Here is a 144,179-nt window from a genome sequence, read left to right as displayed (position 1 = left end):
ATGCTTTCTCTAGTTGCAGGGCTCGGGCTTCTCATAGTGGTGGCTTCTCTTGTTGCAGAACATGGGCTCTAGGGTTCATGTGGACTCAGTAGTTGCAACTCATGGGCTTAGAATGGCGTGTAGAATCTTCCCGAACCAGGGATCAAACTCACGTCCCCTTCATTGGCAGGCGGATTCTTAACCACTGGACTACCAGGAAAGTCCTGTAAGCCCCAAGGTTTAATTCTGAGAGTGCAGTGAGAATGGATTCATCTTTCAAGAATAGACTCAGGATAGCCAAACTTGTAAAGACTGATGTATTAAAGCAAATATGCTCCAATAAAAATTAATTACAAAAAAATAGATGGATGTAAACTGGAATGCCAGCTTCCTAATGAAAAATGAAAACCTGGTCTGTCACAGGGGCAGATTGCTCTGGTTATTCAGTCTTTCAGTGAGAGAAATATTTATTGAGTGCCTTCTGTGTGTCTGGCACTATTTTCCATGCTTGTGGTACGTCAGGAAAACCCAAAACTCCTCAAATAGCTCATTTTTCAGTGAAACTAGCACATCATTTTCCTGCAGGCAGTTCTGCATGTGAAGCCAAATTGTAATGAAAGTCTGCCTGGTGAGCCTGGAAATCAGAACAGGCGTGATTAATTGTCTGTATTTCCTAACTGGGATTAACCTGCCTCAGGCTCCCTTTTAGGGAACAGAGAACTCCAGTTTGTGGGCCATGTTCCCTTCACATTAAACAGGGCTTATATGACCATTGCCAGTTTTCAGTTCTTTTAGCTTCTCTTTTGGGCTTCCCTGATGGCTCAGATGGTAAAGAATCCTCCTGCAATGCAGGAGACTCGGGTTCGATCTCTGGGTTAGGAAGATCCTCTGGAGAAGGGAATGGCAGCCCACTCCAGGATTCTTACCTGGAGAATTCCATGGACAGAGGAGCCTGGCAGGGTACTGTCCATGGGGTTGCAAAGAGTCAGACACGACTGAGTGACTAACACTTTCACTTTTCTGTTAACCCAGACAAGTGGTTCTTAGTCTCAGTATGGTATGGCACATCTGTGCCATCCCATATAAAAATCAGCACATGTAATTATGTAATAAGAGGTGTAACTGGCAGGAGAATGTATCTTTATGTGTGGTGTGGTGACTGAAAAAGGTTCCATCATCTATGTTTACACAGCCTAAAATGATATGATAGAAATTATTAAATAAATATTTGTAAATTATTTTAAGTAATTTATTACTAAATTAAATTTAATGCCATCTTTTATTACCATTATCATCGTCATCACTACTACATTCTTGGCCTACCTTCAAAAGTTGTGACCACAGCAACAACAGGAAAAGAAAACAAAGTAAAAAACAAGTTGTGACCAATTTATAGACTCTTAAAGCACATGCTCACTGCCATTCTCTTGGTTTTTTTCACAGGCGACTATCTTTGCTAAGGGTATATACATTTTACTAATTCCAGTCTCCCGTTATTTCTCTCTCAAGTGCTTGGACTACATATGTTTCCATCTGAGTTTTTCTTCATTGCGCTTTCCTTATATAAATAAGATTCTCAAGCAGTGTTTGAAGTTACTAATAATATTTTAATACATTCCCCTATGATGGCAAGTGCCTAGCCAAAATTTCAGATTTATTACTTAGCTTCTAGATCCATAGTGATGAAGAAATTTTAAAATCTGCAGTAGGAATTTAATGACAGTGAAGTGGAATAAAAATCATAACCAAAAGAGAAGAAAACTATTGTATTGATTTTTGCAGATTAAAATTTTTCTAATATTTTTCTTACTGGATTTTTACATTTAAACCCTATGAGAATTTTCCAGTGTGGTTAATACTTCACTAGAAAAAGATCTAAAAATGACTGGTTAGAAGATAAAAGTGAATTTTAAAAATAAACTACTGGTAGGGAATTCCCTGGTGGTCCAGTGGTTAGGACACCTCCCTTTCACTGTGGAGAGCTGGGTTCAATTCCTAGTCAGGGAACTAAGATCTCCCAAGCTACCTGGTGTGGCCAAGAAAAAAAAAGCTTTGGTGAGAAAAACTTTGTAACACATATGTATACAAAGAACTAATTTTACACTGTCCACACTTACTAATTGATATGAGGCAAATGAAACTCTCCATGCCTCACTTTCTCATCTGCAAAATGAAAATATTCTGTCTCACAGGGTTTTCTTGATTATTTCTAAAGTATTTACACCTGTGCCTGGCACATGATAAGCATTTAATAAATGTTAGGTCTTATTACAGTTATTCCCTGTGTAAAAAAAAGAAATCTTAAAAATTAAAAGGAAAAATCCAGTCAAATAGAAAAAGTAGACAGGTTAAAGGGAAAAATCCAGTCAAATAGAAAAAGTAGACAGGAGACCTGACTAGGCTATTCACTAAAGAAATACAAATGGCTGATAAGCAAAGGAAAAGAAATTCATCTATGTTAGTAATAAAGAAATGCAGTTAAAGTAACAGTGGAATTTCTTTTTTTTGCCTTCCAGATTGGCAAAGTTTGGAAAATTTTACATTAACCAAAGTATAGGCAAAGCATTCTAATATGATATTGGTAGAGTGTAAATTACTATAATAATTTTGTAGGACAGCCTGTTAAAATTGAAGACTGATGCCTTTTGTACAAATGCACAGTAATCAATAAAGCACTGTTAGTAACAGTGAAAAATTAGAATGACCTACCTAGCCAGAAAGACTGGTTACATTCTACTAGTCCTAATTCTGATGGTTTCTTGAATAGACTCTGGGCCAGGCATTGTGCTTATGTCTGCAAATCTGTTTACATTCCCTTGATCTTTACCCTAAGCTTGTGAGAGGCATTGGGAGTTCCATTTTATAGCCAAAGAAACTGAAGTTTAGAGAAATGTAGGAACCTCCTCAAGACCCACATTATTAGTAAATGGCAAAGCCAGATATTGAATTTTTATCTGACTCCACATGCTTTGTTATGTCATCACCAATGTGAATGGTATATTATAGAATTTCTTGTACAAAGGGAGATAGATTGACTATTACCAACTTGAAAAGGGATCCAAAATACATACACTATGTAAAACATATGTGAAAAAAGCAAGTTACAAAAGTGTGTATTGTGATTCCTTTTTAAAAATCTCAATATATTAATCTGTGAATCTTAAAAAGTCTAGAGAGATAAACAACAAATTATAAATGTTTGTTATCTCTTAAGGGGGTGGGATTCCTGGGTTCACTATGTATATCATTTTAGTTTTCAACAAGCATGTTATTACTGTTTAAAATTTTTTTGAAGACATTTAAAAAATTAAATGCTTCTTTTTTTTTTAAGCTAACATTTTCACTTTCTTCTGCCTTTTAGGTGATTCCAGTGAATTCTGCCGGCTCTCCTGTTGGAGATGTACCATTCATCCGGTCGGGATTGCTGGGGTTTGTGGGACCAGTAAGTTATGCTTTCATGTTTGTTTTGGTGCACCTGATCCAAATATTTGCACTTTAGTTCACAGAACAAATTCTGATTAGTCCAAGAGTATTCCAGGGTCATTTAACTTATATTTAGAGCAGTTTCTGTAAAAGTGTCATAAAATGAGTAATGTTTATTGCTTCCATTACCCAAATTCATTTTATTCCTTCAAACCAAAACATTATTTTTTACTTTCAAAGCTCTTTTCACTTACTCTTGCTACATTGCTTTGATTTGATTAATATATTTAAGTAAGTTAGAAGAGTGCTGAAAAACTTCCCTTCCACAGCAAATGGAAACCATAATAGTGTACAAATCATTTTCATATAGTTTTGTCAGTATTGCCTCAGGTGTAACAGAAAATTCTTTGAAAGAAAATAATTTGCTTTTCAGCAAATAGAATTTACAGGTCCTGGGTTTATAGAGACAATTAGGATACAAAACCTATTCTCAAAGAGCTTACTGTTAGCTTCATGAGCTGGTGAGAAAGGCAGAAAGCCAGAGCATGGAGGGCGTTATAAAATAATGGAAAGTTTGGATTTTATTTTGAGCCAACATATCTCCCCCCATCTCTTAATTACCTCCATACGCTCTTTTTCTCATTTTAACAGTTCAAGTTATATAAGAAAAGATCTAATTTTATTTTATTTCCTCCATACCATTAATAGGTGGATGGTGGGTGTGAGGACATACCTCTAAGAGAATCACTCTCCCAGAAAGAGACATCTACACCTACTGTCTTGACTTACTCACTTAGCACCAAGAAATTCTCAAAAACCGAGCTCCTTTTAGCTTCTATTCCACTACTGAGGTCTAAGATGGAGCTCCAGCCATCACACCTGCATTGCATAAAACAGGACAGTCCTACTCTCTCTTAAGGGAGATTTCCTGAAGCTGCTGAGCAACACTTCTCCTTATATCTCATTGTTCTGAACTAGTCACCTGGCCAAACCTAGCTGCAAAGGAGGCCGAAATGCAGTCTTTATTTAGGTTAGCCATGCCCAGCTAGAAATCCTATTGCTATGAAAGAAATGGAGAGACAGATGTTGGGGGACTAGCAGTGACTGTCTTACTCTCTTTATTTACGTCCACTTTCAGATTGCACTGGCAATGGCTGATTATCTTTTGTCTTCTGGGATGACAGAAGGAGGGACCAGTAGCTTCTTGAGACTAGAGATTATGTCTTACATAGCCTCCTCAGTGTGTGGCACTACATTGTACTTAGTGAATCAATGAGTGACTTTTAAGTGGAGATGATTACTAGATAATTCAGTATATTTAATGGTCCAAAAATTTAGGAATTCTGTAATGAATGACAAAAGTTAGTTTATTGCAAACGTGTCTGGGAAAATGATTGATAAAAATTTTATGAAATAATAAATAATAGAATTATTTATATAAATGATACTTTTAGGACATTGACAGCAGACTTCCTGCAGCTCAGTTATTTTATTGGAAAGGAGAGGCTCTTACAATTCCTTAGACCTTTCTTTATTAACTTATTTATAATCTTACCAGATGGAAACATTACCCTTATAAATCGAGAAATTCATTCTCACATTAAAACTGTTTTATTCTTTAATTCCAGTGTTAAATGGCTTAACAGTTTTCTCCTCTGCATCAATTCCATGAATAAGTACAAGATGATGAACTAATAACACAATCCCTGACTGGAAAAATGAACTGTGATCATTTGGCATCCTAGTTTCTTTTAGAATTCCTAGCAGTCTAGTGGTTAAGGCTCTGCACTTCCACTGCAAGGGGCATGGGTTTGATCCTTGGTCAAGGAACTAAGATTCCACATGCCTCTCTGTGTGGCCAAAAGTAAAGTAAAATTCCTCCCTAAGAAAGAATATGAATGGATTGTTATCTTATGTACTATTAAGACTCCATTAACTAAAAGATGCCACTGATTCTGAGATGTCAAACACTTTCTCAGAATCCATAAAATATGGTATTTTATTTCAAGATTTATTTCAAGGCAGGGAGTAAAATGTCTGTTTTACTATTTAAATTTTATAAATCTCTGTTACCTTTCAGGGCAGCTTGGTGTTCGTGGTTGGGAAAATGGATGGGTTACTGATGGTTAGTGGTCGAAGACACAATGCTGACGACATTGTTGCTACTGGACTGGCCGTTGAGTCAATAAAGACTGTTTATAGAGGAAGGTGAGTAGTACAAGGTTCAGATGTTAGCACTTCCGGTGAAATCTAAAAATCTCTATAGTGTGAATTATATTCTGTAAATCCTCTAGATTAGATTGTTTTTTATTAAGTGTAATAGAAACCAGGCTTTAATTATTTATCTTAGAATGTTTGGTTCTTTGGCTGTAATTGAGAGGAATAAGGTAACCATATTCTAGTTTCTTATTTTGATTTCAGTATTTGATTATTACTGTTTGTTGAGGACAGGAGAATTCTGAAACATTGAACTTCCCACATTCCTTCAATACAGAAGTCACCCCATTCAGTCTAATTGAGATAGATGCTACTCTGTAGGAGTTTTACATCTAAGCGTTTATTCTCTTACTTGACTCCAAATTCTTACACCATTTTAATGCAGAGATTTACATAGTACATAAGTGCTAGTTTCAAATTCCATGGATGAAGTCAATTAGATAGCCTTTTTTCTTTGATTATATAATAACGCAAGAAAAGATATTTGAGTAATTGATATCCTATGCAGTAGTTTTCAGTCATGGGTATATGTCTAAAGCAGTCTTGATGTCCCTTAGATTTTGAAGGAGTAAGAAAAATTGATCAAACCAGTGGAGAACCAGTTCCTGAAATGTGTAGTTTTTTGTAATGGAGTAGCTTCCTGTGAGATTCTGTCTTTGGTCACAGCCACATCACCAGCACTCAGCACGCAGCGCATGCAGTCGGTGTTCATTAAATATGTGTGGGTGAAAGGAAAGAAGGAAGGGAGGTGGTCAGGCATTCCGGCGTCCTCAGCCCTCCTATGCCTTCCCATTATTTCACATATTCATTCAACAAGCGTATACTGGTTGCCAACTGCATGCCACTTAGATGCTCGGGGTGTGACAGTGAACAACACAGACCATGTCTCTGCCCTTGGGAAGCTCAATTTCTTGTTGGGGGAAGAGCAGGTTAAGATAACCACATAGGGAAATAGATATCACGACCACGTGAGCTGGTCTCGGGGACAAAAATGACACGTGGGGCGGGGGTTCCTACTGGTTATATGGGGGGAAGGTGGTGTCCCGGGATGCTTCACTAGCAGGGGGACGTTTGAGCGGAGACCTCACTCAGAGCACCCCCTCCCCTGGCCCGCCAGGTCCTCTGTGACCGTCCGGGCGGGTCTGACCTCTCCCCACCACTCTCTGCTTCACCACCCTGCTCCAGGCACACTGGCCTTCTTGCTGTTCCTCAAACCTGCCAAGCTCGTTCCTACCTCAGAACCTTTTCGCTTTCCGTTCCTTCTGCCCGGAAACCTCTTCCTCCAGATCTCGGCGTGGCTCGCGTCCTCACCTCATTCAGGTCTCTGCTCCAATGTCCGCTCCTCAGGGAGGCGCTGCCCACCTCCACACACCGCTCCGCCCCCGCCCTGCCTGGGTCCCCCAGTGTATAGCACGACATGACATTATTTCATATTTATTTGTTTGTTCTGTCTCCAACACGCAAGCTCCACAAAGACAGGGACTTTGTCTTATTTATCACTCCGTCCCAACATTCACGACAGTGGTGCTTAGTACATGTTTTTGCGTCCTCGTTTCGATGGTAATGATTGTGACGTTTTCTTTTCGAAACTACTCATTCCTGGGCAGTGCAATGAGCATGTCTCCTCTCTGTATTTCCAATTGAGCAAAGCAAATAGGACTGGTTGTGAAGGGAGTCCTGATGTGTTTGATCTGTCTCTCTTAGAATTGCTGTGTTTTCTGTGTCTGTATTTTATGATGAGCGCATCGTGGTGGTTGCAGAACAAAGACCCGACGCTTCCGAGGAAGATAGTTTCCAGTGGATGAGCCGTGTGCTACAGGTAAGCACACCTGGGGTCTCTGTCGGGATGGTTGGCTTTGCTGTCAAAGGCGGCAGCAGCCACTGCTGAAGCATTTTCTTCAGTGGATGAGTTATGTTGCCACCTTCTTTTCCTGCCAGTAACTACTCATATATTCCGGGTAATGTTAGCAAAATCAAATCATTAATAGCATGCCTCCTTATGGACCACAAAATATTTTTCTGCTCAGGTTGCCAAAAACAATTGAATTTGACTTGCCTCAGCAAGTTCTTTTGCTCTTTTGTGCCTGAGTGTTTTCTACCCACAAACATTTTAACTGTCCAAATGTGGAACACATGCTTGACATAATTAGTTCCCATGCCAGCAGCCACAGTCTTACTACTTGCTTCAAGTGGTGCCTGATACGAGCTGTTGTTCTTACTTTGAAGGAGCTTTACTGTGGAGTTAGAGATCTAGGTGAAATAAACCACTAGGGAAGGAGGACTGTTTGGGCTCAATAGAAAAGATGTGTTTCTAGGTTCAGGCTAGAATGATGCAGAGAGCCTGGTGTTCGTTTAGAATCATACTTTGAATCGCAGCTCTACTCCCTACCACATAAATGCCTTTAGACCACATGCTTCACCTCACTTTATTTCCCAATCTGTAAAGTGGGGACAAAATTATCTGTATTTCAGAGCTATTGGAAGGTTAATGGATAGGGTAATTAGATAATGAAATATTTAGTGCCTGCATTCAGTCAAAAATGATGGTGATTATCGTTAACATAAAAAGAGTCATCATAAGCAAAATCTCTAGTAAAGAGTTTAGAGAATATTTGTTGGATGAATGGATGGTCCAGAGGAAGCATGGACTGTCCTTCTCATGCAATTTATATGTATTGGGGTTGTTCCCAGTGTCTGTAACTTGTCTGTTTGGGGCATTTGGATTTATTTACTGCCAGCTAGTAGTAAAGTTGTAGAATTGATGTAAGCATGAGATGAGTGATAGCACTAGACAACTTGTAAGATTCATCTATCTGCAGGATCTGTGATTCTGAATTGTCAGCTGGTAGAGCATAGGCTGTTTGTAGTAGAAAATCAGAGAAAGGAAAGAGAATCTACTGAAGAGAGATTAGATAGAATAAGTGGGGTAGAAAGTAGGACTGGGTGGTCTCTGAAAGATGATGAACAATCAGACTTGCTAAAAAAAAAAAAAAGAATCGGACTTGCTAAGAGAATTTTTTTCATACTGTTCATATTTTCAAACACACTACTTGTTTCATTCAGAAAGAATTTTGGGGAATAGTGGTAGACTTTTGTGGTGAATTATGCATTTTTTCCTGTGATAGGAAGCAAATTTCCAAGGTTGTTATTTTCCCCTGGAAAGCAACTGTAAGAATTAAATGCAGTGCTATCTCACTAATCCAAGTTTTTGTTAAAGTCATTTGGGGCTTGATTAGAGTGTGAAATAAGAGGTCATTATCTTATTTGTAACTTCTCAGCTTGGGGCTCTTGGATCCATAGAAGAACAATAAGAATACCATATGTTTTGTAGGTTAGAGCCCAGAGACTGTTTAATTCCAGGTCTGTGTATGATATAAATTAACTCAGCACCTTCTAAGGAAGGTAGTCAGTAAATTACTTACCAGGTGGTGTATTTTTTTGTTTTTGTTTTCTTGGCCATGCAGCTTGTGGGATCTTAGTTCCCCAACCAGGGATTGATCTTGTGCTCCCTCCCATGAAACCAGAGTCCCAACCACTGGACCACCAGGGAAGTCCCCAGGTGGTATATTTGCAGTGGAAAATCCAGGCCACACATGATACATTTTCGTGTTTTAAGATACCAGAAACTTAGGAACTCTTCCAGACTTCCCATTTCCTAGTTTTCGCTGTTGGTTAGTGGGATAGTCTGAGGAATATGCAATTTAAGTTTATTCCTTTGCCATCTTAAGCCTTCTTAATAAAAGGGCTTAATCTATCTTTTATGGCTCTTGATCCATTCTTCTTCTCAGGTTGGATCTCCTCTGCATTAAGACTTGTGGGTAATACAAAAGAATCCTCTCAGGACTTCCCTGGCGGTTCAGTGGTTAAGACACTATGCTTCCACTGTGGGGGGGTGGTTCGGGGGTGGGGGTGGGGTTCAGTCCCTGTTCTGGGGATTAATATCCTACATGCTGCATGGTGATGCCAAAAAAAAGCAATAATTAAAAAAGAACCCTCTCACCTGGTATGTTTGAAACTGGTATTGATGGTTGATCAGTTAGTTTTCAAAGGTGATTGAAGCAGAAAATTGTAAGAATGAGAAATTCTTCAGCTGTTAAATTTTAACACAAAATATACATTCAGTGTATACTCCGTGTTCATTCAGTGCAGAGGCACGTGCGTCTGAGTACACCAATTTGAGTTCCAGGTCAGTTTACTTCCACAAACTACATCCAAATGCATTGTCTTTAGTTTCTGGTTTCATTCAAGTTAGACTAGAGCATGAGTATTTGAAAAGAAACTAAAATATATAATACTTGCCTTTTAGAATGAACTTGCCCGTTCCTATGAGTATCAATAGTAGTTTGTTAGGCGCTCACCTCTAATAAGTCTTTCAAGAGCATAGCTCTTCGTGTTGTTTTGCATTCATATTTTATCATTTGATGTGGTAGTTAATTAAATTATATGAGCAGCAGTGCCAAGAGCAGCAGGTGTGACAGGTATAGAAGCAGGCCCGGCTGATGCTGAGTGAGCGCACAGCTGTGTGGTTGGGAGCAGGGGTGCGCCCCTGCACCCTGGGAGCTGGCAGCCTCCAGGACTCCGTGTATGGTGGCCTCACCTAGATGTTTTGCAGATGGGATGCCTACTAACCTGCTGTTCTATTGTGGTCATAATAGAAATACTTTGCCTCTATTTAATGAGCTGTGTTGGACATCAAAAATATTAAAAGAACCAAAACAAATTTGTGGGTTTTATACATTATCACTCAAGAGAGAACACGTTGAGGCTTGGAAATCAGTATCCACCTCCGTCCATTTAGATTGTATTTCACTCCACTGCCATCACTGGAAGGATGAGGTACCTTTAGATGTATGGGATCCTAATAATCTATCAGATCCTAGACCTAGAGTCGAGAGAAAAAGAAAAACCCTAGAATAGAATAGTGGATTGTGTTAGGAGGATGCCAAATGTTATAAAATTAACCTAACTGAATATTTTTCTTCGTATTTTTCTAGGCAATCGATAGCATTCATCAAGTGGGGGTTTATTGTCTTGCTCTGGTGCCTGCCAATACACTGCCCAAAACTCCACTGGGAGGGATCCACATATCTCAGACGAAACAGCTCTTTCTGGAGGGATCGCTACATCCTTGCAATATCCTCATGTGCCCACATACGTGCGTGACCAATTTGCCAAAGCCACGGCAAAAGCAACCAGGTAATATGCTGACTTTGAAGACATGACATGAAAATTGTAACTTCAAGAAGCTGAATTCTTTCAGTGTGATTTTTTTCTCTAGAGTTAAATTTAAAAAGATTAGTGAGTAACATGAGAATAGTATCAGCTGACCAAAAGCATGGAGGATTGAGATTTTTGTAAACTGGCTTATCCAGGTTTACTGTTGGCTCAGTCTTCTGAGTGATTCTCAGTAAAGTGCCACCATTTTCCATGATGTAAGGCATGGGGTCAGATGATGACCCCATCAAGGTCGTGGTGATCAGATTCCCACCAGTGGAGGTAGAACAAAGCAAGTCCTGTAAAGCAAGGTTCTGATAATAAGACAGCTTGTACTTATGGAGTGTTTACTAAAAGCTAAATGCTAGCTAACTTTTACATTTTATAATGTGATCCTAAAGCTTTGTCCTCAGCTGTGGAAAGTAAAGTTCAGAGAAGTTGAGAATTATGTCAAAAGTCATATAGCTGGTTAGACCTAGAGGGCTAACTGAGAAGGAGACTAAAGGCAGGAGTAATTGATGGATGGTCAGTCATGTTAAAATATCTATTTAATCCAACATGAAGCCAGAAAGCTTTATTGATGCTTTTTCATTTTAAATGAGAAGTTAACAAGAGCTTTTAGTTTCTTGTATGCCTGGAAACACATGAGAGCCAAAATCTGGTCTTGGCAGTTCCCACTGTTACCACACACACTTGCATACACACTCACACACACATTCAGAAATATACCATGTACATCAGTATGTGTACAAACATGTTGAGAAGAGGACATAGAAGTGGAGGATTAGGAAGACAAAGGGAAGTATGAAATTTAATTATATTTCCATTAAGACTACTTTTGCTGAAAAGTAAATATGATGTACAATAATAAAAGGTAAGCTTCTGACTCTCTAGAATATTTTTATTAGGATATTAGTAGTTATTACTTCAGTGGTCTGGCCGTTGACAATCGTATCACAGTTGGTTGTCTAGAAGTTATTGTTGGCTCACCAAGTAACCTTATCTTAGTAAAAGTGTGCGTAGAGCTAACATATATATAGTATTTATTAGTTTCCGCTAGTGGAAATAAGAGTTTATGGAAGTTAATATTCTAAAGAAGCAGTTAGAATCAAGAAACCTGTACATTACTAATCAAGAAATATATAAAAAGATGTATTCTCATATTTCCTGCCTCACTATCTGATAGATTTGGAAAACATAGAAGTCCTTCTCCATCATATATTCTGTTATCCTGAAGTCCTACATTCATTTGTCATTTGAGTGAAATCCCTTTTTAAATAGCATTTAATCTATAATTTAACAAAGCTTTTATGTCAGTAGATGCTTAAAAGATGCAGCTCAGAGACGTAATAGATGTTTAAAACATTGCTTTTGCTAGCCAGATTTCACCTAATTTTACTAAATGATGAAACCTAAATGAAAGGTTTATTCATAAGCCCCCATAGGCATAGCTTCCACCTGTCTGATGAAGGCATTATGTTTGGATTCTGTGTTTTTGCTGTCTGTCATGATGGTCTGCTAAGATCTTAGTGAAACACGTATGGGTCAGACCAAAGTGGCTTGAAAATTGAGACATATATGGAGCAGACATGATGTGGGGATGGCGTGAGAGGTTGGAGTTAAAGTAAGAAAGCAAAGGAGGGGAAGAGGAAGATCCAAACATGTTAAGCAGCCCAGTGACAGAAATTTCATTGAAATTCCTGTTAAGCTATTGTATAACAAATGGGGAGTGTTAGGACTGGTTTTGGCTGCAGGTTTCAGAAGAGCATAACAGCTGCTTAAACAAGCGAAAAGTTTGTCTTTCTCAGGTAAAAGAAATCCAGAGTTAGGCAGTCTAGGGCTAGGATGGTAGATCCTCAGTCACTGTGGATCCAGCTTCCTGTCTTGTGCTGGCATTGTTCTCACTTAACTACTGTCATAGATAGGCTGCATGACAAATAACCCGAAAACTCAGTGGTTTAAAGTAAGAACCATTTAGTTTTCACTCGTGGAATGTGGATCTGCTGACCCTGACTGTGCTCAGTTGGCCTTGGCTTGACTCCAGACTGTAAGTTGGGTTCAGAACTGTTCCATGTGTCTCCTCATCAGGCAACCAACAGCTAGCTGGGCCATATTTTCCTCAAGGCAGATGGCAGAAGCGAGAAGCCAAGCCAGACCATACAAGCATACTTACAGCTTCTGTTTGCTTCATGTTTCCTAACATTTTATTATCCAAAACAAGTCAGACCATGCCCAAAGTCAGTGGAACAGAGGGGTGTATACTCTGCTCATGTAATCACAGCAAGGAAGACTTATAAGAAAACAAAACAGTCTTCTCCAGCCAGCCTTAGCATACTGCCTCAGGGTTCATTTAAGCTCCTGACCTCCAGCCATCAGTTCTGCATCCCAGCTAGCAGGTGGGAGGAAAAAACGAAGAAGGGCGTACCCTTCCCCTTTAAACATATCTTCCAGAAATTGCACTTGTTACTTACCCTTACATGTTATCCTCCCACACTAAAGAACATAGTCCTTCCGTGTTTCCTTTTCAGGGGGCTCAGGTGCAATCTCAGGTTAGGAAACTTAAGATCCTGCATGCTGCATGGTACAGCCAAAAAATAAAGAATACAGTCTTTATTTCAGGCATTTGCTCAACTAAAAACCAGGGGCTGTGGGGAATTCCCTGGTGGTCCAGTGGTTAGGACTCCTTGCTTTCACTGCCGAGACCCGGGTTCAGTCCCTGAGCAAAAAGCTAAGATCCTGCAAGCTGCACAGTGCAACCAAAAAGCCCCAAGACAAAAAGGCAGGGGTTGTGTTTTTTGTTTGTTTTTTCTTTATTTAGTTGTACTGGGTCTTAGTTGTGGCACACGGGATCTTGGACCTTCATTGCAGCATGCAGGATCTTTTTATAGTTGCAGCATGAAAACTCTTAGCTGTGGCATGTGGGGTCTAGTTCCCTGACCAGGAATTGAACCTGGGCCCCCTTCATTGGGAGCACAGAGTCTTAGCCACTGAACCACCAGGGAAGTCCCTGGATGTTCTGTTTTTTAAGGCAGAGAGGAAAATAGAATTGGAGTTGATGACCAGTAGTCTTTGCCACTGAAAATTTACAGAATTTTGTGGGGAGAATAAGAAGGCATTGATATGAGTGCATGGACTCAAGAAGTATTTACAGAAGGACCTCAAGAATTTACTGCTGAATTGCTTTTGTCATTTTAAATTACTCTGAAAAATTCACTTTTAAAAAATGTCACGCCTTTATTAAGTTTAGAGTGTGAGTCCAGGATTGGACAGCTTACACAGTCATATACATTCTGAGTCCTACCTATATAGAAAGGCTATCTTCAACAGGATATATCTGTAACTTATTAAACAGTCTCTTGGGAAGGAGTTTTGCATTTTATACTTAAAATTTCAGTGGACAGATGATTTCTAGATGAAAACTGTTCAGCAGAGTATTGGGAGTACTTTACCCTTTAAGCTGTGGTGGTTTTTTTCTTTTTTTCAAATTTTTCTTTAACTTTTCATTTGGGAATAATTCCACTTAAAGTTGCCAAACAGTGAAAGAGTTCCCTTATTCTCTCTACCCAACTTCCCCAAATATTTTAAAGTGTTTCTATAATTTAAGTAGTTTTTGTCCCAGCTGTTTCAGTACATTCATAATCAACATATTTTGGCAATAAACATTCTTTAATATGAATACAAGCATAAGATCAGCATTATTCAGACCTCAGCTGGCAATAAATTTTGTTAAGTTTTAGCCATCTTCTTAGTTTGACACATTAGAATCTTAGTCTTTAAGTGACCATCAAGAAAGGCATACAGTACCTTAGCATTACTGAGAAGGGGCAAATTTTCTCTTTTTTCTCTTGAGAAAGGGAGTTTTTACTTTTTTCCCCCAAGTGTCAAGCCTATGGGAAAGTTAAAAGAATACTGTAATGAACACCCTTATACATTCCCCTAAATTCAGTAATTGTTGTTTTTCTTAAACTGAACCCTTTGAAAGTAAATTTCTGACATCATGACACTTCACCCCCACATATTTCAACTGTGTTATCTCTAGAGCAGCAGTCCTCAACCTTTTTGGCATCAGGGAGACAATGTTTCATGGAAGACAATTTTTCCACAGACCAGGGGTGGCGGGGGGGGATGGTTTGGGGACGATTCAAGTGCATTACCTTTATTGTGCACTTTATTTCTGTTATTATTTACATCAGCTGCACTTCAGATTATCAGGCATTAGATTCTGGAGGCTGCAGACCTCTGCTCTAGAGAACAGAAACGTTCTTCTAGAATTTTCCTAATCAGCCACAATGCCATTATCCTGTTAAGAAACTTAGCATTAATATAATGCTATCATTTAATAATATCCAGCCTATATTCATTTATCTCCTCTTGTTTATATAGCTGATTTTTTTTTTTTTAACTCAGTATCCAGTCAGGGTCACACAATGCTTTTGGCTTTCATGTCCTTCCTTTAACTTTTTAAAAGCTCCCAAACCTCTTTTGTCTTCAAGACACAAATATTTTTGAAGAATCCAGACCAATTGTCCTGTGCGGTGTCCCACACTCTGGATTTGTTTACTCACTTAAAGTCCTTCTGATATTCCTGATGAACTTACTCTCAGTCCTCATAGATGGCAGATTTCTTTTCAGAACAGATATTCATTACTGTTAAGCCTGCTTGTTAGGGTTTTATCTGTGATTGGAGCAGATAAAAATTCTTTATCAATAGGAACCAATGCAACCAACCATCACCTCCTGAGAGTGAAAACTCCCCTCTGTACTCTGTCCCTCCCTCCGCCCCCGCTACCCCCAGCTGTCTGTCCCGCAGTCCTGTTTTCTGGCACTTCCTGCCACCTGACATTATTTTTGTGTGTGTATATTTATTGGTTGCCTTTCCCGCTAGAATACAAGCTGTCTTGTTTGCTCCCGTATCCCAGTGCCTAGAGGGGTGTTCAGTCAGTGTGGTTGAATGAACATTTGAATCAGCTTTGGTCAGTCTGGAAATGCTTGTGGGGGGAAGGTGCAACATTGCTTGAATTCTCATCTCCAGAGACTTGATTTTTGCTCTTAACTTGCAGGTGTAGGCCCTGCTTCTGTGATGGTTGGGAATCTGGTTGCAGGAAAACGCATAGCACAAGCTGCAGGAAGGGATCTCGGGCAAATTGAAGAGAATGATTTAGTGAGGAAGGTAAGTGTTCCAGAAATGTTGACTTTTACAGACAAGTCAAGGACAGAACCTAGGCTTCAGGTAACAGATGGGAGATGCATTGTCCAGCTTTTTAAAAGTTGCTGACCTTGAGTCTTTTTTTCTGCCTTATGATTTCAGCACCAGTTTCTGGCAGAGATTTTACAGTGGCGAGCCCAGGCAACTCCTGACCATATCCTCTTCATGTTGTTAAATGCCAAGGTATTAAACATTCAACTGCTTATCTAATCAGCTGGCTATTGTGAGAGTATCTTAGGCACCCTTGATCTCTTTTTTTCATCAGAAAATTTTGATTGCCAACTCTGAGGGGAGAGTTATTGCTTTCTCCTTATTTTGATATATGAGGATAAATTGTGCAGTTACTTCAAGACTGAAATGAGACCTCCTGAAGTGTCGTTCAATACTGTCTCTTTTTTTTATCACAATCAAGTCATCTTTATTCAGATAGGAACAATAGGGACAACCATGTAACTGCAAGATCTACAGATGTGCAGAATGCATTGTGTCAGTGTAATTTTTTACTCAGTTTGACTTTTTGTTCTTTGATTTCCACCAGAAATAAAATGACCTAAGGTCAGCATTTTAAAAACCAGAGTAATTTTTAGCACATACTTAATTGATTTTTTGCTAACCTAAAAAGTCAATTGAAAATTATTCAAGAATATATTTAACTACTGCTTTCTAATGGATGGATCACCAGAATATTATATTTTTTATGTTATGCATCTTATGGGAGTCTATTGAGATTTGTGGGTTTTAATGGCTGAACCATTCCCTTTTCCTTGGGATCTTCCTGCCCCAGGGATCGAATCTAGGTCTCCTGCATTGCAGGCACATTCTTTACCGTCTGAGCCACGGGGAAGCCCCTTTAATGGCTGAGTCAGTAGCTAAAAGTACTATGACCTTTGCATAGAACAGTATTTCTCACCAACAGGCAGAAGACTGGAGGATCTATTGGCATCTCTTAGGGGACTTACCCAGATTGCCCTCTTCTGCCCCAGCCCCTTGGATTCTGACACACACACACACACACACACACACACACACACACACACACACACACACACACACACACACACACACACACACACACACACACACACACACACACACACCATTGAGAGTTTATATACTGATAGAAGTTGAGAGGAATATGTTGTGCATCTTAATGAAGAGTCCGTTAAAATCTTAAGAACCATTTACCCAGATTGCCCTCTTCTGCCCCAGCCCCTTGGATTCTGACACACACACACACACACACACACACACACACACACCATTGAGAGTTTATATACTGATAGAAGTTGAGAGGAATATGTTGTGCATCTTAATGAAGAGTCCGTTAAAATCTTAAGAACCATTTACCCAGATTGCCCTCTTCTGCCCCAGCCCCTTGGATTCTGATACACACACACACACACACACACACACACACACACACACACACACACACACCATTGAGAGTTTATATACTGATAGAAGTTGAGAGGAATATGTTGTGCATCTTAATGAAGAGTCCGTTAAAATCTTAAGAACCATTTACCCAGATTGCCCTCTTCTGCCCCAGCCCCTTGGATTCTGATACACACACACACACACACACACACACACACACACACACACACACACCATTGAGAGTTTATATACTGATAGAAGTTGAGAGGAATATGTTGTGCATCTTAATGAAGAGTCCGTTAAAATCTTAAGAACCATTTACCCAGATTGCCCTCTTCTGCCCCAGCCCCTTGGATTCTGATACACACACACACACACACACACACACACACACACACACACACACACACACACACACACACCATTGAGAGTTTATATACTGATAGAAGTTGAGAGGAATATGTTGTGCATCTTAATGAAGAGTCCGTTAAAATCTTAAGAACCATTTGGGACTTCCTTGTTCCACCTCTGCATGAAGTGAGCTTCTCTTTAAGCCCATGTGCTCCCCATTTCAGTAAGATGATGTCAACCTAGCTTGCTGCCCAGTCCACTCCCAGGCTTGGCTACAGTTAAAGTTACAGCCCGATAAAAATCATACTCCAGATATATTTGTTGGTGAACTTAAGATAATTTGCTTTTTGGTTAGAGAAATAATGTATATGGATAACTAAAGGACATGAAGTCAACTTATTCTTCTGTGTATTTTAACATTTTACTTTGAATTAGCCTGAGCCACCAGAAAGCTTAGGAACCATACAACAATGTTCCCTTATGACCAGAAAATGCTTCTTAAAAAAGTTTATTTGGTGCTGTACCATGGACCAAAAAGCAGGCTATTGTGATTATTCTCTGGTGGTCCAGTGGTTAGAACTCTCTGCTTTCATTGCAGGGCGCCCGGGTTTAATCCCTTGTTGGGGAACTGAGATCCCACAAGCCACGCCAAAAAAAAAAAAAGGCTATTGTCAGAAATGGCCCCAGGAATTTAACCCTGATTTTAGCCAAAGGAATATTCTTAATGTCCAACAGTAGACTATTGACTAAATAAATTGTGGCATATAAACATAACGAAATATTATGCAGTCATTAAAAACAATGTGACAGAAGAATAGTTGATGACCCAGAAAGTATTCATAATGTGGAAGTAGGAAAAGTAGAATATAAAACTTTAATAATGGAGTACTTACTGAAGACCCTGTCCTAGATACTTGCCATTTCATAGTTCATTTTAAGATTAAGGGAACAGAGGCACAGAGACATAAAATCACTTGCCTGAGTTCACAGGGCCCAGGGCTAGGACTAGGAATTTAGCTTCTTCATTTGAACCCAGACTGGCTTCAGGGCCTGCATTCTTAGCCAGTGCACTGTATAGCGTCTTGCATAATATAGTATGATATATTTTTTTTGATGTTTCATGTGAAGTTATATACAATATACACTTAGTTTTTAAAAACCACGGAAATACACACCAGAATATTAATAGTAGTTCCAGTTTATATTTACTAATCTGTATCTTCCAAATTTTCTATATTGAACACTTAACTGTTTTATATTCATGAAACTTAAAAGGTATTTTTCAAAAAGCTAGCTCAGTAAACTTGTTTTTATCATGAGTTTTTAAAAATTAAGTTTTTAAATAATTAAGACAGTGTGCTATTGGCACTGTATAGACAAATAATAGGTTGATTTTATCTGGTGAATTGTAAAGTAGGCATACCCAATACCTGACCAAAACTCATATATTTGTGCACCAGTGTCTATCAGAATGAATAGTCCATCAGAAGTAGAATGGATGAGTGAACTGTGGTATGTTCTGACAATTAAATGCTGTGCTGTAACAACAGTGGATGAACTACACCGAGGTGCCACAGCCTAGATGACACCTCATAGAATGTTGAGAGAAAGAAGTAAAGCACAAAATATATATGTATAGCACAATTCTATGAAAATCAGATACTTCATAGGTGGTAAAAATATGAAGAAAAAGAAAGCCACTAACATTAAAACATCGTGATAGTGGTCCCCTATGGATGGCATCACTGACTCGATGGACATGAGTTTGAGTAAGCTCTGGGTGTTGGCGATGGACAGGGACGCCTGGCATGCTGCAGTCCATGGGGTCGCAAAGAGTTGGACATGACTGAGCAAGGAACTGAACTCAGGAAAGGGGGCTCCCAGGCGGCACAAGTGGTCAAGAATCTGCCTGCCAGTGCAAGTGACACAAGAGACACAGGTTCGATCCCTAGGTCGGGAAGATCCCCTGGAGAAGGAAAGGACAACCCACTCCAGTATTCCCTCAATGTGCTGGGGCACATGGAGGGAAGGAGAGGGCTGGTGAGGGCGTTCATGGAGTGCTTTTGAACTGCTGGCAGTGGTCTTTTTCACATCAGGCTGGTTCTTAACCTGCACATTCAAATCTTCTGCACTTTCCCACTTTGGTGTCATATTTTTCAAAGGAACAGGGGTTCAAAAGCCCAGCTAAGTAAAACTTGAATTGACAATAAGAATTATTTATGAAGACCCACAGGAGAAATTATTCTCAAGACCTTTATTGTTAGCTAGGAGACTCAGATTCACTGTTACTATTTTCGTTTCCATCTCTGCTGTTAGAATATATGGAGCCAGACTTGTGTTTTTTCTCATAGCAAATGTATCTGACCACATAGCCAGTGTCCTGACCTCATTCCTGCTTCATCTTGCTTTTCTTTCTTTTCCTTCTACCTTTACTTCTTCACTTAAATTAAAAAAAAAAAAATTGCTATATAGTTTTAAAGCTACATTACATAAGAAAGACTGTAAATACATATGTTTGATTTGAGTTAATATTGTTAGTCCCTCAGTACTTTCAAACACTGAGAAAGAAAAAGTAAGACCACACACGTCTTTCGGCCTTGGGAAAGTTTCACTGAATTTGATAGCTTGCTAAAGGTCATCTAGCAAGGCACACACCTTTCACGTAACGTCAAACTGGCCATATTTGTTACCGTTGTATATCATGACTGAGCTTCACCCTGCGTACACTGCCTTCTGTTCCAGGGGACTACAGTGTGCACAGCCAGCTGCCTTCAGCTTCACAAGCGAGCAGAGAGGATTGCGGCCGTTCTTGGTGACAAGGGACATCTAAATGCGGGAGACAATGTGGTGTTGCTCTACCCACCTGGTGAGTGCTGGCTTGGTCGACTAGACAAGCTCTGTTACTAGCCTACTGAGTCTGAGAGGACAGGAGCTCAGGGACACCGTGACCACACGGGCTGCTGCCATGCAGACGCCCCTCCCTGCAGAGTTGTATGGTGGGGGGTTCTGGCTGGGACCGAGCCTGTCGTACTTACTCTTGTATTTCCACTGTCTAGTTCGGTATGGTAAATACTGAATGAGCGAATGGTGATTTTTTGACTTTTGGAAACACTCAAGAGAGACTGTTTGTTTTTAGAAGAGTGCTCAGGAACTATTTCACCCAGTTTCCAAAAGTATGTTGTGCATGAACTCTGACTCAGCATTCTCCACATTATAATTGGTGCTTACTGTCCCGCGATTATTATTGCTTTCATCTTCCACACTTTGTAATCCAGTTCAGCAACGTCTTCACAGCAAGAGGGACTCAGTTATTTGATGACAGTTTGGTGTATTCAGAATTTTAGGCAGAATATTTCAGTTGTCCCTTTCTTTAGTCTTTTGTCACCTAACCTACTCATACATCCAGGCTTCTGTGGTCTTTTATCCCATTTACCTCATTTTACTCAGTGATTCTCACTTGCTCTTCTATTTATATTGATACTAAGACTTCTTAGAAGCTGTTAAGAACAACTTTGTTCTGAGAGGTTGTTTTCTGTCCACCGGTTAATCACAGTGATGGACATGAGCACTGCCCGAGGGGGCCACCTTCTGAATCCTTATATTGCAGGGGCTTTGTATCAAGTGATGCTTTGCCTCCCCAAAACCTGCACCCATCAGGGAAGTGACATCTCAGGGGTCTGATTGTTCTTAAAACATAGTGGCCTTCTTAAGATTGAGAGAAAGCTTAGATGCTCCTCATCTCTCCTTTCCCATTATTTTATTTCCCAAGTGAAACAACCCTAATTTCTGCACTTACTTTTCCTAAATAATATCAAGTAATGATGTCAAAGTACCTTCTTTCAGGTATCTTTCAAGTGTTTTCTTTACTTCTGACTTCCTTTCTCATTTGTTTATTCTTGGCTTCTCTATATTTTTTAAAAAGTTGTTTTATATGCTTTCTTCTTTTACCTTCAGTTTCTTCTTAATATAAAAAATTTCTAGGAATTTTCCTGGTGGTCCAGTGGTTACGATGCCACAGTTGCAAGGTAGGGGGCGTGGGTTCGATCCCTGGTCAGGGAACTAAGATCCCATATACCACAGAGCCAAAAAACTTACTTTCTAAAAAAAAAAAAATTATTCTGATAATGTCTCCATTAAATTTTGGTCTAGTGTCTGACACACGATTTAATATAGGTTTGGAAACTGCCTTTTGCTTTCTCAGTGACAAACCAGGCCGCTAATCAGCTGTGTCTTGCAGGCATAGAGTTAATCGCTGCATTCTATGGCTGTCTGTATGCGGGGTGCATACCTGTGACTGTCAGACCCCCTCATGCTCAGAACCTCACAGCCACATTGCCCACTGTCCGCATGATTGTTGACGTAAGTACCTGGTATAACTTTCCTTGTCCTCATCTCATAAAGCCCCAAGTCAGACAACTAAGGATCCTTACCCTTTTCCAGTTTAGTTGAGTCAGGAAGTCAAATCTAACTCCTGAAAAGTACCTCCTTTTCCTTCATCTGATCACAGTAACCAGCATTTTTAGTGAAGAAATATGGAAAAGCTGTTTTTGGTGAGATACAGGATTATGTTTTTATCATAAACATTAAGGAAGTAAGTGAAGGTGCCATTTAGTAATTCTCCATAAAACTTGTTTTCTTTTCTTTCTTCTTACAAAAATTCTAATATTTTTTCTGCATACTAACCAAGATAATTTTAGATGCCAAACTGAATTCTCCTGATGTAAGGTCACTTTTTGGGAATTTAGTCTTACAAAATCACTTGGTATAGTATTAAAAAGTGTCCAAAAAAAAAAAAAAGTGTCCAGATCTTGCTCTGAAAGTGATAGACATTTCTGCAGGAAATGAGAATTGAAAACATTGAAAGAAATCTGTATTGCATCGTATCCTAATGTACTTTAAAGCAAATTGCAAAATTCCAATTGATGTAACATTTGTTTCTCTAAGAACTGCTGCTCTGTCAGCAGCTGGAACCTGCAGTATAGAAGCCTCATTCACCACAGATGATTTTTCTAGAGAGTTCAGTTCAGCAGAACACCCTGGTTACAGTGTGCAAAGTAGGCCGGGGCAGCAGGGAAGGGAGCTTCCTTCCACCAACATGGTTTGAGTAGTAAGGGAAGTCAGTGACTTTGCATTTCCACATGTAGGTGTGTGGGAGAACTTGGTTCCTGTGAGTGCACAGAGTCCCCCAAGTTCAGGATATGTTTTCTGGGTCCAGTGCAGTTAACCACTCCCTGGACTATTGCAAACCCTACCTGCTTCAGTGATGATCCTCTGACACCTCTCATTCCCTGAGTACCAAAAATCCATGTTTCTATCTTATTATGGTCTTCATGAAATCAATAGATCTTGGGTCCATACTGAGATTATGACCATGGACTATTTGAGAATCACTGTTATAAATAGTAAGTTGTGTTGTGAACAAGTCCATCATTCTGATTCAGTGTATTTTCAGAACAAACATAAGGGGAATACTGACTTCCATTGTCCTGTGTACGTTCTTTGAAAGGCTGGTACTGCCCTGTCCCAGTTGGATGTGCGAGTTGCTTTTATCTGCAACCAGAGACTATAGTGCTACACGGGGCTAAGCTTCCTCGTGTTTATTTTTGTCCATTTGTCTTCTAGGTCAGCAAAGCAGCCTGCATTCTCACCACGCAGACCCTAATGAGGTTACTGAGGTCCCGAGAGGCAGCAGCCGCCGTGGACGTGAAAACCTGGCCAACTATCATTGACACAGGTGAAAGGGAGATTTCTCCAGAGTCATTGCAAGAGCAAGAACATTCACTCCCCAAGGTTTCCTAGATTCTCATGCCAAAGATGTTGACACAGCTCTTCCATTGCAGCCCATTCCACCTGCTAAGACAGATGCAAAACTTAATATGCACTCAGCTTGAGTTACCAAAGCACTGGATACTGCAACGACCAGATCCAAAGAAGCAGATCACAATGTGCTCAAACACGGGAAACAAAACCTGTCTTCCTGTCATACTCTTAGCATCATCAAACAGTGTGGTTAGGTGTTTATGCCAGATGTGACCATAGACGTACAGGGCTGCATAAAGCACTGAGAAGATCTGACCTTTGACTTCCAGGTGCGATAGAGTTGGAACAGCACTGGGCTAGGGGTCAACAGGCCTGGTTCCGGTTCAAGCTTCAGCCCTCATTTTCTGTATAACCTTGACTGAGATTAGCCTCACTTAAATTACTACCTACCCTTGCATAACTCACATATTTATTGGGGATATCGAATGCAACATAATATGAAAATACTTTGAAAACCATAAAGTGTATGAATTTGAATGGTGTTCATGCTAAAGAAGTGGGTGGGACACCAGGGTGACTGGAGATGGTAGTGGAGAGGGGAGATAAAAGGTTTTGGAGTCGAGCAGACAAGTGTAAACCCTCATCCTCTTGTTACTCGTAGCTGCTTCATATTGTTGTAAAGATTAGATGACATCACGTGAAGCGCCAGCACACAATCATTATCATATCATTATCATAACAACATCTAACTTTATTTAGCCCTTACCATGTGACAGTCATCTAACATGTATAACATCATTTCCTCCTATACCAACCCTATCAGATAGATGCCAGTTGTATCCTCATTTTACAGATCAGAAGGCTGAGGCATGGGAAGTTAAATAGGTAGTAAGTTGGCCAAAATGTTCATTTAGGTTTTCGTATAAGATGTTACAGAAGAACCTGAACCAACATTTTTGCGAACCAATAGGCTGAAGTTCAAACCCAGTCAGTTTGGCTCCCTTCCCAGTCGCTTAACCATTAATTTCCTCCCTACCAGTTCTCAGGTAAGTATTAGATAGTGTCCACCTCAGGAACAATTAATATGGATGTAAACCCAGGGATGACATCTATTTATGGTTATTGTCCAGATGCTGAACTGTAAGCAATCATTTATATAGTATTCAACACAAGTGGATTGCATTGGTGTTAACGATGGAGATAATCTACTGTGGTTATTGGACTCAATCACGTTTCAGGAAGACCTGAAATGTGTGCTGTGATACAAACAACAGAAAGGTTTCCTTCAGTGCTGGAGCAGCTCTTCCCTGCACAGAGCTGGGTGGAAGGTGGTAGAGACAGTCTTTGGTTTGGCCAGAGATGAGTGCCCAGTGACACAGAGATTGAAAGGCAAGAGTCAGAATCATTTCATGATTTGGAGCCATTAAGGAGGCATGGCTAGGGCCAGAGACATCCTTGATATCCCTGAATCCCACATACAGATTTGGACAGAAAGGAGAGGTATCATAAAAGAGCAAAGGGAAATAATTCCCAGTTCTAAATTGTCCTTCTTAAAATTTGTCACGTTAACTTGGAGAAAAACCATCCAGCTTTTAAAGCAGACTGTGATTACTATACCATGTACTAAACTAGATAAACTTTAACTTGAAACCAGCATAACAACAAGTAAAGCTTCTTGAGTTGTTTTAAAGTATTTTATGTGAATTAACTTCCTAACAGTTCAGTGAGGGCAGATTTTATTACCACTTTAGAGACGAGTAAACAGAAACAAAGAGGTTAAATAACACCAAGGTGATGACCTCGTTGATAAGTGGCACAGCTGGAATTTGAACACTGGCAGCCTGCTTGTTTAACCTGTTTTCGGCTACTGTGTTATAGTACTGCTCCCTAGTCTTCTGGTAGATACATCAACCTTATCATTCCAGGAGTGATGTTTGTGAGCTGGTTGGTTAAATGCTAGAAACCCTAAGCTTTAGCAAATCTCAGAAGCTAAATGTGGTTCTAGCAAAGCCACAGAAGACCAATTGAATAGCAGTGATTTTTGAGTTCCAGCGTGTCAGGTTTTTTTTGAAGTGTATTTATTTACAATGTTGTGTTTAATTTCTTCTGTTACAGCAGAGTGACTCAATTTATATCTATATATATACATATTCTTTACCATTATGGTTTATCACAGGACATAGGATATTGAATATAGTCCCTGTTCACAGTAGGACCTTGTTGTCAATGTGTGTGATTGACATTGGGTTTTCTTTTTTTCTTTGCAGATGATCTACCCAGGAAACGGTTACCTCAACTCTATAAACCACCCACTCCTGAGATGCTGGCATATCTTGATTTTAGTGTCTCCACAACTGGCATGCTCACAGGAGTGAAGGTAGAGTAATCGGGATATATTTACTTTCATTGGAGGCTGGTAAAATGCCAGGTCTGCAAAAAATAGAGATGACCACTGCCCCAGGGACTTCAGATGGAGAGGCCAGTTGGTTGTACCAGAGACCAGTAGGCGGAGGATTAAGGGCCTCTGCTATATTTAAATAAAAGCATTGGCTCTTCCGGAATAAGTTATCCCAAGGAATTTGTGTTATGAAGTGTTCTGAACCTAGCATAGACACTAATAGATAACGCAAGTTACATTTAAAGCCAATACAAAGTCATAAATTCATATTTCAAAGGACTCAATATTGACAAATGAATGGATAGACTTGAGTTAGATTAGGCATTTTGAAGCAATAAAGATACATGTCATTTTGAGGAGCTGAAGGGAATTGAAGCTTCTGAAATCTATCGTTAGAGCTGCTCTTCTGCCTGTGGGATGCCAGTTCCATCCTGTTCCGTGTTTCTTACCTTCCAGATGTCCCACTGTGCGGTCAATGCTCTCTGTAGAGCCATCAAGCTCCAGTGTGAGTTGTACTCCTCTCGGCAGATCGCCATCTGCCTTGACCCTTACTGTGGACTTGGCTTTGCACTCTGGTGTCTCTGCAGGTAGGCATGGATAAAACAAAGAATCAGAATGCATGGAAATATCTTTGAGGCTGGGACCATCCCATTCTTTCCTGTGCTTCGTTAATTTGGTAACGTTTCAGTAAAATGCTGAAGGTTCCTGGAATTTGTGCACCTAATGCATCTTTGACGTTTGTCTGGTTTTGTTTGCATTCCGTCTTTTCTGTTAGTTTTATGCCTCAGACAAAAGGGCTGTGATCTTTCTACCTCTCCTGTGCTCCATCCTGTCATCATCCTCACTTTAGAATCAGAGCCAAGGAGAAGGATGCCACGTGGGTGAATGGCACGCTGTGTAAGCCAGAACGAACCCCCTAGGCTTGGCAGGAAGGACTGTAATGAGCTGGGTGACAGCATGTGGCTGGAAGGTAGCGCACTGGCCAGATTGTTTCTTGTGGAAGAGCAGATCCCAGCTCTTTCCCCTCGCCCCCCAAGGACCTCATCTCAACCTGCGTTTCCACCTCCTTGGTGAGCATCTCCAGGAATGCTTCACAGACACCTGTGACTCAGCACCTTCCTTCTGTGTTCCCTTCCTTCTTAGGATGGAGTCATTCACTTGGGGAACCATGCTAGGAACTTGGACTTTATCTTCATCTCTGTATCTTTATATCACACATCCAATTAAATGTCATGTCCTTTGTTTCCATTATACTTATCTATACATAAGAATCACCTAGGGGTCTAATTTTTTTTAAAAAACCAATGAGGCTTCCCTAGATGTACTAACCAGTTTTCCAGAGGTGAAGACCACAATTCCAGGTTTGGGTTTTTTTTTGGCCTTGCCAAAAAAGAAAAAAACCAGACTCTTTTTAGAATTTGATCTGATTCATACATTGTGGAGAAGAAGGTAAAGCTGGTTAGGAGGCTAAATAGAAATAACCTTTATATGAAGATGAACAGAAACTGTGACCTGAAAGAGGATTTTCCCTAATAGAAATTTGCAACTTGAGGATAGTAGAAATTTGGGGACTCCTCCATAGATAAAGTCACTCTCTTGTGGGATTTTAGTTGCCCAACCAGGGATTGAACCCATTCCGCCTGCAGTGGAAGCACAGAGTCTTAATCAGTGGACCACCAGGGAAGCCCCTGTCCAGTATTTTTTCTAATAGGCAATCTAGACTCCTAGTGATTCTGATGTATGCCCAAGGCTTAGGAAGCTGAGGTTTCATGGCTAGAGATTGTACATATGATACGAGACTGTTCCATTCCTTCTTGTGTATCCTGGTGTGATGGTGGGGTAGCCCTTATCCTCTCTCACCTGGACTATTGCAGCCTCTCCTAACTGTCAGCCTTCAGTGACTCATGTCTCTAATCCCCCCCTTCATATAGCTAGCTTTACCCCAACTACAAGCTGTAGTGGCTGTCTACTGGGTAAATTCTAAACTCTTTCATGTAACAGTAGTTCAGTCCTTTCACAGTTTGACCCTGGCCCTTCTGCCTTCACTTCTCACCACTTCCCCAGGCAAACGCTGGAATACCATTTCTGATGACTTTAAACACATCATGTAATTTTATATCTCCATGCCTTTGCATATACTATTCTTCTGCCTGGAGAGCTCCCACCAGCTTCCTCATTTCCTCCAGCCACTGTCAAATTCCTGCTCATTCTTCAAGCCTGGCCCAGCTGTCACCTACTCAATGAAACACCCACCCAGTTTGAAGGATTTGTTCTTCATTCTGTGATTGTGATAGCCTTTCTTCACATCTCAGTGTCCACCTTCCATAGTCTGCTTTATTCGCTTTATTCGCTTTATTCTGTAGTTATTGTGTCGTGTGAGTTGAATAGGAACCAGGCTGATTCTTGGGCCGTTATATCTAATATGACCCTCCCCTGTCCTTCGTGCTCAATATTTGTTGAATCGATAATATTCTAGGATGAACTGATCGTGTTAGCGCTTGCCTTTTTTCATTGCAGTGTCTATTCAGGTCACCAGTCCATCTTAATTCCTCCTATGGAGTTGGAAAACAACCTTTTCCTCTGGCTCTCCACGGTCAACCAGTACAAAATAAGAGACACGTTCTGCTCCTATTCAGTAATGGAGCTTTGCACCAAAGGGCTTGGAAACCAAGTGGAGGTGCTGAAGGTAAGAAGCAGCTGTAACAAGGAGCCAGTCCTGAGAGAAACGGACCAGGCGTGGTGGTACCCCACCTTGTAGGGCTGGCCAGACATACCTGCCTGCTTTTTTCTATCCAAACAGGTATTCGTAAACCTCAGTAGGTGTATCTCTTTCACTGTCTAATTTAATGCACTCTTAGAGTTTAATCTGATTCACACATTGTGGAAAAGAAGGTAAAGCTGGTTAGGAGACTGAATAGAAATGACTTTTACATGAAGATGAACAGAAACTGTGAACTGAAAGAGGATTTTTCCTAATAGAATTTGAAACCTGAGGATATTAGAGATTGGGTCCTCCTCCATAGATAAGGGTCACTCATTCATGAGTATATCCAGTGATCAAATGTCTAAGTGGCATATAAGAGAGTCAGAAAACACTGAATTTTCTTTAATAGAGAAGTAAGACCTTAAAAATGAAAAAAAGAGAGGAGATTAAATCTCAGTGTTGCTAAATTTATTTTTCTGTTCTTCCCATCTCTCCATTTTAAAATAGAGAGAAATCAAAGGTACAGAAATGAAGAGGCATTAAAAATATATTGCTGAAAAACCTAAGAGTTTTAGGCAAAAGAGGCCAGAAATAGAGAATGAGCAAATCAACCTGTGGGTAATGACTTTAGAGGAATGCCTGGGTGTTTTCCAAAAAGGTGTATCTTTTCTTTGGGTATGTGAGATGAGAGCACACGGTTCCTTGGCTTTTCCTGACCAAAGCGGTGGGGCAGTGAAATTGCTTACCCAGTGCTTCTGTGACCCTACTGATCTCCGCCTCCACCCCCCACCCCTCCAACGTGGTGTCTTACAGACCCGGGGAATCAACCTCTCCTGCATCCGAACGTGTGTGGTGGTGGCTGAGGAGCGGCCCCGCACTGCCCTCCAGCAGTCCTTCTCCAAGCTCTTCAAGGACATCGGTCTGTCCCCGCGGGCTGTCAGCACCACTTTTGGATCCAGAGTCAATGTAGCGATATGTTTGCAGGTGACTCTCATGGTATCTTTTCTGTGTGGGGCTGCTGCTCACCCGCTGTTTATCTGGGCTCCACTGTGCCTGATCTTGCCCAGTGGTAAAATGAAGATGATAGTATTGTCCTTCACAAGGTTGTCCTGTAGAACCACCAAGTTTCTAGGTGCCAATCTCTTGGACCCATGCCCAGCAGTTGAATGCTAATGTAAATGTTTACTCTCAGTGGTTTTATGGTCCTCGACATGAGTCAAGATTTCTGAATCCTACTTGAATTTTATTTGTATATTACCCTTTGTGGTTTATTTTTTTATTTTTTTTTTTGGCAAAGGAAGCACAAATAAGTTTGTGTTCTCTTCTCTAGCCAGATGGCAATTTTGCCATGTTATCTTGGTGGGTAAATAATAGAAAAAGGCTAAAAGAACAGAAAAGAGTGGAATCTAATTTTCTATAGCTTGGAAAATTCATAAGGCAAATACAGGCATGGACAAGAGTGAGAGTCAAAGAAGGTGGCATAGCCGGGTGGACGCGCTCAGGTCCTCTGTGTCTGGGTCAGGTGACTCTGGAGCAGCATCACAAGGCTTTAACCTTGGAGCCCTGCTATGGGTGCCTTGCCGCCAGCGTGGGCCAGTGTTGGTTTTAGAAGTCCCATGGATGTTGGTCTGTCTTAACCCTGGCCTTGAGTCCAGGGATGAGGATCCTCCTCACCCCAGTAACCGTTCGGTGCTGTTCTGGCCCCCAGCCTCCTCTCCTGGGGGAGGAAAGGAAAGAAAGATGAGGAGAAATCTGGCCAGGAATCTTCTCTCAGGTGTTGACTACAGCCCTGGCCCATCTGGTTGAAGACAGGGTGAGCATTCAGAACAGAATTTGGATGTTTCCTGTATGTGACTAAATTATCCGTCTTGACTTGAAAATGTAACATGTGGAAATGCCATTCAGCTAATTTTAAATGAACAACCCACTGATTTATTTTTCTTCAGGGAACCTCAGGGCCTGATCCAACTACTGTATACGTAGATCTGAAATCATTAAGACATGACAGGTAAGTAGATTTGTTAAGCTTGTTTCCTGTTAGCATTCCTAAGCATATAAATTTCTGAGCCTCAAGAAAGCCAGCTGTCCCCCTCACCTCATTCATTTTGTTTGTGTCTTTGCGGGGAGGAGGGTAAGAGGGAAGGAACTCATTTTCATTATTAGTACCTAATAAGATTTACATTTATAAGAGGAAAACTTTAATTCTCATAGTGGCTGCACTGTTCCTTAATATTAAAATGTAATACTAGTATTTTGTGACATATGACGTAAATTACACTGAAATGGATAGACTCTTTTCCTCTGGGAGTCTAAAAATAACTGAGATAAGATAAATGAGACAGTGTAGGGTTTTTGAAATAGCACTCTGTCTGAACCACAGGAATAAAAGCCTTCCTCCCCACCAGCCCACAGGTGAATGGGAGCTACGTCCCAGGGGAGCTCCTGGTTGAGGGCTCTGGGTCCTGCTGACTTAGGCTGTGTTCATGGAGAGGCCCGTGGCACTGACCCAGCCTGCACAGGCAGAGTGTCTCTAGTGCTGTGGTTCTCAGCCTAGAGAGAGTCTGCCCTCCAAGGACAGTGTCTGGGACGTGGATTGTCCCGACCAGGGAATGCTACTGACATCTAGTGGGGAGAGGCCGGGGGTGTTGCTAAACATCCTACAACGCACAGGATAGCGCATCACAGGAAGTTACAATAAAGTATCTGACCCAGATGTCAGTAATGCGGAGTTTGAGAAACTGCACTGATGTGAGGAGAGCTATGAATAGATTAGAGGTTTGGGAGGACAGCATACAGCTGTGGTGGGTTTTTTTTTAAGGCTCATATGTAGTAAATATTTTTCTTTTACAGGGTTCGTCTTGTGGAACGGGGTGCCCCCCAGAGTTTGCTCCTCTCAGAGTCTGGAAAGGTAATTTGTTGTGTTAACCATTGGGAAGGTGTGTGTCACCTGTGTGGAGAAGTAGTTTTAAAGAAACCTGAAGCCGTATAATATACATGTTAGTACCCAGGGCAAAACTGAATTGATATCTGGAGATAATTCAACGATTTTCACTTAGCCAATACTTTCAAATTCATATGGGTACATAAATAAGAAGAATACTAGATTTGAACTTTCTTAATTTTCATAGATTTTTATTTTTAAATCCTGCCGACATATTATTTGACAAATCAACTAAATTCATTGTTCATTATACTCAAGGTGAAGAGATGAGCAGCACTAAGAAGAGCCAGTTCTACCTTTATGAATATTACAAGTGGAAAGACAGGGTGACAGGTGGGGGGTGTGGTTAAAGATCCAGGGAAGACATACACATACTTAAAGTTGAAAGAGAAATCAAAATGGGGAAAAGATTAAAGATATTTGAGAGTGATTTCTTAGATGAGAATAAGGCTTTAAACTGTTCAGGGAGACATTTTGTTATTGCCTTAGTCCATTCAGGCTTCTCTAACAGAATACCATAGACCAGGCAGCTTATGAACAGCAGAAACTTCTCTCTCACATTTCTGGAGGCTGGCAGGTCCCAAGATCCAGGTGCCCACGGATTCTGATGAGGGATTTCTGGTTCTTAGATGGCTGTCCTGTTGCTGTGTGCTCACATGGTGGAAGGGTCTGGGAAATCTCTGAGTCTTGTGTATAAGAGTATGGATCGCATTCATGAGAGCAGACCCTTGACCTCCTCCCAAAGGCCCCGCCAGATAATGCCATCACTTTAGGGGTCATATTTCAACATATAGATTTCAGTCTATAGCAGTTTTGAACAATTTACTCATGTTGAGCAGATCAAATCCATATAAGCTATCAAGTTTCTCATCCTTTTGAAGAGAGAGTAATGATGCCTCAGCATCCCTTCTAATTCTGAAAGGCCAAGGAGAATGTAGGGAAGGAAAGAGTGGGCTCAGCCTTACCTGTGCAGTCGTGGCTCAGCCCGTTGGGGAAATCCCTGTTTCACTCCTCTGTTTAAACTCTTCCAAGTGGAGTTGGGTTGACCTCCTTACCGTCTTGCCAGCTCTTCTCTGCTTCCACTGGCGGCGAGCCCCTCAGGGACTTCAGAGCGGTGCCTGGCCCACACGAGCAGGAATGGCCTTCCTCTTCCTTCCTTGAGGTCTTACGTGTGTGAGCTTCTTGATGCTAGAAACCCAAGGAAAAGAGAGGTTTAGGACAGAGGACGGGTGTCTGAAGAGGCCCCAAGCCATCCTCGGCCAGCACCTACTGCTCCCTTCTCCCTCCTGAGGGAGATGCGGGCACGTGACGTCTCTCCCCTCTCCTGCTGAGCCGCCACTGGTCTGTGGTTTCTCGCCTTTGAGGAGACGGCAGACAGGTTGGTTCCCCAGTTTAGTTTTGAGGCAGACTCTTGTTATACATACTTCTGTCCCCTGAGGACGAGCCTGTGAGTACCGGCTCAGCTCTGGCCTGTGTGCACTCCCTCACCTCACTGGAGGTAGGAAGTGGAAACTGCGTTTATTAGAGGTCATGAGATCCGATGGAACTCAATTTTTGTGTTTTCTTTTTGATTCTTAGATCTTACCTGGAGTGAAAGTAGTTATTGTTAATCCAGAGACCAAAGGGCCTGTTGGAGACTCGCACCTGGGAGAGGTATGTGTAATTCTCCCCTTGACTCTGAAAAGTCAGCAGTGAAATACCCCAGGGTTCATATTCTAGAAGCCAGGAAACTGTGGGTTTAGCTTTTCCCTCATGGTGACTATTTGAGAATTTTCATCTTTCTCTGTAAGGCTCAGAACTGAAATGAGGCAGAAGGGGGAATGGAGGCCAGGATGGAAAGAAGGTTGAGGCACAAGCTAGAGTTAGTCCCAGATTGGTCCACCGACATTCCCTTAGCTGAAGATGAAAATGGATGAACTCATCTGCTTCCGTCTATTAAGGAGTGGAACTAAAAGGAGCCACAAATATTGAATTTTTAAAATTTATACAGGGACTTCCCTGGTGGTCCAGTGGCTAAGACTCCTTGCTCCCAGTGCAGGGGGTACAGGTTGGATCCCTGGTCAGGGAACTAGATCCCACATGTTGCCACTAAGAATGCCGCAGCTAAAGATCCCACTTGCCTCAACTAAGACTGGGCTCGGCCAAATAAATAAAAAATAAAATAAGATTTATACAAATTTTATTCCAAAATATATTCATTTTTGTATGAATATAAAAATATTGTGCATGCTAAGTCACTTTAGTCATGTCTGACTCTTTGCAACCCATGGACTGTAGCCTGCCAGGCTCTGTCTCCGTGGGATTCTCCAGGCAGGAATATTGGAATGGGTTGCCATTTCCTCCACCAGGGAAGCTACCTGACCCAGGGATTGAACCTGCATCTCATATGTCTTCTGCTTTGGCAGGCAGGTTCTTTACCACTAATGCCACCTGGAAAGCCCTTATAAAAACACTGAGAAGTCTTAATTTTTCTTCCTTCCAAATCTCTGAGAAACAACTGCTGTCTTATCTCACAGTTAACTGGGAGCAGGGCTCCAGGTGACTGAACCAGATGACCAGCCTCTGCCAGTTACCAGCTTCTTGTTAATGCATGAGTTACTCAAACTCTCTAGGCCTAGTTTCCTCAACTGTAAATAATAATGGCACCTACCTAGTAGAACTGTGTGACAGTTAAATGCATTAATATCTGTATCTGTATACACATGGAACAGTGCCTGTCACACAATGAACACTCGTGTTACTACTGTTGTTGGGTATTGGTGTGTTTACATTGTAAATCCAAATACCCTATAGTGTTTTCCTGCGGGCTTTTTAACTTAGTTTCAAAGCACAGAAATGATCTTTCAGTGCACTGGTGAGACTCTGAAAGAGGCTGAGAAATGAGCCAAGGAGGCAGTGTAGCCTCCAGGTTGGATATGGGTCTTTTAGTTTCTGTATCTTAGGTAACTTACCTAAGGGCTTCCCTGATGACTCAGATGGTAAAGAATCTGCCTGCAATGCAGGAGACTCAGGTCGAATCCCTGGGTCGGGAAGATCCCCTGGAGAAGGAAGTGGCTACACACTCTAGTATTCTTGTTTTTTCATTTGTAAAATGGGAGTGACAGTAGTATAGACTGTATTGTCATGTCGTGTATGTGAAGATTGATGGGGGTAATGTTTATAAAGTACTGTTTAGCACATGTAAATTCAGTAACTGACAGCCGCTTTCATTGTTGTAACTTTTTGGTTATTATAAAAATGAGGTTAAGAAAACCAACATAATCTGTTCTAAGTGGACTGAATTGATTCTGGCGAAATGTGACTGGTACCCTTTTCCTTGTGTAGATTTGGGTAAACAGTCCCCATACAGCCAGCGGCTATTACACCATCTACGACAGTGAGACTCTGCAAGCTGACCACTTCAACACCCGCCTCAGCTTTGGGGATGCTGCCCAGACCCTCTGGGCTCGGACAGGATACTTGGGTTTTGTCCGCCGGACGGAGCTCACAGCAGCCACTGGAGGTAAGTTCACCGACTCCTCCCCCTTGTCCTGCTGTGCATTTCAAATGCCCCTAGCACGGGCTGGCCCTCTGCGGCTGCCTTTGCATTGTGGAATATGTGTGTTGACCTGTTCCCCCTCTGCAACTCTAGAACCCACCCGTGAATTTATATTCCTTTGCAGTAAGACTTTGTCCTGTGAAGAGGACCCAGGAAGTAAACGCCAGGGCCTCGTGTCAGCATCAGGATAGCTGAACCTCAGGATAGTTTGGCTGGGCAGTCGTAGAGATGTGCCCGCTGATGGGTGAATGCCCTCGGCAGGATACAGCCTCTCAGCAGCCTTGTGGGGCTGCCCGCATCCCTCAAGAGGCTCCTGGGACAGGTGTTCCGTCTCTAGTTCCTCTGTCCCTAAACCCTGTGAGCAGGAGTCAGTGCAGAGGAGCTGACCTGCTAAGCACTCTGACCCTTTGGCGGCTCACAAGACTGCTTGGCAGGGCTCTGGGGTAAGCAGCCCTCAGTCACTGTCTGCCTGGTAAAGAGGCCTGGCTTCAACCTTCCTGCCACCATTAATGGCCGTTTAAAAATACCCTACACTGCGTGCATCATACACATCAAGAACTGATGCATCACTCACTGGACTAAACGACTGGAATGGAGCCAGGTCATTTCTCCTTTGCCCCTTACATCTGCTCCCTGCTGGCCGGCTCTGCAGTCACTCCATATTTCATGAGGAAGCAGACTCAGGCATCCTGAGGCAGGGGAAGCACACCTTGCTGGTGTCCTGGTTTGGAAACCTGTCTCTGCCCTTTGCTGTGTGACCTTGCTCACTCACTCAGTCTCTGAGTTTCCTCAGAAAACTCAGGGAAGTGGGAGTGATGACATTTCCTGTCTTGTGGACATGATGTGAGATTAAATTACATGAGCCTTCAGGTGTCTGGAACACTACTTGGCACACGGAAAGCACTCCCTAGTCATTAGCTGCTGTGTTTCTGTTGTTTTTATTACTATAATCATCAGCTCATCTTATGTGACTGGCCTTCCTTACCCTCCTCTCTCCAACAGCTTCTAGCACTTTGTTTTGCTAAATGTTTCAGAAGTATTCCTATTCCTGAAAATAGATCATTCTGTTGTTACTACTGTTTAACTGCTAAGTCGTGTCTGACTTTTTGCTACCCCAACCCCATGGACTGTAGCCTTCCAGGCTCCTCTGTCCTTGAGATTTCCCGGGCAAGAATACTGGAGTGAGTTGCCATTGCCTTCTCCAGGGGATCTTCCTGACCCAGGGATCAAACCTGCTTTTTGGCAGCCAAATTCTTTACTACTGAGCCACCTGGAAAGCCCAAAACATTCTGTAGGCCTAGCTAAATCATTGTCTTCAGCATCTATGTAGACATAAACTAGGTAGCCTTGTGTGTACAGTGTGTGCATAAAATCTTTAAAAAAAAAAAAAAAAGTGAAATTTCTGCCACGTTCTGCTGGATTAGAAGCCTATTAATAACCAGGACTAGTCTCTCCATGGATTCCTTAACGACATCTAGAAACAATGACCATATATTCATTTCTTTTCCATATCAGATCCTCCCCTCTCCTTCTTTCCCCACCCATCATCTGGCTAATTCCTGTTTATCCTTAAAAACACAGCTGGCTTTAACTTTTCCTTCTCTGAACCCTTGAGCTGAGCTCGGAGGCAGTCGGGGCAGGGGAGGGTGATGTCCTCTGTTGCCCTTGCCCCTCATCCACACTCAAGTTACTGGGTTTACCACGTTCCATCTGATGTCCACCCATAGGACACCCGTTGTGTGTGTTCCCCCCACTAGACAGCAAGTATCTCTGGAGCAGGTGTCATATTTTGTCATCTTTGCTCCCCACACTGGGCACAATTCCTGGCACATGGTAGTAATAAGAATAACAAGAAGTAATATTCTTCAAAATCACTGTGGACAGTGACTGTGGCCAAGAAAAAAGATTCTTGCTCCTTGGAAGAAAAGCTATGATAAACCTAGACAACGTATTTAAAAGCAGAAATAACACTTAGCCGACAAAGATCTCTCTAGTCAACGCTGTGATTTTTCCAGTAGTCATGTACAGATGTGAGAGTTGGACCATAAAGAAGACTGAGCACTGAAGAATTGATGCTTTCGAATTGTGGTGCTGGAGAAGACTCTTGAGAGTTCCTTGGACAGCAAGGAGATCAACCCAGTCAGTCCTAAAGGAAATCAACCCTGAATATTTATCGGAAGGACTGATGCTGAAGCTCCAATACTTTGGCTATCTGATGGGAAGAGCTGACTCATTGGAAAAGACCCTGATGCTGGGAAAGATTGAAGGGAGGAGAAGGGGGCAAAGACGATAGGATGGTTGGATGGTATCACTGATTCAATGGACAGGAGTTTGAGCAAACTCCTGGAGAGAGTGAAGGACAGGGAAGCCTGGCGTGCTGCAGTTTATGGGATTTCAAAGAGATATGACTTAGCAACTGAACAACAACAAATACTCTTCAGCGTGTACAATGAACCAAGCATCATTCTAACTCCCTTTCATGAATTTAATCCTCATAGCAGCCATTTATTATTACCCCTGTTTCACGGGGGGGAAGCAGGATCAGAGACTTAAGTTAATTGCTTCAGGTTACACAGCTGGTGAGTGGTGGCACCAGGTGATGTGTGGCAGTCTGAACACTGGGCACTTAACTCCAATGATGCGCCCACTCAGTACGTCTGATAACTAAGTTTCTCTTTCTCTCCATCAGAGCGTCATGATGCCTTATACGTGGTGGGCGCTCTGGACGAGACCCTGGAGCTGCGAGGCCTGCGGTACCACCCCATTGACATTGAGACCTCAGTGTCTCGGATCCACAGGAGCATTGCCGAATGGTAAGTCCTCTGCACAGACAGAGTAGGCCTCTCCTCAGCTGCTGTAAGTTAAAGTTGATCTTTAGTCATCTAGCTGTACCAGAGACACCTACAGGAACTCCAGGGGAGCAAGCTGTGGAGCCGGGCTCCGTGCACCCACTCTGGGGCCGAGTCCTTTCAATGACAGGATCTTACCACTGGAAGTGACCTAACTGGTCATCCACCTCTAGAAGGTTGGTGGGGCTAATGGGGAGAACCAGGACTTTTGGGTCAAAAGACCCATCTGGAAGGCCCAGGACTGCCACAGTGGCTGCTTTCCTCATCTAAAAATACCTCCTCTGTTCCTTCCTGATCATCAGGAGGATCAAGTGAGAGTGTGCTTCATACTCTATCAACCGGTCAGCAGATGAAAAGGATTATTATCATTATCTGGTCCAGGTTCTCTGTCTGGGCAGGAATTTCCCCCTTCATTATCCCTGATAAAGAACCATCCAACCTCATGCTGACTAAAAATTTCTTAAAATTGAAATTCTGTAATTTTTAACTGTTAGCTTTCATCCTGGATTCTTTTACAATACAGAATCCACCCAGTTTCTTTTTATTCATATTTTAGTTGGTGTGTCCTTCCTCAGGTTTGTTTGTTTTTTTTTAATTCATGCAAAGTAGCCACAGTTCTTTTAATGGGTTGTTCATGCTTTCCAGATGCTTCTTTGTCTTGCTTTTGTCAGTCTCTCCTCAGACCTGAACAAGGAAGTATAAGAACAGTGCAGAAGAGTTGGGTGCCTCCTACCCCCTAATTTTAAGCATTTGACTTTTTTTGTTTTAAGCATTTGACTTTTGATGCAACCAAATATTGTGTACATTTTTCTTAATGATTGGAATCTATTTTTAAAGCAGCTCAACACTGCACAACACAAATCAGCCCATACCTTCTAACCCAGCAATCCCACTGAACGTCAGGTGGCGTTGTGCCTTATGGCACGACAGGTGAGACACTTGACTGGGGCACTGAGCTCAAAGAGGCCAGCCGACTCCCTTCCTGTTTGGTGTTAGCTTATAGATAATAATCTTAGTCAAAGCTGTTATGTTGCAAATATCAAGAATTCTCTTCAAAACAACTTTTAAGCAAAAGAGAGGTCATAGAAAGAACACCTGGTTGGTTATCTCAGAGGCTCCTAGAAGTCTCTAAACAGCTCTGAATCCTCAGGAAAGGTAGAAACAGGGATGGAAAGGCCATCAGGGACCACCAACTTCTCGCTTTCTAGAGTCATGTGGGCATCCACTCCGTTCTTTCTCTCCTCCCTGAAAAGCCATTCTCTCTATGTCTCTGCACACCTATTACACCAGAACCTTCCAGTCCACACATCCTCAGCTGAGGTGACCAACTAACAACTTTTTAGTCCCACTTCCAAACACCCAAGAGATTTTAAATGGTTTAACCAATCAGTTGTTATCATGGGGCAAGGCCATTCATTACACATGTGGCTCAGAGCCTTCGAGTTGGGTCCAAGTGAGAAGGCAGTTCTTGGGGCAGTGAGGGTAAGCCTTGGGCAGATACTATAAAAGATGCCACATTAACTGAGCGTCACTGAAATTGCAGTGCTGTGTTCACGTGGACCAACTTGCTCGTGGTGGTCGTGGAACTGTGTGGCTCTGAACAGGAGGCCCTGGATCTAGTTCCTTTAGTGACAAACGTGGTCCTGGAGGAGCATTACCTCATCGTGGGCGTGGTGGTCGTGGTGGACCCAGGCGTCATCCCCATCAACTCCAGAGGAGAGAAGCAGAGGATGCACCTCCGTGACAGCTTCCTCGCTGACCAGCTGGACCCCATCTATGTGGCATACAACATGTAACCAGCCTCGTGGGATTGCAGGGACCGTCCTGCAAAACCACGGGAACCAGAGACCCGTGACTGATGTGAAATAAGCTGAGATGGCTACATTATATCCTTCATCTCATCCTGTGGTATCCTGCCATCACAGGACACGCAGGAGAGGGGAATTCTGTGGTGGCAAATGAAAAAAATGTTAACAATCTGTTAGTCATGAGCTTTGACATAGCGTGAGCAGCACGTTACTAAAGCAATTACATGCATGTTGCATTTTTTTCATCTGTTGTATATACTTGTATTTTTATCTAATGCTGTTTTAGATTTTTGTAAGGGAGTTTAATGAATTCACATGAAGGGGATAGTTTGAGTTACACAGTCCCCCGCTCTGTACTGTATTTTGCCATTTTACCATAGTTAGACACTCTGCGGGTTTTGTTAACATGGAGCTACTCGGCTTACTTTCAGATGACCCATAAGCAAATCAGATAACCCACTGAATATGAGAATTACTTTATATATATAATTCTTGACTGTAAAACATTTTGACCAGTGTTTTAAACATGTAAATAGGAATACACATAATTCAGCTAAAAACTGTAAGAATTGGCTTGTATAGTTGTAACAACTAAAGTAGAAACATTGCTGCTCTGAGAGAGAATCTCGGTCCTCTCTGGGTGCAGTGTAATTGAATAGATGACTAAAAAGTGCAGATTGTTTGCAGGTTTTGCTGCACATTGTACTATGTCTCTGTTGGCTGGTATATTTTATAAACTGAAGCTGCCTATGTTTGTTTTTTAGGCTTGCATTCCCAGAATCAGCTTAAGCTTTTAAGAATTCACCCTGTTTCTACAAACTGAAAAATCTCAGTTGAAAAATCAAAATGTTAGGAAAAGCTCAGATTCATTAGATCCCACCCAATTTTAAGGAACCACAATAACTCACTCCAGCCCCCAGTGTTGAAACAGTCTTTCATATGTAAAGTGACTACACAAGAATTTAGAATTTCCTCTTTTCCAGGCCCATTGTATACTGTGTCTGCAGTTATACATATAGCTTCTCTTTTCTGAGAACTGAAGAGCATCCTCTATGCTTCCAGTTCACGAGGGCAGGGATTTAAGAACACGAGCGATAGGCTGGGAAGGCAGTGGGATCGACAGTCATGCGAAGGCGTTAAGGCCTCATAACGTCACATCTCAGAACTGACCAATTTGGGTTGCCAAAACAGCCAGGCTTATGCTGAAATAGGGGAAGTCTAATGTATGCAAGAAACCCTTTTGAAATAACTGTGGTGCCCAGGCCAAGCAGATGGAGCCTGGGACTGAGTGTGGCCTCTGGCTCGGTTTCCTTTCTTTGGTCTGATACTTCATGTATTTGAATATAGTTGAATTTTATTATTTTTTTTCTTACAGAAATATTTTTAAAAATTAAAAAAAAAACTCAAAGTGAATAGAGTTAACTTGTTAAATCAGAATGGTTCTCTTTGACCCACTCTGATCTATTGTGTAAATATTTATTTAGACTATTTTAATAATGCATATTATTTACCCCACTGTAACATCATGTAAACTAAATATGTTTTTAAACAATTTTTAAGACTTGTAATTACCCTGAAAATAAGGTTTATAATGGAAAGACCAGACCCTTTGCCACGGCAGCACTCCTGGGGGCTGCCCTTACACAGGCTCATGACTCAGAGCCACTTTATTGACTTCCTTTTACATAATCCTCTTTTCCTCCAAACTCATTCTCCACAGAGGGAAGACCTTGACATTTTCCAGTTCCAGATCTCTTTTCAGCATTTTGGATGATGTTCCATTATACACGATGGGAGAGGTTCTAGGATGTACAGGGAAAAAAGCACCTGCACTGGGGTTAGACATCCCAGTGACTAGCAATGGTTTGGTCTGCAGAGAAAACAGCCTACTTATTTGGAAAGTAATTTTCTTAAAAAAAGTTTTTTAATGAGTCACTAATCAAAGCAAGGGATCCTGAGGATCTCCTATCTCCGTGATCCACAAGTTCTAAGAAAAAAATATAAAACAGTCTGTCCTATGGGTTGCTTTCAGAATTCTTACTGCACAAGGTAGGGTGTCTGCTCGAAATAAAATGTGAGCCATATCTGTCATTTTAAAATTTCTAGTAACCACATTTTAAAAAGTAAAAAGAAACAGGTGAAATTGATTTTAATATATTATTAGCACAATATATCAAAAGTACTATCATTTCAATGTGGGATCAATATAAAAATTTATTAATGAGAGATTTTACTTTTTTTCATATTATATCTTTGAAATCTAGTGTGTATTAAACACATCTCAATTCGAGACTAGCTGTATTTCAAGTTCTCAGTAGCCACGCATGGCTATTGGCTACTATACTGGACAGTGCGGATCTATACTCATTCCTTCAAATGAAATATTCCGTTAATCTCACAGTATGCCCAATTCCCAGTTATTTAGGGGCTGATTATCTAGTTTGGTAGTTCCTCAGGCCTCTGATTTATTGTTATCTTTTTGCTTTCTGCCCTGTGGCTGCTTTATCTTTTGCCTATCCCCCAAAGCCAGAATAAGCTAGTGCAGGAAAGAAAGCTAAGATGCTAAGATGTGTCTTTGGGGGAAAGTTTCCTCTGGAAGGGGCAGAGAGTCTAGTCCTTAATTTAGATGTGTTTGTGGGATCATCTGCAGATCCAATGCCTAGTCTGTTGCAGACTTGGTAGGAAAACTCTCTTGACAACAATGCTCTTAGTCTTTCCATGTTAAAGCAGAACCTTGATGGTAGAACTGGCTCTTAAGACAGGCCCCAAAGGCCATTATTGATAGAAACAGCCTTGCCAAAACTTGGGAACACATTCTGTCTAGGTTTTCATGCCTGGGTGGGGGAGGGGGAGACCTAAGTGAATAGCAAGCCCTCTTTTGGATAAGAGAGAACCTATTCAACTGAAAGTTTTTGAACCTCTCTGCCTCTCAGCAAAAGTAAGGAGGGTAGATCAGGGAGGGGCTGCCTCAGGACAAATACCATCTCTGGCTTTAGTGGGACCCTTTGGATGACCAGCATGCTAATAGGCATCAGTGAAGCCACACTCCTTTCCTTCCTGCCTCTTAAAGGGCCCCTGTCTCCCCTGTACCAGGTCCTCCTGAAGTTGTGCTGCCTCAGGCTGTTTAGGGACCACCGCCTGTCTATTGGTCATTTGAGCTCTCCTTAATGTTAGTCCCTCGGCAATGCTTGCTTAATGTTTTTGTTGAATCAACAGAGGGCCCGAGGCCTTAGGTTTTTTTTTTCTTTTTTTGGTTAAGGTCTCTGCCCCAGGCATGGTGCTCAATATCTTGGCCAAATAAATTACTTTCCTTGAATATCCAGGAATCTTTGGACTAAAGCAATGAGGAGTTATCACCTCACCCTCAAACTCCAACATGATCTATGCCTTAGAGTTATTTTTGTTGTCTGCTTTCATGTAAAAGCAAGAGTATTTGGAGCAAGCTGCAGTACTCCAAATACACAATAGGCCTTTTCTTTATCATTCATACAACATTTCTGGTTTAGGTATATGTAGGTGGGCCATGTTATTTGTCCAGAGGAAGAGAGTGTAAAGATATAAGAATAATTTTTTAGTCCTAAATGCTGTTTTGTTTATTTTTTGTCAAGATATTTACCAGTGTCAGATTCAAATTATAGTACTGTGTAATTATGTATAAAGTTTTTTTTTATTTATTTGAAATTAGACTAGATATACATTTTTAAATTTAACATCTGGCTGGACAGTGTTCTATTAACTCATTGAATGTGTTTCCTTTGTCTTGTGTTAATAAATATTGATGCCTGATTGTGTTTAATGCTTCGCATGTTGGGAGGACTGATAAATTGGAATTAATAAAATTTTATTTTAACTTGGATAGTGAGACCCAAAGATGGCTGGAGAGGTCTTAGGAAAATGACCACAAAGATCCAGAGTTATAGCAAATCAGTTCTATAAAAGGAGGCCAGATTGAGGAACAGTAGAATCATTTTGGGCCTTTTATCTGGAACAATTATAGCTTAGTCTTCCTCCTACCCATGTGGTATTTGGTAGTTTTAAACTTTTAAGCATACATGTTAATTTTTTAAAAATCTGTAATTGATGTGGGTTTCAACTTTTCTTTTTTAAAAAATTTTTATTTATTTTTGGCTGTGCTGGGTCTTCGTTGCTGTGAGCATTCTTCTCTAGTTGTGGCAAGTGGGGGCTACTCTTCATTGTGTGTAGGCTTTTCAGTGCAGTGGCTTCTCTTGTTGCAGAACACGGGCTCTAGGCACATGGGCTCCATAGTTATGGCGCACGGGCTTAGTTGCCCTGTGGCATGTGGAATCTTCCCAGACCAGGGATCGAACCCATGCCCCCTGCATTAGCATGCAGATGCTTAACCACTGAACCACCAGGGAAGTCCTGGGTTGCATCTTTTCTAAGGTAATACTTCATTTGTGCTACCATTTCCTGGTTTCAAGAAACTTGATAGGAGTTTTTATCAAATTGTGCATATTCTACAACACTGAAACTGGTCTTTGAATTATAGTTCAAGTTATTCAGGCAGCTGAGAACTTTTTAAATTTAACACACATTTATTGAGTGCCTAACTCACTAGACAGAAGTCACTGTGATCACATCTGATGCTAGAGGGAGAGAAACAGCAGGACAGCTCTGGCCCAGAACTATGTATTGGGAGACATTCTTTTAAAAGTGGTAATTGAAGTCGTGGAGGTGGATGATGGTGCCAAGAAAGATCATATAGAGCAAGACAAGACTTAATAATGGAGCCCCAGAGAACATGAGCCTTTAAAGGCTGAGGGAAGAAGAATCTACAAAAGGGAGAAGGAATTGCTGGAGAGATAGTGTCAAAACCAGGAAGGATATTAGGCATGGAAATCGTAGGAAGAGTTTCAAAGGGGAAGGAGTGCTCAACAGTGCCAAAGTTCAGTGGAAAATGCCATTGGAATTGGGTGGGTACTGCATTGAATCTGTAGATTGCCTTGGGGAATATGATCATTTTAACAGTATTAACTCCTCCAATCCAAGAACCTGGTCTATGTTTCCATCTGTGTCAGCTTCAGTTTCTTTCTACAGTGTCTTACTGTTTTCAGAGTATAGGACTTATGCCTCACTTGTTGTTGTTGCTTAGTCACTATAAAGTGTATGACTCTGGGATCCTTCTGGGAGCCTACCAGGCTCTTCTGTTCATGGGATTTCCCAGGGAAGAATACTGGAGTGGTTTACCATTTCCTTCTCCAGAGGATCTTCCCAATCCAGGGTTTGAACCTGCGTCTCCTGCATCGCAGGCGGATTTTTTACCACTGAGTTGCCAAGGAAGCCCTTTGCCGCCTTAGATAGATTTATTCTTAGGTATTTTATTGTTTTTGATGCTATGGTAAATGGGATTGTTTCCTGTTTGCAGATGACATGATACTATATGTAGAAAATCCTAAAGATGCTACCAGAATACTACTGAACCTCATCAATGAATTTGGTAATGCTGCAAGATACAAAATGAATGCACAGAAATCTGTTGCCTTTCTATACACCAACAATGAAATAGCAGAAAGAGAAATTAAAGATTTCTTTAACAGATCATCTATTACAAACCTACAGTAAAATATATTTAATGGTGATACTTCAGAAGCATTACCATGAAAGTCAAGACTGTGATGAGGATACTTATTATCTATCGTTTTTATTCAGCATTGTACTTGAGTTTATAGCTAGCATAGTTAGGGGGAAAGAAATGAGCTACGTGAACTGGATACAAAGGAAGAAAAACATAAATATTTGTAGACAATATAATAGTCTATGTAGAAAATACAAGAGAATGTACACATTTTTTAAAGTATTTATTTATTTGGCTGCACCAGGTCTTAGTTATAGCATGTGGGATCTAGTTCCCCGACCAGGGATCAAATCCAGGCCCCCTGTATTGGGAGCACAGAGTCTTAGCCACTGGAACACCAGAGAAGTCCTGAGAATGTATGCTGAATACAAGATGAACATAAAAATCAGTATCATGAGTCGGATAATGGTGGAGTTACCATGGTCAGATTAACCCTCCCAAAGATGGAAATAACTACTTTGAAAAAGGAAGAAAGAAAAATGAAGTGCAATAGGTGATATTTGTGTGTGTGTTTTTGTTTGAGGACATCCCCATAACTCCAAATAGCTTAAGTAGTAAAGAACCACAGTCTATTGGCTTATGGTGTAAAAGGACAGTTCCAGGTTGGCAGAGCAGCCACAGAGTAGATGAAAAATCTATAAAGTGAGAGAGCCCCAGAAGATATGTCTCCAAACCTGCATATAGAATCTGTCAAAATCTTTGATTAATGGCTAAACAAAATTATGTGGAGAAAAATCCAGAGTTCCTGGTGAAACAAAGCATCAGCTAGAAGCTGAAAGAGTTGCGCAGAAATTATAGCCATTGTCTATGACTGAAGAAGAAAGAGATTGGAAATTAAGCCCTCTCAAATCAGCTGCCTTCTGGAATAAAAATCACCCTATAAATGAATATAATTCATCCCAATGATAAAACTACTAGAAATCTGAAGAAACAAATATATGAATCATACTTAAGGAAAAAGAAAATCAGTCAACAGATACCAACTGCAAGTCCATTCTACTGAGATGTTGCAATTAGTAGTCAACAGCATTAAATCAGCCATTGTTTATATATATATATAATATATATACAAATATTATATGTTTATATACACAATGGATAAATAGGGAATCTAGCAGAGAAACAGAGATTATTTTTAAAAATGGAAATTCCAGAACTGGAAAGTACAGTATTGAAATGAAAAATTTGGGAACTTAATGACCTTAACAACATACTGAAGCTGGTATAATAAACAATAAGTGACCTTGAAGATTGATTAATAGATTATCAATCTGAAGAACAAAGAGAAAAAAAGATTGAAGAAAAAAGTAAGAGAGAAAGCTTTAGAGTCCTTTGGCATTCCAGTTAGGAAAGAATGGGACACACAAAAAATATGTGCAGACATAGAGACAAAAGCTCACTAAATTTGGAAAGACATAAATTTACAGACTGAGGAAATTCCAGGAGCCATGGGTGACATATAGAAAACCACTCTTGGGCATGATCAAGGGGAAACTGTTAAACTTCAATAAAGCAAAAGTTTTAAAAGTAGCCAAGGGAAAGTGACACATTACATACAGGAGAACAATGGTAATAGCCAACTTCTCATTAGAAATAATAGAAACGAGGAGAATACAGAATGATGTATTTAGAGTGCTGGAAGAGAAAAAAGGTATCAGTTCTGTGCCTTGTCAGATCTTTCAAACATGATGGTGAAAGCTCAATCTGATAAAGATCATCTATGAAAAAAATTGACTGCTTATATCACACTTAATAGTGAAAAACTGGATGATTTCTCCCTGAGGTTGGGAACTAGACAAGAAAGTCTGTTCTCACCTCTTCAACATTGAATAAAAGGCAGTTAGGCAAGAAAAATGTAAGTTATCCAGATTGAACAGGAAAAATTAAGGCTCTCTCCAGTCTCAGATGAAATGACTTGTGTATGTGAAATTCTAAAGAATACACACATGCAAACTACTAAACAAGTTCAACACGGTTGCAGAATGCAAGATCAACAAAAAATCTCTTTTTTTAATTAATTAGCCATGAACATTCCAGAAAATGAAATTTAAAAACCAATTCTATTTAAAATAGCATCAAAAAGAATAAATACTTAATTCTAGTCAGAGTGCAAAATTGTATACTAAAAACTACAAAATTGTTGATAGAAACTAAAGAAGACCTAAACACATGGAAAGTCATCCCATGTTCATGGATTGGAAGATTTAATATTGGTAGGATAGCAGTATCCTCCAAATTGATCTACAGACTCAACATAGTATCAAAATCCTAGCTGACTATTTTATAAAAATGAACAAACTAATCCTAAAATTCATCTGGAAATATAAGGGATTCAGTAGTCAAAACAATCTTAAAAAAGAATAATAAAGTTGGAGTACTTACATGCCCATATTTCAAAACCTATTACAAAGCTATAATAAAGAGACTGTGATACTGGCAGAAGGATAGACCTCTCAGTCAGTGGAGTAGAATTGAAAGTCCAGAAATGGGAAAGTGAAATGGCTCCCAATTTAGCCAAGTTAATAAATTAATAACTCTATTAACATTGCACCTTATGAGGAAATGGTGGTGATGTCACCAGACATAGTGGTCCTTGTTTAAGCTCTTTTTAATTCACCAATTTGGTCCCTGCAGAAATTCATGGATCCTGGAGGATGGCGGTACATTACTGCAAGCTCAACTGAATTGTAGACACAATTATAGCTGTTGTATCTTTGTTAGATCAGATTAATATGGTCTCAGTACATAGTATGTAGCCATTGATCTGACAAATGTGTCTTTTTGTATTCCAGTCAAGAAAGAGAATCAATTAGTTCTCTAGGAAAATATTTTGTTTTTGTAACTAAATGTGATATTCACTAGACTTACTGTGGTGATCATTTTGCAATATATACATAGATTGAATCATTACATTGTACATCTAAAAACTAATATATTAATTATATCTCAATTAAAAATGTTAAAGAATCAGAAGTAGTGCCCATAGAAAGGACAGGAACATACATTTATAGTTTTGCCCCAGAATTATATTATGTGACATCACTCTGATCAGACAACAAGAAGTGGTCAGTACCCTGAAGGTCTTGGTAAGCTGCATGCAATCCAGAGGATGGGAAATAAACTCTCTGAAGATTCAGAGGTCTAGTGATCAGGGGCATGCTGACATATCTCCTAAGACGGAAAAAAACAAATCATTGCATCTCGCATCCCCTTTCTCTAAGGAAGCACAATCCTTGGTAAGCCTCTTTGGGTTCTGCAGAGAGCACATTTCATGCCTAGTAATACTGCTCTGGACAATAACCAGGTGACAACTTTAAGTAAGGTTGGAATCATATGATCTTGCAGACCCTTTTGGTGGAGGTGACAGTTGTGGGAAAAGAAGCAGTGGGATGTTTATGGCAAGACCCAGTGGGAGGATCAAATGCAAGCTATTGAATATCTTGAGCAAGGATATGCCAGCTGTAGCAGAGAATTTTAAGCCTTTTGAAAACTTGGTGTGCTACTGGGACATGATGGACATGGAAAACTTGACCAGGAGAGGAGACACTAAATGACTACACATCTGGAACTGTCCACCACTGACCGGATTCTGTCAAATGTACCAAGTCAAAGTCAGATGAGCCTAACACCAAGACGTCATAAGACAGAAAGATTACACCTGGGATCAAGCTTAAGCAGAATCAGAGGACACAAGCAAAATGTGTGCAGAGGTAACCCAGAAGCTCCTGTTACCTACTGCAGTTACACCCGTGTTCTTCACTCAGCTCATATCTATGGCCTAGTGGAGCACAGGGGTGGCTCCTGCTGAAGCAGGTGGAAAAAGCCCATTTGGCTTATGAGTCAGTTACAGCCATTCTGAGGGGTAACTTTGAAAGGCAGTTGCAAGGAAAATCTTCTCAATGGGCAGATATTAACATGTGATCATCCATCCATCTTGTGTGGAAGGAGAAGTGGTTCAAAATGAGAATATATATGAATTCATGTGCAGTGGCAAATGGCCTGGCCAGTTGGTCAGTGTGTTAAAAGGAAAAAGACTAGATTATTGGTTGCAGCAAGATCTGGGGCAGAAGTATATAGATGGATATAGAGAAGGGAAGACAGAGTATGAAGATCTTTGCTTCACATGTCAATGCCCATGAAAAAGAATTCACCTTGGCAGAGACAGTTAACATCCAAATAGACAGAATGACATGGCTGGTTGATGTTAGCCACATACTGACCATCTCAGCATTACCACAATAAGCATGTGAATTGGATAGGTACATTGGCAAAGATGTAAGGTATGAAAAGGCCCAGTATCATGGACTCCCACTTAGCAAGGCTGATTTAGCTACTGCTGTCTCTGAATCTTCAAGTAAATACAGAGACCAACACTAAGCTTCCAAGGCACTATTTATGTAGGATACTAATTGGCTGCTTAATAGTAAGTCAACCGCATTGGGCTTCTTCCAGCCTACAAGGGCTACTGACTTGATCTTATGTTAATAGACTTACTCTTTCTGGATACTTCTGGGACTTGCCTGGTGGTCCAGTGATTAAGAATCTGCCTCCCAGTCCAGGATACATGGGTTCAATCCCTGGGCTAAGATCCCACTATGATCTAAGATCCCACATGCCACAGGGCAACTAAGCCTGTGCACTGCAACAAGAGAAGCCCACCCATGCCACATCTAGAGAAAGCCTGCATGCCACAACAAAGACCCAGTGCAGCCAAAATTAACCCCCCCCCAAAAAAAAAAAAAACTTTCTTACCCTCAGAGCCTTACTCAGCATCACTACCTGTGGGCTTACAAAGGTGCATGGTACTTGCAGGCTGCTCTGACCAACGTAAAGAAGGTTCCTCCAGGAAGCTGCTGTAAGTTGTCTTGTTACCACCCTGTAATCATAATCTTGACGGTAAATAATTTGATTACTTATAAACTCCAACTAACAGTAACCAGTATTTGTTCATTGTAGGATTTTACTTGGAACCAGCTAGGAGGCTACTGCAATTGACAATGCTAGAGATAATGATACCACACTAGTGGTGAGGTACAGAGAAAGGGAGGAGGTCACAGGAAATAGTTTCTCCCATATCTAGGTGTATTTTTTACGTGGTTAGTCTAGAAATAATAGCAACCGAAGTAAGCTACTTTAAATAGAAAAGTTGTATTCATTGCAAGGACAAAGGAGAGGCTCATGGTACCTAAGGGCAGAGGCAAGCAGCACGTTCTAGAACTGGGACTTAGAAAGCCACTGGGTTAGCTCTCTTGGCTCATTGGCTGTTTGCGGATGGAAGAGACTCATTACAAAACTCCTAAGCTTTAGGTTCGTTTATCTAGAGAGAGACTAACTTTTGTGCAAAGATAAATTTCCACGGGGGAGACTGATGGCCCAGCTTGGGTCAGGTGCCCACTGTTGGTAAGATACGGATGACTGACATATCCGGTAAAAAGGAGGAGGAATGGATGGACACCACTACTCCAAGGGCCTCACAGATTAGTTCTATGAGTCCAAGTGTATTAACATGAAGTAGGAAAGTTTCAGAGCTAAGTTATATGTGACAACCCTGTTTTAAGCGTGTTAGTTGAAACAAATCCAGCTGTGGTTCATATAACTACTGCAGGCATTTAGAACCTATACTTGGTTAGGTTCTCTTGTGAGTTTAGACTTGAGTATTGAAAAAGGACAAAACAAAAAGAGAAACAAGCCTATTATTAGACCACAAAGCCTACATTTACTAGTTTTGAATAATTTCTTCCTTTTGAGAGGTGACCTGTTCCAGATACTGTTTCACAGCTCTCAAGTCCTCTTCTTCAGCTCAGTCCTTTCGTTAACTCATGAGGCTTCTTGGAATGTGCAGCCAATTAAAGTTTTTAGCAGCTAAATTTCTGGCAGTTATATTGCAGTATCTTTCATACTAATATCCAACATTTATTGAATTCTTAGTCTGCCTCAGGCACTGGATCTAACTTTATTGTGTTAAACTCAATCTACAAAGCCCCGTGAAATAGGTAGTACTGTTTAATCTATTTCAGTATAATGTCCCTCTCTCCTAGCTAGAAAACAGTGGTCCAGGAGAGCCCATGAGGTGCCACCAGTTTGCTTTAAAACAGTTACCTTTGGAAATCAAATTTCTTTTTTTACTCTACTTCCTCACTTCTGAAGTCAAAGACCTGTCCTTCTGGTTTATAAAATTCTTACTATTGGGAGAGAACTATGTACATCATAAACAAGCCTTTTTTTTTTTTCCCTTCATCATCAGTTATTCCTCGAATTGCAGAAAAGCAGCTGGTACAGCTTGGGAAAGTTCCTTGAGAAAAAAACAGGCTGGAAGAAATATTAAATATTTGTGAGTGGCAGTGTTGCACAACATAAAATTTGATTTAGACTTAAGATGCTTTATAGGTGGAAAGGGGACTAAAGAAGGAGTCCATGCACATTTTGAACGTTTCAGTAAAATTTAGTTTCATGTGCATAGTCACTTCTGACTCTTTGACTCCTCTGTCCATGGGATTTTTTAGATAAGGATACTAGAGTGGGTTACCATTTCCTCCTCCAGGAGAACTCCCTGACCCAGGGATTGAACCCACATGTCCTGTGTCTCCCGAATTGCAGGTGGATTCTTTACCTGCTGAGCTCTAAGGTCTTTCAATGGTTGACATTTTCCAGTCCCCCTCCCCCGCAGGCAATCCCTCTTGCCCAGATCAGTATCTGTTAAGCATCCTGTCTTCCAAGGAGGAAATAACCCAGCAAGAAAAGAACAATAAATGTAGAACCAGCCTTCCAGTCATTAATATTCTGGATTCTAGAATGACTGTTGCTAGGCTTTGTTATCATGAAAGGTTAATGTCTGAGAACCTCTTCTCCGCTCTACTTTCATAGGACTATGCTTTCTTATGATACATGGCATTTTGATTCTTTAAGTAACTTTGGGACATAAGATGAATGTCACACTTTCCCCAATTTTGATAAGACACATTTAGGCTGGATAATTTACCTAATTTATCGAAATAATTTATCGAAAAGCTAAAGTAAGGGCAGTTGGGGAACCTCCCTGGTTCAGTGGTTACGACTTTGTGTTTCCAATGCAGGAGATTTGGGTTCTCTGGTTGGGAGAACTAAGATCCCACAAGCCACAGGGCTCTGCCAAAACAAATAAACTGCGGGCAGTTAACTGTTGTAGGTTTTAATAGGTAGTCAGTGTTTTCCTGAATGAATGACAATGGATAAACATTAGTGAGATATTAGAGTCTGGCACAGTTTCGCACAGAGTTAAGTCACAATATCCGGCCCTAATTTAATGTGATAAATCACATTATCCGGCCCTAAAGGTCAAACGGGGAAGGGCCCTATCGACTCAATCAAGTTGCCTTCTTGGAGATCTCAAGCTAGGAAAGTTTTAGAAAAATTATGGAGCATTTTGTCAAGAGCAAATTGAAAGGTCTATCATTTATTATCTCCAGAAAGTCAGCAAAGAACATTTGCAAGGAAATGGATAAACAAAAAAATTCAGGATATATCAGAATAATACAACATCCCTTCTCCAGAAAGGTAGACACTCATTTAATAAAGTTTAAAAAGCTTTTGTGATGTATCAGAACGACGGTGTCATTGTATTGTTTGTTTTTTTCTCATTGTATTGTTTTTTTTGAGGGGGCCGGGTTGTGCGGCTTGCGGGATCTTAGATCCCAGACCAGAGATGGAGCCTTGCTTCCCCTGCAGTGGAAGCGCCTAATCCTAACCATTGCTCCGCCAGGAAATTCCCGGTGTGATTTTATTTTACAACACTCGATTGTACTGTAACTTTTCTCTATCTAAATCTGTGCTCAGCGTGACACACCAACACCCTACCGACACCTTGTGGGTGTGGCTTTTAATCCTTTCATGTGTGATTAAAGATACAACTCTTAACGCTTGTTTTATAGGATTAACATTTATTAGTTAGGGTGGTTAGAAAAACTGAGGACAAGCCTTCAGGCTTCAAGTCACTCTGTCTATAACTGGCGGCAGGTTAGGCGTGGGTCAAAGCCGGGACGACAGCTCTGGGCCGCACCAAGTAGGAGCTGAGCTGAGACTGACGCCACGAACCGAAGAAAACTGCTTCAGGCCGAGCGGCCTCTTGAGCCCCCGAGCGGGTGCGGCCTCTGAAAACAGACGTCTGGGAGCAGTGAAGACAGAGCTCCTGAGGCTAGAAGAAACTGCAGGTAACGCCACGCCCAACTCTCGCCAGAATAACACCTTCGCAACACGAACTCGCCATACCGGGATACCCCGACACAAGATGGCGGCGCGTCACGTGCGCAACGCGGTGACGTAGGACGGCGCCCTCACGGAAGGACCGCCCTAACCTCACCCCCCACGCTCTGTTACTCAGTTTTGCCCCCCTTCGCTCCCCCGCCCCCGGCCTGGTGTAGATCATGCCGCCAGTGGCGGCCCTGACTGCCGAGGAAACGGTAGCTTAGGACAGTTGGCTGTTAAGTGACACTGATTCTCCCCGCCCCGCCTGACCCCTAAGAAAGAGGCACGTCCCCCGCCGCGTGAGGGGGTGGGGAAGTGGGTAGTGAATTCGGATCCACCTGGGAGGGGGGAGTGGAAGTTCCCCGCCCCGGACAGCGGCAAGGCAGCAGCCACAGGTAAGCAGGGGGCGGGGGAGGCGGGGTGGGGACGTGCTCCCGTGTCCCCGGGCAAGAGGAGGGCGCGGGGACGCGGCCCCCGCGGGGACGCCGAGGCGCGTCGCGCGTCTGGGGGGGGGTCGCGCGGGGCGGCTGCGGTGGGGGAGGGGTGCAGAGGGCGCCTGGCGGAAGGGGGAGGGGCTGCTCGCTCTCCCCCGGCGGGGCACGCTTCCGGTTCTCGTTGCCTGGCCTGCTGCACCCCTTCAGTCGGCGGTGTCTTCCTCCCTCCCTCCCGCCTGCTGTCCCCCAATGAAAATTAAAACGAAGACCTCCCGCCGCGGGGCGGTTTTCGCCTCTGAAGCCGCCTCCGCGGCCCAAGGCGAGAGTCCTCTGTCGAAGGTCTCGGGGTTGGGACGGGAGCCGTGGGGAGGGCGGCATGGCCTTGGCCTCCGCGCGTCGTCCGCCGAGCTCCTCCAGAGACCGGTTATCTTCGCCGAAGACCGTAGAGCATGCCCGGCGCCCTCGGGGTGCGGGGCCCGGACCGCTCGCTGTTGGGGCAGAGCCAACCCTTATCATCCGGGAGCTTCCAGTCGAGTGGGGAGACATACGGTAGAATAATCATACACGAAGCAGTCATGGGAAGGTAGTGTGGAGTGACAGAAACTCGTCAGTTTACCAACTGGACAGCGTTCAAACCGAGAAAACGTTCTCTTCTGTCTCCTCCTGTATCACAAAACTAAGCATGGTATTTCAGAGCGTCCACTTCGCCGTGGAGCATCCCGCTTGATCAATCTACTATTATTGTAGATGTCAATGACTAGTTGTTATTGTCAATTTTTGAGGCGTAATAGGCTAATAATAGTCATCGGGATCCTTTCCGTTTCTGAGGCTTAATTCAGCATAAATTTGTCCAAACTGGCCTCGTTTGTGATGTGTTTTATCATAGCAAAGTATATTTGCTTATGTTTGCAAAATCATTTTATCCCGAAAATTTCATTATGAACAGATGTATGCAGTTTTATTTAAATACTGTTTTTCCTGTAGACTGTATAATATGCAGTTTTCCTCTGTCTCAATTAGAATCAGTACGGTGTTCTTAAAGCCGAATATGTTCTATTCAACTTGCGGTTAACTTTTAAGGTTTGTCTGATACATCTGTGCAGTACTGCTATATCATCAGTAGGTGGTAGTACCTTCAAAATGTTTTTTTCTCTTCACATGTCATCCCATTTATTTATATTGGTACTGCTGAATTTTCAGCTCTAAAATAGAGTGTTCTCTTGTGCCTGAATTTTCCTGTTTCTAAAGCTGGGTTGAAGTAATTTTCTGAAGATATCTTGTTTGATAAGGTATCTGAAGATATCATTGTTTCTATCAGTTTTAGGTAGGTAAACCCAACTAAACACATTTTATTGAGTAGTAGTAAGTGCAAGGTATTATTTCGGGAGTAGGATGTGGTGCTTGACTCCCTAAGCTTGCCTTCTGGTAGGGAGACAGAAAACAGGTCATTTCAATTCTGTGATGAGTGCCATGAATGGTAGAGGAAACTTGTGCCATGGGGATACAGCCAAAGCTTCTCAGACTTCATCTAGACCAGTCTAAGGGAGGCAGGAAAGTTTGCCTGTAAGAATAACTCATAGGAATAGGTCACATGAGGAGGGATAGTGTTTTTAGTAGAGGAAACAGCATACATAAAAGCTGGAAGGTGAGAGAAAGCATTGCAGGCACATTTGAAGATCTGAAATTAAGTATGACTAATAGCAATTTTGAGGGGATATCATGAGTTGAGTTGTGGAAATGTTGAGCAATAGACTTATTGTCCTCAGGCTTGTCCATCATCTACAGGTGGAGAAACTTAAGACTCACTTCATTATACTATATTTGTTGATGTTTACTGTTTTACCGCATACTTGATGGTCCCTGCTGGACACAGAGCATACAATCACAAGATAGAGGCCCTGTTCTTAGGCACCTTGAGAGTGAGGGAAACAGACATGTCAATAAACACAGTTCAGAAAGTTAAGTAACCTCATTATAAATAACAGGGTACAGTGGAACAAGGAAGGAAGGACCCAGAGCAGTTGGATTTGGGATGAAACTTGAAAATGAGTTTGCCAGGTGGATAAGTTGGGGAGGTGAAGGTATTCCTGGAAGAGGGGCAGTTTAGACTGAAAGAACGTGGATTTTGGGTTAAAACAATTCTGACTTCAGATCTTAAATTCACATCTTAAGTGAGATCTATAGAAGTGGCAATTTCTTTGAACCTCCGTTTACAGATCTCTAAAATAGAGAATCCAGATGATGATATATAAAAAGTTCTTAGTTTAGTTCCTAGCCCACCCCCCCCCCCGCCCCCCCCCACTTTTTGGCCACGCTGCACAGCACACAGGGTCTTAGTTCCCCAATCAGGGATAGAATCCATGCCACCTGCAGTGGAAGCATGGGGTCTTAACCACTGGACCTGCCAGGGAATTCCTATGCTCCTTTCTTGACATATATTCCTAAAAGTTCCATGCCTTTAACATTCTTCATATGTCTGCAAGATTGAAGCCTGCTATGATTTCTTAGGTCCCCAAATTATTCATTCCCAGTGATGGTACCTTTTTTTTTTTTTCTTTCAGTCTGTTTATTTTATTCACTTGAAATATAGTTCAATTTTTTTTTTTTCCCCACACTTCGTGGACTACAGGAACTTGGTTCCCTAACCAGAGGTTGAACCTGGGGCCATGGCAGTGAAAGAACTGAGTCTTAACCACTGGACAGCCAGGGAACTCCCCCATTGACTATACTTTTGAATCTGTGTTTCACTGCCCACTTGTAATTTTGCCCGACTTGGGATTGTTTTATGTTAAGCTTCCAGATGCTGCCTGAGGCTTACTTTATTTTTACAGAAAATGCCTTTGTACACATAAAAATAAAATTGTATGTTGAGCAAGTTTTTAACAAATTGTTAATCTTAACCTTAATTTCAGGAATAATAGCTTTTTTCAATAAATGAGCAGATAAAGGTTTTATCCTAATAATATCACTTTTAAAAATACTTATAGTTAATTAGCTGAAGCTATAAGGCTACTTTTAATTTGGGGGGGAAAAAACAAAAACACAGAAAATAGGTTATCTTTTCTGTAGGAAATATAGTTGTAGTGATTGTCCAAAATGTTACTTGAACTCCAGTATTCTGTGCTGGAGAACTCCATGGACTGTATAGTTCATGGGGTCACAAAGAGTCAGACATGACTGAGTGACTTTGTGTTTTGTAGTGGCTTTTACTAGGAAATGTGTGATGTTTTGTTGATGTTTGGTTGATGTTAGATACTGGATTTCTTAGTAATACTGTTATGGAGGGAAATCAGTGAGTCACAGTATCACTTCCAATAATTTAACAAGGTTTTAAAAAATCTTTTACAGTTTCTTTCAATGCTTTAACGCTACACTTTTACCCCCCTCTGCTCTCTATTCTTTTTTTTAAATTTATTTTAGTTGGAAGATTATTGCTTTATAATGTTGTGTTGATTTCTGTCATACATCAGCATGAATCAGCCAGAGGTATACATACTTCCCCTCCCTCTCAAACATACCACCCGTCTCCCACCCCATCCCACCCATTTAGGTTGTCACAGAGCATCAGGTTGAGCTCCCTGTGTCACACAACAAATCCCCACTGGCTGTCTCTTACATAGAGTAATGTGTATGTTTCAGTGCCACTCTGAGTTAGTCCCGCCTTCTCTTTCCCCAGCTGTGTCCACAGGTCTCTTCTCTCTGTCTGTGTCTCTACTGCTGCCTTACATATAAGTTCATCTGTACCATTTTTCTAGATCCCATCAGTTCAGTTTAGTCGCTCAATCGTGTCCAACTCTTTGCGACCCCATGAACCACAGCATGCCCGGCCTCCCTGTCCATCACCAACTCCCAGAGTCCACCCAAACCCATGTCCATTGAGTCGGTGGTGCCATCCAACCACCTCATCCTCTGTCGTGCCCTTCTCCTCCTGCCCTCAATCTTTCCCGGCATCAGGGTCTTTTCCAGTGAGTCAGCTCTTCGCATCAGGTGGCCAAAGTATTGGAGTTTTAGCTTCAACATCAGTCCTTCCAATGAACACCCAGGACTAATCTCCTTTAGGATGGATTGGTTGGATCTCCTTGCAGTCCAAGGGACTCTCAAGAGTCTTCTCCAACACCACAGTTCAAAAGCGTCAATTCTTCGGTGTTCAGCTTTCTTTATAGTCCAACTCTCACATCCATACATGACCACTGGAAAAACCATAGCCTTGACTAGACAGACCTTTGTTGACAAAGTAATGAATGTCTCTGCTTTTTTAATACGCTGTCTAGGTTAGTCATACCTTTCCTTCCAAGAAGTAAGCATCGTTTAATTTCATGGCTGCAGTCACCATCTGCAGTGATTTTGGAGTCCAGAAAAATAAAGTCAGCCACTGTTTCCCCATCTATTTGCCATGAAGTGATGGGACTGGATGCCATGATCTTAGTTTTCTGCATGTTGAACTTTAAGCCAACTTTTTCACTCTCCTCTTTCACTTTCACCAAGAGGCTCTTTAGTTCTTCTTCACTTTCTGCCATAAGGGTGGTGTCATCTGCATATCTGAGGTGATTGATATTTCTCCCAGCTATCTTGATTCCAGCTTGTGCTTCCTCCAGCCCAGCGTTTCTCATGATGTACTCTGCATAGAAGTTAAATAAGCAGGGTGACAGTATACAGCCTTGACGTACTCCTTTCCCTATTTGGAATCATTGTTTCATGTCCAGTTCTAACTGTTGCTTCCTGACCTGCATACAGGTTTCTCAAGAGGCAGGTCAGGTGGTCTGGTATTCCCATCTCTTTCAGAATTTTCCACAGTTTATTTTGATCCACACAATCGAAGGCTTTGGCCTAGTCAGTAAAGCAGAAATAGATGTTTTTCTGGAACTCTCTTGCTTTTTCGATGATCCAGCGAATGTTGGCAATTTGATCTCTGGTCCCTCTGCCTTTTCTAAAACCAGCTTGAACATATGGAAGTTCACAGTTCACGTACTGTTGAAGCCTGGCTTGGAGAATTTTAAGCATTACTTTACTAGCATGTGAATTGAGTACAGTTGTGCGGTAGTGTGAGCATTCTTTGGCATTGTCTTTCTTTGGGATTGGAATGAAAACTGACTTTTTCCAGCCATGTGGCCACTGCTGAGTTTTCCAAATTTGCTAGCATATTGAGTGCAGCACTTTCACAGCATCATCTTTCAGGATTTGAAATAGCTCAACTGGAATTCCATCACCTCCACTAGCTTTGTTCCTAGTGATGCTTCCTAAGGGCCACTTGACTTCACATTCCAGGATGTCTGGCTCTAGGTGAGTGATCACACCATCATGATTATCTGGGTCATATGATAGTTTTATTCCTAGTTTATATAGAAATCTCCATACTGTTCTCCTTAGTGGCTGTATCAGTTTACATTCCAGCAGTGCAAGAGGGTTCCCTTTTCTCTACACCCTCTCCACCATTTATTGTTTGTAGATTTTTTGATGATGACCCTTCTGACTGGTGTGAGGTGATAACCTCATTGTAGTTTTGACTTGCATTTCTCCAATAATCAGAGATGTTGAGCATTTTTTCATGTTCTTTTTTTTTTTTTTCTCTAATTTTTTTTTTCTTTTTCTTTTTGTGGGTAGTTCCTACCTCCCAACAGACCTGAAATTAACCTCCTGGGCCTTAGTTTCTGTGATTTTCTCCACTCTAGGACCAGGAGGAGAGTGAACTATACACCTGGCACTGGGCATTTTACCTAATAATCACAGTGACCCCTTGAGAACATGTTATTTACCTGTTACAGATGGGGAAATCCCCACTCATGGAAGCTTACATGACTGAAAGTGAAAGTCACTCAGTCTTCTCTGACTCTTTGCAATCCCATGGACTATACAGTCCATGGAATTCTCCAGGCCAGAATATTGGATTCAGTAGCCTATCCCTTCTTTGGCGGATCTTCCCAATCCAGGAGTCCAACTGGGGTCTCCTGCATTGCAGGTGGATTCTTTACCAACTGAGCTATCAGGAAAGCCCCTAAATGACTGAAACCATGTAATAATTAAGATCCCCTTGGTTGCTAGTAAGTGGAAACCATCTCAAACTACTTAACAAGCAGCAAAGGCATTAACTATAACAAGACAAGAAGAAATCCAGAGACAGGAATGTGGCCTCAGGATGGTCTGGAACAAGGACTGGACAACCTCAGGACTCTTGGTTCCATTTTCTATTTCTCTCTCTACTTCGAGAGCATGGCCCTCCACAGGCCTGGCAATAACTGCTAATTTTCTTCCTCGGTTCCATTTCCACATTCCCTGGAGAGAGAAGTTGTCAGACTCTGGTCCTTTGTCTGCCCTGAATTCTATCCACAGTGACAAGGAGGGTTGACTTCTGGGCAAGTACTTTTCATTTTCCTGGAATGCAGAGAGGGAAGAAAGTTCTGAGGAAAAAAGAGGATTGTGAACTGAAAGGATACAACACAAAATCCTCCATATAAAGGCATACTGATCATGTGAGAGAAGTTGAACTCAGCCTTACTCAAGTCCAGGGCTCTCTCCACTAGCAGTACTCTTCAAATTTTTAAGCACATCTAGACAGACTGAGACAGGAATCCGAGTTCTTGCCTGCAGAGCAAAAGAATGGAATAAATGAACATGCAAACACTCAAGAGAATAGAATTTATTAAAGAAGAGGAAAGTACAATGCTCTCAGCATAGACACTGAGAGGGAGTAAAGAGCTCTTTTTTTCATGTTCTTATTAGCCATTTGTATGTCCTCTTTGGAGAAATGTCTGTTTAGGTCTTCTGACCATTTTTTAATTGGGTGGTTTGCTTTTCTGATGTTGAGCTGCTTGTATATTTTGGAGTTTAATTCTTTGTCAATTGCTTCATTTGCAGTTATTTTCTCCCATTCTGAGGATTGTCTTTTAATCTTGCTTATGGTTTCCTTTGCTGTGCAAAACCTTTTAAGTTTAATTAGGTCCCATTTGTTTATTTTTGTTTTTTTTTCCATTACTCTAGAAGGTGGATCATAGAGAATCTTGCTATGATTTATGTCAGAGGGTGTTCTGCCTATGTTTTCCTCCAAAGTTTTATAGTTTCTGGTCTTACATTTAGGTCTTTAATCCATTTTGAGTTTATCTTTGTGTTGGTGTTAGGAAGTGTTCTAATTCCATTCTTTTACATGCTTTTAGCTGTCCAGTTTTCTTAGCACCACTTATTGAGGAGACTGTCTTTCTCCATTGTATATTCTTGCCTCCTTTGCCAAAGCTAAGGTGCCCATAGGTGCATGGATTTATCTCTGGGCTTTCTATGTTGTTCCATTAGTCTGTATTTATGTTTTTGTGCCAGTACCATACTTTCTTGATGATGGTAGTTTTGTCATATAGTCTGAAGTCAGGAAGGTTGATTCCTTTAGCTCCATTCTTCTTTCTCAAGATTGCTCTGACTATTCGGGATCTTTTGTATTTCCATACGAATTGTGAATTTTTTTGTTGTAGCTTTGTGAAAAATGCCATTGGTAATTTGATACAGACTGCATTGAATCTGTTGATTTCTTTTGGTATTATAGTCATTTTCACAATGTTGATTCTTCCTACCCGGGAACATGGTATATCTTTCTATATGTTTATATCATCTTTGATTTCTTTCATCAGTGTCTTATAGTTTTCTGTATACAGCTCTTTTGTCTCCTTAGGTAAGTTTATTCTTAGGTATTTTATTCTCTTTGTGTTCTGCTCTGTATTCTTGTGTCTTCTGAAATGGAGTGTTTAAAAAGCCATTTTCAGTAGCAATAGTATGTAGAAAGTATAAAATTCCATCTTTGATGCTATCTGTATGTTTAATCTGTGGGATTACCACTTCTCTAGTGTAGATTAAAAATCACTGCACTCTTCCTAAAGAAGAGTCCATAGGTAGCTTAAAAAGCAGTTCAAGAAACAACAGGGAAGCACCAGATGAACTTGTCAAAATTTTAAAATAATCATAATTAAGTCATATTGGAAGAGTATTTGTATTAACATGATAGAAATAAAATTTATATGAAGAAATAATATAGGGTAATAGGGACAACACTAAGATCTGATGAATGGACAAATAATATAAAACAGAGCTCATGCAATTAATGGAGAATTAAAAAAATGTATGGCAGTGTACCATTTTCCATCTATTGCATTAGTAATGACTGTAAAAAATTCCAATGTGCTTCTGGTGGACTACAGTTCTTTGAGAAAGCTTTAAATATTCATACTCCTTAACCAAGTAATTCTCCTTTTTAGAATATATCCTATGAAAATGATTTTGTTACATTTATTTTAATTTTTTAATCAATTAGCTAGGCTGCGTGACTTGTGGGATCTTAGTTCCCTGACCAGGGATTGAACCTGGGCCCCAGCATTGAAAGTGCCAAATCCTAAACACTGGACCATCAGAGAATTCCCTCTCTTTAAAAATTCTTTGAATTATGGAAAAATACACATAAAATAAGATTTATCATCATAAGCATTTTGAAGTATACAATTAGTAGTGTTAAGTACATTACATTGTTGTGCAGCCAATCTACAGAGCTTTTTCATACCATTAAACAACTCTCCATCTCTCCCTCCCTCCTGTCCCTGTTAACCACCATTCTTTGTTTCTATGGGTTTGATTATTCCTAAGTAACTTAAATATGTGAAAGCATTCAATATTTGTTTTTTGGGAACTGGTTTATTTCACTTAGCATTATGTCCTCAAAGTTCATTTATATTGTAGCATGTATCACAATTTCCTTCCTTTTTAAAGCTGAGTAATATACCATTGTACACGTATATCACATTTTGTTTATTCACTCATCCATTGATGAACATTTTAGTTGCTTCTGCTTTTGGCTACTGTATACAGGGTTGTATTCTGCCATGTACAGAGCTGTACAAGTATCTCCATAAGACCCTGCTTTCAGTTCTTTGGATAGAGGCACAAATACAGGATTGCTGGATCATACAGTAATTCTGTCTTTTAAATATTAGCCATTGTAATGGATGTGAGATGGTATCTTACTGTAGTTTTGATTTGCATTTCCCTAATACTTAATGAAATTGAGTATCTTCATTTTTTGCTGGCTAGCCTTTTCTCTTTTTACGTCTTTCCACATAATTATAAAAACCTTAAATTCTGCCTAAAACTTCAACCAGTCTCTAAGTAGTTCTACTTGACATATTCCATCTCTCATAACCCACTTATTCTCATTCTTATCCAGCCTACATGTCCTGCAGTTGATTAGATCATCTAGATCTTTAGAAAGTTCTTAGGTAGGATTTCATTCATTTATTTTGTTCAACCTTTGCTCAATAAATTCTCTTTATTAAACTATGTATCCAATTAGAAACTGTTCCCTAGACTGCAGAAAAGAATGCTTGTGTCCCTGCATATCATACTTTTTTAAAAAAAATTGTCTAATATTTATTTTTGGCTGTACTGAGTCTTTGTTATTGCATGTAGACGTTCTCTCTTGCTGATGGGTGTGGGGTTGCTACTCTTTATTCTGGTGCGCAGGCTTCTTGCAGTGGCTTCTCGTTGCAGAGCAGAGCCTGGGCTCAGTAGTTGTGGCATACGGGCTTAGTTGCTCCATGGCATGTGGAATCTTCCTAGACCATGTCCGCTGCATTGGCAGGCGAATTCTTAACCACGGGACCTGCAGGGAAGTCCTGTCATGCTTCTTGAGTGGGGTAGCATTTGAAAACGTAGCCATAATAATTTATGTTTGTGTACCACTTATTGAATTTAAACATGATCATATGGATCAAATCTCAAAAAAAAAAAATTAAAAGAATATGCAAGGAAAATCTCTATTCTCTTTCTATACCATAGCTACCAATTCCCTTCCATGGAGGCAACCAGGTTATATTCTATAGCACTTTTTATTTGACATTTTAAAAGATTTTATCATTAGGTCACTATACACCCAGAGCAGAGGTATAGGAACATGAGTCTGGGTAAACTGAACTCAGCCTTTAGTATAGAACAGCTCTGTTTTGTTCTTCTGAAAAAGTATGCATGTTAAGAAGAGAAATGTCATAAAATTTCTTGAAAATGAAGTTAGAAAGCATCTTTTAACTGATTTTTTTTTTTCCTCCTTACAGTTGATTATGGAAGATTCTCACAAGAGTAACACTTCAGAGACAGCACCTCAGTCTGGTTCAACAGTTCAGGCAGCTCATATTTCTCATATTGCTCAACAGGTAAGGCAGGAACCAGCCAAAATATTGAGCCAGTTAGCAGTGTTTGTTATTGCAGATGAATCTGTTGTTTCAAGTCAATAATTACTAACATTCAAAAAAATAAACAGTAGAGAAAAACTAAAATGTTGAAATGTATGGAAGGAAGGAATATTTACGTATGTTGTCGAGATGATTCAGTTTTATTATCTTTCCTACAAAATATACTTAGTGTTGTTTTAATATGTATATACTTCTCAGAACTTGAGATGTTGATAAATTTCATTTTATGTGGTACATGATTAGTTTTGTTTTTTTTTCCAGACTAATTTTGTTGCTGCATAAGAAAAATGAGAAGTTATTTGGTTCTTTAGGCTAACTTGAAATAGAGAATAATAGTTTCAGGACTCAAACCATCTTGAGTTCAGTATATGTATTGTGGATATATAGAAAATATTTTTGCTTAACTGGAAAATAGGTATATTCATTTGATAATTTAAACGGACAGACATGTACATTGCAGAACTGATGATTTTTTTTGTTTTAATTTTTAAATCAAAAAAAATTTTTTTTTTTTTTTTTTTTTTTTTTGGCTACATGGTAGGCAGGATCCTTAGTTCTCCGATCAGGGGTTGAACCAGTGCCCTTTGCAATGGAAGCACAGAGTTTTAACCACTGGTCTGCTAGAGAATTCCCGAGAATTAATGATATTTTAAAAATTATTTATTTTTGATTGTGCTGGATCTTCATTGCTGCATGGACTTTTCTCTAATTGTGGAGATTTAGGGACTACTTAGGTTGAGGGCTTCCCTGGTAGCTCAGACAGTAAAGCGTCTGCCTGCAGTGCGGGAGACCCAGGTTGGGAAGATCCCCTGGAGAAGGAAATGGCAACCCACTCCAGTACTCTTGCCTGGAAAATCCCATGGATGGAGGAGCCTTGTCGGCTACAGTCCATGGGGTCGCAAAGAGTCGGACACGACTGAGCAACTTCACTTTCACTTTAGGTTGTGGTACATGAGCTTCTCATTGCAGTGGTTTCTCTCATTGCAGAGCACAGACTCTAGGGCATGCAGGCTTCACTTGTTATAACTCATGGGCTCAGTAGTTGCAGCTGGTGGGCTCTAGAACTCTGGTTTCAGTAATTGCGGTGCACAGGCTTAGATGCCTCATGGCATATGGGATCTTCCTGGACCAGGGGTTGAACCTGTGTCCTCTGCACTGGCATGCAGATTCTTATCCGTTGTATTTTTAAAATTTCAAATCGTCTGATCCATGCATCTTTCTTCATATACCTCCATCAAAACAACATGTGGCATATATTTAATGTAGCAGCAGATAAAGAAAATTCAGCCATTTTCTATTAACTCAAACATTAACGAGATACGCAGAAATGTGAAATAATGTCATTTCTCTCACTAACCTTGGGGGGAAATATTTAGTTTTATTAATTAAAATATGTTAATGTGTAGTGGATTTATGATTGTTATTTTAAAATGAACTATCAAATATTTTTAACATTTCATTTAAATCTTGAATGTAAGTATTAGATTAAAAGCTGACATAAATGAAAGTTCCTTGGGGTCCTTAATAATTTTTCAGAGTATAAGAGAGATGAAAAAGTTGGAGAAGTAAGCATCTAAAGGATTAATCCTTCAAGCTTGATTTATTCTTCTCTATTATTTGGCTGTATCTGTGCAGAATGGTATTGTCTCCATGTAGGCCTGGAAAAACAATGATAGAGTGTTTCAGTTACCTTTCTGTTAGTAGAGCCTGTCACAAATGTTTTAATTCAGTTCACTTACACATTTCAGTAATTTTGGTTAGATGTGAATGTTTTCCAAGTTTCCTTAGAAGCGCATTTACAGAGATAGAATTTAAGTACACTTCTAGATTATAAATAATTTTATAGTGATTTTTTAAAATAATGTCACTGACTTTGTATCCAAATCCTTGTTGCTTGACTGGTTTATTAGATTCTAAATATTGTAAGGAAAAAGTATCTAATACAGCAATTATTCAATAATTCAGTATAAGGTGGGGATGTAGCAGTGAACAAAAGTTTCAGCTCTCATGGAACATATATTCTAGTATTGGAGAGAATAAAACATATTAGTTGGTAATATGTGCTGTGAGGCTGATAGAGCAGGATAGGAGGGATAGGGGATTGTTAATGGGGATGGGAACTTGCTGTCTGATATAAGCTGGTCAGAGAAGTCCTATCTGTGGAAATATCTCTAATTATATGGACCAACAACTGTAAACTCAGACCTAACTGCGTTTGGCATGGTTAAGGAGTAGCAGGGCAGTCACTGTGGTGGGAGAGGCAGGTGACACAAGGTGAGGCGGAGAGGTTGGGTTGAGAGGGAAGAACGCCAGATAATGTAGGCCTTGTATACCACTATAAGATTTTTGCCTTTTAATCTCCATAAGATGAGGAACCTTTGGAGTGAGTAAAAATGTAATCTGACTGAGATTTTAATAGGATCATTCTGTCTGCTTTGTGGAGTGGAAGTAGGAAAACCAGTTAGGAGGCTGTTAAAGACCCTAAATGTGCATGAAAGACAGTTGTGGCTTGGACTAAGGTGGGAGCAGTGGTGGTAACGGTGAGATAAAGTTAGACTCTGGGTATAATTTGATTGTAAAGCCAACAGTGTTTGCTTTGGGATTGGATGTGAGTTTAGAGGAAAAAGGAGTTAAGATTGACTACAGTTTTTGACTTGAATAACTGTAATAATGGAGTTGCTATTTGTTGAGATGGACAACACTGGAACTTTTTTCTTTCTTTTTTGGGGAAATGTTGCAGGAATTTGACCTTTGGGCATGTTAAGTTTATGGTACTATCTGTATTAGTTTTCTGTGTTGCAAAACAAATCACTACAAATATAGTGGCTTAAAACAACATGTATTGATTATCTCACAATTTCTGTAGGGTCAGGCACTTAGTTGGGTTCTCTGCTTCAGAGTTTCACAAGCTTTATCAAGATGTTGGCTAGGGCTGCCTTTTTATCTGGAGACTAGGATAGAGAAGAATTCACTTCTAAGCTCACTCAGTTTGTTGGCAGAATTCATTTTGTTGCAGCTGTAGGACTGAGAACTTCTTTTTTGACTGGAGTCCACCTTCAGCTCTTAGAGGTCACCTGCAGTTTGCAGCTCACAGCATGGCAGCTTGCTTCTTTAAGTTCAGCAAGAGAATTAGAATGAGTCAGCTGGCAAGACAGGGCCTTATGTAACATAATCAGGGGGTAATACCCTATTCCTTTGCCATAAAACGTGACATAATCACAGGAATGACATTCCATCATCTTTGCCTTATTCTGTTGGCTAGAAGCAAGCTACAGATCCCTCTAACACTCACAAAGGCATGTACACCAGAATGTGGAGACCATGGGGGCCACCTTAGAATCTGTCTGGCAAATCATACAAGTAGACTTGTCCAACGGGTAGTTGGATATATATGATCTGGAGTCCAGAAGAGAGGTCCAGACTAGAAATATAAATTTAGAAGTTCTAGATATATAGTTAATATTTGAACTCATGGAGTGATTTCTGGCTTCCTTTTAGGACATAGAAAGCTGGAAAGCGTATTGCTCCTACTGTGAAGCAAGAATAAGCTATAATATATAAAAAATCATAACTTCTCTCAATGCATTAGAAGTGGGATGTGGGCATGGCTCACCTGTAGCAGAGCACAGGAAGAAAGTAGGGCTTTCCTACAGGGGGAAAAAAGAATTTAGCTAAATTTCTAATGAATTGCTAAAGTCTAAATGTAGGCTATCAAGAAATGATCCCTTGGGAGCTGCAAAACAAGGGTAGGTAACACCCACTTTTAGGCGTTTCTCCAAGGACCTCCAAGAGTTGCTTATGAGAAAGATTAGGAAGCAAGGGATATAGAGAATACCTCTCTAGGTGGTACAGGCCTGCCTGGACCCTTCTTCCTTGTGGAAAAAAGCTTTAAGCAACTTGGGGAAGGGAATAAACCCAATTTTTCCATTATGGGTGGGAGAAGTGAAAAGAAAAAGAAAATCCCTAAACCCTGAGGGAAGGGCAGAAAACTTTCCCAGGTTCAGATCATTAGTTTGCCTGCTACTAGGAGAAAGCCTAACTTCCTGAGACTAAGACTTGTTCAGTGGCTAGGTCATGTCTGACTCTGCAGCCCCATGGACTGAGCACACCAGAACCAGACATCCCTGTCCTTCACTACCTCCCGGACCTTACTCAGACTCATGTCCATCACGTCGGTGATGCCATCCAGCCATCTCATCCTCCGTCGTCCCCTTCTCCTCCTGCCCTCAATCTTTCCCAGCATCAGGGTCTTTTCCAATAAGTTGGGACTTGGCATCAGGTGGCCAAAGGATTGAAGCTTCAGCATCAGTCCTTCCAGTGAATATTCAGGGTTTATTTCCTTTAGGATTGACTCCTTTAGTTTGATCTCATTGCTGTCCAGGGGACTCGCAAGATCTTCTCCAGCATCACAATTCAAAAGCATCAATTCTTTTGACGCTCAGCCTTCTTTCTAGTCCAGCTTTCATATCTATACGAGACTACTGGAAAAACCACAGCTTTGACTATATGGACCTTTGTCTGCAGTGTGATGTCTGGTTTTTAATACGCTGTCTAGGTTTGTTATGACTTTTCTTCTGAGGAGCAAGCATCTTAATTTCACGGCTGCAGTCACCATCCACAGTGATTTTTGGAGCCCAAGAAAATAAAATTTGTCATTGTTTCCACTTTTCCCCCCATCTGTTTGCTATGCAGTAATGGGACTGGATGCCGTGATCTTAGTTTTTTGAATGTTGAGTTTTAAGCCGGTTTTTTCACTCTCTCACTTTCATCAAGAGGCTGTTTAGTTCCTCTTCGTTTTCTGCCATTAGAGTGGTATCATCTGCATATCTGAAGTTTTTGCTATTTCTCCTGGCAATCTTGATTCCTGCTTGTGATGTATCCAGGCTGGCATTTCAAATGATGTATTCTGCATATAAGTTAAATAAGCAGGGTGACAAGTATACAACCTTGACGTATTCCTTTTCCAATTTTGAACAGGTCAGTTGAGACTAGGCCAGGATAACAGAGAATTTCCCCATCTGCCCCCATTCCTCCAAGCACGTAAAGCAACAACAGTCTGTCCCCTACCCTTGGGGAGTGCTAAGAGTTTAGAGAGACACTGGGTCAGGTGTACAGAGAAAGCCTAAAGCTGAGGGTGGAGCAAAAACATTGAGAAAAACCCTCTGGCAAACCAGACCCCACCCTAAGCAGAAGGTCACAGCAGAGGAATTTGGCGCTGGTAGTGCACTTAAAGGGAAGCCAGTGTCTCAGAGGTAAAGAATCCGCCTGCAGTGCAGGAGACAGAAGAGATGCCGGTTTGATCCCTGGGTCTGGAAGATTCCTTGGAGAAGGAAATGGCAACCCACTCCAGTATTCTAGCACGGAAAATCCTATGGACAGAGGAGCCTGGTGGGCTATAGTCCAGAGGGTCTCAAAGAGTCAGACAGAACTGAGCGACTGAACCCAGGAAATGTGCTTAAGGTAATCATAACAGAATCCAAGCCTCTGAATGGGGGTTTCAACTCCTGAATGGATTGACTCATCCCCGCCCCCATCGCCTCCACTAAAAGCCTAGTAAAAAGAAGTAGTCTGCCCATTTTTAGGCATAAATTCTGTTTCCTCAGTCTCTACTCTCCTTACACATGATGTCCTTACACATGCAGCACATACAAAAAAGCAAAAAAATAAACCACCCACTGTCAGAAGTAAAAATGATCAGTAGACTCAGGGTGACTCAGTTGTTGGAAATATCAGATGTACAGATAAAATAACAATAATATATTAGTGGTTCTAGTAGAAAAAGTGGAGAACATGTGTGAACAAGAGGTAAATTTCAGCAGAGGAATAGAAACTATGCAGGAGTCAAATGGAAATGTTAGAAATAAAAATTGTGACATAGATGAAGTATGCTTTAGGGTTTATTCGTACACTTGACACAACTGAGGAAAGAATCAGTAAACTTGAAGACAGACCAACAGAAATTATCCAAAGAGAAAAAAAAAAAAAAACGAGAAGGGAAAAAGAGAAAAGGAAAACAGAGCACCTGAGGTTTGTGCCACAATATCTCGAGATTACTGGGGCTGAGTATAGTCAGAGATGAGGTCGATGGTTTTGATTCTGGGACTCCCGACATTTGGGGTTTGGAGAGATTGAAAAGGGATGGCCAAAGTGGTTAAAAAAAAAAAAGTAAAAAAAAATTGAGAGATTAGGATTTTGGAGATAAAGAATGAGGTGATGGTCAGCTATGTAAATTGCTGCTGGTAGGTCAGATGAGGAGTAACAGTAACTATTAATGTAGTTGATTTTCACTTTTCAAGGATTCTGTATTTGCAAATTTACCTACGTAGTAAAATTTGTTTGTAACCCCCAAATCAGTATGTACTTTTATGGTCGTTAGTGGACATGTGTGTTGTAGTGAAAAATATGAGTCACTTTCTCAGTTGAGGCCGAATAATGGCAGTATTTTGTCTTATGTTAGCTCTCATACTATAAACTATTTTCTTTGCGGTCTAGTTATTGCTGTGTTTTTCACATTACTGTACTTTCTGTTGGTGATTTTGCTATTTACAATGGGTTCTAAGCCTAGAGCTTAAGTGTTAAGTGCAAGAAGGTTATGATGTACCTTGTGTAGAAAATAAATGTGTTAGATAAGTTTCATTCAGGTATGATTTGTAGTGCTATTGACTGTAAGTTTGGTGTTAATGAGTACTGTGTTCCAGACTGCTACAGTAAAGTTGATATTGCAGTAAAGCTGATATTGCAATAAAGCAAGTCATACAAAGTTTTTGGTGTCCCAGTACATTTAAAAGTTATGTTTATAGTGTATTGTAGTCTGTTAAAATGTGCCTTAGCATTCTGTGTAAATAGTGAACATACTTTAATTAAAAAATACTTTATTGTGGGAATTCCTTGGTGGTCCAGTGCTTAGATAGGTAGATTGGGGATGAGCTATTCTGAAAGTTTTCTTTTGATACATTGTTTTTCAGTCAAATTAAACGTTTGAGAACATAAATAGACTAGGGATATGCAGTAGGATTGTTGAAAAGCATTAACAGTCCACTTGAGGTTAGTGATCATGAACTTAAAGTGAGACCATTAAGTTCAGTTTGTTTTTTTTCTCCAGTTGGATTCAGATGCTTGTATACTGGTTACAGGCATAGAGTATGTGAGTTAGCAGGTTGCTGTTTAGTCCAGAGACTACAGCAAAGCAAGAGCAGACAAAGACATTGAAGGTGTATGTGACACTGATTATAACGCTGAACCTTGAAATTTAAGCTGTGTAAGGAAGACGTGGGGACTCGATGGGGTTGAAAGCAGGGAAAAGATATTAGATGCAGTGGATTGTAGGTTTCTGTGGAGTCCAAGGATTGTCGAGATTCCAAATAGTAGAGTTAATGAAGTTAGAAGTGTAGAAGTAGGTGGTACTCAGAGAGAGAGACTTGAATGTGAGATTATAGGAGGATGCATTTATTGGTAATGATAGGGTTTAGGTAAGTGGTTCTCCATACTGGAGTGGTACTGCTTCCTCACTGGGATGTCTGGAAATACACACGGGGTTAGGGGTAGAGGTTGCTACTCACAGTTAATGGGCAGCGACCAGAGACGCTAAATGTTTTTCATTGAGCAGGATATCCTTGAACATGGAAGAATTGTTCTGCCCCAATTCCCTGTTTAGAAACACTGTAGAGTGTGACAGTGGGAGTGGGTGACTGAGGAGGGTAGAAGACAGGGCTTTGGAGCAGAGGAATCAAATGAAACAGGCCCGGGCATGGAAGGATACTGGATGTTGTATACTAAAATCACCACAAATTATGTCAGGAATAGTATTGGAGAGGATAGAGTGATTCTAGGGCTAAAGTCTTAAAGAAATGAGGGGACATGACTGCCACAAGGAGAGAGTGCTGCTATGAACCTCAAAGTTGGGACTTTCCAGGTAGAACATTGAAGGGACAATGGCCTGCGAGTAGTAATGAAGAGCAGAGGAAATACACATCTTATCTTTAGGCTCGAAAGATGGAGAAGCTCTATAGAGTCAGCAAAAAGAAGACTGGAAGCTGACTGTGGCGCAGATCATGAACTCCTTATTGCCAAATTCAGACTTAAATTGAAGAAAGTAAGAAAACCACTAGACCATTCAGGTATGACTTAAATCAAATCCCTTACTATTATACTGTGGAAGTGACAAATAGATTCAAGGGATTTGATCTTACAGACAGAGTGCCTGAATAACTATGGATGGAGGTTTGTGACATTGTACAGGAGGCAGTGATCAAGACCATCCCCAAGAAAAAGAAATGCAAAAAGGCAAAATGATTGTCTGAGGAGGCCTTACAAATAGCTGAGAAAAGAAGAGAAGCTAAAGGCAAAGGAGAAAGGGAAAGATATACCCATTTGAATGCACAGTTCCAAAGAATAGCAAGGAGAGATAAGAAAGCCTTCTTCAGTGATCAGTGCAAAGAAACAGAGGAAAACAATGGAATGGGAAAGATTAGAGATCTCTTGAAGAAAATTAAAGATACCAAGGGAACATTTCATGCAAAGATGGGCTCAATAAAGGACAGAAATGGTATGGACCTAACAGAAGCCGAAGATATTAAGAAGAGGTGCAAAAATACACAGAAGAACTATACAAAAAAGATCTTCATGACCCAGATAATCACCATGATGTTATCACTCAGCTAGAGCCAGACATACTGGAACGTGAAGTCAAGTGGGCCTTAGGAAGCATCACTATGAACAAAGCTAGTGGAAGTGATGGAATTTCAGTTGAGCTATATCAAATCCTAAAAGATGATGCTGTGAAAGTGCTGCACTCACTATGCCGGCAAATCTGGAAATCTCAGCAGTGGCCACAGGACTGAAAAAGTTCAGTTTTCATTCCAATCCCAAAGAAAGGCAATGCTAAAGAATGTTCAAACTACCACGCAATTGCACTCATCTCATGCTAGCAAAGTAATGCTCAAAATTCTCCAAGCCAGGCTTCAACAGTATGTGAACTGAGAACTTCCAGATGTTCAAGCTGGATTTAGAAAAGGCAGAGGAACCAGAGATCAAATTGCCAACATCCGCTGGATCATCGAAAAAACAAGAGAGTTCCAGGAAAACATCTATTTCTGCTTTATTGACTGTGCCAAAGCCTTTGTGTGGATCAAAATAAACTGTGGAAAATTCTGAAAGAGATGGGAATACGAGACTGCCTGACCTGCCTCCTGAGAAATCTGTATGCAGGCCAGGAAGCAACAGTTAGAACTGGACATGGAACAACAGATTGGTTCCAAATCAGGAAAAGAGTACGTCAAGGCTGTATATTGTCACCCTGCTTATTTAATTTATATGCAGAGAACATCATGTGAAATGCCAGGCTGGATGAAGGACAAGCTGGAATCAGATTGCCAGGAGAAATATCAATAACCTCAGATAGGCAGATGATACCACCCTCATGGCAGAAAGTGAAGAAGAACTAAAAAGTCTCTTGATGAAAGTGGAAGGGGGAGAGTGAAGAAGTTGGCTTAAAACGCAACATTCAGACAATGAAGGTCATAGATCTGGTCCCATCACTTCATGGCAAATAGATGGGGAAACAATTGAAACAGTGGTTGACTTTGTTTTTCTGGACTCCAAAATCACTGCAGATGGTGACTGCAGCCGTGAAATTAAAGGATGCTTGCTCCTTGGAAGAAAACCTATGACCAACCTAGACAGCATGTAAAAAAGCAGAGACATTACCAACAAAGGACTGTCTAATCAAAGCTATGGTTTTTCCAGTAGTCATGTATGTATTTAAGAGTTGGACTATAAAGAAAGTTGAGTGTGGAAGAATTGATGCTTTTGAACCATGATGTTGGAGAAGACTCTTGAGAGTCCCTTGGACTGCAAGGAGATCCAACCTATCCGTACTAAAGAAAATCAGCCCTGAATATTCATTGGAAGGACTGATGCTGAAACTAAAACTCCAGTACTTTGGCCTCCTGATGTGAAGAACTGACTCATTGGAAAAGACCCTGATGCTGGGAAAGATTGAAGGCAGGAGGAGAAGGGGACGACAGGATGAAATGATTGGATGGCATCACCGACTCAATGGACATGAGTTTGAGTAGGCTCCAGGAGTTGGTGATGGACAGGGAAGCCTGGTGTACTGCAGGCCATGGGGTCGCAGAGTCGGATACAACTCAGCGACTGAACTGATGAGGAGAGAGGTGGTATTCTCCAGAGAGCAGAGGTTCTCTTATGGCAAAAAGGTGAAGGGGAAGGGCTCAGTACTTGATGAGTTTCATTTAATTACAAAATATACATAGATTGAGAAGCAGCCTTGTTTAAGACCTGGTTTGAATCCTGGGTTTGTCATTTAATGACTCTGGAACATTGGCTTGAGTCAACTTATTTAGACGTGGTCAGCGCCTGGAAATTAAGGCATCATATGTGGTGACTTTTAAGGTCTTTTTCAGCTCATAAATTTCAGTAATTCTCCTGCTGTAGAAAATTCTTATACTGTAGAGAAATTTGTGTACTTTAACCATGTATGAATGGGGAAAACAATGACAGTAGTAACAGCTAACATGTATTGCATATCCACTGTGTGCCTAGTGTATTCTAAACATGTTTTAACACCTTCAAACCTCTTGTGGTTTTGTAATCCCCATTTTAGAGCAACTATTAAGGATAGAGATATAATTTGAATTCCAGCAGTTTGACTTCCCACACAGCTTGAGTTTCCTGGGTAGCAGACAGTGCACTGGACATTAGCTGGCAGGAAGTTTTATTAGGGAGACTTTTGGGATTACCACCTATGGAAGGGAAAGAAAGAAGTTGAAGGAAGCAGGATTGGGCAAAGGGAAAAGTTGGACTTTGATTCAGTCTCACTGAGGACCTCAGTGGGGATCTTTGAATCTCAGATTGCTCTTCAGAATTGGGGTAAGGAACCAGCCAGGCCTTTTTACTCCTGCATGCACCAGGCATTGTGTCTTGACTGATCTGGGAAGGGGTATGTGTGACATCAGGCAAGGTGACTCTAATCAGCCAGGGTATTTCCAAAGAGGGCTCACCACTGTCAGCAGCTGTCCTCCAGTAGCCGGGGAGAAAGTCTTTTACCAGAGAAAGGGGATCTGGCTGTATCATGGTATATCATGGTGTTGTATCATGGTGTCTGTTACAACTGCAGACTTTATAATCCCCACAGTTGTTTGTTGGCTCCAGGCAGTGGATGAGGATAAATGAGGCTAATTTAAGAAATTCCAAATAAGCTTGGCTCCAGAACACTTTTAAAACAGATTGATTTTCATTCCATTCATATTTTTGACATGAGAACTTGACCCAAGGGAGGGTAAGCTAAGAGTGTGTGTGTACATGTGCACATCAGTGTTTTTGGTAATCCTTTCTTACCTGGAGGTTCTCTGTCTAATGTCTTGGATGTTCTCGGTCATCTGTATTTTACTTTTCAGGAAAGAAAGATTCTTCTGTAGAGAGTTAGAAATCTAAGTTTATTTAGGTGTTTCCAGTATGGGTGGTATGGGGACTGGAAGGATAACTTTCCTTTTTCATTTGCTTAATAGGGTCTTTCACAGAGCTGAAAGTTTTAAATTTTGATTAGGTCCAGTTTATAAATTTTTCCTTTTATAGATTGTGCTGACTTTATCTAAGAACTCTTTGCTTAGTCCTAAATTTCAAAGATTTTTCCCCCATTTTCTCCTAGTTTTATATAGTATTGTATTTCACAATTAAGTCCATGATTCATTTTAAGATAATTTTTTTATAGCTTTGAGGGTTTTTATTTTGTGCTTGCCTATGTATGTACAGTTGCTATATAGCACTGTTTGTTGAAAAGAGTACCCTCCTCCATTGAATTGCTTTTGCCCTTTTATCCAAAATCATTTCAGGATATTTGTCTATTTCTGAGTTCTCTGTTACATTCCATTGACCTATATGTCTGTCCCTCTGTCAGTGCCACACTGTCTTGTGTACCATGTGTAGTAAGCCTTAACATTGGGAAGATGATTCCTCCCATTTTATTCTTTTTCAAAATTTTTTTGGCTATTTTAGGTCCTTTTCCTTACAAATTTTAGAAGAAGCTTGTTTGTGTCTATGAATATGTAGATCAGTTGGTGAAAACTGACATCTTATTCCCATGTCTGTTTTGTTAGTCTTACAACCATGTATTTTATTTTCCTTGGAGCAGCTGTAAATAATATTGCATATTTTCTTTAGAGCTATTGTAGGTGATATTGTATTAATTTTAGATTTCAGTTATTGTAAGGACATAGAAGTGCAGTTGATTTTGGTTATTGATCTTGAGCCTTGTAACATTGCTGAACACACTTACTCTAGGAGGGATGATTTTGGTGTTTTCATTTGTTTTTAATACTCCTTAGGATTTTGTATGTTTAGTAGTGTCAGCTGCAAATAGAGTTGGTTTTCTTTCTTGTTTTTCAATCTCTACGCATTTCGTTTCTTTTTCTTGTGTTATTGTAATGGCTAGAGCTCCTAGAATTTTCTTGAATAGAGTGATGAAATGAACATCCTTTCTTTTCCCAGTTTCAAACGGAAAGCATTCATTTTTTATCATTAAATCTGACATTAGCTGTGTCAAGTTTTTTATAGATCCTGTTTGTGAGTTTGAGGAGGTTCCCTTCTAAATTTTCTGAGTTTTTGTTTTTTTTTTCCATGAAATGATATTAAATCTGTCAGATGCTTCAGATGCTTTTTCTGTATCAGGAAGTGTGATCAGATTATTTTACAACTGGAAGTTTGTACCTCTTGATCTCCTTCACTTATTTTGCCCAACCTTTAGTCCCCTTCTTTCTGGAAAATCTGTTCTCTGTATATGTGAGTCTATATTATTTGTTTGTTCATTTTTTAAAAATAGATTCCATATATAAGTAAAACTATATAGTGTTTGTTTTTCTCTGTCCCACTTATTTCACATAGCATAATACCATCTAGGTACATCCAGTTCAGTTCAGTCCCTCAGTCATGTCTGACTCTTTGTGACCTCATGGACATCAGGCTTCCCTGTCCGTCACCAACTCCCGGGGCTTACTCAAACTCACGTCCATTGAGTCGGTGACACCGTGCAACCATCTCATCCTCTGTCATCCCCTTCTCCTGCCTTCAATCTTTCCCAGCATCAGGGTCTTTTCCATGTTGTTGCACATCACAAGATTTCCTTCTTTTTTATGGCTGAGTAATATTCCATTGTTCATCATCTTTATCCATTCATTTATTGAAGGACACTTAGGTTGCTTCCATATCTTGGCTATTGTAAATAATGCTGCCATCAACATAGAGGTGCATATATCTCTTAATTTACTTTTGGACTGTGCTGGGTCTTTGTTGCTGTGCTCTGGTTTTCTCTAGCTGTGGTGAGTGGGGGCTACTCTTCATTGCGGTACATGACCTTCTCATTGCAGTGGCTTTTCTTGTTGTGGAGCATGGCCTCTCGAGGACTTAGGCTTCAGTAGTTGTGGCACATGGGCTTAGTTGCCCTGCAGCCTGTGGAATCTTCCCCCACCAAATGATCGAACCTGTGTCCCCTGCAGTGGCAGGTGGATTCTTAACCACTGGACCACCAGGGAAGTACACATACGTCTTTTTGAACTAGTAGTTTTTTGTTTTTGTTTTTGTTTTTGTTTTTCGGTAAATTCCCACAAGTGGAATTGCTGGGTCCTATGGTAGTTCTATTTTTAATCTTTTGAGGAATCACTATACTGCTTTCCATTGTGTTTGGACCAGTTTACATTCTCAACGGTGCATGAAGATTTCCCTTTTCCTCACATCCCTGCCAACACTTGTTATTTGTTGTCTTTTTGATGATAGCCATTCTGACAGACGTGAGGTGATATCTCATTGTGGTTTTGGTTTGCATTTCCCTAGAGATAAGTGACATTGAGCATCTTTTCATGTGTCTGTTGGCCATGTGTATGTCTTTTTTAAAAAAATGTCTGTTCTGGTCTTCTGCCTGTTTTAACATTTGGATTGTTTGGGGTGTTTTGGTATTGAGTTGTTTGAGTTCTTTTTGTATTTTGGATATTAACCTATCATTGGATATATCATTTGCAAATATCTCCTCCAATTTAGTAGGTTTCCTTTTTTTGTTGTTGAGATTATCTTTCACTGTGCTAAAGTATTTAAGCTTGACGTAGTACCATTTGTTTATTTTTGCTTTTGTTGCCCTTGTCTGAGGAAACAGATCCAGAAAAATATTACTAAGATCAGTGTTCAATTTCTACTGTCTCTTTGCCTGTAGAAGTTTTATGGTTTCAGATCTTGCCCTTAAGTCTACTCTTTTTTTTAAAAAAATTTTTATATGTGTATAAGAAACTGGTTCACTTGTATTCTTTCATTTTGAAAGCAGATTAAGAGTTATGAACCGCTCAGATTTTCTCATCGTCTACCCATTCATTTTGCACAGTGTAAAATAGGTGATGACTCTTAGCTTCAGAAAGTATTAGAAAATGTATAAAGAATAGCTAATTTCTTCAGCACTATGTGAGAGTAGATATGTTACAAATATGCTAAAGTAAAATTTTACCTATAGTAGACATTTTAGGATAATTTAGATACATCATTTTATCATAGCAACTGTCTGTACTGTTAATACTCTGGACCTGGCCTATAGAACTGTTGGATTACAGTCCAAAATTATATGAAGTAATATGACTGAACTAATAAACCAAAGGTTCATAATTTAAGTTAATCAGTATATATGGAGGGACTTTAACATGAGAAGTCTCACTTAACAGTCTATGGTAAGAAATTAATGTTCCCCAGAATAGAACATTCTATCAGAACAAAATGTTCTGATCTATATCTGAAGTATACTAGTAGCAAAATAGTTATTGTAATGTGTTAAGATAGACTTGGTGAGGTCACTGAAGATGTCCAAATGTTGGAAATCCAAGAGGTCTTGAGTATATGTGAGCTTTTTCAAAGGAAATATGAACATACACAGTAGCAGTTTCTGTTGATGATAAGAGGTTTTTGTACTAAGAACAACAGTTACACCTTAGAAGAAAACTCAGTACGTTATATCATACACAACTATTTAGAAGAACCATGACCAGCAAGTTTCTGTCCGTAGGGTTATTAAGACTCCAACTTTGTTGAATTCACCTTAAAAAAAAAACAAAAAACTGAGTTTCAGAGAATTCCCTGGTGATTCAGCAGTTAGGACGCCTTGCTTTCACTGTTAGGGGTACAGGTTCAGTCCCTGGTCAGGAAACTAAGATACAGCATTTTGTGTAGCACAGACAAAAAAAAACAAAACAAAACTGAGTTTGTATTTCAAAATTTTCATGTTGAGTGCATTTTACTAAATAATGATATAATTTGGAGTACGCTTTTTTTGGGGTATCTATGTGGCTTGGCTTGTGAGATCTTAGTTCCCCAATCAGGGATTGAACCCAGGCCTTGGCAGTGAAAGTGCTGAGTCCTAATCATTAGACCACCAGGGAATTACCTGTTTTTTTTCTTGAGAAGCAATTCTGTGGTTTCTTGATATATTTCTAATGAAGTAATAGAACGTATTTGGTCACAAAATTAATAATTCAGAAACTAATTTGCAGTAAACTTTGCTATCAGATAATCCATGGTAAGCTTTTAAAAATGTTTAGTGTGTTTTTGAAAAGAAGATATATTCTGCATTTGAATGCAGAGTTCTGTATATTTATTAGGTCAGCTTAGGTTGTGTTAAACCTTGTATGGCTTTATCACTTTTTGTCTGTTCTTTGATTTGAGAGCACTGCATTTTATCTTCCATTGTAATTGTGTATTGTGATTGAAAGTGTGCTGTGAGACTGTTATTAAATGAATGTAGATTTTAAAACTGTATATTCCTGGAGAATTATCCCTTTTGTGTCTTTATTTCTAGAAATACCTTTTACCTTAAAGTCTAATTTGATACTAATTTAAGTTTAGTATCTTAATGGCAATCTTTCTTCCTGCATCTCTACTTTCAGTCTTTCTGTGTCTTTAAGTTAGGTTTTAGGTATATCTCTTGTTAATGCTATATAACTGGATTTAAAAAAAAAAAAAAAAGATCTACTCTCCTAGACTTCTCCCCCCTCTGTTTTTAGGTATTGTAAATTATGCTTAATGAACACACTTGTACGTGTCTGTGCTGCACATGAGTTGGTATGCAGATATTTAGTTATATTAGATACTGCCAGCAGTTTTATAAACTTCTTATACCAATTGACAACACCATCTGAAGTTTATGAGAACACTGTTGATCCACCTAAGTGTCCAAAATTGGTATTATTTCCTTAAGTTGTAACCATTCTGGTGAATATGTTGCAGTATCTCATTGTGGTTTTTGTTTTGTTTCAGATATAATTGACATGTAATACTGTATTAATTTCATGTGTACAATATAAGGATTTAATATCTGTGTGCATGGGGAAATGATCACTACAATATGTCCAACTAACATCCCTTACTGTACAGTTTCAAAAATTCTTTTCCTTGTGATGAGGAGTTTTAAATTTTATTCTTGCAGCAATTTTAAAATAGGCAATACAGTATTATTAACTATATTCACCATGCTGTAAATAGCCTTCCTGTGACTAAGCTATTTTTTAACTGGAAGTTTGTATCTTTTGACCCGTTTTACCCATTTTGCTCACCCCCTGCCTCTGGCAGACACCAGTCTTCCTCTGTCAGCTTGATGGTGATGGTGGTTTTATTCCACATGTAAGTGAGGTCTTGTGGTTTTTGTCTTTCTGTGTCTGACTTATTTCACTTAACATAATGCCCTCAAGATCCATCCATGTTGTCCCAGCTGACAAGAGTCCATTCTTTTTTATGACTGACTAATATTCCATTATAGTGTCTTAGACTTAAAATTTTTTATTTATTTATTTTTGGTTGCACTGGGTCTTCATTGTGATGCATGGGCTTCTCATTGCAGTGGCTTCTCTTTTTGTGCAACACAGGCTCTAGGGCTTGTGGGCTCAGTAGTTGCAACTGGCAGGCTCAGAAGTTGGGGCACATGGGCACATGGAATCTTCCCAGACCAGGGATTGAAGCCGTATCTCCTGCATTAGCAGGCAGATTCTTTACCAGTGGACCACCAGGGAAGTCCCTCCTAGACTTTTAACAGAGCTTTGATCCATGTACAGTTGACATAATTACTGATACATATTTAGATCTACTATCTTATTTTGTACTTTTTGACCCACAGGTTCCATGTTTCTTTTTCTCTCCTTTCTTGTCTTCTTTTGAGTTATTTGTTCGCATTCCATCCTGCCATGACTTGTATTAATTTGAACTATACATAAGCTCACTACTAGTTTTTTAGTGATTTTTCTTAATTACAGCATGCCTACTTAGTAAAGCCCAAACTTAATACTTCTCTCAGGTAGTCCAGTAACTTTAGAACATTTATTTCCCATTTATTCTCTTACTTTCTTTTAGCCACATAAAACATAATTATTTTATGTATTCATCATTTTTTCCCCACATATTTATCACTTTCTTTGCTCCTCATTCCTTCTTACATGTCACAGCTTCCACTTGAGATTACTTTTACGTATTTGCTTTAGAAAAGCCTCAGGACTATAGATGTTTTGGACTGGACAGCTCTTTGTTGTGGGGGGGCTGTGCATTGTGGGATGTTTAGCAGCACCCGTGGTCTCTGCCCACTACATGTCAGTACCAACCCCTCCACCCAATTCTGACATCCCAAATGTCCCCAGATGTTGTCAGATGTCGTTGAGGGGCAAAATCATTCCTGGTTGAGAACCACTGCTTTAGAATTTACTTCGATGTAAGTCTCCTGCTCTGTTTTTGTTTCTTGAAAATACCTATTTCGTTTTCATTTTTAAAAGGTATTTTCCTTGAGCGCATAATTCTAGGTTATTTTTTAGCATGTTTAAAATATCTGTCTGTTGGCTTCTGTCTCCCATTGTTGCTTTTGAGAAGTTAGATTATATGACTATTGCTGTTTAAATATAAACTTTTTTTTTCTTTCAGGTACGTTTATAGTCTTTTCTTTACCTTTAGTTGTTTTGCAGGTTCTCTTATATTGTGTTTAGGTGTAGAATTATTATTTATTCCCCATGGGAGTTACTAGGGTTTTTGAGTCTATGTATCGGGGTCTGTTCTGAGAATACTTCCAGCCATTATCTCTTCACATTTTCTGTCTATCTTCTTCTTTGTCCTTCTCACTCTATCCTCCATATTTCTTAACCTCTCATTTTCCATCTGTTTGTCTGTTCATATTGCAATTCAGATAATTTCTTCATACCTATAATCCAGCTCACTAAGTTTCACTTTAGCTTTATTTGGTGTATCTGAACAATGATTTTTAAAATTTCAAGTGTTATATCTTTGTTTTTAGAAAATGTTTGGTTCTTTTTCAAATCTATAGTTTTGTGTTCACTGAAGATATTTTCAAGCTTTTCTTGAAATGTAGTCTACCATTTATTCAAACATAGTAAGCATAATTGTTTTATAATCTTTGATAATGTCATTATCTAAAATCATTTGGGTCTGATTGTGCCGTCTACTGTAGTTTTTGCATCTTGTTCCTCCTGCCTTGTTATTTTTTCTTTACTGTCCATTAATCTTGAGAAACTGCGGACATTTTTCGTGGCCAAGGATGAGAGTTTTTCTCCAAAAAGAATTTGCTATTGCCAGGTGCCTGGGAACCACCTCTAGAGTTTCAGGCTCTTCTTTTCTTTTTTTGTACCATCTAGGTCATGTTAATTTGGGTTCTACTGGAGAACTAGTTACATTTTCTTCACCCATTCCCTCCTCCATACCTATGGAATGTTCCTTTTATTACCTTACCCTGATGATGTGGTCCTTTTTATCTTTACCTTTATCTTTACTTTTTATCTTTACCTGGCTTCTTAATGTTCCCCTCTCCTTTGAGAGCAGTTCAAGTCCGCCTTGATAGGGGATTTTATTTACTCTTTCATTTGTTCTTACTGTATTTCAGGTTTTGGCTTGGTGATTTAGAATCACTAAATTTTAGAATTTAGTCTTTAGAATATAAGAAGCAGAGGACAGAGAAGCATCAAGAAATGTGAAACACTTAAGATTGTACACTGTTTTTAAGTTGATAATATATTTAATAGCAGCATTGTTTTGATTATATTTATTTTTATAGTTACCATATAGTTATAGCAAATGATACTAGTTTCTGTTTATCACAGTGAAATAAGGTTTTCTTTTTAAGTACACGTGAGTGTACAAAAGGATATGTACTTTAAAGAAAAATAAGAAGTAATTGTATAGGAGATACTTGGATTTGGCATTTTCCTGAAAGCATACTTCTGAATATGAATTTATTTTATTTGTAATTTGAGTATGAATACTTTACTCTGGTCAGTTTACACGTATGAATCCTCTCTGCCCAATCTTGTTTTAAAATTTATTTTTGGCCGTGTTGGGTCTTCGTTGCTGCATGCGTTTTTCTCTAGTTGCGACTAGTGGGAGCTACTCTCTAGTTGTAGTGTGCAGGCTTCTCTTTGTAATGGCTTCACTTGTGAAGCACAGGCTATAGGGTGCAAAGGCTTCAGTAGTTACAATTCCAAGCTCTAGGCTGCAGGCTTAATAGTTGTGGTGCATGGGCTTAGTTGCTCTGCAGTATGTGGGATCTTCCTGGACCAGGGATCAAGCCCATGTCTCCTGTGTTGGCAGGTGGATTCTTAACCACTGAGCCACCAGGGAAACCTCAGATCATTTTGAATGTTTTGAGACCTAGAAAGAGAAACACTTTGGGGCAAGTACAGCATAGGCTTAACTACAGGGAAAATTTTTTTTAAACCACAGAACTACAGTTAAATTATCTTTAAATAATAAACCAAAAGATGTAAAAATTTGACCTCATTTTATTTTTCATTTGTACTTTGAATTAATGGCTCCGGTCATTGATGACTGAGCAGATACCCTGGACTTACGGGTTTGCCATAGTTGATACTGAAGTAAGTAAAAAATCATCATTCCAAATGTCAAAACAGTCTGTTCTTTTTCCTTGAAATGAAAAAGCAAAACAAATAAACTTATTGTGTGGGAAGCAAATTGAGAACATGCAGAGGGTGAGAGGTATCACACCTAAATATTATTCTTATTGTCATAAAATAACCATTCAGTGTTTAAATTTTCTTGTTATTTATTGTATGTGTGTACACACACAAATCTTTTTTTTTTTCTAACAGTTTGTTGAAACAAGATCCAAATAAAAGATACATATATAGGCTCCTTCTCTTCACCTCCCCCATTCCACTTGTTTTTTACTTACTACTTACTTAATCTTCACTATAACTCTGAAAAAGTAATATTCTATTTACAAAGGAGAACTGAGGCCCTCGGAGCATTACATAATTTGTTTAGCATCACAGAGCTGAAAATGACAGCCTTTAGCTGAAAATCAGCCAAGTCTGTCTGATGCCAGAAATTTGTGTGCCTTTCTGGAGTTAGAAGACTTTGGATTCATACTCTAATAAATAGAGGTTTCTTGCCCTTGGCACTCTACTAACTCTCCAGCCTTCCTCACCCAAGTGTTTATGGTCCAAGGACCCCCCCTAATTAGTGAGGTGAAAGTGTTCTTGCCCATGCCACTACACTAACTATCCAGCCTCCCTCACCCAAATGTTTATGGTCCAAGGACACCCTAATTAGCGAGGTGAAAGTGTTAGTAGCTCAGTCATGTCCAACTCTTTGTGACCCCAGTGACTGTAGCCCACCAGTCTCCTCTGTCTATGGAATTCTCTAGGCAAGAATACTGGACTGGGTAGTCATTCTGTTCTCCAGGGGATATTCCCAACCCAGGAATCAAACCCAGGTCTCCCGCACTGCAGGCAGATTCTTAATCTTCTGAGCTACCAGGGAAGCCCAGTTATGGAGCTAAAAAGCAGTATGCTAATTTTTTGCCCAACTATTTGTATAAGAATGAGCCCAGCTACAGTAGCGTAATAGGCAATCAGTTCTGCAGTTCCCAGTTTAACCACAGCAGCTCCAAAAAATCATTTTCTACTTCTTCTAACATCTCCCAAGAGATTCTGAGGTTAGTGCCATAGTGTACTAGTAGGTTCTACAGCTTTAAGGTGTAGAACTCTTTAGTGTGGTAGCCACAAATGGGTATTTCATTTTTAACTTAAATTACAATTAAATAAAATTAAAAATCCCTCAGTCACACTGGCCACGTTTCAAATGCTTGATAGTAACTACCAAATTGCATAGTGCAGATTTAGAACATTTCTATCATTGCAGAAGGCTCTGTTAGTGCCAAAAAATAACAGGTGGAGGCAATCATCTGTGTTCCAACCACAGATTGACACTGGGGGTGAGCGGGGAACAGCAGCTCTCCCTCTCTCTTTTCTTTCTTTAAGAAAGACCTCAGGATTTAGATGATCACCTTTGAGAGTGGCAGTGGGAAGACACAAGGCTTTAGGACTCTGAGTAGTAGGCATTTTGTGAAGGTAGAATGATTAATAAGGCAAAGCAGTGACTACTAGCTGAAACAAAACCTGGTGCCTTTTTTCCTTAAAATGTGCCCGATCCACAGCCTGCACAAAACACAAGGATTATCAGAAACTCTGAAGGAATGATTTACTTTTACCCTTTTAGAAATGTATTTATCCCCCTCACAAGCTCGCCTCATTATTTGAGTGACTGGCTTTAGTTGTTCAGCAGCGAGTTGTTGAACAACCATCACTGGATAATGTTGGCTGCTAAGTCACTTCAGTCGTGTCCGACTCTGTGTGACCCCATAGACGGCAGCCCACCAGGCTCCACCGTCCCTGGCATTCTCCAGGCAAGAATACTGGAGTGGGCTGCCATTTCCTTCTCCAATGCATGAAAATGAAAAGTGAAAGTGAAATCACTCAGTCGTGTCTGACTCTTCGTGACCCCATGGACTGCAGCCTACCAGGCTCCTCTGCCCATGGAATTTTCCAGGCAAGAGTACTGGAGTGGGTTGCCATAATGTTGGATCACACCAAAAAAAGATACCCCACATCCAAGGACAAAGGAGAAGCCCCAGCAAGATGGTAAGAGGGGTGAAATTGCGTTTAGAATCAAAACCCTTAGCCGCCAGAGAGTCTCAGAGGGCTCAAACAAACCTTGTGTGTACCAGGACCCAGAGACCCTACAGAGACTGAGCCAGAACTGTGACCGAGTGTCCCCTGGGAAGGTCCGGGTCAGCAGCGGCCTGCCACAAGGGCAGGGGCTCTGGGTGCAGCAGACCTGGGTGTGGCATAAGCCCTCCTGGAGGAGGTCACCCTCATCCCCACCATAGAGCTGCCAGAACTTACACAGGACTGGGGAAGCGGACTCTTGGAGGGCACAGACAGAACCTGTGAGCACCAGGACCCAGGATAAAGGAGCGGTGACCCCACAGGAGGCTGACCCAGACTTGCACGTGAGTGTCCAGGAGCCTCCAGCGGAGGTGTGGGTCCACGGTGGCCTGCTGCAGGGTCGGGGGCACTGAGTGCGGCAGTGCTTGCATGGGACCTTTTGAAGGACATCGCCATTATGTTCATTACCTCCACCTCAGGCCTAACAACAGGGAGGGAACAAAGCCCTGCCCATCAGTAGAAAGTTGGATTAAATTTACTGAGCATGGCCCATCAGAACAAGACCCAGTTTCCCCCTCAGGCAACCTCTCCCATCAGGAAGCTTCCATAAGCCTCTTATTCTTATCTATCAGAGGCCAGACAGAATGAGAATCACAGTCACAGAAAACTTAACCTAACTGATCACATGGAACACAGCCTTGTCTAACCCAATGAAACTGTGAGCCATGCCGTGTAGGGCCACCCACCCAAGGTGGATGGGTCATGATGGAGAATTCTGACAAAACGTCCATTGGAGAAGGGAATGGCAAGGCACTTTCAGTATTCTTGCCTTGGGAACCCCATGAACAGCATGAAAAGGCAAAAAGATGGGACACTGAAAGATGAACTCCCCACGTCAGTAGGTGCTCAATATGCTACGGGAGATCAGTGGAAAAGTAACTCCAGACAGAAAGAAGAGACAGAACCAAAGCAAAAACACCCACTTGTGGATGTGATTGGTGATGGAAGTAAAGTCCAATGCTGTAAAGAGCAGTATTGCATAGGAACCTGAAATGTTAGGTCCATGAATCAAGGCAAATTGGAAGTGGACAAGCAGGAGATGGCAAGAATGAACATTGACATTTTAGGAATCAGTGAACTAAAATAGACTGGAATGGGTGAATTTAACTCAGATGACTGTTAGATACATCTACTACTGTGGGCAAGAATCCCTTAGAAGAAATGGAGTAGCCATCATAGTCAACAAAAGAGTCTGAAATGCAGTACTTGGATGCAGTCTCAAAAACGACAGAATGATCTCTGTTTCCAAAGCAAATCATTCAGTATCATAGTAATCCAAGTCTACACCCCGAGCAGTAATGGTGAAGAAGCTGAAATTGAATGGTTTTATGAAGACCTACAAGACCTTCTAGAACGAACACCCAAAAAAGATGTCCTTTTCATTATAGGGGACTGGAATGCAAAAGTAGGAAGTCAAGAGGTACCTGGAGTAAATTTGGTACTTGGGGTACCAAATTTGGTACTTGGGGTACGAGGGCAAATTTGGCCTTGGAGTACAAAACGAAGCAGGTCAAAGGCTAACAGTTTTGCCAAGAGAATGCACTGATCAAAGCAAACACCCTCATTCAACAACAACAGAGAAGACTACACATGGACAACACCAGATGGTCAATACCGAAATTGAATTGATTATATTCTTTGCAGCCAAAATGGAGAAGCTCTGTACAGTCAGCAAAAACAAGACCGGGAGCTAACTGTGGCTCAGACCATGAACTCCTTATTGCCAAATTCAGACTTAAATTGAAGAAAGTAAGAAAACCACTAGACCATTCAGGTATGAATAGTCTTAAATCAAACCCCTTACTATTATACAGTGGAAGTGACAAATAGATTCAAGAGATTAGATCTTATAGATAGAGTGCCTGAAGAACTATGGACGGAGGTTCGTGACATTGTACAAGAGGCAGTGATCAAGACCCTCCTCAAGAAAAAGAAATGCAAAAAGGCAAAATGGTTGTCTAAGGAGGACTTTCAAATAGCTGAGAAAAGAAGGGAAGCCAAAGGCAAAGGAAAAAAGGAAAGATAAACCCATTTGAACGCAGAGTTCCAAGTAAGAAAGCCTTCCTCAGTGATCAGTGCAAAGAAATAGAGGAAAACAATAGAATGGGAAAGACTAGAGATCTCTTCAAGAAAATTAGAGATACCAAGGGAACATTAATGCAAAGATGAGCACAATAAAGGACAGAAATTCTATGGACCTAACAGAAGTAGAAGATACTAAGAAGAGGTTCAAGACCACACAGAAGAACTACACAAAAAAGATCTTCATGACCCAGATAACCACAATGGTGTGATCACTTACCTAGAGCCAGACATCCTGGAATGCAGTCAAGTGGGCCTTAGGAAGCATCACTATGAACAAAGCTAGTGGAGGTGATGGAATTCCAGATGAACTATTTCAAATCCTAAAAGATAATACTGTGAAAGTGCTGCACTCAGTATGCCGGCAAATCTGGAAATCTCAGCAGTGGCCACAGGACTGGAAAAGGTCAGTTTTCAAAATCCCAAAGGAAGGCAGTGCTAAAGAACATTCAAACTACTGCACAGTTGTTCTCATCTCACTTGCTAGCAAAGTAATGCTCAAAAGTCTCCAAGCCAGGCTTCAACAGTATGTGAACTGTGAACCTCCAGATATTCAAGCTGGATTTAGAAAAGGCAGAGGAACCAGAGATCAAATTGCCAACATCCGCTGGATCATCGAAAAAGCAAGAGTTCCAGAAAAACATCTACTTTTGCTTTATTGACTACACCAAAGCCTTTGACTGTGTGGATCACAACAGTGACTGTGGAAACTTCTTCAAGATGTGGGGATACCAGACCACCTGACCTGCCTCTTGAGAAATCTGTATGCAGGTCAGGAAGCAACAGAACCAGACATGGAAAAACAGACTGGTTCCAAATTGGTAAAGGAGTACGTCAAGGCTGTATATTGTCACCCTGCGTATTTAACTTATATGCAGAGTACATCATGCAAAATGCCAGGCTGGATGAAGCACAAGCTGGAATCAAGATCGCTGGGAGAAATATCAATAACGTCAGATAGGCAGATGACACCACCCTCATGGCAGAAAGCGAAGAAGAACTAAAGAGCCTCTTGATAAAAGTGAAAGAGGAGAGTGAAAAAGTTGGCTTAAAACTCAACATTCAGAAAATGAAGATCATGGCACCTGGTCCCATCACTTCATGGCAAATAGATGGAGAAACAGCAGCTGACTTTATTTTTCTGGGCTCCAGAATCACTGCAGATGGTGACTGCAGCCATGAAATTAAAAGACGCTTACTCCTTGGAAGGAAAGCTATGACCAATCCAGATAGCATATTAAAAAGCAGAGACATTACTCTACCAACAAAGGTCCGTCTAAGCTATGGTTTTTCTGGTAGTCATGTATGGGTGTAAGAGTTGGGCCATGAAGAAAGCTGAGCACCGAAGAAATCATGCTTTTGAACTGTGGTGTTGAAGAAGGCTCTTGAGAGTCTCTTGGACAGCAAGGAGATCCAGCTAGTCCATCCTAAAGGAAATCAGTCCTGAATATTCATTGGAAGGACTGATGCTGAAACTGAAACTCCAATACTTTGGCCACCTGATGCAAAAAACTGACTCATTTGAAAAGACCCTGATGCTGGGAAGGATTGAGGGCAGGAGGAGAAGGGCACGACAGAAGATGAGATGGTTGGATGGCATCACTAACTCGATAGACATGTGTTTGAGTAAACTCTGGGAGTTGATGGTGGACAGGGAAGCCTCGCCTCCTGCAGTCCATGGGGTCACAGAAAGTCGGACACAACTGAGTGACTGAACTGAACTGGCTTTAGTTAGGATCTGAAAAGTAAGGAAACCTCTGAGTATAATGGTACCTCTAGAGCTAGACTGTTAAGATTTATGAGTTCTATTTTTACTCAGTAATTTCTGTATCTCCATAGTGGGATACTGTCAACAAAAACACAGTTAGACACCTGTTAAAGGCAGCAAGAATTTCACAGTTCTTTCATACAGTAGGAAAGAGAAACTCCAGCATAAATTAAGCTCAACTCTGCTGAAAGAAAAGTTGGGTCCCTTTTAAAATGCTGCTGCTGCTAAGTCACTTCAGTCGTGTCCGACTCTGCGACCCCATAGACAGCAGCCCACCAGGCTCCCCCGTCTCTGGGATTCTCCAGGCAAGAATACTGGAGTGGGTTGCCATTTCCTTCTCCAATGCATGAAAGTGAAAAGTGAAAGTGAACTTACTCAGTCGTGTCCGACTCTTAGCAGCCCCATGGACTGCACCCTACCAGGCTCCTCCATTCATGGGATTTTCCAGGCAAGAGTACTGGAGTGGGGTGCCATTGCCTTCTCCGTTTAAAATGCTGGGGTGTAGTAAAGGAAAAGTATTGAAGATGTTAGGTGGAGAGGTTGGTCAGTGTGATCACGCCATCTGTGTCTGCTTGCTAATTGGTGCTTCTGAAACTGAGGTTCCCATCCTTCCACAGAGACTGGTAGACAAGGGCCCTGTCCTTCTTGGTGATTACATTTCAACGGAATGACTTTCAGGTCCTTGAGAGAGACATTTCTGTGCTGTAAAAGATTTGTATTTCAAGGGTCAGAGAAAGGATTGACAGCTGCAATTTTTCTGAGGTTAAGTGCTCCAAGAAAGTGAGGTCAAAGGTGTTGGCTAGAACAAGCAGTTAGTTATTTTGGTAGCATTAAGCTTTCTCAGGGAGACCTTTTGAAGATAACTGGGTCATCCTAGGGACACAGCCTTAAGCTGACGGAAGCTGTGCTAGAGTTTGGTCTTGTGTCTTACAGTGTGTGAGGGAGGTTGAATGAAGTTGCTTGTGCTGAGAATCTACAGTTTTCAGTACCTGGATAAAGGAATTTCTGTTTCTTTTTCATTGAAGTGTAGTTGATTTGCAATGTTGTGTTACTTCCGCTGTTCAGAGTGATTCAGTTACAACTAATAACAATAATAATAATCTCTTTTTTCTCTCTCTCTCCATATATATGTGTGTATGTGTTAGTCACTCAGTCATGTCCAACTCTTTGCGACCCCGTGGACTATAGCCCACCAGGCTTTTCTGTCCATGGAATTCTCCAGGCAAGAATACTGGAGTGGATTGCCGTTCCTTCTCCAGAGTATATATTCAATATCCTATGCAGGGGCTTTCCAGATGGTACTAGTGGTAAAGAATCCACCTCGCAATGCAGGAGATGCAAGATATATGGATTCGATTGCTGGGTCAGGGAGATCCCCTGGAGTAGCAAGTGGCAACTCGCTCCAGTATTCCTGCCTGGGAAATTCCATGGGCAGAGGAGCCTGGTGGGCTACAGCCCACTGGACAGCAAAGAGTTGGACACGACTGAGTGAGCACACACAATGTCCCGTGCTAAACCGTAAGGGAAAATAATACTGACAAGAATAATGTATGTGTGTAAGGTTTTTTAAAAAATATTCTTTTCCCTTATGGTTTAGCGTAGGATACTGAATATAGTTCTCTGTGCTGTACCTAAGTAGGACCTTGTTGCCTACCCATTCTATATATAAAAGCTTACATCTAACTCCAACCTCTCACTCCATTCCCTCCCTCAGCCCCTCCCCCTAGGTAACCACCAGTCTATTCTCTCTCTAGCCCTGATTCTGTTTCATAGGTTCATCTGTGTCATATTTTAAATTCCATATATAAGTGGGTATCATATGGTATTTGTCATCCTTCTTTCTGACTTCACTTAGTATGATAATCTTTAGTTGTATTCATGATGCTGCAAGTGGCATTATTTCCTTCTTTTTAGCATCTGAGTTGTCTTCCGTTGTTTACATACACTGCATCTTCTTTAGCCATCCGTCTGTTGACGGGTGTTTAATTGTTTCCATGTCTTGCCTGTTGTGTATAGTGCTGCGGTGAACATGGGGATGCATGTATCTTTTGAATTGTGGTTTTGTCCAATATATGCCCAGGAAGTAGGATTGCTGGATCATATGGTAAATCTGTTTTTAGTTTTCCAAGGAATTTCCATACTGTTTTCTATAGTGTCTGCACTACTTCACCAGCTTACAGTCTCACTAACAGTGTAGGAGGGTTCTTTTTTTTCTCTACACCCTCTCCAGCTTTTGTTATTTGTAGACTTTTAAGTGCGGCCATTCTGACTGGTGTGAGGTGGTACCTCATTGTATTTTTTTTTTGGCAGGATCTTAGTTCCCTATCAGGGATCAAATTTGTGCCCACTGCAGTGGAAATTTGGTGTCCTAACCAACTGGACCACCAAGGAATTCCCCTTCCCTATAGTTTTGATTTGCATTTTTCTAATAAATAAGCAGTGTTGAGCATCTTTTCATGTGCCTGTTGGCCATCTGTATGTCTTCTTTGGAGAAACGTGTTTTTAGGTCTTCTGCCCATTTTCGGATTGGGTTGTTTATTGAATTGTATGCTCTGTTGGTAAATTTTGAAAAATTAAGCCCTTGTTGGTCACATCATTTGTTAATATTCCCTCCCATTCTGTAGGTTGTCTTTTTGTTTTGTTTATGGTTTCCTTGCTGTGTAAAAGTTTGTAAGTTTGATTAGGTCCCTTTTCTTTGTTTTTATTTTTATTTCTGCTGCCTTGGGAGACTGACCTAAGAAAACATAAGTACGATTTATGACAGAGAATGTTTCACCTATGTTCTCTTCTAGGAGTTTTACGGTGTCATGTATTATTTTTTTATATAGTGAGAGGCTGTGTTGTAGCTGTCCAACTTTCCCAGCACTGCTTGCTGAAGAGACTGTCTTTTCCCATTGTATGAATATACAATATTCATACAATATTGTTTCCTGTCTTGAAGACTGACTGTACATATGTGGGTTTATTTTGGGGTGCTCTTTTCTGAGCCATTGAACTATATGTCTGTTTTTATGCCAATACCAGGCTGTTTTGATTACAGTAGCTTTGTAGTATTGTTGAAGTCTGGGAGGATTTATACCTCATGTATTCTTTTTCTTCAGGATTGCTTTGGCAGTTCTGGGCCTTTTATGGTTCCATATGAATTTTAGGATTATTTGTTCTAGTTTGGTGAAAAGTATCAGTGGTAATTTGAGAGGGATTGCATTAAATCTGTAGATTGCTTTGGGTATTATTGTGTTTTAACAGTATTAACTCTCCCAATCCAAGAGCATGATCTATCTTTCCATTTCTTTCAATTATCTAATGTTTCCTTTATTAGTGTTTTACAGTTTCAGCCTATAAGTCTTTCATCTCCTTGGTCAGGTTTATTCCTAAGTATTTTATTTTGGGGGAATGTGATTTTAAAAGGTGTTTTTTTATACTCCCTTTCTGATAATTTGGATAAATTTTTATATCTAATATTTTGTGACCTAGGCATTCAGGGGATGGTGAGACTAATTTAATCCAACTTTGGGAAAGGATAAAGAACCTTCAATGAAAGTAAATAAGGCATTATTATTGGGGACCTGATGCATACACAGAAAAGAGTCATGAAGGTGATTTTCAGGACTTGAGGAGCAACCTTGAGTTTTACTTTGTGTTTAAGCTCAGGATGAATGCTTAGAACTAGTATAGTCTAGGAGAAGGCGAGAGATCTGAAAATTTCTGGGAAAGCTTCTTGGAAGAGGTAGAACCTGAGCTGAGTCTTGAAAGGTGATGGGTGGACTTTTCTTGGTTTAGTATTTTATTGTGGTATTTCCATGAATCCCCATCTGCTTTCCACAGAAATAAAATATCTCAAGTACAAAATTGAATCATGAAAAAAAATTTTTTTTAAAGATGCTGCCCAAAGTTGGTATTTCTCACTTTTAAAAAAATTTTTAATTTTTTTTTTGGCCACACCACACATCATGAGGGATCTTAATTCCCCAACTAGGGATTGAACCTGTGCCCTCTGCAGTGGAAGCACAGAGTCTTAACCACTGGACTACCAGGGAAGCCCCTCTCTCACTTTTTGATGCTTGATTTCTTAATTGGTTTTTAACCAGCTCTCTTCAGAATGACATGTTCTAAAGAACATGTTTTTATACAGTCAGTTCCACCACCCAAAATATCTTCCAACCCTGTTCCCCATACATAACATCAGGAAATTATATATCTTTCAAAATCCAGCTGAAATAGCACCCTATCTTTGCTCCCACAGTAGATTGGTTTCTATATTTTTGCTTGTATTATAACTCTTACTGTTCATTTTATACTCCTAGTGCAATCTCCTGCACACAGAAGATAGCTCATGTGTGATTAATAGATGTGGTTATATATAATAAGCTCTGAAATGTGTTTTCTAGTATAAAGAACTCAGCTATCTTACATACACAGGTATTATATAATGTTAATTGAATTTTTATTTGTTCTTAGATGTCATTAAGAGGATCTGCGCCAGTGACAATTGTACCTCTTCCTGGAGAGCAAGTACAGGTTCAGGGGGTCATCCAGACAGCTCAGTCTTCCGTAATTCACCCACCACACGTGCAAACGGTACAGAAACTAAAAGACTTAGTGGTTGAGAGAGGGGACTTGTGAACCTGGAGTCTTTGGACAACTGAAGTTGCTGTAGTTTCAATATTACAGACCAAGATAACGATGTCTTAGAAATTGGACTATAGAACAAATGAAGTGAATGGAAAAGTTTTAGAACTTCTAGTTTCATGTATATACTACCCAGTGAAAACAGAAGGCAATTTTGGGGAGAAGTTATTGTTTAGAATTTAAGGAAATGAAAGATTTTCTGAAGGGAAAGCACCTTTTTATCCTAGTGGTATCCTTCACGAAAAAGAAAATTCTGAAGAAAGGGTGAAGAAAGTACCTACTTTATGCTTTATGGTGTTCAAATAAAAAAGAGTTCCCTCATTGTAAAGTTCTTACTTATACCTGTCTACCTGTCTGTTTACACCTGGCAACAATAGGAAGGAAAGAGCCATCCTGGGGTCTTTGCTTTTTACTCTTTCTCCCCATTGTATCTTCTGGCTCCTGTGAGTCTCAGAATACCTTTGGTCATCTTTCATTTTTAGAAGCAGCTATCTTGGAAGAAAAGCTGTGTAGCTCATTTTCCCTCTTGAGTATATACTGTCTGTGTAGCTCGTTTTTCCTCTTGAGTATATACAGTGGCTTGTATAACTCATCTTTCCTCTTAAGTATATACATTGTCTGTGTAGCTCATTTCCCTCTTGAGTATATACAGTATCTGTGTAGCTAATTTTTCCTCTTGAGTATGTACAGTGTCTGTATAACCCATCTTTCCTCTTGAGTATATACAGTGTCTCTGTAGCTGATTTTCCTCTTGAGCATATATGATGTCTGTATAACTCATTTTTCCTCGACTATACACAGTGTCTGTGTAGCTCTTTTTCCCTCTTGAGTATATACAGCGTCTGCCAGGGCTGTCAGCTCTGGAGCTGCATCTTTATGTGTTTTTTCCTTTGTGAAAGGTGACTCCTGCATGGTTTTTCTGAGTTTTTATGTGAAGATTTTACTCTTGCTAGTGCTGTCATTAAAGGTTCTTCCTCTTAGTTGTAAGTAATGTCTTAGTTCTAGGAATTATTTTCTTACTTGAGTTCACCGGGAGACTGGAGTAAATCTGTGGACAAAAGGTAAAACAGCTAAGATTTAGATTAGAAATGGCATGTCTGTGATGCTTGAGGAAACAGAAGCGACTGATCTTCTCTAATTTTTACTGTATTGTTTGTTACTGTGGTTATTTATTAACTATTATGGATTATGACCCGTTCTTTCTTTTCTATCAAAAGATAAAGATTTAAGATATAAAAAAGTATAAGTACACTTGAACTCATTTTTGAAGGTGATTATACAGTGGAAAACAAACTTCTTTGGAAATTTAAGATCTAAGTCTAAATAGTTTAGGGGAAGGCTTTCTGTATACAGTAGGTAATTAGAGAATTTATTTATTATGTCCTTTCTAGAAACCTGTTTTATTTTTTTTTTAAAGAAGTCAGGTATCACAATGTAGCTTCAGAAAAATATTGAGAAATGTAATACATTTTTTTTTTGAGAAATGTAATACATTTTAAAAATTCTTATTTCCTCAATTGTAAGATATAACTTAAAACTTGCATATGATTATTGTGCATGTTTTTCTCTGCTTGAAAGTTTTCTCCTCAACATCTCCAGCACTGGCTTCTCTTGGCTTTCAGATCTCAAGTTAAATATCTCATCAAGAAGCCTTTCACAAACAAACAATAGGTTTATTATTAATCATAGTTAACATTTAATGTGTGCTTGCGCTATGCCACGCACTAAATGCTTTACATGTATTAACTAATTCAATTATGAAATGAGATAAAGCTAATAATTACAGATTTTTAAGTTTACTTATGTTTGTACCTGCCCTTGCCAGTGACCTCCACTTTGCCAGATCTAATGGTTGTCCTGGGTCCTTACATTACTTCACCTGCTAGCAGAATTTGACATGGTTGATCATTCTTTTCTCCTTAATACTCTGTCTTTGCTGGTTTTTCAAGGACACCGCGCTCATTTGGTATTCCTCCTGCCTCACTGGTGGCTTATTCTTGGCCCCATTTGCTGGTTCCTCCCCTTCTTTCCAACCTCTTCCTGCTAAGAATGTCCCTGGATTTTGTCCTATCTCTCCTTGCTGAGCTCACTCAGTCTTGTGGCTTTAAGGACTGTCCTAGAGAGCTGACTTCCAATATGTATGTCTAGCCCAAAAAGCTCTTCCCTGACACACAGGTTTGTATATTCAGCAGACTCCTCAATGTCATTATCTGTTAACTAGTTATTAGTTGGATATCTAATAGCATTTCAAAGCATGTCCAAAATCCAAATCAGATAGCATTAATGATAAAAAATCTGAGTAGTGTGCATCAGTCTCAAGACTGATATTTACAACTCTAGTGCAGTAGTATTGCTTTATTTGGGGGATAGACTTCTTAGTTTGGAGCCTGCTGTGTTGTATGTTCCTTTAGTTTAGACTCCTGAAATAAAGTTTTTCCTTTTTCCTTTTATTTCTTTCTTTTAGACCTTAGATTTAATGACAAATGAATCTGGGTGGTAGAAGACAGATCATTTTTTCTGAAAGTAAAACTTAAATTTAATTCTTTTCCCACTTGGTTTGTTCATCTTAGTAAAACCAGTTCTGTTTTTCAGGTATCATCTTTATCAGAGAGTGAGGAGTCTCAGGACTCATCTGACAGCATAGGCTCCTCACAGAAAACCCACGGGATCCTAGCACGGCGCCCATCTTACAGGTTAGTGCTCATGTATCAAATCCTGTGTGTGTGATATTACCACATGAGTCTGCATGGTGTTGTGCAAAGCAAATTACATCAAGAAGGAACATGTGTTTGTATCAGAAGGCACGTGTTAAGAGAGATAGGCCTGAGCCAGGCAGGTTATGAAGGGCCCCTGTTGCTGTGCTGAGGAGGAATTTAGACTTACCTTCTGGCAAAGTATTAGATACCTGTATTTACTTTTAGTTAACTTTAATAGTAATTTGAAAGGACTGAAGATTTTAAGAATTGAACTACTTTGTGTTCCCTTCCTTAGCCTCCTAGCTTTTGTCTCTCCCTTTTGTGTGTGTCCCTTTGGTGGAACACAACTCTTCTATATTCTGCATATATTCTAGGCCTCATTTCTTCCTGGAAGCATTCTTTGTTTATTTCTCTGGAGCTTCCCAAGACCAGGTTAGGTCTTTGTTCAGTGGCATTCTTGAACTGATTCCTTTTATAGTACTTATCTCATCCTGTTAGAATTCCAGTTTATTTATGGGCATGGTCTATGCATTATTTTTTGTGATCCCAGGACCTATCAAAATGACCAGCTGAAAGTAGATGCTTAATAATTATTTGCTGAATGAATGGAGAGCTGAAGTAGTGCAACTCACAGAAAGCTTTTAAAATAACCTGGGTGATTTCATATAGGGTAGTGGGATATCTTTGACATGGGTGGATCTGAGACATTTCTATGTTAGAACTGACAAAACCTGGTGACTAGAGGGTAGGAAGAAAGGGAGAGAGAAAAGGGTGAAATGTTTTTGAAACACATAAACAAATTCAGTAAGGTTTTAGATCTTATAAGAAGAATTTTGTATATGGTGTAGAGTCATTCCTGCCTGATGGCACAAATAGGAAAGACTTCATAAAAGATGTGATTTAGTTCATTATCAGTCTGATAAATTTTGGGAGCTAGGAGCAGAGATGGGTTTTGTGAGGCAGAAAGATAGCTTCTTAGGCTGAGGAAACAGGGTAATAAAGGTGGATTATATGATATCAAAGAAGTTGGCCTGTTCTGGGGACTGGGAACTTAAGGTTCAGAGATGAACGGGTTGGTTTAGCAAGAAAAGGTAAACAGGAGCCTTGTTACCTTGTTACCATGTTAAGGAATTGGGACTCTACTGAATAAACAGTTAACGAACATAAGAAATTTTGTCTGCAATTTGGGGGAGAGGGTATGTGAAAAATAAGCCTACTAAAAGAGCTTGTAATCTGAAACTAAAAAAAAGTAATCCAGGGACTTCTCTGGTGGTCTAATGGTTAAGACTCCGTACCTCCACTGCAGGTGGCGGGGGTTCGATCCCTCATCGGAGAACTAAGATCCCACATGCCATACTGTGTGGCTTAAAAAAAGAGTAATCCAGTATGAAAGGAATTTCTCAGCCTTAGAAAACAAAGTCCCAACCAGATAAATTAAAACAAACTTACACCTAGATATATCTTATGAAGCAATAAAAATAAGATCTTTGGAAGAAAGCTTCCAGAAAGAAAAGATGTGACCATTAGGCAGACAACAGATTTTTGAACTGTAGTATTAGGAGACAATGGACTAAAATCTTTAAATGACAAGAGAGCATAACAGTTGGCTGAAATTACATATCCACCTGAACAATCACTCAGAAATAATGGTGAAGTTAAATTAAAATCATTTGACACTGATGTAAGAAATTACTAAAGGGTACATGTCAGGAAGAATAAAATGAAATGAAACAAAAGGAATGTGAATATAAGAATAGTGAACCAAGACATTAATTTAAGATACCATTGACTTTTTAGAATAATACTAATAATGATTAATTTGAGTAGTTTAAAATCAAATGTAAAAAATATACCAGACAGAAACATATAAGACTGGAATGGTCTTCTAGAATCTTGTATTAATTACCTCTAGACTGTTAGACATAATGACCAAAGGAATACAGATAAAATGTTTACTTTTCAAATAGGAGGGCTCTCTCAGCACAAAACAGGTAGCTCCTGGATAAGATACTTACCAATGAATTTTGCATTTATAGGAAATAACAGAAATGTCTTCTAATCCTATTCCAATAAATATAAAGCCATGTACAGACAAATACGTGAGCTGAAACCGAATGGGAAGCAGAAGCAAGCAAGCATGACAGACAGCAGGGTACACCCATTGCTTCCGCAGGAAGGGGCCATGAGCCCAAGACTTTTGTATTAAGCTGAGAACCCTACAAGAAGCTAGAACATCTGAAACAGAGCTTCCCCAAATGAAGTTTTCTGAGTTTATCAAAAATCAACCAAATATGAATTTACAGTCAGAAGTCAAACATACAAGGAAATAAACCATCATAAGTGAGAATCAAAAGAAACAGTATATAGTCAACTCAAATGCAGAAAAAGTACTTAATAAAATTCAGCACATACTCATATTTTTAGCAAGTAAAGAATAAAAATGGACTTTCCTAGCATACATAGACTTTGAGAACTGAACTATACATACGGCAGATCATAGCCCAAGTTCCAAACTGGCCACTACATGGTGCACACAGGGTCAAATCTGATTAGCACTGCAGTCTTTGAAAACTGAAACTGATGTTGGAACTACAACCCACAGAAGGCCAATCAGAACTTGTGGCTTAGACACAACCAGGTTGATACCCTGCTAAAAGAAGAATATCAAAAATTCTCTGAAGGATTTAAAAGAGTCAGATATCATAATATTGAGAATGTCCATTACTTGGCATACAAAGAACCTGAAAGAATCTTAACTTGTAAGGAAAGACTATCAGCAAATGCCATCATCTCCTAGATGAACAAGATACTGGAATTATATGACAAGGACTTTAAAGGAGCTATTACTGCAATGTTCTGACTAACGAGTAAGGGTAGATTCTCTTGAAATGAATGGAAAGATAGAAACTCTCAGCAAAAAAATAGATATAAAGAGAACAAAATAGAAATTCTATAGCTGAGAAGTACAGTTAACAGAAATAAAACCTCACTGGATGGATTCAGTAGAACAGAGGTTAAGAAGTTTCTCAACTTAATCTGTTCAGTGGAGAGTATCCAATCTGAAGAATAGAGATCAGAAAAATTAATTCTCAGGGACTAAAGAGACAATACCCAAAGATTTAACATTGTGTCTTGTGAGTCATAGAACGGAAAAAAAGTATGTTGCAGAAAAAATACTTTTGGAAATAATGACTGAAATGTTCCCAAGTTCAGTGAAACCTACAGATTCAAAAAACTTCACACATCTTAAACAGGGTAAAACACAAAGAAACCCCTGCCCAGACATACCATAATCAAATAGCTATGAAATAAACACATACTGTGAGCAACCACTTATATGACACGCCACTTATCAGGGAAAGCTGTGAAAGACTATAGATTTCTCACAAAAACTGTGCAGGCTAGAAGAAATGAATAGCATTTTTAAAGTGCTGAAAGAAAAGAACTGTTAATCCAGAATTCTGTGTCTTGTAAAAATAACCCTCGGAAATGGAGTTGAACTAAGTATTCTCAGATAAAAGAAAACTAGAGTTGCTCTAAAATAACTGCTAAGTTATTAAGACCAGAAGAAACTTGGAATAGCAAGATCTGGGCAAATATAATAGACTGTTCTGTGAATAGTTTGATAGTTTAAATATATTTGACAGTTGAAAAAAATGACACTGATGGGACTTTCAGTGTATGCAGAGATAATGTATAAGACAACTTACAAAATAAATGGGATAAGGTAGGGATTTAATATGGTAGTAAGGTTTCTAAGGTTCACTTCAAGTGGTAAAACATTGACTAAGTAGACTTGTTATCTGTATTGTAACACCAGAGCAACTACTAAAGAAACTATACAAAGAGATTTAGTCAAATACACAATAGGTAAATTAAAATGGAGTTTTAAAAAATCTTAACTCAAAAGGATGCAGAAGAATTTTTTTAAAAAGCAAATCACCAATATCAATAATTATATTAAGAGAGCATGGGACTTCCCTGGTGGGCCAGTGGTTAAGACTCCACACTTTCCAACCTAAATGTCCATCAACAGAGGAATGGATAAAAGAAAATGTGGTCCACATACACTGTGGAATATTACTCAGCCATAAAAGGAACAAAATAGTGCCATTTGCAGAGACATAGATAGACCTAGGGACTGCCATACAGAGTGAGATAAGTCAGAAAGAGAAAAACAGATACTGTATAATATTGTTTATATTTGGAGTCTAGAAAAATGGTACAGGTGAACTTATTTGCAAAGCAGGAATAGTGACACAGATGTAGAGAAACAATTTACAGACACCAAGACGGGTGGGTGGGATGAATTGGGAGAGTGGGATTGACATATATACACTGTTATGTATAAAATAGATAAGTTAATGAGAACCTGCTGTATAGCACAGGGGACTCAGCTTAGTGCTCTGTGGTGACCTGAATGGGAAGGAAATCTAAAAAGAGGGGGTATATGTGTATGTGTAACTGATTCGCTTGGCTGTACGGCAGAAAGTAAGACAACACTGTAAAGCAGCTATACTCTATGATAAAAATCAATGTTAAAAAAGACTGCACTTCCACTGCAGGAGGCATGGGTTCCATCCCTGTTCAGGGAGGTTCCACATGCCCTGTGGTGTGGCCCAAAAAAAAAAAAGCACATGACTTAAACTCACTAATTAAAAGAGATTATAAAACTATATACCAATGTTCTTTGTGAATACAGACACAAAAATCCTCAACAATTTGTTAGTAAATCAAATAGGTTAACAGATAGAAGGTATTATACACCATAATTGAGTAGGATTTATTCCAGGAATGGAAAATTGGTTTAACATATGAAAGTCAATTAATGTAATAAATTATATTTGTAGGATAAGACCAAAAAACTTACAGTCATCTCAACAGACACAAAAAGCATTTGATGAAATGAGGGTTAAAGGACTTCCCCAATGACTTAGCCCTAAGGAATCTGCCTGCCGATGCAGGAGATGCAAGAGACAAGGGAATGACAACCCACTCTAGTGTTCTTGCCTGGAGAATCCCAGGGAGAGAAGAGCCTAGTAGGCTGCAGTTCAGAGTCACTAAGAATCAGACACAACTGAATGACCAAGCACACATACAGTACCCTTTAGTGATAAAAATTCTCATCAAACAAATAGATGGGAGTTTCCTCAACCTGATAATGAGTCTCTACAAATGCTCATAGCTGACATATTTAATGGAGGAAGATTGAGTATTTTCTCCTCCTGAGAGCAGGCACAGGACAAGACTGTGAATGCTTACTCTCACTGCTTCCACTCTTAAGCACTTAGGCAAGAAAATTAAATAAAAAGCATACTGGAAAGGAAGAAATAAAAGTTTGCAGATGACAGTGATTTCATATATAGAAAATCCCAAAAGATCCACTAAAGTAGAAATAATAAACAAGTTCAGCAGGGTTGCAGGATACAAAATGAATTGTATTTCTCTACACTAGCAATAAACAATCCAGAAATGAAAGTAAGAAAACAGTCCTACTCATAGCAACATAAACTATATAAAATATATGAAATTAAATTTATAAATTCAAATTTTATATCAGTTTATTTGGGTTTTTTTTCCATATGGAAAAGCCTAAATGAACTTTTTGGCCAGTCAAGTAAATTTAACAGATGTATATAATATTAATACTTGCATATTAAAAACCACAAAACTTCATTGAGAGGAATTTTTAAAAATCTTAACTGGAAAGACATTACGTGTTCATTAACTGGAAGACTGAATATTGTTAAGACAAATTACCCAGTTAAAAAATGAGGAAAAGACTAGAATATTTATCCAAAGAAGATACACAAATGGCCAATAAGCATGTGAAAAATTGTTCAGCATGAATTGTGATTAGGTAAATGCAAATCAAAATAATGAGATACCACTTCAAACCTAGTAGGATGCTTAAAAAATCCAAAACATAACAAATGTTGGTAAGGGGAACAATGGCTGTGGAATTAATCTGGCAGTTCTTCAAAATACTGAACATATTTACCTTATAAACCACTACTACTATTGCTATACATCTAAGCAAGAGAAATAACAATCACAATAAAAGTAAAGTGGGTGTATTGGTATCATACAAAATAGACTTGAAAAAAAATTTTTTTAAAAATAAAAAAAAAAAACAAAATAGACTTGAGAGCAAAACATATTATCAGAGATAAAATCAGTTCACCAAGAAGATAAAACAACCCTAAATATGTATGCACTTAACACCAGAGCTTCAGAATACATGTATCAAAAACTTACAGAACTGGAAAGCAAAATAAATCCACAGTTACAGTTGAAAATTTGTGTACATCTTGAGTATCCAACAGAAGTTACAGCAGAAAATAAGCAAGATTATAGAACTGAACAATACCATCAGCCAGTTGGATCTAATTGGCATTGTTAGAACACTTCACCTACATGCACAAAGAATATCCACCAAGACCACATCCTGGATCATAACAAACCTTAACAAATTTAGAAAAACTGAAATTACACAAAGTTCTTTACTCATACTTGAATTAGACTAGAAGCCAATAAAGGAAAGATAACAGGAAATCTCCATACAGAAATTAACACACTTAGAAATAATCTGTGGTCCAAACAGAAAATCTTAAGGGAAATTAGAAAACATTGAACTTAATGAAAGATAAAAATACAAAATACCAAACTCTGTAGGAAATAACAAATCAGTAGGAAATAGAGGGAAATTTACCTTACTAAACACTTTATAGGAAGGAAGGTCTCAAATCAACAGTCTCAGCTTCCACTTGAAGAAACTAGGGGTAAAACAAAATAAGCTTAAAACAAGCAGGAGAAACAAAATAATAGAGATTAAGAGCAGAAATCAGGGAATTCCCTGGCAGTCTGTTGCTTAGGACTCCATGTTTCCACTGCTGGAGGGTTCAATTCCTGGTTGGGGAACTAACATCCTGCAAGACAAGTGGTGCAATTGGGGGTGCGGGAGAGCAGAAATCTGTGAACTTAAAGAGAAAACGAATAGAGATAATATAACTGAAAGGTGTTTCTTTGCGGGGGTGGAGGGGTGTGGAATCAGTAAAATTGATAATCTTGTAGCAAGATGGCTGGATGGTGAATATAAAGGGAAGAGTGGTTGGAGAAGTCACAGGGACAAACCTTGTCAACCATGTTATTTATTCTGATAAGGAACCATTGCACATGAGTGATTTGATCTAACTGACATTTTAAAAAGATGATTGGTTGTTGTGTGGAGAAAAGACTGTAGCAAGGAGGACTTGCTAGAGGCTATTGTTCAGTCAGGAGGAGTTGGTGGCATGGACTTGGGGAACAACAGTGGAGGTGATGAGGATGGGTAAGATTCTGAATATATTTTCAAGATAGAGACAATGGGATTTGTTTATGAATTGGATAAAGGTTGTGAGAAAGAAGACGACTCCAAAATTTTTGAAAAGTAGGGCTGATATTTACTGACATGGGTAAGACTGCCAGGGGTAGAAGAATATCTGATACTAGATTTGAAGGTATTAAGTTTGAGGTGCCTGTTGAATGGAAGCATTCAATACACAGTTGGATATGTGAGTTTTGAGTTCAGGAGAGAAGCTGAGAAAATACAATTTTGAGGGGTCATCAGTGTACACAAGGTTCAGGCCTTTGGGACAGATGAGTTCATTGGAAAGAATGTAGAGAAGTCCAAAAGATGGCTCTTTAAGATTCTCCAAGGTTGAATAAGGAGGATGAGGAAGAATGTAAGACAATGGCAAATAGTATCTCAAAATATAGTAAAAATAAAGTAATATATGTGGGAATGATAACAATTTAGATAATGGCACTCATTGAGAGGGGAAAAGGTCAGGGAAAGGAATTGGTGGTGACATTTTGGTGTATATGTAACTTAATTCCTGTTAAAAATGAGGTATCTGAAGCAAACATGGCAAAATGGCCATCAGTTGATTCCTGGTATGTGGTACATAGGTGTTTTACTTTCTATCCTTTTTTTGGCTGAGCTGGGTCTTGCACAACTTTTTCTCTAGTTGAGGTGAGCTACTCTTGAGCTGCTCTCTAGTTGTGGTGTGGCGGCTTCTCTCAGTGCTGAGCACGGGCTCGGGTGCATGCGCTCAGCAGTAGTTCTCTGGCTCTAGAGCACAGGCTTAGGAGTTGTGGCACACAGACTTAATTGCCCCACAGCATGTGGGATCTTCAGGAACCAGGGATTGAACCAGTGGCTCCTGCATTGGCAGGTGCATTCTTTACCACTGAGCCCTTTTATACTTTTTGTGCTCAAAATATTTCATAACTTGAAAAAGAAATGGGCACAGCATTCCACAGTTTTATGCAAGGCTGGCTGCCTAGGACCATGCAGGCAGTTTGAATGTATTCTCGAGCTCTGTCCCTACCTGCTCACTCATCATTAGAGGTGCCATTTGGGAATCTGGATTCAATAAGCCTCTCCAGATGATTCTGGTATGTAACAGGTTTGGGAAGCACAGTGTCTGTTCTACAGACGGGTAACACAGAGTTCGTAGGACTGCCACGTCCTTTGTTCTCCAATGTGGAACTTCTGTTGGTATAGTCTACACTTGTAGTTCCTGGTGGGAAGACTGTCCAGGTTAAGGGCACCAAGCTGGGAAAGGATCTTCAACATGTGATAAGAGAACATCTGAAGGATCTGAAATTATATGGCCTCCAATGAAGAAAACCTGATGCAGTTGTCAGATATTGCAAAGCTAGGGCATGGATATAGGATTAGGGTATAAAGTTTAACTTTCTCTAGTTTCACTGGGTGGAATTAGCTTTGAATCTAAACAAGGATGAGCTCTAACCATCCAATAATTGAATAGTTTGCTTTTTGAAATTGTGGATGCCTTATTCCTAGAAATAGAAGCTGTTAGTAATATTAGAGAATTGCTCAACGGGGTGGAAGTTTAGCATAGGTAACATGAAAGATCTCTTTTAATGGTAAGGGTTATTATTTTTTTTCTTTGTGATTCTTTTTTGTTATTGTTTTTGCTCAAGTAGTTAAGGTTTTCTAATTTTTCTCCAACAAACGTGGAATTCTTCAGTAAAAATTTCTTTTTTCTTTTCTTCTCAGAAACAAATAATGCTCCTTCCATCCCCAGCTGTGTTTTGGAAGACCTTTCTTTTCAGCAAGGCATCTTTTTCCATCCCCTTATTTTTGCTGAGTTAAGTGTACTTCTTGTTAAAATAATGAATTTTATTTATCACAGATACTCTGTGTTTTTATAATAGTTTTTTTAACTTTCTATCAAAGTTAGGAAAATGGACTTCATCCCCCCCAATTTATACACACACATATATATACGTTCTTTTACATATGGTTTATCACAGGATACTGACTAGAGTGCCCTGTGTTATACAGTAGGATATTGTTTATCCATTCTAAATATTACCAGTTTACATTCACTAACCCCAAACTCCCAGTTCATCCCCTTCCACCTTGGCAAATACCAGTCTTAGAGTAGTATTTTTAATCTCCTTGTTTCTTTCTGAGAACTATGGATTTCTCTTCCATTATAGAGTTGAAGGTTGTAAAAATAAATTTAATCTATTGATTGATCACTGCACCATGCAGCATGTAGGATCTTACTTAGTTCCCAGACCAGGAATCAAACCCGTGCCCTCTGCAGTGGAAGTATGGATTCTTGACCATTGGACCGCCGGGAAAGTCCCCAATTTGATCTTTTTAAATAAAGGTCACTGACATTGTTTAGAAAATGAATAGTACCTTCTACTCAAAATGGAGCCATCTCTCCTATAAAGAGACCTTTTCTACCTCTACAAGCGCCTTGTTGAAAAGGCACTCTGTATGGGTATTTGTTCATTGTCTCTTTTCAGGTCATCATAAACTAAAATATAACCAGCCTGCTAAACAAAGTCTTGTTGTTCAGTCACTAAGTCATGTCTGATTCTTTGCAGTCCCGTGAACTGCAGCACACCAGGCTTCCTTGTCTTTCACTATCTCTAGCTTGTGGTAAAAAAAATAGTATGTGCTAAACAAAGGATTCTTTGACACCACAATTTAGGTGTCTACTAGATCACTGTATTTTTAACCTGAAATTGAAAGAGGTTTAGTAATTTCTTTTTGTAAAGTTGTCCTCATTACAAACATTAATAATAGAGTTCTGTTTTTCACAGAAAGATTTTGAAAGACCTATCTTCTGAAGATACACGGGGCAGAAAAGGAGACGGAGAAAACCCTGGAGTTTCTGCTGTCACTTCTATGTCTGTCCCAACTCCCATCTATCAGACTAGCACCGGACAGTACAGTACGTACAGGAATCATTCCCCACCTGAGAGTCAGAAAACAACCTTCCCGTGTGGAGGAGTGCTACAGACGGTCATACTTTAGTAGTCATGATTGTTAAAGGGTAATAAGTAACATTTTGAGCCAGAAATAATGCAGAGTTCTTTTTTAGCATTATCTCATTTATTCCCTACAATAATTTTGTAAGGTGGGCAGTTAACAATTTATGAGAGAACTGAGGTTAGAGAGTTAGTCAATTAATATCCCTAAAGTTACACAGCTTGCTAGTGATACATAGCTTACATACTTATTTTGGGGGGTGAGTCTGTGAGTTTTGACAGATGCATGGAGTTGCCTAAGCACCACCACAATCACGATACTCCATCACCCCGAGAAATTAATTTGTGCTGCCCCATTTGTAAATAACCTCTCCCTTCTCTCATAAGCCTTGTTCTTTAAGTCTAATTGGCTCTTGCCACAAAACAGCTGTCCTATCTGACCACCTCTCACCATCTCGACCACCTGGGTTTATATACTCTCATCTGAACTACTGCAGTATCTGATTAGTTATCTTGCTTCCCATTCTTGCTCTAATAGTTTTCCATATTGCAACCAAAGCAGTTTATTTAAAAAGTCTATTTGATTACACCACTCAAGCTCAAAATCTTCCAGTGGCTTTCTGACACATTTAGAATAAGTCCTACAAGGCATTACATTCAGGATCTGACTTTGCCTACTCTGATCTCATCTCCTGCCACTTGATGCCATTTGGTCACACAAAATTTCTTGCTGTTTCTTAAACACATGAAGCTCATTTCTGCCTCAGGATCTTTGGAGGTGTCATCCCTACCACCTGCATGTTCTTGACCCAGATCCTCACATGGCTTACATCCTCACTCTTGCTCTGCTTAAGTGTCACCTCCTCAGAGAGACCACTGTGGCTAAAATACATTGCTCCACCCTTTATTTTCTTAGGTACTTTCCCAATATAATTACATATAAATGCTTTAAAATACATTTGTTTAATTATAGAATATATGTAGTTATAGATTAGCTTATTTGATTTATGAATATAGTTCCTTGAGGGAGAGAACTTTGTCTTGTTCACAACTATAACCTTGGCATATTGGCCCTGGCACATAGTAGGCTTTCAGTAAAGTGTGTTATGAACATATAATTTTAAGAATATGTATAGAATATTTTTGAGAACACAAACTGGGGAAAGTGGTTGCAAGGAAGGAAACTTAGGAGCAGAGCTCAGAAGCAGTTGGGAGGTTCACTTTTCATTTTAAACAAAATTGACTTTTTTTTAATCATACATGTATTATTATTTCCAAAAATATTTAAAACAGCATATTAGCAAGTTAAAAGTTATGATACATGGTTTATTATTATGAAAACTATGTAGAAACTAGGCCAGTATTTCATATGTTACAGTCAAAGTACAGTACATGTTGTATTAAGGACAGTTTGATGCAGCAGAACTTCCTTGGTGATGCAGATGTTCTATATCTGCATTGTTCAATACAGTAGCTCCTAAGCTGTGTGTGACTACTGATCACCTGGTGAGACTGAGGAACTGAATTTTTTAATTAATTTAAATAGCCATATGTGGCCCATGGCCACTAGACTGAATAGTACAGATTGAGAGTAAATTCAACCAGGTAAATACACGTGTTAATCAAGTACAGGAAGATACGTTGCAAAAATGAAAATAATTCTGTATTAATGTATACATTTGCATATACATCAGGAGATGTTTATCTATAATGTGTGTGAATAGATAAATGCATTGGGTCTTAGTTGTAGTACACGGGCTCAGTAGTTGCAGCACACAGGCCTGGTTGTTCTGTAACATGTAGGATCCTAGTTCCCCGACAAGGGATGAATGATTGCAGGGTACCTCTGTCCCCTGCATTGCAAGGCAGTTCTTAACCACTGGACCATTAGGGAAGTCCCTGTGTTTTAATATTGTATATCAGTCTGTATGAGCATAGGGAGATATCAGGAAGGATGTGCACCAAAAATAATGGTTACCTCAAGAGGGTGGTGGGAAATGGCAAGTGGAATAAATAGGGATAATGGGCCTTTTACTTTTTTTTTTTAATATATTTTATTTTTTGGCTGCACTGGGTCTTCACTGCTGCGTGCAGTCTTTCTCTAGTTGTGGTGCGTAGTCTTCTCATTGTGGCAGCTTCTCTCATTATGGAGCGTGGGCTCTGGGGCAGGCAGTTGCCCTGTGGCTTGTGGAATCTTCCCAGACCAGGGATCAAACCGGTGTCTCCTGCCTTGCAAGGCAGATTCTTAACCACTGGACCACCAGGGAAGGCTGGACTTCTCCTTTTTATATATTTATGTATGTATGTAATGTCTGTTACAGGGAAAGAGATTGAAAGTAATTGCTACTCTTAAGTTTAAAACAAATCTCTACACCTAAAAAACTTTGTCTTTTCTTCTGAAGTCATTTTATAAATTATGTGGGAATATTTGTGGTCTGGCAATAGAGAAAGGCTAAGCATAACTAGAACAGTGTCACCACTGGAGAGTGGAGCTGAGAAAGCCTATGAAGATTTATTTTTTCATGATGTAACCTTTTATCATTTTTTAATTTTTTTCCATAGGCACACTTACCTATTCAAAAATTTTAAGGATTTAATTTAAATTTAATTGAAAGATTTTTAATAAAATCTTTGTAATGCTTTTAAGTAAAAATTACAAACTGTGTTACTCTTCCCTTCTACTTATTTTTGCTTTAAAAGTTAGTTGTCAGTGGTATCCCCTTCTCATGCCCCAGAACTGCTGTGACTAACATTTAACAATTAGCATGTAGTGCTCCATAAAGCCCAAAATGACCAATTAGTTACTGTATAATTTAAGACTAAATTTAAGATTAGTGCAAAATTTTATCTGAAATACAAAATTTTATCAAGAAATGCCAAATTTTACTTCTTTTACATGTAGCTCACCTAAAGTAACCAACAGTCATCAAGTGAAATTGCATTTAAACCTGTTTTAATAAAAAGTGATAGTTCTGTTCGCCAATCCTTTGTAATAAGTGTGTTGTATGGCCTTACATTAGCTGTGTTTTTTCTTTGGTTAAAGTTGCCATTGCCCCAAATGGAGCCTTACAGCTGGCCAGTCCAGGCACAGATGGAGTACAGGGCCTTCAGACATTAACCATGACAAATTCAGGCAGTGCTCAACAAGGTACAACAATTCTCCAGTATGCACAGACTTCTGACGGACAGCAGATACTTGTGCCCAGCAACCAGGTTGTTGTACAAAGTAAGTATGCTTACGTATCTATTGAAAGCATCCCAGAGTAGTTTCAAAGACACTTATAAATTTTAACTCATTCTTTGGACCACACAGCTGCGTCAGGAGATATGCAGACATATCAGATCCGTACCACACCTTCATCTACTTCACTACCACAAACCGTGGTGATGACATCTCCCGTGACCCTTACATCTCAGACAACTAAGACAGATGACCCCCAACTGAAAAGAGAAATAAGGTTGATGAAAAACAGGTAAGTAGTAAAATTATACTATCAGAATGGGTAATGTTTTTATAAATCTCAGAGAGATTTTAACTGAGATTATATGTTAGAAATGAGAAGAGTTTATATCAGTTTTATTTTAATTGTTAATCTGTCTTGTATGTTTCTAGCAGATCAGTGAGTCCCTTTGTGCAGTCTCTTATTTACATTGACCTAGAGTTCTTCCATTTCTGTTGCATTCTTCAAATAGCACTCTTAAGCAAAACTTTTTAAACAGTATATTTTATTCTTGTTGGGTTGACAAAGTTAAGTGAAAATAATAATTTGCTGCTTGCTCTTTGTTGACTAGAGTAAGAATAGGAAAGAATTACTAGGTTTCTGGTATAATACCTAGTATACTTATGGATACAGAATTGTTCTTAAAAATGAATTTTGATCATGAAAATGTAGTAGTCATTTAACCCTCAGAAACATTACCTTTCATTTAATATGTATTTTAAACAATGCTGTTTGCATCTCATGTACATCTGGTATTAAAGCTAATTCTTTGAGAAAAAGAATCTAATGGATAGCCTTCTGCAGTGTGTTCCAGAGAGAAGAAAGAAGATACCAGTAAACTATATTAGAAACAAAAAAGGGTAAATAGCTACAGATTACAACAAATTTTTAAAGTTATAATAAAGTTCTATTTTTAGGTCCTCTCAAGTAAGTTAGAAAATAAAAGGATATTTTTCTAGAGCAATAAAAATTACCATAAAAGATCAGATGGATCCACTTAGTTACTTCAAGATAAAATGTTTTACTAAAAATAAGAGGGAGCAAGTATCACTGTAAATAAACTTGGAAACAAGGCAGAGACCATCTGTTGTTTTGGAGGTTCCAACAAATACAGTAAGACAAGTAAATGAAATAAGTTATGTAAATATTAGAAAAGAATCCTATTTTTTTGCTGATGATATGGTTGTGTACCTAGGAAACCCAGAAGACTTGTTAAAAATTACTAGAGTGAGACTTCTCTTTCTGACAGTGTAACTTCAGCTGCATAATATTTTTAAAAGCTTGATGAAATATAAAATCCATTCTTTTAAATGATTGGATGAGCATGCAGAAAGAGATCTATTGAGGTTAGAAATGAACCAGAAGCACAGGACCATGATGTTAATGAGCACTGAAGCAGCTACTGTATATTCCTGGGGAGAAGTTCAGATCTTTGTAATTGGCATAGCTTTCGTATGCAGAGGGGACCAGGGACAGAGTGTAGGGATTCTAGCTTGGAGAACTGCATCAGAGATTTTCTTCCTTGAGGTCAAGACCCAAGAAGATCTACACCCATAAGCTGAGAATTGTAACTTAAAAAATGGATATCAGGAATTCCCTGATAGTCCAGTGGCTAAGAATCTACCTGCCACTGCAGGGGACATTGATTCAATCCCTGGTCTAGGAACTAAGATCCCATGTGCTGCAGGGCAACTAAGCCTGTGTGCCACAGCTACTGAGCCTGCGCGCCCTACAGCTGTGTTCTGCAACAAGAGAAACCACCTCAACGAGAAGCCCACACACCACAACTAGAGAGTAACTCCCGCGCACAGCAACAAAAGATCCAATGCAGTCCAAAAAAATGGATAAATAAATAATGGATGAGGGTTCATAGGGCCCCAATTGCTTGGAGAAAGCAACCTCAACACAGGGTCTAAAGAATTCCTGCACATTGAGTTCTAACAAATATAAGTTGAAAAATCAGAATATCCAAAGAATTAGGCCTCCATTATATATGCCAAGCCCTTAAACCATTTTCACAAAAAATTATTTCCATTTTCTTGAGGAAACTGAGGCCTAGAGAAGTCTAGTTACTTGACCAAGGTTACACTGCCCAGTAAGTGATAAAAGGTAGGATTTAAATTCACGGGTCCAGGTTTTAGGGTCCAGAGTCTTGAGGAATACCACACAGCCTTTTAGAAGCAAGAGTCAGCAGAAAGAGCAGACAACAGAATGAGTGTTGCGAAGTCTTCAGTTATCTAATGAGAGAGACGGAAAGAAGCATGGTTTTCATATTCTTTTCTAAGAATGTTATTGAAAATCATCAAAGATCAAGAGACTATAAAAATGATAAAAATTGGAGAAGTAAACTGTTACTTTAATTTTAACAAAGATATATTCATTTGCTTAGAATATCCAGGAGAATAATCTGCAAACTCTTTAGAAATGAAAAAGAACCAGTTCTCTTCAACACTGTACTGGAAATCCTTGCCAGTTTAGTAAATCAGGAAAAAGGGGGGGGGATATTACAAGGATTTAAATGAAGAAAATGAAAGCTGTTACTATTTTTTGTATGATTGCCTGATTTAAAAAAAACCAAAATGGATTTAGAGAAAGGTTACTGTAAGTAATGAATTTATAAGGTTACTAGATATAAAATCAGTTTCAAAGATCAACTGTCTTCTTCACATCAGCAAAAAAGAGTTTGGTAAATAATTATTTAAAATATATTATCAATAAATGAAATATATGAGAATAAATCTAACAAAAGATGTCCAGGACATTTATGGAAAATATTATGTTTTTAGAGACATTAAAGGAGATCTAATAAATAAATGGAGGAATATATTATGTCCACAGATATGGAAACTCAGTATTACAAAGATGACTATTTTTTCCCAATTGATCCATAGATTCAGTGCAGTTCCAATCAAAACCCAAACAGGTTGTTTGAAGAACTTGACAAGTTGATACTAAAATTTATAGAAGAGTAAAAAGGGTCAAGAGCAGCCAAAATATTCCAGGCAAGAATAAGGTGAGGAGATAATCAAGGGTCAAGAGCAGCCAAAATATTCCAGGCAAGAATAAGGTGAGGAGATAATCAAATCTTGTTTAAACCGTGGTAATTAAAATAATGTGATACTGGCATTGAGGTAGACAAAATCACTAGTGAAATAGAGTAGAGCGCTCAGAAACACATCTGTGAATACATGAAACCTTGGTAGGACAGATTATTGAGGGAAGGAGGGACTCCAATAAATGGTGCCAGGATAGTTATTTTATGTCAAAAAATTTCTAATTTCTTCCTCACACCATATCAGATGAATTAAAGAGTATGTGAAAGGTGAAATTTTAAAAACTTTTAGGTTGAAAATATATAATCTCACAGTTTCAAGTGTAGGCAAGATTCCTTAAAATAACACACACATAAAAAATTAATGTGAAAGATTGATGAATCTTCATTAAAATCAATAACTTCTTTTCATTAAAAGAAAGTGACTGAAAATATAAGCTTCAAACCTACAGAAGATATTTGGAACATATCTGCCCCCCCAAAAAAGGTTTCTTTGAAAAAATATAAAGATCATCTGAATTAATAACAACCCAACTGAAAAAAAGTTGAAAATGTTTTTGAAATGATACACAACTCCACATCCAGAAGGAAATTAAATTGAACTCCTAATTTATACCACATACAGAAGTAATTACAGATGGATTAAAGACAACTCTGAAAATTAAGCAATAAAATCTTGAAAATAAAATTTAGAAATATATTGCATGGCAGTTTTTAATCTAAGCCAAGAAAAAGACTAAAAAAGAGAATTTATCATATAAGAAATAAAAATATCAGAAATCAAGTGGTAGATTAGAAAATAATGTAGAAACAGATAATGGGTCAGTATGTATGATTCACGGAGAGTTCTTAGGGTGTGTGTCTTTCTAGTGATTTCTAACTGTAAAATAGGCAAAAAGTATGAATAAACAGGCAAATAAATAAGAGCAGATCCAGAGGAGACCGTTAAACTTCTGAAGATGTTCAGTTTCACTAGCAGTTAGGGAAGTGAAAATTAACAGTGAAATGTCTACGTGAAAAAGAACTGTGTACCAGTATAGAGACATCATTAAAATAGTATGTGTAAAAAAAAAAAAAGCAAGTTGCAGATAATATCTTCAGTTTTTAGTTCAAAAAAAAATTTTAAATACTTGTTGTATCTGTATATAAAACTTCAATGAAAATCCATAGAAATGTTCTAACAGGACATGTACAAAACTGAGTATCAAAGCATTGTTTATAACTGAAAGTTGAAATTTAGGGGATTTATATGTCCAGAGTTAACCAGAGGACCCATACATTTCACTTCTTGGTGTTTATCCAAGAGAAATGGGACATATGTTCTCAGAGACTGGCACAAGGACATGCGTAGCAGCTAAAACTAGTAAATGGATCAACAGAATTGATCAACAAATTGTAATGATATCCATACAGTGGGGTATGGATAAACCTCAGAAATACACTGAGTGACAGGAGACCAGACACAAGAGTACACTCTGTATGACTGTTGTCTGAAGGAAGTTCTGTTATAGAATAGGAAAAACTTCATCTTTGGTGATGAAAAAAATCAAAACAAGTGGTTGCTTGGGGAGAATGTGCATGAGGGGGACTTCTGGGAGAATAAAAATGTCTGTCTTGATGGTTGTGTGGGTTATATAGGTATATGCATTTGCCATAGTGAATTGAATTCTGCACTTAAGATCATTGTGTTTCACTGTATATAGATGATACCTTAATTTTTTTTAATGAGGGGGAAAAAAGGATGACCAGGGGAGATTACTGAAGTGCATTTACCATTTAAAGAATGTGAACTTTTTTCTAGCGTTTTTCATCTGGGCTTCCCAGGTGGTACAAATGGTAAAGAAGCTGCCTACCAATGCAGCTTAGACATAATAGACGTAATACATGCCGGTTCGATCCCTGGGTCAGGAAGATCCCCTGGAGAAGGGAATGGCAATCCACTCCAGTATTCTTGCCTGGAGAATTCCATGGACAGAGGAGCCTGGCGGGCTACATTTCATAGGGTCGCAGAGTCAGACAATACTGAAGCGATGTAGTACACACACAGAGCACACATTTACCATTTAAAGAATTTGAACTTTTTTCTAACATTGGTTTTTAATGCTTATATTTAGAGAAGCTGCTCGAGAATGTCGCAGAAAGAAGAAAGAATATGTGAAATGCTTGGAAAATCGAGTCGCAGTTCTGGAAAATCAAAACAAAACTCTAATAGAAGAGTTAAAAACTTTGAAGGATCTTTATTCTAATAAAAGTGTTTGATTCTTAAGAAAGAAAATATTTTTGTGGACTTGCCTAAAAATTAGATGGATTTCTTTTTAGTGGAGTTTCACGAATTAAAAGGTCAAAAATGAAGCTTTTTATTTAGGTTTTTACAACTCAAAGAGAAATACCTTACGTGAGAGATCTGGTGACAGAGGATAAAGTGGAAAAAGACCTCAAGAAAGTTACTGGCACAACTGGAAGCTCTGTAAAAATTAAACATACTCAAGAAACATGTGAAATGAACTTTCACCAATTCGAATTTTCTAAATAACAATAGTTGCCAATATTCCAAAAACGGCAGATAAAAAATTTGGTAAATCAAATCTTTAAAATAAATCAATTTACTCTTACAGGTTTGCATTTCTGTTTCCTAAAATTTATCTTTTTTCAATTGTGTGTGTGTGTTCTGTTTCTGCCAATAAATTCTACATTGCAAATATAAAAGAAAAGCTAATACATAACTAATATATAAATTATGTATCTTGATTATATATACTTGTTCTGTTGTCAGGTCTCAAATGGGTTTTTAAAAGTCTGTTCATTGGACTCAGGAGGGGTTTTGAGACTAGGTTAACAATTTTTGAGGCCTTGTCCTAAAAGACATCTAAGGTACATGAATGGAGTATGATGATTTTGTAACATTTTTTATCAGAATGGAAAAAGAATTGTTTAAAAGTTTGATACTTTTAAATAGTTTTTTGGTTACTCTGGGAATGGTGATTTTCTACAGATATTTAATAAATTGTTTTTTGATTCTATATTCTGTATGCAGTTGAATATACATTACTTATTCTGTTGTGCTTTAATAGAATGGAATGTTTACAGGCCCTTAAGATAGAGTATTTTAAAAACCTGAAGATGCATACCAAAGTTTTCCAAGAGGATTTTATAATCAGTTTAATGTAAGGTTTATCAGATTCTAAATACAGTTACTAAGGCAATTTTATGTTAGAGACTATTTTGTAATGTAGTGAATGGTACCTTTATAAGAAAAGTGACTGCCAATATATTTTTATAGCTAATCTTTATAAATTCTAAAGTTAAGTTTTAATGATTATTTTAAATGTTTATATAGTTAGTAAAAAATATTTTGCATCTCAAAGTATCATTTTTATATTATGGGAAGTAAAGTTTCCAGATTGGCTAATATTTGAATTGTAAGTTTTGTATGCAGTTTATCCAAAGTTCAAAAATGCTGTCAGCACACCAATGTTCAACCTCTATATTCCAATTTGTATACACTTTGAAATTGTACTGCAAAACTATTGTGCGCTTCTTATACAATATGTATCATATTGTTGTGTATGAAATTAAAGGACATTTGATAAAATTAAGTTTGCTGAATATAAAATATACTGCTTGATATATGAATGACAAGCTTCCTGATAACCATTTTGTTAATTATACTAACTAGTGCATTCCTAGTTTTGAAATGATAAATTTACAAATCTGGGCTGCACAACCTATTTTAAGAAGGGGATATGTTTGTGTTTTGCTTCAGTCAGAACCACTTATAATAAAGATAGTAAATATTTTGTTCTACAAGTTTTTAGGACATGGTTTAAGGGGCCTGTCATGTAGAAATTTTAATTGATAAATTAATTCTAATAAAATTTTTCATTAACAGGGTCAGGGTCTTTTAGAATGGGACTTTTTCTTGATCTTTTAAAAATGCTACTTTTTTTGTTGCTTTGTCAGTTTATGAAAAGAAAGAAAAATCTGAACACCAGTGGAATTACTTCTATCACTAGCCTAAAGCCTGAGTCTCAAAACAGTGGCCCATCAGGCTAAAGAATATTAGGAGGTATGGGGTCAGTGGGTTATATCAAAAGTGTTTTAAAAGTTAATTTATTGGGTGGATGTTACATTTGGCTCCAGTAGCCTAGCTCTTAGTGCCTTAGCACCTGAACATACTCAAATATTGTAAACTCTCCACAACCTACACATTTCTGGTGTAGGGTCTTGCTCACTGGTTCACGTTATGTAGTTAAGCTGTATGTAACAGGCATGGACAAGCCACTGAGGAGTCCATAAATGCATACCAATTTATGAGGCTTATAACACTTTAAAGGTGATTATACTACAAGCCTGAAATTAAGATTTCAAAAGTTTGAGAGACCAATGAAATTATTTCCTTAGTTCAATTTACTATTGAATTTATAAATAAACTATCAACTTACTAATTTGTTACATTGATGGAAATAACATTACTGCCCACAAATGCATCCTTGAGCATATAAAGATTTTTTTTAAAAATCCCTTTGACTGGAGAATCCCTTGTTGACTAGATCATGAAGAATGGACATATGTTAAAGCTTCAGAAATCTTACCATATTTGTTTTTTCATTCAGCAATTACTATTTTAAAGTTACTGGCTAAACCTGTTTTTCTCCAGTTAAAACATATATTATGCCTTGAAATTATAAAGTTGTTATAATTGCAATTCAGATTCCCAGATGCTGAAATGATACAAACTGAGTGAATTTGACTAAGTTAAAGGAGAAGTCATAGGTTATAGTAAAACAAAATGTCAAAGTATATCAGTCTAATTGCAGTAATCATATTTACTGTTACTCAAATTTGGTTTTTTTATTTTAATAAATATTGCCTTTTTTTCCCCCAAAACTTTTTCCTATAAAGAAAGTAAAGGAACACTTAAATCAACGTTGTAGAATTCAGAAGCCCATTCCAGGGAGTGTTTCGCAGAAGTATACTTTTTGGCCACAGCATGCAAAATAGCATGTGGAATCTTAGTTCCCTGACTAGGGACTGAAGCCATGCCCCCTGCAATGGAAGGGTGGAGTCTTAACCACTGGACCACCAGCGAAGTCCTTGGCAGAAATCTTTAAGAGTCATTTGAAGGAGGTTTAGGCCATTTTTTTTTTTTTTAAGAGATTCTGGTAACTCAGTCCCCTTTTATTCATGTACATTTCTTTACAGCAAACACAAGGATTAGAGACCAAGTCTTTGCCATTTCATGGTTGAGATCCTTTTCCTCAAAACTGATGGATATATGTGATAGTTTGCTGCCTTCAATAAGTATATATGTTTTAACATATAAATATACATTTATTACAAAATTGAGTTCAGTCATGTCCGACTCTTTGCGACCCCATGAATCGCAGCACGCCAGGCCTCCCTGTCCATCACAAACTCCCAGAGTTTACTCAAACTCATGTCCATCAAGTCGGTGATGCCAGCCAGCCATCTTACCCTCTGTCATCCCCTTCTCCTCCTGCCCCCAATCCCTTCCAGCATCAGGGTCTTTTCCAATGAGTCAGCTCTTCACATGAGATGGCCAAAGTACTGGAGTGTCAGCTTCAACATCAGTCTTTCCAAGGAGATTCAGGACTGATCTCCTTTAGGATGGACTGTTTGGATCTCCTTGCAGTCCAAGGGACTCTCAAGAGTCTTCTCCAACACCACGGTTCAAAAGCATCAATTCTTCAATGCTCAGCTTTCTTTACAGTCCAACTCTCACATCCATACATGACCACTGGAAAAACCATAGCCTTGACTAGACAGACCTTTGTTGACAAAGCAATGTCTCTGCTTTTTAATATGCTGTCTAGGTTGGTCATAACTTTCCTTCTAAGGAGTAAGTGTCATTTAATTTCATGGCTGCAATCACCATCTGCAGTGATTTTGGAGCCCCAAAAAATAAAGTCTGACACTGTTTCCACTATTTCTCCATCTATTTGCCATGAAGTGATGGGACCAGATGCCATGATCTTAGTTTTCTGAATGTTGAGCTTTAAGCCAACTTTTTCACTCTCTTCTTTCACTTTCATCAAGAGGCTCTTTAGTTCTTCACTTTCTGCCATAAGGGTGGTGTCATCTGCATTATCTGAGGTTATTGATATTTCTCCCGGCAATCTTGATTCCAGCTTGTGCTTCTTCCAGCCCAGCATTTCTCATTATGTACTCTGCATATAAGTTAAATAAGCACAGTGACAATATACAGCCTTGATGTACCCCTTTGCCTATTTGGATCCAGTCTGTTGTTCCATGTCCAGTTCTAACTGTTGCTTCCTGACCTGCATACAGGTTTCTCAAGAGGCAGGTCAGGTGGTCTGGTATACCCGTCTCTTTCAGAATTTTCCACAGTTTATTGTGATCCACACAGTCAAAGACTTTGGCATAGTCAATAAAGCAGAAGGAGATTTTTTTCTGGCACTCTCTTGCTTTTTCAACGATCCAGTGGATGTTGGCAATTTGATCTCTGGTTCCTCTGCCTTTTCTGAAACCAGCTTGAACATCTAGAAGTTCACGGTTCATGTATTGCTGAAGCCTGGCTTGGAGAATTTTGAGCATTATTTGACTAGCGTGTGAGATGAGTGCACCTGTGCAGTAGTTTGAGCATTCTTTGGCATTAACTTTCTTTGGGATTAACTTTCCGGATTTCTTCCGGAAAACTGACCGGACTGGAAACAGTCCTGCAGCCACTGCTGAGATTTCCAAATTTGCTGGTGTATTGAGTGCAACACTTTCACAGCATCATCTTTCAGGATTTGAAATAGCTCAACTGGAATTCCATCACCTCCACTAGCTTTGTTCATAGTTTCCTTAATATCTACTATTTATTAATTACTATGCATAAGAAACTATTAAAGTAGACATTCATTCAGAAGATACTTATTGAAGGCCTTTTATATGCCAAGCATTACTGGAAGAGTAACAAGGCAGAGTTTTATCTCTTATGGAACTTAGGTAAGTACCAGTCTCACAGGATGATATTAATATCTAACTAAGGTTATATGGAGCTAAGTCCTGGGTGTTCATTGGAAGGACTGATAGTGAAGCTGAAACTCCAATACTTTGGCCACCTCATGTGAAGAGCTGACTCATTGGAAAAGACCCTGATGCTGGGAGGGATTGGGGGCAGGAGGAGAAGGGGACAACAGAGGATGAGATGGCTGGATGGCATCACCGACTCAATGAGCATGAGTTTGAGTAAACTCCAGGAGTTTGTGATGGACAGGGAGGCCTGGTGTGCTGCGATTCATGGGGTCGCAAAGAGTTGGACAAGACTGAGCGACTGAACTGAACTGAACTGAAGGTTATATGAGTATTAATAACTAGGGATCTGGGATTTAAACCTAACCTCTAACCATTCAATATAAAACAGCACATATACCCTTACCCCCAACAACACACATCTTTATTTTAAACTTGAAGGGGAGAATGCATCCTATGCTTTTCTGCACCCCCAGTCTAGGGCAGTCCTTACCTGGTTTAAAGGAGTGCTCTATTGTTGTGTTCGTCACTATGTCGTGTCCGACTCTGCGACCCCCATGGACTGTGAAAGTCGCTCAGTTGTGTCTGACTCTGCCACCCCATGGACTATACAGTCCATGGAATTCTCCAGGCCAGAATACTGGAATGAGTAGCCTTTCCCTTCTCCAGCCTTTACCCTCTCCAACCCAGGGATCGAAGCCAGGTCTACCCACGGATTCTTTACCAGCTGAGCCACAAGCTTCCTCTGTCCATGGGATTCTCCAGGCAAGAAGACGAGTGGGTTGCCATTTCCTTCTCCAGGGGATCTTCCTGACCCAAGGATTGAACCCAGGTCTCCTGCACTGCAGGCAAATTCTATACCTAATGTCACTCTACCCAGGGTTACATGGTAAATAGCAAAACTAGGGTTTGGACCCAAGTTTGATCAACTCCAAAGTCTGTGGTCTTAACCTAGAGCGTACCTTCTTAACATGGGCTGGAAAGTCTGAAAAGCTTCACTGAATCTCTGCACTCGAATAGCAAAGATTTTTAAAGTTCTATTTAAATGTGTCCACTAGATGGCAACCTCTGTTTTAGAAAATCACAGAAGTTTTACAAACTTTAAAAATTACATAAAAAACTACACAACATATCAAATCCTTGTACATGCACCATTCAGAATTAATAAATGTTAACATTTTGTTGCCTTTACTTCAGCCCATTTTCTGAAGAGGAAAAAATACACAGATAAACTCATCTTTCTTTCCCTAGTCCAATCTCCCTGAAGGAAACCACTATCATGAATTCAATATGGAACCAGTCCATGTTTTTATGTTTACTACATGAATCCATAAATAACATATCACACTGTAGTATCTCTTTTAGAAATTTATAAATGGTACTTTAATTCCCCAAATGAAAGATCAAGCATACCAAAGAAAATTTAGGATTTTAGCTATGATAAAGTAATACTTTCTTTTGGAAAAAACCTGAATATGAGAGCAATTTTTTTTTTCTCAGCTGACAATTCTTAGAATTTACCATCATCTCTGAAAAAAATACTTGCCAAGAAAAAAATTATTTTTTAATTCATAAGATGTGCAAGAAAGCTTAGGCTTAGTTGATAAAATAGTAAACAAAAAGACCTGCAATGAATTTTAAAAAGGAAAAAAAAAGTCACATAATTTCTTTCCCCACTACCCACTGCCATCATAAATAAGCAATCAAATAAAATTTTGAGGAATTAACTGCTCAGTGAAGGATACTAAGTAAACATGAAACATTTTGTTTCACAAGCTCAAACTACTTGGGAAAATGACAGAGGACATCGGAAGACCCCTCTACTTCTCACTACATTTTTTTCATGTTGTAAGAAATCTAGAAATCTATGCCCACTAAAAAAACCTCATTAATCCAAAAGAAACAGGCAGGACAAATTGCCCCCCCCAAAAAAAATTAAAGAAATCTATGCATATTAGTAATCATAATAAATGTAAATGCACTGAGCATTTTAGTTAAGTATTAAAGATTGCCATGTTGGATTAGAAAACAAAATTCAGCTATATGTTGTTTATATCCCTAAAATATAAGGATACAGCAAGGTTGAAAGTAAAAGCATGGGGAAGGTTATATCAGCCAATTATTAGCCAAAAGAAAGCACAAAGCATAAATATAGTACAGCTATGTTTATGTTGAACATAAAAAATTATGACTTGGGACAAAATGGTCACTATAAAAGTATTTAAACTCACTTGGAAGATAAAAATACATCTAAACTGCTAGGCACCTAATCATACAGGGTCAAGATGTTAAGCAAAATGCAGAAATAAGAGAGAAAAATTCATAATCTTAGTAGAATTTAATGTACCTCTCTCATAATTGATTCAAAAAGCAGGAAAGTAATCAATATAGAGACTTGAACAATGAAAAAACTTGACCTAACATACTGAATTTCATCATCTGTAAGCCATCACTGATTATAAGACAAGCTATTATCTTAAGTACCACTAAGAAGGAAAGGCCATTTTGCCAGTTAAACTATACCATGCCATTAATGGCCAGATGCATACTTCATTTCAGAGATGTTTCAATGTGGAAAACATGTATCTTTTAATCAATGAAATTTGATGTAGAAAATGCAACTGTAAATAACACATAAGTATTATTTATGAAAGTAGAACCATATAATATGGGCAATAAAGTAAGTCTCAACAGATTTTGAGGGCTTCCCTTGTGGCTCAGCTGGTAAAGAATCCGCCTGCAATGCAGGAGACCTGGGTTCGATCCCTGGGTTGGGAAGATCCCCTGGAGAAGGGAAAGGCTACCCACTCCAGTATTCTGGCCTGGAGAATAGTCCATGGGGTTGCAGAGAGTCAGACACAGGTGAGTGACTTTCACTTTCAACAAATTTTCCAAGAGTTGGTTTGATACGGACTATGTTCCATTGGTCTATATGTGTCTATCCTTTCAATAAAACCACTGTCTTGATTACTATAGCTTTATAATAAGTCTTAAAATTGGGTGGTATGAATTCAAGTTTTATTTTTTGTTTTTTTTCCCCAAAATTATTTTAGCCATTCTAGTTCCTTTGCGTTCTATATGAATTTTAGAAACAGCTGGTTTCTATCTACAAAAGATCCTTCTAGGACTTTGACTGGGGTTGTGTTAAAAATATACATAGATCAACTAGGGAAGTACTGACAACTGAACAATATTGAGGCATCCAATCCATAAATACAATATATCTCCACTTAGTGTTCTTTGGTTTTTTTTTCTTCACTGTTTAGTACTTTTTGGCAGAGACCATGTACATATTTTTTTAGATTTATACCTAATTACTACTTTTTCTTTTTTCTTATAGGGATTTTAAATGTTTAAATTGTTCTTGGCTAATATATGAAAAGAGAAATTTCGTCCTGGGATCATACTAAATGTACTTAGTAGTTCTAGGAGCTTTTAAAACAGATTTCTTGGGAGATGGGGGGCGGTTTCTATCTAGATAGTGACATTTGTGAATAGAGACAGTTTTATATCTTTCTTTAAAGTATGTCTTTATATTGCTTTATTGTACTGCCTAGGAGTTTTTGTACAGTATTAAATAGACCTGGTAAGAGTGGACTTTTTTTTTTATTTTGGCCATGCTCTGTGGTTCGTGGAATCTTAGTTCCTTTCCCAGGGACTGAATCTGGGCCCCGGCAGTGAAAGCACCCAATCCTAACCATGGACCTCCAGGGAATTCCCACTAGTTTTCAGCACCATGCTGTTAAGTCCTAATGCAATAAAACAAGAAAAGGAGATAAAAGGTATACAGACTGAGAGGGAAGAAATGAAATTTTCTTTGCTCACAGATGATACAATAATCTATGTAGAAAATCCAAAAGATTCGACAAAGGAACTCCTGTAATTAATAAGTGATTACAGCAGGGGTGCAGGATACAAGGTTAATATACAGAAGTCAATTGCTTTCAAATGTAACAGCAATGAATAACTGGAATTTTAAATTAAAAATATACTACTATTTACATTAACACTCCCCAAAATGAAATACTTAGGTATAAATCTAACAAAATACGTACAAGATCTATATGAGGAAAACTACAAAACTTTGATAAAAGAAATCAAATAAAACTAAATAAATGGACAGGTATTCTACGTCAATGGATAGAAAGACAACACTGTCAGGACGGCAGTTCTTCCAAACTTGCTCTACAGGTTCAAAGCAAGCCCAGTCAAAGCCCCAGCAAGTTATTTTGTGGATATTAACTGACTCTAAAGGTTATACAGAGAGAATAAAAGACTCAGAACAGACAACGTAGTATTGAAGGAAAAGAACGAAGTTGAAGAGCTGCCAGTACCTGACTTAAAGATATACCATAGAGCTACAATAATCAAGATGATATCACAAAAGGACAAACAGATCAATGGAATAGAACAGAGAGCCCAGAGACAGACTTACATAGGTATAGTCAACTAATCTTCAACAAAGGAGCAAAGGCAATAAAGTGGAGCAAAGACAGTGTTTTTAATAAATGATGCTGGAACAACTGGAGATCCACATTAAGGAAAACGTGAATCTAGATACAGACCTTGTATCCTCCACAAGAATTACCTCAAAATGGACCACAGACCTAAATGTAAAACACAAAAGTATAAAACTCTTAGAAGATAACATAGAAGAGGGCTTCCCCGGTGGTCCAAGGGCTAGGACCCCACACTCCCAATTCAGGAGACCCAGGTCCAATCCCTGGTCAGGGAACTAGATCCCACATGCTGTAACTAAGACCCAGCACAGTTAACTAAATAAATAACTATTTTTTAAAAAAACAGGAGAAAATCTAGATGACCTTGGGTTTGGCAATAATTCCAAAAGTATGATCCATGAAAGAAATAACCGATAAACTAGACTTCATTAAAAATAAAAGTTTCTGCTCTGTGAAAGACAATGAAAAGAAAAGCTACAGACTGACAGAAAATATCTGTAAAAGACATACCTAATAGAGGACTAGGGGCTTCCCAGGTCGTGCTAGTGGTAAAGAACCTACCTGTCAATGCAGGAGACAAGAGACACAGGTTCGATCCCTGGGCTGGGAAGATCCCACATGCTGTAGAGCATCTAAGCCCATGTGCCACAACTACTGAAGACCACACACCTAGAGCCTGCGCACCACAACAAAAGCCCCTGTTCTCCACAACTAGAGAAAGGCTACAGGCAGCAAAGACCACCCAGTGCAGCCAAGAACTAATTTTTAAAAAACGAGATTCCACTAACACACTCGATCATTGTTCAGTTGCTAAGACTCTGCGGCCCATAGACTGCAGCACACCAGGCTCCTCTGTCCTCTACCATCTCCTGGAACTTGCTCAAACATGTCTATGGACTTGGTGATGCTATCTAACCATCTCATCCTCTGCCACTCCCTTCTCCTTTTGCCTTCAATCTTGCCCAGAATCACGGTCTTTTCCAGTGAGTTGGCTCTTCACATCAAGTGGCCAAAGGACATGATGGAGTTTCAGCATCAATTCCTCCAGTGAATATTCAGGGTTAATTTCCTTTAATATTGACAGGCTTGATCTCCGTGCTGCCCAAGGAACTCTCAAAGTTTCTCCAGCACAATTCAAAAGCATCAGTTCTTTGGCACTCAGCCTTCTTTTTGGTCCAGTTCTTACATCTGAACATGACTACTGGAAAAACTATAGATTTGACTATATGAACCTTTGTTTGCAAAGTAATGGCTCTGCCTTTTTTTTTTTTATTGAAGCATAATTGCTTTACAGAATTTTGTTGTTTTGTGTCAAACATCACAGAAATAGGTGTACATACATCTCCTCCCTCTGGAACCTCTCTCCCATCCCACCCCTTTAAGTGGATACAGAGCCCCTGTTTGAGTTCCCTGAGACATATGGCAAATTCCCATTGGCTATCTATTTTACACATGGTAATGTAAGTTTCCATGTTACTCTCTCCATTCATCTCACCCTCTCCTCCCCTCTCCCTGTGTCCATAAGTCTGTTCTCTATGTCTGTTTCTCCACTGCTGCCTTGAAAATAAATTCATCAGTACCATCTTTCCAGATTCCATATATATGTGTTTGTACATGATATTTATCTTTCTCTCTCTGATTTACTTCATTCTGTATAATAGGCTCTAGGTTCAGTCACCACATTAGAACTGACTCAAATGTGAATATTCCATTGTCTATATGTACCACAACTTTTTTATCCATTCATCGGTTCAACGTCTAGGTTGCTTCCATGTTCTAGCTGTTGTAAATAGTGCTGCAGTGAATACTGTGGTACATGTGTCTCTTTCAATTTTTGGTTTCCTCAGTGTAAATGGCTAGGAGTGGGATTGCTGGGTCATATGGTGGTTTTATTCCTAGTTTTTTAAGGAATCTCCATACCATCTTTCATAGTGGCTGCATCAACTTACATTCCCACCAACAGTGCAAGAGGGTTCCCTTTTCTCCACACCCTCTCCAGCATTTATTGTTTACAGACTTTTTGATGATGGCCATTCTGACAGGTGTGAGATGATATCTCATTATAGTTTTGATTTATATTTCTCTAATAATGAGCAATGTTGAGCATCTTTTCATGTGTTTGTTAGCTATCTGTATGTCTTCTTTGGAGAAATGTCTGTTTAGGTCTTTTTCCCACTTTTTGATTGAGCTGTTTCTTTTTCTGGTATTGAGTTGTATAAACTGCTTGTATATTTTGGAGTTTAATCCTTTGTCAGTTGTTTCATTTGCTATTATTTTCTCCCATTTTGTCTTTTCACCTTGTTTATAGTTTCCTTTGCTACGCAAAAGTTTTTAAGTTTAACTACGTCCCACTTGTTTACTTTTGTTTTTGTTTCCATTACTTTAGGAGGTGGGTCATAGAGGATCTTGCTTTGATTTATGTCATCAAGTGTTCTGCCTATGTTTTCCTGTAAGAGTTTTAAGGCTTCTGGTCTTATATTTAGGACTTTAATCCATTTTGAGTTTATATTTGTGTATGGTGTTAGGAAGTGTTCTAATTTCATTCTTTTACATGTAGCTGTCCAGGTTTCCTAGCACTAATTACTGAAGAGGCTGTCTTTGCCCCATTGTATATTCTTGCCTCCTTTGTCAAAAATAAGTTACCCATAGATGCATGGGTTTATTTCTGGGCTTTCTATCTTGTTCTACTGGTCTATATTTCTGTTTTTGTGCCAGTACCATACTGTCTTGATGACCGTGGCTTTGTAGTATAATCTGAAGTCAGGAAGGTTAATTCCTCCAGCTCCATTCTTCTTTCTCAAGACTGCTTTGGCTATTCAGTCTTTTGCATTTCCATATGAACTGTAAATTTTTTTGTTCTAGTTCTTTGAAGATGTGATTGGTAATCTGATAGGGATCACATTAATCTGTAGACTGCATTTGGTAGCTTAGTCATTTTCATAACATGGATTCTTCCTACTCAGGAACATGGAATATCTCTCCATCTGTTTATGTCATCTTTGATTTATTTCATCAGTGTCTTATAATTTTCTGTATACAGTTACTTTGTCTCCTTAGGTAGGTTTATTCCTAGATATTTTATTCTTTCTGTTGCAATGGTGAATAGGATTCATTCCTTAATTTCTCTTTCTGATTTTTCATTGTTAGTATATAGGAATGCAAGTGACTTTTGTGTATTGATTTTGTATCCTGCAACTTTGCTAAATTCACCGATTAGCTCTAGTATTTTTCTGATAATATCTTTAGGGTTTTCTATGTATAGTATCATGTCATCTGCAAACAGGGAGCACTCCACTTTTCTGATCTGGATTCCTTTAATTTCTTTTCTTCTATGATTGCTGTAGTCTAGACTTCCAAAGCTATGTTGAATAATAGTGGTGAGAGTGGACACCCTTATCTTGTTCCTGATCTTAGAAGAGATGCCTTCAGTTTTTCACCATTGAAAATTATGTTTGCTCTGGGCTTATCATATATGGCCTTTACTATATTGAGGTAGGTTCCTTCTATGCCCATTTTTTGAAGAATTTTAATCATAAATGGGTGCTGAATTTTGTCTGTATCTATTGAGATTATCATATGGTTTTTATCTTTCAATGTGTTACTGTTATATCACACTGATTCATTTGCACATATTGAAGAATCCTTGCATCCCTGGAATAAATGCAACTTGATCATGGTGTATGAGCTTTTTAATGTGTTGGTGAATTCTGTTTTCTAAAACTTTGTTGAGGATTTTTGCATCGATGTTCATCAGGGACATTGGACTGCAGTTTTCTTTTTGTGTGTCGTCTTTGTCTTGTTTAGGCATCAGGGTGATGGTAATCTCGTAATATGAGTTTGGAAGTGTTCCTTCCTCTGCAATTTTTTGAAAGAGTTTTAGAAGGATAGGTATTAGCTCTTCTCTAAATGTTTGGTATAATTCACCTGTGAAGCCATCTTGTCCTGGGCTTTTGTTTTCTGGGAGATTTTTTTTATCACAGTTTTGATATCAGCACTTGTCATTAGGTTGTTCATAATTTCTATTTTTTCCTGGTTCAGTCTTGGAAGATTGAACTTTTCTAAGAATCTGTCCATTTCTTCCAGGTTATCCATTTTATTTCCATATAGTTGCTCGTAATTGTCTCATAATCCTTTGTATTTCTGCATTGTCTGTTGTAACCTCTCCTTTTTCATTTCTAATTTTGTTGATTTGATTCTTCTTTTTTCCTTGATGAGTTTGGTGAAAGGTTTGTCAATTTTGTTTATCTTCTCAAAGAACCAGCTTTTTGTTTTATTAATCTTTACTATTGTTTCATTTCTTTTTTATTTATCTTTGCTCTGACTTTTGTGATTTCTTTCCTTCTGCTAATTTTGTGTGTGTGGGGGGGGGGTCTGTTGTTCTTCTTCTTTTCCCAGTTGTTTCAGGTGTAAAGTTAGGTCATCTATTCGATGTTTTTCTTGTTTCTTGAGGTAGGATTGTATTGTTATAAAATTCCCTCTTGGAACTGCATCCCATAGGTTTTGAGTTTTGTTCCATTTCATTTCATTTTGTTTTTTCTTGATTTCCCTTTTGATTTCTTCAGTAACCTGTTCCTTATTTAGAAACATATTGTTTAATCTCCACGTCTGTGTTTTCTACAGCTTTTTTTTCTTGTAATTGATATCTAGTCTCGTAGTGTTGTGGTCAGAAGAGATGTTTGATATGATTTCAGTTTTCTTATATTTACTGAGGTTTGATTTGTGACCCAAGATGTGGTCTATCCTGGAGAATATTGCACATGCACTTGAGAAGAAGGTGTATTCTTCTGCATTTGGATGGAATGTCCTGAAGATATCAATGAAATACATCTCGTCTAATGTATCATTTAAGATTTGTGTTTCTGTATTAATTTTCTGTTTTGATGATCTGTCCACTGGTGTAAATGGGGTATTAAAGTCTCCTGCTATTATTGTGTTACTGTCAACTTCTCCTTTTATGTTTGTTAGTGTTTGTCTTATGTATTGAGGTGTTCCTATGTTGAGTGTGTAGATATTTACAATTGTATGTCTTCCTCTTGGACTGTTCCCTTGATCATTATGTAGTGTCCTTCCTTATCTCTTGTAACCTTCTTTATTTTAAGGTCTATTTTGTCTGTTATGAGGATTGCTGCTCTCCAGCTTTCTTTGGATTTCCATTTGCATGGAATGTATTTTTCCATCCTCTCACTTTCAGTCTATATGTGTCTTTAGATCTGAAGTGGGTTTCTTGTAGACAGCATATATATGGGTCTTGGTTTTGTATCCATTCATCCAGTCTGTGTCTTTTGGTTGGAGCATTTAATCCATTTACATTTAATTATTGATATATACGTTCCTATTGCCATTTCCTTAATTGTTTGGGGTTTGTTTTTGTAGATCTTTATCTCTTCTTGTATTTCCTTACTATATAAGTCCCTTTAACATTTGCTGTAAAGCTGGTTTGGTGATACTGACTTCTCTTAACTTTTGCTTGTCTGTGAAGGTTTTGATTTCTCCATCAATTCTGAATGAGATCCTTGCTGGGAAGAGTAATTTTGGTTGTAGATTTTTCCCTTTCAGTACTTTAAATATATCCTGCCATTCCCTTCTGGCCTGAAGAGTTTCTATTGAAAGATCAGCTGTTAAACATATGGGGTTTCCCTTGTATGTTACTTGTTGTTTCTCCCTTGTTGCTTTTAATATTCTTTGCATTTAATCTCTGTTAGTTTGATTAGTATGCGTCTTGGTGTGTTTTGCCTTGAGTTTATCCTGTATGGGACTCTCTGCATCTCTTGGGCTTGATTGACTATTTCCTTTTCCATGTTGGGGAAGTTTTCAACTATAATCTCTTCAAAAATGTTCTCATACCCTTTCTTTTTCTATTCTTCTTCTGGGACCCCTATAATCTGAGTGTTGGTGCATTTGATATTGTCCCAGAGGTCTCTGAGACTGTCCTCAGTTCTTTTCATTCTTTTTACTTTGTTCTACTCTTCGGCAGTTATTTTCACCATTTTGTCTTCCAGCTCACTCATACATTCTTCTATTTCAGATATCCTCTTGATTCCTTCTAGAATATTTTTAATTTCAATAATTGTGTTGTTTGTATGTTTATTCTTTAATTCTCCTAGGTCTTTGTTGATTCTTGCATTTTCTCCATTTTCAAGATTTTGGGTCATTTTTTTTTGGGGGGGGGGTCATTTTTACAATCATTATTCTGAATTCTTTTCCAGGTAGTTTGCTTGTTTCCTCTTCATTTACTTGGACTTGTGTGTTTCTAGTTTGTTCCTTCATTTGTGCAGTATTTCTCTGCCTTTTCATTATTTTTTTTTAACTTACTGTGTTTGAGGTCTCCTTTTTCCAGATTTAAAGGTTGAATTCCTTCTTTCTTTTGGTTTCTGCCCTTGTAAGTTTGGTGCAGTGCTTTGTGTAAGTTTCATTAGGGTGTAACTTGTGCTTGTGTTCTGGTGGAAGGAGGGGAGCTTTTTTTTTTTCCTCTGATGGGCAGGGCTGAGTGAGGTGGTAATCCTGTCTGCTGACGATTGGGTTTGTGTTTTTGCCTTGTCTGCTGTTTGGATGAGGTGCCCTGCACAGGGTGCTACTGATGGTTGGTGATGCCAGACCTTATATATAGTGGCTGTCTTTGTAGGAGTTCTCACTATTTAACATTCCCTAGGGTAAGGAGTTCTCTGGCAGTCTAGGGTCTTGGAGTCAGCACTCCCACTGCAAAGGCTCAGGGCTTAATCTCTGGCCAGGAACAGAGATTCCACAAGTGGTCTGTTATGGCATTAAATGGGATTAAAATAAATACCCAAAAACGAGAAGCCAAAGACAACCCCAGACAAATGGCAATTACAAAATCAGGCAAATAATAATTAAAATAATGGACTATACACACATACATATAAACCCATAAGCAAAATCAAAACAGTCCTACAAAAATAAAGTACAATAGATTGACCCAGTGAACAAAGGAAACCAAAAATGTTACCCACCAGTTAAGAACAAAACTAACTAAAGCACAAACTGGAAAACAAAACTAAAGCAAGGTACCAACTGGGGAATAAAGCAATGAAAGCAAAACTAATTAATATGGTGAGAAAAAGAAAGGAAAGAAAGAAATAGAAATGCAAAGCTAAACAGAAGCAGATAAAGAATATTTACATATATATTAAAGATTAACAATAAGGGGTAAAGAACAGTAGTAAAAGCAAACAAAGGAATAAATGTAGAAAAAATAATAAGTTTTAAAAATTTAAGTAAAAAAGAGAGAAAAAAAGGAAAACTCTACAGAAGTGCAAAAGGCCAACATAGAGACAGAAGTTTATAACAGAAATAAACAGTGTGATTGAAAAAAAAATCTCAAAAGCGTAAATAGATTTCACAGTGCTAATAAAATCAACAACTACAACAGAGGGGAGGGGGAAAAAAACAAAAATAAATCCAAATAAACTACATAACAAGTCAAATATAAGAATAATAAATGTTTTTCTTGAGCCTCTGCTGTCAGAGTCCTTTCCCTCACGGAGTCACAGTCCACCTCACCTCGCTAGGATGCCCTCCAACACTGCGCTGGTCTCTGGACCTGCTGTGAGGGCAGCTCAGACTATAATCTGGTCCTACTCCTGTGTGTTCTTGCCTCCAATGTCCACAGCTGTCAGAACTAGTGCATTTTCTTTTGTGGGAGCTCTCAGTGTCTTTTTAATATATTCCATAGACAACATGGTCTGACTAGTTGATCATGTGGATTTAATCTGCAGCTTGTACAGCTGGTGGTAAGGTTTTGGGTCCTCTTCCTTAGTTGCACTGCCCCTGGGTTTCAACTGCGGTTTTATCTCCACCTCTGCATGTGGGTAGTCCACTGGGGTTTGCTCCTGATGCTGCCTTGAAGAACTCAGGTCTGCTCCAGTGAGGGCCAGGTACTGAGGTGGTGCAACTGCTTGGGTTGCAGGGACCCTGGTGGTGCCAAGTGTGCAGGGATGCGGACTGCCTCAGCCACAGGAGTTAGAGGAGTGTGTCAGGCACTTAAAGGGGCACCCTGGATGGAGTCCGACTCTATTGTTCCCCACATCAGGCAGGCTCTCTGTTGTTCAGCTGCCGGTGCTGATGTGCGGGGAGAGAGAGGCTATGGTGATGGCTCCACCCCCTATGCATGACTCAGCAGTATCCCTGCTTCCATGACTGCCTGGCTTTCCTCTATAGGCACTTCCCACCACAATCTCCTCCCTCATGTCCTCTCAGTCCGTCTCCAAGCAGTCAACAGCAGCCCTCGCCCTGGGATTGTTCCACTATCTCTATGCTCCAGCTCCCAGCTGCTGCATCTTCTAGGGGACCTGCGTCCCTGTCCAGGGTACGTATGTCTGTAGTAAGGATGTCTGATTCTCATTTCATTTAGGCTGTCACAGACCAGCTGCTTTATGTTTCTCAGCCTCAAATGCTTCTCCTCTGACCCAGACAATTGCTCTAATGTGGGGATCAGATCCCTGCTTCAGTTCCCCCACCCGCCGAGGGCACGTCCAGTCCTACTAACACTCCCTGTTTTTCCCCCTAGCTCCTTCATCCTACCGAGTTTTGCATGGTTCTGTGTATTCTTTTCCAGTGGTCAGATACTCCTACCTGTTCTCAGTAGATGTACTGCAAGCGCTTCTGTGTCTGAAGGTGTATTCTTGATGTATCCGTGGAGAGAGATGTACGTCATGTCCACCTATTCCTCTGCCATCTTGTTCTCTCTTGAAAACTTTTCTGCTTTTTAATACACCCTCTAGGTTGGTCACAGCTTTTCTTCCAAGGAGCAAGCGTTTTTTAATTTCATGGATGCAGTTACCATCCACAGTGATTTTGGAGCCCAAGAAAATAAACTCTGTCATTGCTTCTACATTTGCCCCTTCTATTTGTCATGAAATGATGGAACTGGATACTATGATCTTAATTTTTTGAATGCTGAGTTTCAAGTCAGCTTTTTGGCTCTCCCCTTTAACCCTCAAGAGGTTCTTTACTTCCTCTTCACTTTCTGCCATTAGAGTGGGGGTGGTGCTTGTTCAGTCACTAAGTTGTGTCCAACTCTTTGTGACCCCAGGGACTGCAGCCAGGTTTCCCTGTTCTTCATCATCTCCCGGAGTTTGCTCAGATCCATGTCCACTGAGTCAGTGATGCTATCTATCTCATCCTCTGCCGCCCTCTTTTCTTTTTGCCTTCAATCTTTCCCAGCATCAGGATCTTTTTCAATGAGTTGGCTCTTCATATTAAGTGGCCAAGGTATTGCAGTTTTAGCATCAGTCCTTCCAGTGAATATTCAGGGTTGATTTCCTTTAGGATTACAATGATATCATCCGTATATCTGAGGTTGTTGGTATTTCTCCCAGCAATCTTGATCCAGCTTACAATTTATCCAGCCCAGCATCTCACATGATATACTCTGTATATAAGTTAAATGAGCAGGGTGACAATATACAGACAGCCTTGACGTACTCTTTTCCCAATTCTGAACCAGTCCATTGTTCCATGTCCAGTTCTAACTGTTGCTTCTTGACCCATATACAGGATTCTCAGGAGACAGGTTAGGTGGTCTGGTATTCCCATCTCTGTAAGACTTTTCCACAGTTCGTTGTGATCTATAGTCAAAAGACTTTAGTGTAGTCAATGAAGCAGATGTTTTTCTAGAATTCCTTCCTTTCTCTATGATCCAACAGATGTTAGCAATTTGATCTCTGGTTCCTCTGTCTTTTCTAAATCAAGTTTGTACATCTGGAAGTTCTCAGTTCACGTACTGCTGAAGCCTAGCTTGAAATATTTTGAGCATAATCTTACCAGCATGTGAAATGAGTGCACCTGTGCAGTAGTTTGAACATTCTTTGGCATTGCCCTTCTTTGGGACTAGAATGAAAACTGACCTTTTAAAATAGACAAATCCAAATCACCAAATGCTGGTAAGAATGTGGAACAATAGGAGCCCACACTCATTGCTAATGGGAATACTAAAATGGTACAGCAAGTTTGAAAGACAGTTTGGCCATTTCTTACAAAACTAAACATACTCTCATCATATGATCCAGCAATTACACTGTTTGATATTTGCCCAAAAGAGCTTAAAACTTATGTTTATACAGATATCTACACACAGGTATTTATAGCAAATGTATTCCTAATTGTCAAAACTTACAAGCAACTAAGTTATTCTTCAATAGGTGAATGGATAAGCTGTGGTATATCCAGATAACAGAATATTATTGATCACTAGAAAAAAGTGAGATCTCAAGTCATGAAAAGATATAGAGGAATGTTAAATGCATATTGCTAAGTAAAAGAAACCAATCTGAAAAGGCTACATACTGTATGTATGTATTATATGATATTCTGAAAAAGGCAAAACTATGGAAACAGTACAAGACGAGTGGCTGCATTAACAAAATCTATAAGACAAACACATAAAAGACCTAAGCAGGTACTTAATATGACATAATTAATGTCCCTTAAATATAGGATGAAAACATGAAAACATATTCAAATACTCAAATTCATTTAAAGTCAGGAAAATGCAGATTGAAACCATGAGTCCTCAATTCATACCCATAAGACTGCTAAATTAAAAAGCAGCAGAAAGGAGTACGTCAAGGCTGTATATTGTCACCCTGCTTATTTAACTTATATGCAGAGTACATCATGAGAAATGTGGGGCTGGAGGAAGCACAAGCTGGAATCAAGATTGCCGGAAGAAATATCAATAACCTCAGATATGCAGATGACACCACCCTTATGGTAGAAGTGAAGAAGAACTAAAGAGCCTCTTGATGAAAGTTAAAGAGGAGAGTGAAAAAGTTGGCTTAAAGCTCAACATTCAGAAAACTAAGATCACAGCATCCGGTCCCATCACTTCATGGCAAATAGATGGGGAAATAGTGGAAACAGTGGCTGACTTTATTTTTGGGGGGCTCCAAAATCACTGCAGATGGTGATTGCAGCCGTGAAATTAAAAGACGCTTACTCCTTGGAAGGAAAGTTATGACCAACCTAGACAGCATATTAAAAAGCAGAGACATTACTTTGTCAACAAAGGTCCATCTAGTCAAGGCTATGGTTTTTCCAGTGGTCATGTATGGATGTGAGAGTTGAACTATAAAGAAAGCTGAGCGCTGAAGAATTGATGCTTTTCAACTGTGGTGTTGGAGAACTCTTGAGTCCCTTGGGCTGCAAGGAGATCCAACCAGTCCATCCTAAAGGAGATCAGTCCTGGGTGTTCATTGGAAGGACTGGTGTTGAAGCTGAAACTCCAATACTTTGGCCACCTGATGCGAAGAACTGACTCATTGGGAAAGACCCTGATGCTGGGAAAGATTGAGGGCAGGAGGAGAAGGGGACGACAGAGGATGAGATGATTGGATGGCATCACCGACTCAATGGACATAGGTTTGGGTGGACTCCGGGAGTTGGTGATGGACAGGGAGCTGGTGTGCATTGCGGTTCATGGGGTCGCAAAGAGTTGGACACGACTGAGCAACTGAACTGAACAATAATATAAACAATGGGAAATTTTACATGTTGTCATTGGAGAGTATATTGGTACACTTTAGAAAACTATCTGGCATTATTTAGAGAAGGTGGTGGGCTTCCCTGGTGGCTCAGTGGTAAAGACTCTACCTGCAATGCAGGAGAGGTGGGTTCAATTCCCGGGTTGGGAAGATCCCCTGAAGGAGGGCATGGCAACCCACTCTAGTATTCTTGTCTGGAGAATCCCATGGACACAGAAAGCTGGTGGGCTACAGTCCATAGGGACTCAAAGAGTCAGAGACGATTGAAGCGACAGAGCATACACACATGCAAAGAAGGTAATGGTGTATATTCACAGAAGGTGACGGTGTATATTCTGCATGACTCAGCAATCCCAACGTAGTGTATAATCCAAAGAAACTCAGGAGTCATACTCTTAACAGTATCAGTTAAAAAAACAAAATTCTGGAAACAATTCAAATGTTCATCAATAATAGATTCCAATGTAGGTAAATACATTGTGCATATTCACACCACCATGGTAAAAATGATGCTGTGATCACTCTCACCTAGGGACTCCAAAAAGTCTCTAGGTGACTGGTGAGGGGGAAAAAAAAGGTAAATGGTAGGGGAAAAAACAAACGAAACAATGCACCTAGAGCCAGACATCTTCGAATGCGAAGTCAAGTGGGCTTTAGGAAGCATCACTATGAACAAAGCTAGTGGAGGTGATGGAATTCCAGCTGAACTCTTTCATATTCTAAAAGATGATGCTGTTAAAGTGCTGCACTCAATATGCCAGCAAATTTGGAAAACTCAGCAGTGGCCACAGGACTAGAAAAGGTCAGTTTTCATTCCATTCCAAAAGAAGGGCAATACGAAAGAATGTTCAAACTACCACATGCTAGCAAGGTAATGCTCAAAATCCTTCAGCTAGGCTTCAACAGTACATGCACTAAGAATTTCCAGATGTAAAAGCTATATTTAGAAAAGGCAGAGGAACCAGAGATCAAACTGCCATCCTCTGTTGGATCACAGAAGAAGTAAGAGAATTCCAGAAAAAACATTGACTTCTGCTTCTTTGACTACACTAAACCCTTTGACTGTGTGGATCACAATAAACTGTGGAAAATTCTTAGAGATGGGGATACCAGCCCACCTTACCTGCCTCCTGAGAAACCTGTATGCAGCTCAAGAAGCAACAGTTAAAACCAGACATGTAACAACAGACTGGTTCAAAATTGGGAAAAGAATACCTCAAGGTTGTATATTGCCACCCTGCTTATTTAACTTATATGCAGGGTACATCACCTGAAATGCTGGGCTGGATGAAGCACAAGTTGGAATCAAGACTGCCTAGAGAAACAACAATAACCTCAGATATGCTGATGACACCACTCTAATGACAGAAAGCAAAAAGGAACTAGAGTCTCTTCATTAAAGTGAAAGAGGAGAGTGAAAAAGCTGGCTTAAAACTCAACATTCAAAAAATGAAGATCATGACATCTGGTCCCATCACTTCATGGCAAACAGATGGGGAAACAATGGAAACAGTGACAAACTTTATTTTCTTCGGCTCTGGATTCACAGTGGACAATGACTGCAGCCACAAAATTAAAAGATTCTTGCTCCTTGGAAGATAAGCTATAACAAACCTAGACAGCATATTAAAACGTAGAGATATTACTTTGCAGATTAGGGTCCGTATAGTCAAAGCTATGGTTTTTCCAGTAGTCATGTACGGATGTGAGAGTTGGGCCATAAAGGAGCTTAGTGCCAAAGAATTGATGCTTTCGAACTGTGGTGCTGGTAAAGATTCTTGAGAGTCCCTTGGACAGCAATGAGATCCTAGGAAATCAACCCTGAATATTCATTGGAAGGACTGATGCTGAAGTTGAAACTCCAATACTTTGGCCACCTTATGTGAAGAGCCGACTCATTGGAAAAGACCCTGATGCTGGGAAAGATAGAAGGCAGGAGGAGAAGGGGACAACAGAGGACGAGACAGTTGAATGGCATCATCAACTGAATGGACATGAGTTTGAGCAAGCTCCAGGAGATGATGAAGGACAGGGAAGCCTGGCGTGCTGCAGTCTATGGCATCGCAAAGAGTCAGACACAACTGAGCGACTGAACAACAACAGTTACTGGCAACTACATGAATGAATGTTTGGAACCTAACACTGAAAGAAACAAAGCTAGCTACAAAAGAAAATGAACTGTCTGATTCAATTGCTATAAAGTTTAAAAACATGCAAAACTAAAATTGTTTAAAGCACTGCTGTCCATCAGAACGTTTCAATGATGCAAATATTCTATAACTTGGCTATTCAGTATGGTAACCACTAGCCACAAGACTAACATGATTGAGAAACTGAATTTTAATTTAACCTTAAATGGTCACCTGTTGTTAGTTGCTACCATGCTGTACAGTCAGGTTTATAAAGAGAATCAATGGAATAGTAAGTATAAAATTTAGAATATTGGTTTTTTTCTAAGGGAAAGATAAAGGGACAGAATCAGGGATGGGTACACAGGGGATTTCCAAAGTAACAATAATGTTCTTTTTCTTAAATAGGTGGCCTTATATTATTTTAATTCTTTAAACTGTACCATAAATATTCTTTCAGAAGGATTAAATATTTCATAACAAGCAAAAATAGTGAATGAGGTGGTGGGTACACAGAAATTTACTTTGTTATTATTGATAGTCTACATAATAAAATATTTTTATTAAAAAGATTTCTAGCACTAACTCAAGTGGACAAGGGAAAACTAGGAAGAATAAAATCTCCCCTAACTCAAGACCCAGTCAACCCTACCATCCTACCTTCCTGCATCCAACCCCAGGCCGAGAATTAATGCCCTCATCCTCTTTCAAAGACAGGAGAAACAAGATGCATTATCTGCTATGCAACAAATTATTCCAAAACTTAGCAGCTTGAAACAACAAATATTTGTTATCTCACAATTTCTGTGGGTCATGAGTTTCATTTCCAGAGTGGCTTAGGGGATGCCTCTGGCTTAAGGTTTCTCATAAGGTTGCATTTATTAGGGTCTTAGCCAAAACTGTAGCTTCATCTGAAGGTGTGACCTGCGAAAGTTCTGCTTCCTAGCTCACTCATGTGGTTTGCTTCTTCGTGGGCTGTTAGACACTCCATGGAGCCATAGGGCAGCTCACAACATGGCAGCCAACTTCCTGCAGAGCAAGAGAACTAGACAAAAAGACAGGCCACAATCTTATTATAATCTAATCTTGGAAGTGACAGCCCATTCCCTCTGTCACTATTTGCTACAAATCTGTCATTAAATCCAGCCAACTCTAAACTGGAGGCAACTTACCAAGGGTGTGGACAGAGGCTATTTTTGAAGCTGCCTACCACTCCAGAGGATATCTGTCTGCTGACTGGTGTGATCCCACAAAGAAAGGAAGTAACAGTGCAGGAGAGAAGAATGAAGACCTAGAGAAGGCAAAGGCATTCCACCATACGTGCTAAGGCATTCGAACCTTTGCACGTATTGACTGGTCCACTGTACTTTTCATTGTCAGTTTATGACTTGGCTGCATGCACCTATTTTTGACCAGGATATTGAAGAGAAATTTGTCAAATCTCTATTATTTGCCACAGCAAGACCCATCATCTTGCCCTGCTTACAACGCATACCCAATCTGATCATATCTCTCCCCCACAGAAACATACCCCAACTGTGTTTTCCCACTTTCAGGTATCACCTTCCACCAAACTATTTGGGGAACAGGAAATTTGTTTCCTTTTCTGCTCCTGGGTCGGGTCAGTTTGTGCTGCAATGTGTTTTGCCAATACCCCTGCCTCCCTCTCAGTGAATTTCAGTTCAGCCCTACACTTCTGTTGTCTTTCTACTTCTTAATACCTGTAAGCCTCAACTAATATAATAGCCTCCTTAGATTTAATGCTGCCAACCATGACAACCTCAGAGGATGACAAGAGCTAGGCACTGTCCTTTTGCTGACCCTTACTTCCAATCCCCACCATGTGACCAGCCTCCCAGACTACCATAGCCCACACTGTGCTCTTGTTACTGAAGTAGCTGGGTTAACAAAGGCAAACTTTAGCACAGTTCAATATGGCAATGATAAAACAATTTAAAACCAAATGTTACACATCATTGTTCATAAAAACCCTGGGTCAACCTACCACAGTGAAACTCTCACAGACATCTTTTTGGCTCAAGCCTGGCCTGCCATGTAGCTGGGCGGCTCGCTTCTTTCTTCTCTCTCCCCCAGCCTCCTCTGCACTGAAAAATTTCTCTTCATTATGCTGAGCATACTTACACCCTTAAGTACAAAGCAGGGTTCAAGGCTACTACTGCATATCAAAAACCAAAGTTTAATTGTTCTGCTAAGGGAAAGAAGGGTCATATATGATCCTGAACTCCAAATAGAATCAAATCAAATGCAAAACCAGGAAGAAGACTTCAACTTTGGTTTTTCTCTTATATACCCTGATTAAAATTTTTAAGACATGGTTTCCCTCTTTAGACTCTGTAAAACAACAGAAAACAGTAAAAAATAAATAAATAAAGTTATAAACACACACTGTATTATCATTGTTGTTCAGTCACTCTTTGCAACCCCATGGACTACAGCACTCCAGGCTTCCCTGTCCTTCATCATCTCCCAGAGCTTGCTCAGACTCATGTCCATTGAGTTGATGATGCCATTCAACCAGCTCATCCTCTGTCCCCCACTTCTTATCTGCCCTCAATCTTTCCCAGCATCAAGGTCTTTTCTGATGAGTTGGCTCTTCGCATCAAGTGGCCAAAGTACCGGAGCTTCAGCTTCAGCATCAGTCCTTCCAATGAATATTCAGGACTGATTTTGACTGGTTTCATCTCCTTGCTCTCCAAGGAACTCTCAAGAGTCTTCTCCAGCACCATAGTTCTAAAGCACCAATTCTTCAGCACTCAGCCTTCTTTATGGTCCAACTCCCACATCTGTACATGACTACTGGAAAAACCATAGCTTTGACTATATGGACCTCTGTCAAAAAAAATGATGTCTCTAATTTTAATATGCTGTCTAGTTATTATCATTACTGTGGTTAATTTTATGTGTCAATTTGATAGGGCTAAAGGACACCAAAGTCACTGGAAAAATATTATTTCTGGGTGTGTCTATAAGGGTGTTTCTGAAAGAGATTAACATGTGAACTGGTAGACTGAGTAAAAATCTGCCCTCACTAATGTGGATAGCTATCATCCAATATAATTCATTAAGGGCCCAAACAGAACAAAAAGTGTGGGAAGGACAATGTCTACCTCTTTATTCTTCAGTAGGGACATCCATCTCTCCTGTCCTCCCACTTAAGAGCTCCTGGTTCTGGTTCTCAGGCCTTTGGCTTGGGGCTGAATTATAACACTGATTTTCCTAGTTCTCCAGGAACTTGCAGATGGCATATCATGGGATTTCTCAGCCTCCATGATTGTGTGAACTAATTCCCATAAAAAATCTCCTTTTATAGCTCTCTATATATCTATCAGGCTTCCTTGGTGACTCAGTTGTAAAGAATCAAATGTGGGTTCCATCCCTGGGTTGGGAAGATCCCCTGGAGAAGGAAATAGCAACCCACTCCAGTATTCTTTCCTGGGAAATCCCACGGACTGAGGAGCCTGGCAGCCTATAGACCATGGAGTCACAAAAGGGTCAGACGTGACTTAGTGAGTAAAACAATACATCTATATATCCTATCAGCTCTGTTTCTCTGGAGCAACACATAGATATACATATCGATGCCTTAGTGTGTCTTTACTACATCTCCTTCTTGATCTTCCCCTTCTAAGTCCAGCTTACATCCTCCTCTTACAGGCAGTCTTCCCAGACTGCCACAACCGCCACCAATCCCCTGTGTCTGAATTCATACTAGGCTTGGTTTTCAGGACTTCCTTCTCCATTAACCCCAAGTGAATGATCCTTGATTTTCTCCATTAACCAAGGTATAATGTTCTCCGCGTTGGAGGGCCAGGTCTTAACATACCTCCCTTAATATAATACTTATCTTGGTGTATGGTACAAAATGTGAGGTTAATATCTACTTGTTCAATGGATTGATTAACTAAGGCCATTTATCTGCGCTCTCTTTCCACAGTGTTGCAACTACAGTGCTTGCAATGTCAGCATTCTAATGGGGCAAGGAAAATTGTCTCCCAGGCTGGGGCCTGAAGAGTGTGTGTGTGTGTGTGTGTTTGGGGTGAGGTACAATGATCTCCAGTCAGGCTTTGTCCTCACCTTTGTAGGTCCTTAAATTTGATCGGTTTTCATTCCAATCCCAAAGAAAGGCAATGCCAAAGAATGCTCAAGATACCGCACAATTGCACTCATCTCACACGCTAGTAAAGTAATGCTCAAAATTCTCCAAGCCAGGCTTCAGCAATATGTGAACCATGAACTTCCAGATGTTCAAGCTGGTTTTAGAAAAGGCAGAGGAACCAGAGATCAAATTGCCAACATCTGCTGGATCGTTGAAAAAGCAAGAGAGTGCCAGAAAAAAAATCTTCTTCTGCTTTATTAACTATGCCAAAGTCTTTGACTGTGTGGATCACAATAAACTGTGGAAAATTCTGAAAGAGATGGGAATACCAGACCACCTGACCTGCCTCTTGAGAAACCTGTATGCAGGTCAGGAAGCAACAGTTAGAACTGGACATGGAACAACAGACTGGTTCCAAATAGGAAAAGGAGTATGTCAAGGCTGTATATTGTCACCCTGCTTATTTCTTATATGCAGAGTATCTCATGAGAAATGCTGGGTGGGAGGAAGCACAAGCTGGAATCAAGATTGCCAGGAGAAATATCAATAACCTCAGATATGCAGATGACACCACCTTTATGGCAGAAAGTGAAGAACTAAAGAGCTTCTTGAAAGTGAAAGGGAAGAGTGAAAAAGTTGGCTTAAAGCTCAACATTCAGAAAACTAAGATCATGGCACCCAGTCCCAACACTTCATGGCAAATAGATGGGGAAACAGTGGCTGACTTTATTTTGGGGGGTTCCAGAATCACTGCAGATGGTGATTGCAGCCATGAAATTAAAAGACACTTACTCCTTGGAAGGAAAGTTATGACTAACCTAGACAGCATATTAAAAAGCAGAGACATTACTTTACCAACAAAGGTCCGTCTAGTCAAGGCTATGGTTTTTCCAGTAGTCATGTATGGATGTGAGAGTGGACTATAAAGAAAGCTGAGCACCAAAGAAT

At 39.5% G+C, this 144,179-nt stretch overlaps 2 protein-coding genes and 2 non-coding genes across 6 annotated transcripts in view; 3 read left to right on the top strand and 1 right to left on the bottom strand.

Moving 5' to 3' along the window:
- DIP2B (disco interacting protein 2 homolog B) overlaps positions 1–43,551 on the top strand; it is a 223,070-nt gene extending 179,519 nt beyond the window's left edge. For both annotated transcript variants that reach the window (XM_065934424.1, XM_065934423.1), the window contains exons 20-38: positions 3,341–3,421; positions 5,483–5,610; positions 7,324–7,438; positions 10,614–10,815; positions 15,894–16,003; positions 16,142–16,222; positions 20,510–20,633; positions 22,005–22,126; positions 23,390–23,501; positions 25,795–25,904; positions 26,382–26,512; positions 28,443–28,611; positions 29,443–29,613; positions 30,576–30,637; positions 31,480–31,537; positions 33,149–33,223; positions 34,895–35,072; positions 37,798–37,921; positions 39,501–43,551. In XM_065934424.1, coding sequence (XP_065790496.1) covers positions 3,341–3,421; positions 5,483–5,610; positions 7,324–7,438; positions 10,614–10,815; positions 15,894–16,003; positions 16,142–16,222; positions 20,510–20,633; positions 22,005–22,126; positions 23,390–23,501; positions 25,795–25,904; positions 26,382–26,512; positions 28,443–28,611; positions 29,443–29,613; positions 30,576–30,637; positions 31,480–31,537; positions 33,149–33,223; positions 34,895–35,072; positions 37,798–37,921; positions 39,501–39,753 — 2,406 coding nt within the window. In that variant the 3' untranslated portion in view covers positions 39,754–43,551. The remainder of the gene's footprint in view (positions 1–3,340; positions 3,422–5,482; positions 5,611–7,323; positions 7,439–10,613; positions 10,816–15,893; positions 16,004–16,141; positions 16,223–20,509; positions 20,634–22,004; positions 22,127–23,389; positions 23,502–25,794; positions 25,905–26,381; positions 26,513–28,442; positions 28,612–29,442; positions 29,614–30,575; positions 30,638–31,479; positions 31,538–33,148; positions 33,224–34,894; positions 35,073–37,797; positions 37,922–39,500) is intronic.
- Positions 1,915–1,986, top strand: TRNAE-UUC (transfer RNA glutamic acid (anticodon UUC)). Its single transcript has one exon. It is a non-coding gene; the product is annotated as a tRNA-Glu (tRNA).
- Positions 43,552–54,214: 10,663 nt separating the features above from the next.
- On the top strand, positions 54,215–117,620 carry ATF1 (activating transcription factor 1). Of its 2 annotated transcripts, XM_065934421.1 has the most exons (8): positions 54,215–54,354; positions 64,089–64,187; positions 94,590–94,709; positions 97,353–97,453; positions 107,588–107,718; positions 110,799–110,981; positions 111,069–111,228; positions 116,143–117,620. In XM_065934421.1, the coding sequence occupies exons 1-8, from the start codon at positions 54,265–54,267 to the stop codon at positions 116,285–116,287; spliced, it is 1,029 nt and encodes a 342-aa protein (XP_065790493.1). In that variant the 5' UTR covers positions 54,215–54,264; the 3' UTR covers positions 116,288–117,620. The 2 variants fall into 2 exon arrangements, with proteins under 2 accessions (XP_065790493.1, XP_065790494.1); XM_065934422.1 differs by lacking the exon at positions 94,590–94,709 and having other exon boundaries at positions 54,219–54,354.
- Positions 62,331–62,402, bottom strand: TRNAE-UUC (transfer RNA glutamic acid (anticodon UUC)). The gene has a single exon. It is a non-coding gene; the product is annotated as a tRNA-Glu (tRNA).
- Positions 117,621–144,179: the final 26,559 nt, after the last annotated feature.

The sequence above is a fragment of the Muntiacus reevesi genome, chromosome 4 (genome assembly GCF_963930625.1).
Source record: "Muntiacus reevesi chromosome 4, mMunRee1.1, whole genome shotgun sequence".
In the NCBI taxonomy this organism is placed as follows: Eukaryota; Metazoa; Chordata; class Mammalia; order Artiodactyla; family Cervidae; genus Muntiacus; species Muntiacus reevesi.
Note: the sequence above shows the minus strand (reverse complement) of the source record. Positions and strands in the feature narration are given on the sequence as shown.

Bases quoted from the DNA above. Each gene is read 5' to 3' on its own strand.
- ATF1 (XM_065934421.1), top strand. From the start codon at position 54,265: ATGAAAATTAAAACGAAGACCTCCCGCCGCGGGGCGGTTTTCGCCTCT. The intron at 110,982-111,068 runs GTAAGTATGCTT...TGGACCACACAG, and splicing joins CAACCAGGTTGTTGTACAAA to CTGCGTCAGGAGATATGCAG. The intron at 111,229-116,142 runs GTAAGTAGTAAA...GCTTATATTTAG, and splicing joins ATAAGGTTGATGAAAAACAG to AGAAGCTGCTCGAGAATGTC.